Source organism: Stegostoma tigrinum, chromosome 35, assembly GCF_030684315.1.
Source record: "Stegostoma tigrinum isolate sSteTig4 chromosome 35, sSteTig4.hap1, whole genome shotgun sequence".
Lineage (NCBI taxonomy): Eukaryota > Metazoa > Chordata > Chondrichthyes > Orectolobiformes > Stegostomatidae > Stegostoma > Stegostoma tigrinum.
Genome location: NC_081388.1, coordinates 4,163,476 through 4,307,654, shown reverse-complemented (window position 1 = coordinate 4,307,654; position 144,179 = coordinate 4,163,476). Strand labels below are relative to the sequence as shown.

The 144,179-nt window shown below is 45.5% G+C and overlaps 2 protein-coding genes across 2 annotated transcripts in view; both read right to left on the bottom strand.

The window, feature by feature from the left end:
• lmx1al (LIM homeobox transcription factor 1, alpha-like) overlaps positions 1 to 49,130 on the bottom strand; it is a 508,073-nt gene extending 458,943 nt beyond the window's left edge. The window contains exons 1-3 of the mRNA XM_048522007.2: positions 49,023 to 49,130; positions 14,034 to 14,119; positions 13,468 to 13,654 (exon numbers count right to left, since the gene is read on the bottom strand). Coding sequence (XP_048377964.1) covers positions 13,468 to 13,654; positions 14,034 to 14,091 — 245 coding nt within the window. The 5' untranslated portion in view covers positions 14,092 to 14,119; positions 49,023 to 49,130. The remainder of the gene's footprint in view (positions 1 to 13,467; positions 13,655 to 14,033; positions 14,120 to 49,022) is intronic.
• A 29,001-nt stretch (positions 49,131 to 78,131) lies between these two features.
• Positions 78,132 to 130,614, bottom strand: LOC125447370 (rho GTPase-activating protein SYDE1). Its single transcript, XM_048521692.2, has 8 exons — positions 130,484 to 130,614; positions 103,721 to 104,317; positions 101,491 to 102,345; positions 91,137 to 91,366; positions 88,321 to 88,447; positions 85,870 to 86,048; positions 81,044 to 81,269; positions 78,132 to 78,802 (listed from the first exon to the last, which is right to left on the bottom strand). Exons 1-8 carry the CDS (start codon positions 130,563 to 130,565, stop codon positions 78,402 to 78,404), a joined length of 2,697 nt encoding a protein of 898 aa, XP_048377649.1. The 5' UTR covers positions 130,566 to 130,614; the 3' UTR covers positions 78,132 to 78,401.
• Between the last annotated feature and the right edge of the window lie 13,565 nt (positions 130,615 to 144,179).

Below are 144,179 nucleotides of genomic sequence, written 5' to 3'. Positions count from 1 at the left end.
TCCATGATAATGGGAACTGCAGATGCTGGAGATTCCAAGATAATAAAATGTGAGGCTGGATGAACACAGCAGGCCAAGCAGCATCTCAGGAGCACAAAAGCTGACGTTTCGGGCCTAGACCCTTCATCAGAGAGCTCTCTGATGAAGGGTCTAGGCCCGAAACGTCAGCTTTTGTGCTCCTGAGATGCTGCTTGGCCTGCTGTGTTCATCCAGCCTCACATTTTATTATCTTACAATATATTCCATGTTTAGATATAAGCATTTGATTCTAATTAGTTCTATTCTATTTCCATAGCTGCTTTTGAGGTATTTATAAAACATCTTTTGGTCTACAATAATTTTACTTACTTTACTTTCTTAATTTTCCATTCAATTTCACCCATGCACATCCTACAATACCCCTTGGCTTACTAGAGATCCAGATATCAGACTTACACATGTAATCTTTCACCTTGAACTCTTCAGCCTATTCTTTGAGGTCCAGGAAGGCCTAGGATACCCTTAGCCTTTTGTAGGAACACATTTGATCTGCAGAATCTTCCTTGAATATCTCCCCCGATCTGAAACTGAGTTATTCTCACATAGTTGTTTCCAGACCCAATAGCACCAAACTCAATCTCAGCTTGACAAGATAGGTCTATCCCCGGTTTGAAATTCTTGGTCTACGCTCATCCTTTTTAGTAACTTTTCCAAATCAAATTCACTGTGAAGTATCTCTCACTGTGGGTCCATATCTCTCACCGGGAGAGGCCCCGCATCTCCAACTGCGGGGCCCGTATCTCTCACCGGGAGGGGCCCTGTATCTCCCACTGCGGGGGCCGTATCTCCCATTGGGGATCCGTATATCATTGTGGGGCATCTCTCACTCTGAGGTGTTTTCTAATCCCTCTGCTGTTTTCGCTTGCACTCACCTGTTACATAACTTGTGAATCTTGTTATCCCCCTGTCATTGCACAGTCTAATCCTCTCTCCCAGATCGACCCCAGGCCACTACACATGGCCTGTAGCTTCATGTATCGGACAGGGAACATATCCAGTTAGGAACTAAATGTCACACTGTACTCCAAGTTGACCAGAATTATGAGTTTTTTTTTAAACATCTGGAGTAAACCTCATGTTGAGTCAATGTGGGAGGAAGGATATCTCAGCGTGATTTATAGCTTACAGATAAAATCAGCACCATTGCACAAGGCTCATGTGTCATAAATGACGTTAAAACAAAAAGCTGGCAGATAGGACACAGTGAACAGATGGAAAGCCAAGAAATTCCACAGAGCTGCCGCTGTGACCTGAATTTGTGGGCCCAGGCAGTCATTCCAAGGTTTCGAAACTTCTATTTATTCGTTGGCACAAGGCAACTTGGTAACAATTCACTCACTCTTGGCACCACATGTCCCAATATAAAACATTGAACCTACTTTAATTACTGCTCTGCAGACTATTCCACTTCCCTATCCTCGGAGTTGGAGATTTTCCCTTCTACAAGGCTGTTTTCCTCACCTTCCAGTTCTGAAGAAAGGCCACTGGACATGAAATGTTAACTCTGTTTCTCTCTCCACACCTGCTTAGTTTCTCCAGAAATTCCTTGCTTTGTTTATGATTTCCAGCAGTTTTTTGTTTTAGTTTTGACTGTTTAGTGTAAAGCTTTTTCACTCCTGTACTGTGACCGGCAACAACCTTAATATTACTGTCATCGAAAGCCCTTACAACACTAGGACTAGTGACAGCATTGTGCAAAGAAAGGGTTAATCAGGGACTGGAAATGTGCCAATGTAATATACCACGAGTGATTATTTTGTACTGTAGTACTGTCTTTTTGCCTTCGTTTGTTAAATGGACAAGTACAATTCTTAAATAGCATTAGATTAAAATGGTTATAAATGGCTAATAGCAATTCACACATTTAAAACTCTCATCTTGACTCCTAATCTTTCTAGGGCTTTCTGCTTCTGAGTCTATAAGTTCCTCTGGTCCTACACCATCTGCATTCCTTTAATTCCTGATTCTTCTTCAATTCTCACTCTTGATCCTCAATTTTCTTTTCAACACCATCACCTTTTTCACAACAATTTACTTAATCCGTAAGAAATACGTAAAAGTACATTTCAAATTGGACATTACACAAAGTGCAATAATATTCAACCTTTGTCTAGGGAACTCTCTTCAGAGTTTCAATCCAGTTTTAATGTATGTGACACGCACGGTATACACTCAGCATACACAGACAAACAGTACTCAATGACTGAAGGGCTTTAGGCAGTCGCCTTTCCCCACTGGTGGATTGGCCAAGCTAAATTGCCCTGTAATGTACAGGGTTGTACAAGGTAGTGGGTTAGCCACGGTACATGTGGTGTTAGGAGGTTAGGATAGGGAGCTGGACATGGGTGGGATGCTGTTCAGAGGGTTTCTACAGACTCAGTGGCCCAAATGGCCTCTTTCCACACTGTAGGGGTTCAATGATGGCAATAGCCATCTCCAAAAGAGACAATCTAATCATCATTCCTTGTCATGTTACTATCACTGAATTCCCCATTATCAAATCCTTTGGGGCTCACCGCATAAATACGGCAGGCGCAAGAGCAGGTCTGAGGCTTGGAATACTACGGCTCACCTCCCAACTATTCACTTTGGGAGCTGGCTCTAAAGGAACTGGATCAGTGTCAAGGACTCTCCACATGTGAATAAAAGGGTGATTTGGTGTTTGGATACCTGCCCCTGTGAAGTTATTTCAAGGATGTGATTGGTCAAATGACAAGGTGCCAACATTTTGGCAATGTCAATCAAGCGCAATGTTTTCCATTCAAATACTGAGATCAGGAAATGCATTGAGCTGCCAATGTTTGTAAGGTTTACCCCGTGTCCCAGTGTTGCCTCACCTCAATCTACACCCACTACCTTCAAGCACTTACATTTCATACTTGTACATGTTGCCACGGTAATGCATTGTAAAACTGGATCTGTTGTTCAGGGGAAGTGTGCTGTTAGGGATTTGGGCTGGTGCAGACAGGGAAGGCCAGCAGCTCCAATACCCACTCAGACCAGGGCTGAGGTAAGGGCAAGGAGTTGGTGCAAAAGATAAAGAGTATGGGAGTTGATAAAGAGTGGGCAATGACAAGCCAGAGAAGGGGAAAATATGAATTCAGGGTAAAAATACCTGCAGACCAGAAAAACAGAGACAGATCAAAAGTTGCATAAGTAACTGGCGGCACAGTGGCTCAGTGGTCAGCACTGCAGTCTCACAGCGCCAGGGACCTGGATTTGACTCCCACCTCAGGCGACTGTCCGTGCGGAGTTTGCACATTCTCCCCGTGTCTGCGTGGGTTTCCTCCGGGTGCTCCGGTTTCCTCCCACAGTCCAAAGATGTGCAGGCTAGGTGGATCGGCCATGCTAAATTGCCCGTAGTGTTCAGGGGTGTGTGGGTTATAGGGGGTTGGGTCTGGGTGGGATGCATCAAGGGGCGGTGTGGACTTGTTGGGCCAAAGGGCCTGTTTCCACACTGTAGGGAATCTAATCTAATCTAAAAAAAACCTACATGGACAGATGCATTCAATGGAAAACATTTAATCCATGGATCTTAAAACTAACTCCCTGACACAATAGCTAGGTATGACCTACTTATAACTAAAGGACATGCTCTCTGGATATAAAATTTAACATCTTCTAATTGTGTACATATCCATTAAACCCCCCAGTACAAATCCCTGCCTCAACAGTGTTGTTTGGCAATGATGGGCAGGGAACCAAGTAGCACATTCAAACCTAAACATGGTCACTCAGCCCTTAGGCCCTGCTATTCAATAACATCGTGGGTGACTTGATTTTATCCTCAATTTTACATTTCTGCGTATCCCTCATAATCTTCCACCCACTCTGTCATCAAGAATCTATCCACCTCTGCCTTTTTTCTTCATATATAGAGGTGATCTTGTACACATCAAAACAGCTTCATTCCCACAACCAAATCACCCAGGATTCACCATAATATTTAAAGATGGACTCCATCTGCAACCCCTCATATACACATGACATCTCTATACACCTATCTTCTTTCCTAAAGCTGTCAATTGCACTTTTAAGACCTTACCTTCATTTCCCTTCACGTTCTGGTAAATCCCAAGAATGGTCTGTCAAAACATGCTTTTGCCATTAATGGACAACACTACCTGGGAGACAGCATGGCGACTGTCTTCATGGATGGCACCATCCCAGATTAGAACGCTGTTGTCATTGGTGACCGGAAACACACCATCAGCAACAAATCATTGATTGGATCTCTGGCTACAAGGATCATGAAAAGCCACAATCAAACCTCAAATACAAAGAACGATGGGTGGAATCTTTGCCAGGAGAGTGAAACGCTTGGATGAGGGACATTCCACACACAATGGAAGTGACTGAATGATGCATTGTACCTCCTTGCTTGGCTGCTTTTTTGTACTAGATCCAAGGTTTAACTAATCCATAGATTCAAGTTTCCCAACACCCCCCCGCCAACCCCCACCTCCTCCCTAATCCTGTTCCGTCAAATTGAGTCAATGGCTTTCTTCACGATAGATATTTCGCAAGTTGAAATTTAACCAGCAGGCATGTAGCTGAGTCAGACCTAAATCTAGGCCTGAAAGCCTCATTATTAATTAGAATTCCCAGCTGCTTCTGGGCCCATATTCCTGTGTGCTAGATATTGGAAAGATGGGGTTGGGGGTTGTGTGCAGGGGGAGAATTAAATACTTCTGTTTGACTATTTCAGGTGATTCATTTGCATGATCGCCTGTCATAGTGATACAACGTGGAAACAGACCCTTCAGACCAACTCATCCATGCTGATCAGATTTCCCAAACTAAATCAGTCCTGTCTGCCTATTTTTGGCTCATATTCCTCTAAACCTTCCCTATTCACGAAACTGTCAAAATGTCTTTTAAATATTGTAACTGTACCTGCATCTGGCGCTTCCTCTGGTAGTTCATTCCACACACAAACAACCCTCTGTGTGAAAAAACTGTGCCTCAGGTCCCTTTTAAATCATTCCCCTCTTCCCTTAAACCTGCACTCCCTACTTTTAAACTCCCCTACCCTGGGGAAAAGGCCTTTACAATTCATGTTTTCTGTGCCCCTCCTGATTTTATAAATCTCTATAAGGTCACTCTTCAGCCTCCTACACTCCAGGGACAAAATGTCCCAGCCTATCTAGTACCTTCCCTATAATTTAAACCCTCCAGTCCAGGTAACATCCCTGTGAATCTTTTCTGAACCCTTTCCAATTTAATAACATCCTTCCTTTGGCAGGGTGACCAGATTTGTATGCAGTACTCCAAAAGCAGACTCATCACTGTCCTGTACAGCCACAACATGACGTCCCCACTCCTAAGCTCAGTGCTCTGACAGATGAAGGCAAGCATGCCAAATATCTTCTTCACCATCCTGTGCACCTGCTACTCCACTTTAAAGAAACTATGTACCCGAATACCTCAGTGTCTCTGCTCAACAGCACTCCCCAGGACCCTATCATTACGTCCATAAATCCTGCTCTGGTTTGTCTTACCAAAATGCAACCTCTTGCATTTATTCACATTGAACTCCATATGCCACACCTTGGCCCAGTCACCCAGCTGATGAAGATCTTGTAGCACTCATAGATAACTGTTGCAAAGTTGGGTGGAGTATTTGTGGATTGGGAGGCAGGACATTAGAATTTGGCATTTGTAAAATATCGGTTTTAATAAAATGCTAGTGAGGAAAGCATTGTGCGGCCCCTTTAAAAGTTTGTGCGCTTACAGACTTAAATAAAATAACTGCTTGTCAGTTTGCAGGTACACAGAGAGCACTCAAATTGAAACATTTGTTTCAAAAGCCACACAGTTAGTAGGCCAATCAGTAGTTTTGTTATTTTTGTAACCAAGATAACCATTGTTGAATTTAGCCAATCAATTGAACCAGGCACCTGGATACCAAAAACAAATTAAATTTAAATCTGATAGCTTTGGCAACATAGGACCAATCATAGCATAAGAAATTGATGTGTCATCAAGGGTGTAAAAGGAGAGGGCAGTTGGGCAAAGATGGGAGACCTAACTGCCATCTGCTAGAGTTAACAGCTCTCAGTTCTCAAGACAGAATTGTTGGCTTTCACAGTCTTCTCTCAGAGAAAACACCATCTAAATCAAAGGTACCAATTGCACAACTCGCTAATACTTCTGACAGAAGAATCGGTGGAGAAGGCGTGTCTGACAGAACATTCAATGGAGAAAGCACGGAACTTTCCAGAAAGCATGTAACCTGGCTGTAATTTTGAGAGATTACATTTATTTTTCATTTTGTATAAGTGAGAATTGTACTTATTGGAACAGCATGGCATTAGAATCTTGTTTTATTCAGGAATAGTCAGCAGTTAGAAGGGGTTTATTTGTGTATTAATAGTTTAGTTAATTTGTTCGCTGTTACAGTTGGATGATTAAATTGTTACTTGTTGATTGTAAAGTGAAGGTCAGGGATTTGTTTTATTTAATGACTAGAAGTTGCTGACAGGCAGGTTACACCACTTTTCACACTCGTTTTAAGATATTAAAGGACAAGGTGCTCCTCTTTGGCTGTTTCGGTTTCAGTTCTCAGAGGTGGGGGTGGTGCGGGTTCAACCTCTGTTTTATAACAATAACCTTTTTCGCTGTCCATTATACCGAGCATTTTGGTGTCATCTGCAAACTTACTAACCGTGCCTCCTATGTTCTCATCCAAATGGTTTATATATAAATGATGAACAACAGTGAATTCAGTACCACTTGTTGCCGATTTGCTGAACTCAAAGGAGAAACAAGGCCAAGGGGCCTGTGAGGACATCACCTCAGTGAGGAGACAAAAGCAACTCATGCTGACAATTTTCTTCACTTAAAGGAATGGAGCGCACAGCTTTTTTACAAAATTCATTCACTCACTTATTTGGATGGAGGGCATTGCTAGCCAGGCCAGCATTCATTGCCCATCCCTAATTGCACTGAGGGCAGTTAAGAGTCAACAACATTGCTGTGGGTCTGGAGTCACATGTAGGCCAGACCTGGTAAGAGGGCAGTTTCCATCCCTGAAGGAAATTAGTGAACTAGGTGGATTTTTCCAACAATCGTCAATGGACTCACGGTCATCAGCGGATTTAATATGTTCAACAATAAAATGTGACGTAATTGCGGGGAGGTTTGGCGTACTGAAGTCGGGAACCTTTGCTGGGTTTGGAACTGGAGTATTGTGTGCAGCGCTGGCCCCATCCCAAGGAGGGATAGACCTGCCCTAGAGAGGGTGAAAGTAAGTTTCAGTAGGACTCTTTGCTGGACTGAGAAGCTATCCTGCGAAGATAGACTAAATAGACAGGCCCAATACTCTCTGAAGATTAGACAATTGTTGAGTGGTTAGTTGAAAGATGTAAATTTCTTTGATGACTTGATCGAAAAGGTGATTCCTTTGGCAGCAGAGTCAACATGTTTTCCCTTTGTTTTGATATTCTTGTGAACTTTCCTAATGAATACTTCAAAAACCTTCAACAAAACAATCTTTTTCTCAGCAATATTCAAGTTCTGTGCTGCTGAGTGATTATTAATCTAGAATTCATCAGAATTTGAAAATCGTTACCTCAGAGGAACTCACAATTCACTGCAGATTTCACCGTAATTCCGGAACAAAGAACAATTCTTCATAATATCAATATAATTTAATATTTGATTGTAACCCAGAATTACCTGCAACCCATCACCATTCCAGAAACTTCAGATATACATCAAAATCCCAGAATAATGAACAATTGATTACAATTGGAAAATTAATCGCACTTTCACATTATCCTTAAAATATCTACAATAAATCACAATTGAGAATAAATCACAATTGTTCACAATGCCACAAGGATTCATTTTCATAGAATGATTTCCAATTCATTGCAATTCCCAAATCACGCTCAATTCATCATAATTTCTGAATCACATTTAAGTGGTCAAATTCCCAGAATTATCAGCAATTCAACACAATCTCCAAATCATCCACAATTCATCACAAACTCTTAGTCACCCACAATTCATCACAAACCTGTAAAAATCTCCAATTCATCACAGTCACAGGATAATCCACAATACATCATCGTTCCCAAATAGTCCAAATGTCATCATGGCCATAGATTCACCAAGAATTCACCTCAACCCAAGAATAATGAACATTTCATCACAAAAGCAGAATATTTCAGAATGCATTGCAATCCCTGAATCATCAGTATTTCATCACAATCTCAGGACATTCCCACGATTTATCAAAGATTGGCTGAAGGCACACAATCAACAGCAATTCATCACAATTCCAGGATTATCAGCAATTCGTTATAATCAAAGAACACCATCTAATTCATCATCATCTCAGAATTATCAACAATTTTTTTTCCAATATCAGAATAATTCACAATCAGTACAATCCCAGAACATTCCACAATTCATCACTAAGACAGATACTTATTAAAACTTGGATGATAAACCACTGATCTGGGTTCTGTGCCAACAATTCATGTATAGGCTGAGATCTCGTGGGCCCTCTGTTTCTTTTTTGTTATCCTTTCACAAAGCCAATTCTCACCTTTTCGTAGCCTTCTCCAACTGTCCTAAGATTGAAAATTTCTGCCTGACTGCGGATGCTAAAGGCTTCTGTCTGACCACGTAAGACACTATCTTAAACGAGAAAAAGAGTTTTCTCGTAACCCTTTACAGTACTACACACTTATTCTGTACACATTTACTTAATTATCTCATTAAATACAATGCACAACATAATTCCATCCTCATAGTTCAGTCATAATTCAAATATTTAACATCTTGCAGTCCCAGAACATTGATCCAATGATGATAGTGTTTAAAACAGATGGAGGGACTAAAGCTAAAAAAACTTTGACATGTCTTTATAAAGGCCTTTAGGCAATTATTAAATGATTAGCCAAAATCTGGAAAAAGTTTTGACAATCATTCTGTTCCTTCCTGCAAGATTGAATATTTCTTAAATTAAATGGTTGCAGCATTAGATTCTAGCAAAAAAAAGTGTAGATTCCAACTATAACATTTCTCCAACAACGCTTGTGGATATGATCCATGTAGATCATAATCTCTGCAAGAAAATGAATATTCAAAAAGCATTAACCAGACATTCTATGTTAGTACCACCACATTGTAACAAGAAAACTACTAAACCCACATCACTAGCATCAATTTCTCTTTTGAATGGTTTGTGGAAACTTAGCGTAGTTAAAATGGGCTTGTTTATTAAGACGACCTTAAATTTCTTGTAGACCTCTGGACAAGATGCCACACTTTGACTTTGACCTCCAATAAACTTGTTAATGGTGGAGCTGCTGTGCTGAAAATTGGGACGAATCTCCAATAGTGCTTGAATAAACCTGCATAGTGCCTGGTCATTGACTATTGAAAGGAATAAAGTGTTGATGCTGATCAAAAGTGACAGCTTTGAAATGATTCATGAATATTGACAGCCTGTCAATCAATCCCTGTGAATGGTTGTATTTGCAACTATACACATACATCCTGGAATAACGACTGGAACCTTACACTCTTCAGAATTCCACCCTTCCCATGGAGTTGCATCCTTTCTTAGTATCTGTAATGGCTCAGTTAAAATTAAACCTAAAACTGGGCGGTTCACATGTGGAATGAACTGCCAGAGGAAGTGGTAGATACAGGCACAGTTACAACATTTCAAAGAAATTTGGGCAGGGACATGAATAGGAAAGGTTTAGAGGGAAATGGGCCAAATGCAGGCAATGGGACTAGTTTAGTTTGGGGAACCTGGTCAGCATGAACTAGTTGGACTGAAGGGCCTGTTTCCATGACTCGATTCTATGAAATTCCCGCATCAAAGAAATTACAATACTGTTCCAAAACCCAGATGAAAGATAAAGTCCACGAAGGCTTGCACAGTGGTTAGTCTGAATGATACTAGACCTTGCCCTACAACATGTCACAAATAAGTGACCCTGGCTTTGACAGATTAAATTTTTGCCAAATGTCTCATGAAGCCATTTTTGTAGTTTCTCAAATAATTTACCGATGTGCTTCATATGTTTCTTCCAAGAGTCACACAAAGCCAACACATTGTCGATATATCGCAGTTCAGTAGTCCATGAATCGTTTGATTGGTTGCCGTTGAAAAGTAGCTGGCGAACTTTTTGTTCCAACTTTGAAGAAGGTCATCTGGTGTTACATAAGCTGCAATTCTCTGGTTTGTTCTGTTAGTGGCATTTTCTACAGCTTTCTTGTGAGTCAGTCTCACTGATACACAATGAGTGCAAAATGTTTGATACAATCTTTGAAGTATCGCGTAAGAATCAATTTTTACTCTGGCATTTACTTTACAATAACCAATGCAAAATCTTTGAGTTTTGTCATGTTTTCGTATCAGTATAACTGGTGAATGCTAACTGTTTTGATTCATTTCAATGATCTTATTTCCCAAAATGGAACTGATGGCGTTTTTAACAATTTTTTTCAGTCTGCAAGGGTTTAGCTTAATAAATGGAGGATTTTCCACCTCAAAAACGTGTCCTGTTAGAGAAGTTCATTCTGGTCCACCTCTACAGAGTGCCTTAAACTTTTGATGACTTGACTATGACATTGCTAGACTCTGCTGGAATTAATGCGATATATTATTCAATATTTTTAACATCTCTGTGTTGACTGGGGATTTAATTAGGTAAACTTTCCATTGTATCATTCTCTTCCTTCAGTTTTACCTGAAGTACACTTGTTTGCAGGATATCATCCCTGATTATAATAGTGTTTCTGTATACTCAAAGGACACCCTATGTTGGGTTCTTTTTCTGTCTGGTGTACAATTAACTTAGCCTCTCTCATTAAATTTCATTTTAACTGATTGAAATTCACTAAATGGTGCTGACAGTCATCACAGAATTTAATGATGCACAGATCAGGCTGGTAAACCCATTAATAGAAGCTGACAATCCTAATTTCTAGCCATATATAGCTTTCTCCTCATCCACCCTGCACCTCCAATTGCATTACATTGAGTTGCCATAGTCATACCAGACCGTAGGCTGCCCCCTCATTAGGGAGAGACAACTGGCCATGGTTTAACCTGAGGGCCACCAGGCCTCAGGCAAAGAGGGGAGTCCTTCAGCCATTGATGAGAATTGAACCCACTCTGTTGGCATCACACTGCTTTGGAAACCAACAATCCAACCATTGTAGTTAAACCAACCCCAGCACTTCTAATAAAGGGGACTGCACTGCTGGCCTCAAACTTCACCCCAGCTTCTCTGTTTCCTGGGTTTGAATCCCACCACATCAGATAATGGAATTTGAATTTGACAAAAATCTGAAATTAAGAGCCTAATGATGACCAGGAAAGGCATTGTCAATTGTTAGGAAACCCCATTGGGTTCACTAATGTCCTTTAGGGAAGGAAACTGCTGTCCTTATCCATTTGGCCTACATATGACTCCAGACCCAACATAGTGTGGTTGGCTCTTAAACCCCTCTGGGTAATTAGGGATGACTAATAAATGTTGGCCTAGCCAGAGACACCCACACTTGGTGAGTGAAACCTGGTCTTCAGCGTTTCACCTTGCTTAGGGAACAAAAACAATGCTAAGTCCATCAGGTTCAGACCTGTGTTCTTCAGATGCATTAACTGTTTGTCCTATTGTTAGCTATTGGGAAATTGTACAGTGTTCATGAGCAACTGCGTGTGATTTTGAAAGCCTGTCTCAGAATTTGGACACATACTCTCCTCCTATTGATCCATAAACTTGCATAAATGGAAGTTCTCTTTTTACTTTCTGTCCACTCAAAGGGATGGAAACCTGATGACTTATTAGGTGTATCCTGAATTGCAAACAATAACATTGGCATTTCCTATTCCAAACCTTTGGATATTCTAGACAATAAGCTTTGATCCTAGCCTCTTTGAAGTTTGAGGGCATCTTTCCAACCTTCCCGTCACAACTAAGGGTAATATGTAGTTGACTTAAATTACATTATTCGTAAATTCCCATGGTTTCCTGGGATACTGGTGAATTTTGACTCCTGGTCATATTTGGTTAACAAACAAAATTAACTCTTTTTAAGGGAATAGGCTCTGGAATCTGCAGTCAAACCCATAATTGTTAGAATGTATTGGTATTTCATTTTAGCTTTAGGACTTGCAGAAATCACTAGAGCAAAACCTGAGGATTCATCAAAAGTGATTTTAGGGACCAATGGAGTTGGACGACTTGGATTTCCCCAACCATTCAGCATGTGTGGAATGTTTTGCAGAACAGAATTTCATCCCTGTGCAATTCCAAGGAGGAAAAGCTCTGACAGCCTTCAGGAACTTGACAATCCTGAGCAATGATTCTACTCACTGGGTTTTGAGGCAACACTTGGAAATAGCACTGTTGCTATGGTGTTATGACTCATTTCTTTAATTGATACAGTCCTTTCTGAAGATTCGTTAGCCATTCCAACAACTGCAACTTGTTTTCAAGTTAAATCACAATCCCAACATTATTCACAAATGATTATTATACCAGGATCAACAATAGTTCATTGTAATCCCAAAAAGAATCAGCAAATTCCCTTCCCCAACACTCATCAGCAGTTTGGCACAGACCACAATATTCCACAATGCATTACCATTCCCAATTATTCCACAATTCACCACTGTCCCAGATTATTCCACAATTGGCTATAATCCCAGAATATTACGCAATTCATTACCATTTCAGAATATTCCATAATTCACCACAATCCCAAAAATATTCCACAATTCACCACAGTCCTAGAATATTCCACAATTTACCACTGTCCCATTTTGTTCCACCATTCACTACCATCCCAGAATATTCCACAATTCATCATAATCCCAGAATGTTCCAGAATACATTATCATCCCAGAATGTTCCATAATTTGTCACAGTCCCAAAATATTCCACAATTAAACACAATCTGAGAATATTGCACAATTCATTGCCATCCTAAAACACTCCACAAATCATCACTGAATATGCCACATTTGATGGCCATCCCAGAATAATCCACAATTCATCACAATCCCAAAATGTTACAAAGTTCACTACCATCCCAAATTGTTCCGTAATTTACCACAATCCCAGAATATTTCACAATATTTGCAAAGTATGCCAACATTCATCACAATCCTGGAATGTTCCATAATTCACCATTATCCCAGAGAATTCCACAACTCACACAATCCCAGATTATTCCACAATTCACCATCATCCCTGAATATTCCAGAAGTCATCTCTGCACAAGAATATTCCACAGGCTACTACCATCTCAGAAAACTTCAAAATTCATCACATTCCCATAATATTCTATAATTCAGGACATTCCCAGAATATTCCAAACCCCAAATTACCAGTACTTCATCACAATGCCAGGATAATAGATTAAAGTGAGTTAATAAACCCAGGGTCTTACTTTTCATAGTCGTGTTTGCAGTACAGCTGCCTGTCCCGGCAGTAGCAGGTCCCGGAGAGTGGCTGCAGGCATGTTGTACATTTTAAACAAGATTCGTGCCAGGAGCGTTCATTGACACGCAGGATGTAGCGATCAGTGATGGTGAGTTTGCAGCCTGCGCACATCTGACCTGGTTCCTGCCCTGAGCCTAGACAATGACATTCTGCAATGAGCTTACAGACAAGGATTCTCTGCCCTCATCTGCCCTGCTCACGCTCCCTGGCCCTCACCATCTTAAACATCCCCTCCCGTCACCCTGGCACACCCTATCTGTGGGTGTGTGTCATCTACAGGATTGGGGAAAATCATCAAAACTCGTTTAACAGCAACTCTCAAATCTGCCACTCTAGCTGCCTGAAAGGAATTTCGCAATGCCCCATGCCTCACTCACTTGGCCAAACCCATATCTGATGCCCTCTTCCCATTCTTCCATGGCAGATGTACTGATGCCAACACCAGTGGGGCAAGGCAGTGGATACTTATTAGTGGCTTGTCAAGGAACAGGTCAATGAGGAACTAATACTTACTGCTGTCACGTGTGGGAGAAGTTTGTTTTAAACACGTTGGCGTCTCTTCTGTTTTCATGTCGCCTGCCACATTCAGAAAGACAAACCTATCAAACAGAATGGTTAAATGTTAATTCAATGACAAACAAAACATTGCCGCAATGTTGAGCCAAATTTCGGCCTGTGACATTACAACAGAGAATGCTGGAGAACCTCAGCAGGTTTGGCAGAGAATGTGGAGAGAGACACAGTTAACACCTTCCCCATAACACCATTAGACCAGCTACTTGGGACCGTTCCACCATTACACAGGATCATGGCTTATCCAACATTCCTCGCATCCAGTTTCCTTGCCTTTCCTTGTAGCTCTAGTTTCTCAACTGATCAAGAACCTAACCATCTCAGCCTTCAATATACCCAAGAACATTGTCCCCACAGCTCTCTGCAGCAAGAAGCTCCAAAGACTCACAACCCTCTGAGAGAAGAAGTTCCTCTTCATCTCTGTCTTATATTGAAGTCCATTTATTTGGAAACTATGCTCTGTGATCCTAGACTCTCCCAAGAGGGGAAACATCCTGAGCATTTACCCTGACAGGACCCTTAAGAATCCTACATATTTCAATGAGATCACCTCTCGTTCTTCTAAACTCCAATGAATACAGTCCAGACCTACACACAAAAGACAATCCGTCTATACCAGGATAATAAAATGTGAGGCTGGATGAACACAGCAGGCCAAGCAGCATCTCAGGAGCACAAAAGCTGACGTTTCGGGCCTAGACCCTTCATCAGAGAGGGGGATGGGGAGAGGGAACTGGAATAAATAGGGAGAGAGGGGGAGGCGGGACCGAAGATGGAGAGTAAAGAAGATAGGTGGAGAGAGTATAGGTGGGGAGGTAGGGAGGGGATAGGTCAGTCCAGGGAAGACGGACAGGTCAAGGAGGTGGGATGAGGTTAGTAGGTAGATGGGGGTGCGGCTTGGGGTGGGAGGAAGGGGTGGGTGAGAGGAAGAACCGGTTAGGGAGGCAGAGACAGGTTGGACTGGTTTTGGGATGCAGTGGGTGGGGGGGGAAGAGCTGGGCTGGTTGTGTGGTGCAGTGGGGGGAGGGGACGAACTGGGCTGGTTTAGGGATGCAGTGGGGGAAGGGAAGGGGGAAGCCAGCAACCCCAGAGAAGACAGCCACACTGAGCTCTGCCGCATCTTCACCATCCCCCCAGACCTCCCACTGACTGAGGATGAACGGTCAGTCCTTAGGAAGGGGCTCACCTTTGTCCCCCTACAACCACACATCAACGAATACCAGACACGGTTGGACATAGAGCAGTTTTTCCGCCGTCTTCGCCTCCATGCCTACTTCTTCAACCGGGAACCTAACCCTTCTTCCACTGACCCCTTCACCCACTTCCAATACAAGTCCTCCTCCTGGACACCACCCCCAGGCCTCCTACCCTCCCTCGATCTCTTCATCTCCAACTGCCGTCGAGACATTAACTGCCTCAACCTCTCCACCCCTCTCACCCACTCCAACCTCTCCCCTGCAGAACGGGCAGCCCTCCGCTCCCTCCGCTCCAACCCCAACCTCACCATCAAACCCGCAGACAAGGGTGGCGCAGTGGTAGTATGGCGCACTGACCTCTACATCGCTGAGGCCAGACGCCAACTCTCCGACACCACCTCCTACCGCCCCCTCGATCATGACCCCACACCCGAGCACCAAACCATCTTCTCCAACACCATTCACGACCTCATCACCTCAGGGGACCTCCCACCCACAGCCACCAACCTCATTGTTCCCCAACCCCGCACGGCCCGTTTCTATCTCCTTCCCAAAATCCACAAACCTGCCTGCCCTGGTCGACCCATCGTCTCAGCCTGCTCCTGCCCCACCGAGCTCATCTCCACCTATCTGGACTCCATTTTCTCCCCTTTGGTCCAGGAACTCCCCACCTACGTCCGTGACACCACCCACGCCCTCCACCTCCTCCAGGATTTCCAAATCCCTGGCCCCCAACACCTCATATTCACCATGGACGTCCAGTCCCTATACACCTGCATTCCGCATGCAGATGGCCTCAAGGCCCTCCGCTTCTTCCTGTCCCGCAGACCCGACCAGTCCCCCTCCACCGACACTCTCATCTGCCTAGCTGAACTCGTCCTCACCCTCAACAACTTCTCTTTTGACTCCTCCCACTTCCTACAGACTAAGGGGGTGGCCATGGGCACCCGCATGTGCCCCAGCTATGCCTGCCTCTTTGTAGGTTACGTGGAACAGTCCCTCTTCCGCACCTACACAGGCCCCAAACCCCACCTCTTCCTCAGGTACATTGATGACTGTATTGGCGCCGCCTCTTGCTCCCCAGAGGAGCTCGAACAGTTCATCCACTTCACCAACACCTTCCACCCCAACCTTCAGTTCACCTGGGCCATCTCCAGCACATCCCTCAACTTCCTGGACCTCTCAGTCTCCATCTCAGGCAACCAGCTTGTAACTGATTTCCATTTCAAGCCCACCGACTCCCACAGCTGCCTAGAATACACCTCCTCCCACCCACCCTCCTGCAAAAATTCCATCCCCTATTCCCAATTCTTCCGCCTCCGCCGCATCTGCTCCCACGATAAGACATTCCACTCCCGCACATCCCAGATGTCCAAGTTCTTCAAGGACTGCAACTTTCCCCCCACAGTGATCGAGAACGCCCTTGACCGCGTCTCCCGTATTTCCCGCAACACATCCCTCACACCCCGCCCCCGCCACAACCGCCCAAAGAGGATCCCCCTCGTTCTCACACACCACCCTACCAACCTCCGGATACAACGCATCATCCTCCGACACTTCCGCCATTTACAGTCCGACCCCACCACCCAAGACATTTTTCCATCCCCTCTCCTGTCTGCTTTCCGGAGAGACAACTCTCTCCGTGACTCCCTTGTTCGCTCCACACTGCCCTCCAACCCCACCACACCCGGCACCTTCCCCTGCAACTGCAGGAAATGCTACACTTGCCCCCACACCTCCTCCCTCACCCCTATCCCAGGCCCCAAGATGACATTCCACATTAAGCAGAGGTTCACCTGCACATCTGCCAATGTGGTATACTGCATCCACTGTACCCAGTGCGGCTTCCTCTACATTGGGGAAACCAAGCGGAGGCTTGGAGACCGCTTTGCAGAACACCTCCGCTCAGTTCGCAACAAACAACTGCACCTCCCAGTTGCAAACCATTTCCACTCCCCCTCCCATTCTCTAGATGACATGTCCATCATAGGCCTCTTGCACTTCCACAATGATGCCACCCGAAGGTTGCAGGAACAGCAACTCATATTCTGCTTGGGAACCCTGCAGCCTAATGGTATCAATGTGGACTTCACCAGTTTCAAAATCTCCCCTTCCCCCACTGCATCCCTAAACCAGCCCAGTTCGTCCCCTCCCCCCACTGCACCACACAACCAGCCCAGCTCTTCCCCCCACCCACTGCATCCCAAAACCAGTCCAGCCTGTCTCTGCCTCCCTAACCGGTTCTTCCTCTCACCCATCCCTTCCTCCCACCCCAAGCAGCACCCCCAGCTACCTACTAACCTCATCCCACCTCCTTGACCTGTCCGTCTTCCCTGGACTGACCTATCCCCTCCCTACCTCCCCACCTATTCTCTCGCCACCTATCTTCTTTACTCTCCAACTTCGGTCCGCCTCCCCCTCTCTCCCTATTTATTCCAGTTCCCTCTCCCAATCCCCCTCTCTGATGAAGGGTCTAGGCCCGAAACGTCAGCTTTTGTGCTCCTGAGATGCTGCTGGGCCTGCTGTGTTCATCCAGCCTCACATTTTATTATCTTGGAATTCTCCAGCATCTACAGTTCCCATTATCCCCGTCTATACCAGGAATCATTCTAGTGAACCTTCTCTGAAATTCTTCCAATTAAATTATATCTTTCCCCAAACAAGGGAGACCAAAACTCACCAGCACCTAGTACAGTTACAGTAAGACTTCCCAACTCTTATGCACCAACCCCTTTGAAATAAGGGCCAACATTCCTTTCGCCTTCCTGACTCCCTGCTGCCCCATGTGCTGGCTTTCTGAGTTTCATGCACAAGTACCTCCTAGTCCCTCTGTGTTGCAGCTTTCTGCAGTTTTTATCTTTTTTAAATAATACTGTTCTTACATCCTCCCTTCCAAAATGAACAAATTCACATTTGCCCACATTGTATTCCATTTGCCAATTTTTTACTCACTTAATCAATCAATAGCTCTCTAAACTTCTTTGTTTTCCTTTTGCAACTTGCCTTTCTGTCTATTTCTGTATCGTCTGCAAGTTTGGCTATAGTGTTCACTTCCTTCCTCTAAGTCACTAATATATATCATAACCAGTTGCAGTTCCAGCACTGATCCCTGTGGAAGCCAACTGGTTACAGTCCACCACCCTCAAAGAGGGCATTTAACCCCTTTCGCTGTTTCCTGCCCATTAGCCAATTCCAACCAAACTAAGCTTGAGACCCGGACCGACCACAGAGGCACCTGTTGGTATGGCAAGGTTTACACAACATAACTGGCTAAAAAGTGAAATCAGATAGAATTGTGGGCAACAGTACATCCCTACCTAATGAACTCATTGCATTCTACATTCACTTTGAACAAGAGCTCAGTGAAACAATATCACTGGCCCCAACAGCCTCTGGGGCACACACCCACGGTCACCGCTGCAGATGTTAGAATGACCCTCTTGTGAGTGAGCCCACAGAAAGTAACTGGCCTGGATAGAGTCCCAGCCATGCACACCAGCTGATGAGAGCATTTGCAGACATCTTCAACTTCTCCTTACTATAACCTGAAGCCCACGCCTGCTTCAAGACCACACCATCCCAATGCCAAAGAAAAATCAAGCCACGTGCCTGAATGTCTACCACCTGGTGGTTCCGACCTCTATCATCATGAAGCATTTTGAGAGGTTAGTCATGGCTCACGTCAATTCCAGCCTCCCAGATTCCCTTGATCCTTCGCAATTTGCCTATCGGCACAACAGATCCATGACAGACGCCATCTCCCTGGCCCTACACTCATCTGTGGAACATCTGGATAACAAGGGTACCCATGTCAAACTCCTATTTAATAACTACAGTTCTGCCTTCAATCCCATTATTCCAAACAACTCATCTCTAAACTCCAAGCCCTAGGTCTCAGCTCCCTGCTCTGTAACTGTATTCTGGTCTTCCTGACCCATAGACCACAGTCAGTAAGAAAAGGTGACCCCTCCACTATAATCCTCAACACCGGTGCCCCACAGGGCTGTGTATCCAGCCCCCTACTGTGCTCCTTATACACACAACTGTGTGACCAAATTCTGCCCCAACTCCATTTACAAGTTTGCTGGTGACATCACTGCTGTAGGTTGGATCTCAAACAACAACGAGACAGAATACAGGAGAGAGATTGAGCGCTTGGTGGCACGGTGTAAAGATAAACATCCTCTCCATCAACATCAGCAAAATAAAGGAGCTGGTCATTGACTTCAGCAAGTGGATTGGGGGGCACGCTCCTGTCTGCATCAATGGTGCTGAGGCAGAGATGGTCGAAAGTATCAAGTTTCCAGGATTGATGATCAACAATCTGTCCTGGTCCACCCACGTCAACGTGATGGTCAAGGTAGCTTCCTCAGGAACCTAAGAAAATTTGGTATGTCAACGAAAACTCTCAGCAATTTTTATAGAAAGCGTCTTATCTGGATGCATCAGTGTGGTATTGCAACTGGTCTTCCCAAGACTGCAAGAATATATAGGAAGTTGTTAGCATAGCCCAGCCTATCGCACAAACCAGCTTCCCATCTGTTGACTCCATCTATACTTCCTGCTGCCTCAGGAAAACATCCAACAGAATTAAAGGCCCCTCCCACCCTGGTTACACTCTCTTCCACAGATAGAGGATATAAAAGTTTGAATACACGTACAAACAGATTCAAGAACAGCTTCTTCCCCACTATTACAGACTTTTGAATGGACCTCTCAAATGCCTCCTAATATGCATTGTAATTCAACTTTACCCCACAACATAACTTCCTTGGTTAGGCACAGTTGGTTTATTCCTGTTAGAATCTTTTGTCCTTACTGGGATATATTTTTACTGAGAGTCATGAATTACCCCCTTAAATGTCTGCCACTGCTTCCTACCATCATTCCTGCTAATCTGCCTGCCCAGTTCACTTTAATCCACTCCATCCTCATTTCAGTGTAATTCCCTTTATTTAAGTTAAACTCTTTTGCTTCCAACCCTAGTTTCTCACTTATGAATAGAATATTAAATGTAATTATGTTACAGCCACTCCTTCCTAGGGGGACTTTTAGTATAAGGTAATTTATTAAACCTGCCTTGTAACCTATTTCCACACCTAGGATAGCCAACTCCTTGGTTGGGTCTATGACATATTGTTCACTTACCTTGATTTGGAAACTATCCTTGATGCATTCTATCAATTTGTTCTCATAGCTACCCTTTCCAATTTGATTAACCCAATCAACATGAAAATTAAAGTCACCCATAACTATTGCTCTATTCTTTTCACGTTCCTGTTATTTGTTGATTTATAGCCTTTGCCACAGAGTGGCTATTATTTAGGGATCCATACTCTAACCCTGTCAATGCCATCTCTCTCAACTGTCCTCATTTCATTTCCTATTGACAGGGCTATTCCCCTCAGTTTTCATACTTCCTGTTCCTCCGTAAGTTCTGATATCCCTCAATGTTAAGTTTCCAGTTTTGACCTCATTATAGCCATGTTGCTGTAATGGCTATGAGGTCATTTTCATTTACCTTGATTTGCGCTGTCAGTTCATCTACTTTACTCTGAATGATTCATGAATTAAGATACAAAGGCTTTACACTTGTTCCGTTATCGAGTTTCCCTACACTTGTAGGTTTCCTTGGTACAATACAACATTCACATGTTCTGTATCTTCCTTTATTTCTGGTCATGCTCAGCCCCATCACTGACCCGCAATCCTACCTTCTCCTTTACCTTAGATTTTATCATTTTCCATGCAACTGAAGCACAGCCCTATTATTTTGTTTAAAGCCCTACCCAAATCCCCAGTTCTGTGATTCACCAGGAGCCTGGTGCCAGCATGCTTCTGCTGGAGCCTGTGCTCTCCTTCCCCAATACTTCGCCAATGTCCCCTGAATTCAAACCCTTTTCTCCCACACCAAACTTTGACCCACATATTTATCTCTTTAATCTTGTTGAATCCTGTGTCAACTAGCTCGTGGTTCAGGTAGTAATCTGGAGAGTATTACCTTTTAGGTTCTGCTTTCCAGTATAACCCCTAGCTGTTCATATTTCCTCAGCAGAACCTCTTTCCTGTTTCTGACTGTATCATTGCTACCTACATGGACCACATCAACTGGGTCTTTCCCTATCTGCTCCAAGCTCCTCTGCAGGCCAGATGAGATAGCCACTGGGCACAAGGCAGCCTTTGGGACTCAATCTTGGTCACTGAGGCTAGTGTCTATTGCCTTGACCATATATCCCTGATTACAACTACATTTCTCTTTCTTCCCCTCTCTTGAATGGGTCCCTGTGCCACAGTGCTATGGTCTGTCTGCTCATCCTCCCTACAGCCTTCAATCTCATCCATACAGGGAACAAAAATCTCAAACCTGTCAGACAAGCTCAGGCTTCTTCTGCACTACCTCCTAGATCCCACTAGCTGCCTTGCTTGTAGGCACACCCTCTTGTCCCTGGCCACAATTAATCTAAAGGGTGTGACTGTCTCTTGAGACACAGTTTCCAGGTAACCCTTCCCCTTCCTGTTATGTTTGACGCTCAGGCTCTAGCTCATCGCCTCTGAGCCAGAATTCCTCAAGCAACCAAAACTTGTTACAGATATTGTCCCAATGAACCGCAATGGGGTCCATCAACTCCTACATAATGCAGTTACAGCACATTGCCTGGTCCTGCATCTCTTTTTTTTTAAACTTTGTGTCCAGTATGACTCCTTATTGAATTGAAGAATAGGTCGAAAAGCCATACACAATTTTTCACCTCTCAATTCAAGTCTACTGGAAAACTTAACAGAACAATAGAAGCAGTAACTATTACTAATTAAGTGTTATAATACAATAACACCCTGCTAACACACCCTTGGGGAAGGGAACATTCGGAAAACAGATTGTCTCACTCCAGTAGCAGGAAGGGAAACTCCAGCTTTTGGCTGTAACCGAGAGATGGAAAAAATAGCTTTCAATTCTTCAAGATCCCAATAACAACTGCTGAAAACTAAAACTAAAACTCCTGGTTCTGTGGAAGCACAACCCCACCCATTCAGGCTGCTTCTATTTTTCCAATTTAACAAAAACCCCAGGGCCTCCCAAGCTGTTTACTCTAATGGCTTTGGTAGACTGTTTTGCGCCTGTGCCTTAAAACCTCAGTTCAAAAGAAAAAAAACTAGTACAAAATAACCTTTTAAAACCATAGCATCGTCACATCACCCCCCTGATTCTGATATTGAATGGCTAGTCAGTTTTATGCTCTCAGAATGGTGTAAATTCATCACTTTAAGCTCCTATCATTTACTATGGTGAGAGCACAGCTCGGGGATAGGAAGGCTAGAAACGTAGCCGTACTTTGGTTCGCACTTTGGACTCAGTTGTTGTCCTCCCATGAGAGGCTTCTGTCCTTCTTACACACTGGAGATGACTCACACTGATCAATATCTACTCGTATCAAAGCATGGCCCATAGGTACAATCATGTAGCCACTTGTATGACAGTAGGATATGGAAGACTCCCAGAAGAATGGTCATGAAATACCTCAACATATACCTTGGAATATTACATATTATGTAGATATATGCAGCACAAATTGTGTTTCATGTAAGGCATGTGATTTATACATATTAATGTAATTTATTTTAGTGTTGGATTTTGAACAAGTGGCATGTGGGTTTTGGTTTATGTGCATTTTGGGGTTAAATAATTAACTTATCAGTATTACTAGAGCCATGACCAGTGTGAGAAAAAAAAGTCCCTGAAGTGATTGTAGGAATTTGTATGCATTGCGAAAGATTTATGATCAGTCAATGTAAATGTTGAAAAGGATTGGCTTGCTTTCTGTTTACAGAATCAGGAAATTGACTTTTTTTTGCCGAGGGGAAAAGATCCGTATGTTGGAAAGCTTTTTGGGCCCTAGTTGATGTTAGATGAGAAAAACAGCCTCTCCTTGGAGAAAGGAGTTAGTTCAGAATAGTTTGGAAGTAGATTACCTCAGATTAAGGGTTTAGTTTGAACTTCCAGACCAGAGGTTTTTGGTTCAACCCCTGAAGAGTTATTGCTGAAGCTGAGAAATCGGTTGTATGAATAATCAAGGCAGAGTTATCAAATTCTTAAGACCTAAATTGGAAGAAGGTGTTAAATCTGACCACCGTAGATACTTTCTACTATTAAAGACTGACTGTGTCCCATCTCTCTGCTTAGATTTTTAAAGAGACAGTTCCCAATAATATCTCCACAGAATACTATCCCTCGATTCACTATCCCAAATAAACTCCTCATATTTTATTAAAGAGAGGTAGTCCCCAATGAATCAACACAGCTCATTAAAGCCATTAACTCCAATAAACTCTCCCCAAATCATGAAACAAAGATTGTCCCCACTAAGGGGCTATTAAAGAGATTCTCTCCATGTGATTTGGGTGAGACTGAGCAGATAAAAGGAACCACAGGTTATTAATGGAGATGGTCCCCATTAAACTCCTCACAGATGGTTAAAGAGAAACTTTCATCAAGAGTTTATAATGATTCTTAAAAAGAGGCTGTCCCCAACAAACTATGCACAAATTATTAAAAACAGATTGTCTTCAATAAATTCTCCACAGATTATTAAAGAAAATCATTCTTTAATCATTAAAACAAATTATTCAATGGTGACTTTCCCCATTAAGGTTTCACACAATGGGCCAGAGGGCCATGTTCTGTGCTGCAGTTCGCTATGGCTCATGGGGAAATCTAGAACATAGAGCCACTGTTTAATAACAAAGTTGTCGCTCATTTAAGAGATAATAGGAACTCCTGAAACATCAGCTTTACTGCTCCTATGATGCTGCTTGGCCTGCTGTGTTCATCCAGCTCCACACCCTGCCACTCATTTAAAACAGGGATGAGGTTTTTTTTCCATCTTAGAGAGTCAAGAGGACCCTCTCTTAGGAAAAATGTTGGAAGAAGAATCTTTGAGTCTTTTTAAATCAGAGATTGATAGAGAGACAGAGTCTTGTGAAGCTAGAGGTTACAGTTTTTCAGGATTAGGCGAGATTTTGGATTTGAGGTTACAATCAGATTAGCCACGATCTTACTGAATTGTGAAATGGGCTAATGGGACTAAATGCAATCAATCATCTCGCTCCAAATTCATCAGTTTATATAACTGTTCATCGATCATTAAAGACAGGCTATCCACAATTCAAATGAGATTATTAAAGTGACACTCTTCCCATTTAATTGTCAGAGAATTTCCACAATTGGCTTACAGCAGATCATTTGACCAAGACCATCCCCAGCAAATTTAACACAGATTATGAATGCAACATTCTCCCCAATTAACATGATACAGATCACTAAAAAGGGACTTGACCAATAAACTGTCCACAGATTATTAAACAGAGACTACTCCCAATTATCTCTTCACAGAATAGTACCTGGAGATTGCCTCCAGTTAAACCTATCACAATCAATAAGGAGACACTATCTCCAAATAACAGCCCCAGAGCTCATTCAGCACAGACTGCCCCATTAAATGCTCCTTAGAATATTAAATAGAGATTGTCCCAACTCAAATTGTTAAAGAGAGTGGCTCCCCAAAATTTCTTCACAGACCATTAAAGAGACATTGTGCCAAATAAACTTCAACATATTATTTATGAGGGATTTTATAGGACTTTTAAAGAGAGGCTATCCTTAAATTGGCCTGCCACATAGTTTTAACAGTCCCCAATCTATACTCAATAGAGTGTTAGAGAGAGAGATTGCCCCCAAAAACGCTCCACTGATCATTAAAGGAAGACTGCCCGCCACAAATCTTCACAAATTATGAGAGAGACTGTAAGCCATAAACATTCCACAGGTTTGAAAGGAAAGATTGTTCCCAGTAAACAATTTTTAAGACAGAAACTGTCCCCAGTAAACTTTCTGCAGTTTGTTGATGGAAGACCCTTTTACAGATTATTAGAGAGAGATGGATCCAACGAAGTCTCCACAGAATATTGAAGACAGACGGTCCACAATACATATTTCACACATTATTGAAGGCACACTTTAACCAATAAACCCTCCAATGATTAGTAAACACAGGCCGTCCACAATAAGGTCTCCATAATAAAAGCTGCTGTCCCCAGTACTTTCTCCATGGATTTTACTGAGGGACTGTCCCTAATCAATGCAGTACAGATCTTCAAAGGCACTATCTTCATTCAATTCTATCAAACTCGGTGCTAAAGACGGACTGTTCCTAAAGGTCTGTCTGCAGGTTATTAAGGAGAAGCTGTCCCTCAATTTGCAGTCAGGATTATTAAACACAGACTGTCCCCTGTAAACACTCTACAGACTTTCAACTAATACTGATGCCAATAAACTCTGCGTATTAAGAGAAAACATTCCCAATAGACCTGCCACAGATTTTTTTTAAATAAAGACAGCCCCCAATTAATGTTCAATAAATTATTAGGAAAGACTGTCCCTTAATAAAATCTCCACTGATTGTTAAAAGGAGCTTGTCCCCAAAACATCTTCTCACAGCCCACTAAAGACAGATTAATAAAAGTGCCACTGATCATTATGGCGACTGTCTCTAAATAATGGTCCATAGAGTTTTAAATGTAGACTGTCCCCACTACACAGTCCTGTTTAATGGAGACTGTTCCCAGTCCTTAAGGGGAGACTATCTCAACAGATTATTAAAGGGTCTGTCTTGAATACACACCACACAGTTATTAAGGAGGGACAGTCTTCCATAAACCTGCCAGGCTGTCCCCAGTAAATGTGTATTTTTTAAATATAGCGTGTCCCCCAATAAGCTCAGCACAGATTATCATCATCCATCAAGGTATCTTCAGACCCAAAGGAACAAGAGAAGAGCTGATTGATATCCCAGCTGAGGGTTAATTGTTTGTGAATTGGCTGTATAAATGTGGGGATTGAGTCATCAGCGGGGGTGAGTTTTACAGAATGCAGCTCACTAAAATGAAGTGCCCACATATAAATGTAAACTTGGTCTCGATTTACAAACAGAGATCTTCTGGTGTAAAACATTGCTTATTAAAGAGACTGTCCTGGGACTGTGGAACTGGGTTACTCCTTCATCAAAGAGGAAACAACTGATGAGCTTAACCCTTTTATTGCCATACAGAAGCAATGTGTGTTTTTTTGGGTGGAAGTGAAGCCTGATGATTTAAACACAGATGAAGGTTAGGCCAAATTGTTAACTTTCATTCGCATTCAAGTTTGTCAAGAGGATGATTTATTGACGGCTTATGGTCAAAATTTCTCAAATTTGGAAAGAATGAGAATAGAACTATGCAAGAGTAACTAAAAGAATTCCATAGATTGTATGGAAGACTGTTCCATTTAGAAATTCATGAATCTGTGCTTGACATTTCAGTTTTTAGACTGTGTGGAAGTAACAAGCATGGATAGTGTTCTTACAGTTGAGCCGTACGGGAAAAGGTTTTCCTCACATATGGGATGTAGGCCAGCAACTGTTAGACTTGCTGTTCAGAATGTGGTGGTGAACTGCCTCTTGAACCACTGCAGTCCATGTGCTGTAGCTTGACCCACAATGCCCTTGGGTGGGGATGGTAAATTCCAGGACTTTGACCCAGTGCCAGTAAGGGAACGGTGATACACTTCCAGGTCAGGATGGGGAGCTTGCGGGGGGTAGTGTTCCCATGTAGTTACTGCCCTTCTTGCCCTTCTATATGGAAGTGGTTTTCAGTTTGGAAGATATTGTCTCAGCATCTTTGGTGAATTTCTGCAGTGCATCTTGGAGATAGTACACACTGCTGCTACTGAGCTTTGGTGGTGGAGGAGGGAGTGGATGCTTGTGGATGTAGTGCTGAGCAAGCGGCTGCTTTGGCCTGGATGGTGTCAAGCTTCTTGAATATTGTTGGAGCTGCAGGTGAGTGGGGAGTATTCCATCGCCCTCCTGACTTGAGCCTTGTAGATGGTGGACAGTTTTGGGGAGTCAGGAGGTGAGTTACTCTCTGCAGTATTCCCTACCTCTGACCTGCCCTTGTGGCTATTATGTTTATGTGATGAGTCCAGTTGAGTTTCTGGCTAATGATAATCCCTAGGATGTTGCTAGTGGGAGACTCAGTGATGGTAACATCATTAAATGTCAAGGGGCAGTGGTTAGATTGTTTTGTATTGGAGATGGTCATTGCCTGGCATTGTGTGCCACTTCTGACCTTATGATAGAGGGAAGGTCATGGATGAAGCAGCTGAAGATGGTTGGGCCGAGAACACTACCCTAAGGAACTCCTACAGAGATGTCCTGGGGCTGAGATGACTGACCTTCTACAACCACAACCATCTCCCGATGTGCCAGGTATGACTTCAACCCCTGGAGAGTGTGGCCCCTGAAACCCATTGATTCCAGTTTTACTCGGTGTCCTTGATGCCACATTCAGTCAAATGCTGCATTGATATCAAGGGTCAAGCTGGGGCATCACTGAACAGGTTATTTCTGAGCAGGTGCTGCTTAATAGCACTGTTGGTGACATCTTCCATCACTTCTCTTTGCTGATCGATGGTAGACTAACGGGGCGGTCATTGGCCAGGTTGGATTTGTCCAGCGTTTTGTGTACAGGATATACTTGGGCAGTTTGCCCCATTGTCAGGTAGATGCCAGTGTTGTAACTGTACTGGAACAGCTTGGCTAGAAGAAAAAATTCTGGAGCACAAGTCTTCAGGAACTAGTGTGGGAATGTTTTGAGGGCATATAGCATCTGCGGTATCCAGTGTCTCCAACCATTTCTTGATATCACGTGAAATACATCAAATTGGCTGAAGACTGGTATCTGTGATGCTGGGGACCACTGGAGGAGGCTGAAATGGATCATCCACTCAGCACTTCTGGCTGAAGGTTGCTGTGAATGCTTCAGCCTTATCTTTTGCACTGATGTGTCTTCCATCATTGAGGATGGGGACAGGATCTGCTGCCCGTGGGATCGCTTAGCTCTATTTATCACCTGCTGCTTATGCTGTTTGGCCCATAATTAGTTCTGTTTAGTGGCTTCACTGGGTTGACCTCCTCTTCAGGTATGGCTGGTGCTTCTCCTAGCATATCTTCCTACACTCTCCATTAAACCAGGGTTGATCCCCTGGCTTGATAGTAATGGTTGAGTGGGGGATATGCTGGGCCATGAGATTGTGCTGGAGTACTATTCTGCTGTTGCTGATGACTCACAGTGCCTTATGGATGCCCGGTCTTGAGTTGCTAGATCTGAGTGAAGTCTGTCCCATTTAGCATGGTGATAGTGACACAACATAATGGAGGTTGTTCTCAATATGAAGGTGGTACTTTGACTCCACAAGGACTGTGCAGTGGTTTCTGTTACCAACGCTGACATGGATAGATGCGTCTGCAGCTGGCAAATTAGTAAGGATGAGGTCAAGTATGATTTTCCTTTATATTGGCTCCATTATCACCTGCTGCAGATCCAGTCTAGCAGCTGTACCCTTTAGGAGCTGATCAGCTCAGTCAGTCATTGGCTCAGTGTTACTTTCCATGAGCTTCATGGAAGGCTTCTCTCTGCGAGGTCAAATGGATTTGTTTGCATGATCACCCCAAGCTCATCTCCTTAACTAGCTCCCCTGTAACTCATGAACACTGCCCAAACCCCCCACCCTGCCCTTCCCTGCCTATGGATGCATCATTTACTGAAACTTACCCTGGTGCTGTAGACATGGGGAGATTGGTGCCCACTCTGTGGCCACCAGGTCCTGCTGGTGAGGGCGATGCCCAGGCACGACTTCCTCTTCCCACAGGACTGGAGGTCACGGCACCAGCCCATGCCAGCCTGGTCCAAGATTGGTACCAGGGTCTGTGTGGGCTCAACCATCTCGAGGAATACCCAAAATGTAGGACAAACGTCAATATCCTGCCCTGTTCTGCTAGGGTAAGCACTACAAAGTTCTCTCTGCGACTGTGGAATGAAACTATAGAACCTGGGGAAAACCCCACACAGACATGGGGAGAACGTGCAGACTCCATACAGACAGTTGCCTGGGTTCGATTGCCCCCTCGGTCAACTGTCTGTGTGGAGTCTGCGTATTCTCCCTGTGTCTGTGTGGATTTCCACCGGGTGCTCAGGTTTCCTCCCACAGTCCTGGAGCTGGTCCTCAAATACTGACCAGATCTTTCTCTTGAACTTGTGTGTCATCCTCAAAAGGACTGATGTGAATCCTGCTGTTCCCAATGCAAAATAAATCTTTAAATGCTCTCCTCTCAGAATCAATGATAATTCAATCTACATTAAGGTTGTATATGTTGCTAAAGTAACTAAAGTCTGGTGAAGTTGTCACTTGCTGTGTAATCCATAGTCACGTACTGGTATGTACACATTGGGCTGAAGGGCTTTGTTTCTGTGTTGTAGATCTCTCTGAGTCTATGAACATGCTCACCTTCCATTTCTTGTGGAAGGTGTATGTCTTTTTCTTTTATTGCCATTGAGTTCAGGGCATGTTTGTTCTTTTCATTTATTTGGCTCATTATTCTGTCTTTCTATTTTCCTTCTTTTGCTTTTATTTTACTTTGTTTTCTACTGCTTCAGCCTCTTTAAGATGTCTTGCTAAGTGTGGGTCTCTTCCTTGAAGAGATACATGCCTGCAGTAGCAGGTTGAAGCCACTGGAGGGAGTTCACACCATATAAAAAGAGTGATGATGTGTTACCTCTGGCATTGAGCTGAAAGAGATATAACAGTAGATTGAACCAACCACTGCACACAGGTAAGCTTCTGAAGGTTAGGAAACTGATTTCTTACTGCTCAAGAAGCAGTTAGATGAATACATGAATTGGAAGGGAATACAGGGATAAGGATCCTCTAAGCGAAGACAGTGGAGGGTAAAATGTGGCAGTGAAGGTTGAAGGGCCTGTATTGTTCTTTGTTCTTTGACTGTATCCTATGACTGTCAATGTCAATGTTAAGCCTCTGTGAAACCTTTTGATTGCTGTATCATCATTGTATTGCTGGGAAGCAGGCTGAAACTTCATTTTATGTATTTGTAAAGAATATAGAGATTTCTAGCTAGATAGATCTGGAAGCTTCAACAGAAAGAAACACCTCTGGCTCCTAGCTATTTAGTTTGCAGACCTGTATTCACAAACTTATTGTGTCCCAATATTTTACAGTCCAGGGCAGCCTAACCTCCAGTGAGGATTTTTTTTTGAGAAGTTACTGGTGCTTACAGCCACTGTTATGTGATATATCAATGATATACAATCATCACATTGTGAAATTTATCTTAGCGCTATACTTTATTAGTGAAGGATGGTCCCCAAAATACCTTCTACGGAATATTAAAGACAGGCTCACCCAAATAAATCCTCTGCTGATTATTAAAGAAAGATTGTCCCTAGTAAACCCTGTGTTACAGCCAAACTGGGAGGAGTACACCAATCATCTTTCTCCACTGGTCCAGAAGCTGTCATTTAATGTACAAATGTCTAACATCCCACTGAGGCCCCTATAATAATTAATTTGCTGAAATTACTGCTGGTCTGGACAAAACCAGATCCTCTCCAAAACCTCACCAAGTGCTTTTAGTAACAATAGAAAATTCTGCTGGTTGTAACACACTTAAACTTGACAAGAACAGTGCCAAGAAAGGATATCTAATTTGTGTGACTTCAAACTGTACTGCTATAAGACCATGCACATATGTGCACACACACAATCACAAACAAGAGACAGATGGTTTAACAAAAACAATAGGGTTAGAAAAATAATACAGACTAAGCAAATCCGGAAGATCAAAACGCAAAACCACAAAGTGTAAAGTTACTTTTCTCTCCGTCCTTTAAGTCATTTGCAATGACAGTACAGCATTATCTGTAAGATGATGGTTGTCCTTCGATTCTATGTTTGATTAGGTTAACTTAGATGTTTTGTATAGATTCTTTTGTTTAAGCTCTCATGGTTTATGCTTTTCTCGTATGGGTGCCGGGGAGGGGGTGGTTGGTGGGTGCAAGGGAGAGGGAGAGTCTGTCTATAGGCTCTGGATGTTTTACCTCTCTGCTAGTCTTGGCACTTAGAGCTTTATAATACTCTGCAGCTCAACCATAAGAGTGCTGTTGCTGGGCAGAATTTCCTTTAAGATGAAAGATTCTAAATTCTCCCTCCTTACTGCTTCCAAAAGCAACATTGTATTGCACAGGTCATCAATATGCAGCTCTTAACTTTCAGTTTCCTAAAGAAATGTCTTGATATGCTATTTCAGTTTATCATCCCAAAATGGAAAACTATGTAGACTCTTGCATGTTTACACCTGTAAATAATGAGACACCATTTTTAATTGCATTTTCTCACCAGGTAATCATGAAACATCTAGAAACATAAAGTCACAGAATTCTATGTTAAAAATTACACCCAGTTACCCTCACTTATTCTTTCTCCAGCATTCACATTTCTTTATCTACCCCTCAACTTCTAGTTATTCCACATCACATTCTTAATATGTCAGCAAAGAATTGAATGGTTGAATCAATAAACTCCATCAGAACAACCTTGCATTTCAAGTCTTAACTTTCCTTTCAATAAAACAAGCAGATTATGGTCAGTATATCTTAGAATTCCTTTGCGTCCTTGATGGACAAAGCAAATAATAATCCCCAAGAAGAAATTTATTGGTACAATGGCCAGTGTCCCTACCTCTGAACCAGGAGGCTTGGGTTCAAGTCCCACCTGCTCCAGAGGATTGTCATAATAACACGGCACAGATGGATTAGAAAATAATACTCCTGGAGTTTCCTTTTCTGCTGAAGAGAATACCTTCAGATATTGGTTTAATTTCTTAGAGAAGTGACCCACTGGCTTCTCCATTTATCACCTTACAATAAGACTGCACCTGCCCCTACCTCAGCAACATCGCCAACATCAATTACTATTTGAAAAGGTTATGTGAAGTCGGGGACTGTGAATACTTTTGTTCATTAGGACTGCCTTCTGGCTCTGAAAACCTGCGTGGCACCATCCTGACCAGATCACTTTTACCTGTTTCATGAGAAATCTGTTAAAGTTACAGATAATGTGCTGAAGTTAGGCACAAACTTCTGAGAAACCCTTCCATTCCCAAAGAACTCATAGTTTCCTGCTTAGATTCATGGTTGGGGAATTCAGTCAACTCCAGCTTTCGCTGTTGTTAATAACACTTGCTCTTTCTCTCTGGGTAACTTACTCTGGCTTTTACAAAATTTATTACTAAATCACCCAACTGACGTTGCCTGACCAGGCCCCCAATTGTCTTACACGACCTTCCTAGATGTTATTGTCTATTACTGCTTTATCTAAATAAGCAAAAGACAGGAAAATTTCTTATGATAGATTATTAAAGAAATTGTTCCACTAAGTTCTGCTCAGAGTATTGTCAAGAAGTTGTCTCTAAAACAAACCCCACAGAACATTCAAGAGACACTTTCCCCATTGGACTTTCCTAGGATCCCTAGTGTGGAAGCAGGCCCTTTAGCCCATTGAGTCCACACCAACTCTCTGAAGAGCATCCTTCATAGACTTGCCCCAACCTTGTAACCTTGCATTTCCCCACAGTCAAACCACCTAACCCGCACATCCCCTGACATTATGGGCAACTTAGCGTGGCCAATCCACCTAACCTGCACATCTTTGGACTGTGGGAGGAAGCTGAGGCACCCAGAGGAAACCCACGCAGACACGGGGAGAATGTACAAACTCCACACAGAGCCACTTGAGGCTGGAATCAAATTCAGCTCCCTGATGCTGTGAGGCAGCAGTGCTAACCACTGAGCCACCGTGCCACCAAACGTTTAACTAACATAGTTGGTCCTCTATAAGCTCTTCATAGGTTAGTATCTGAGTTATTGGCCCTAATAAATTCTCCAAAGTTTGTTCAGCACTATTTTTCTTCAATGAAGAATCTGCAGCTTATTAATGAGAGAATTCCCCAACAAACTCTCTGCAGATAATTGGAAAGAGACCATCCCCACTAAAGGGAAACTGTCCTGAATAAAGTTTTCATTCCTTATTGAAAAGGCATAGTTCCCAATGAATCTTCCACAGAATATTAAATATATGCTTTATTTCTGAATAAATTCTTCACCAATTATTGAAGACAGACTTTCCACAGTAAATGTACCAAATCTTGTTAAAAATAGACTTACTCATTAACCACTCTTCAGATCGGTAAGTATTCACTTTCTTCCATTGACTCCCCACGGTTCATTATCGTAACTCTCCCACAGGCAACACAGAGGCCATGCAGACTGAGTCAGTTGTGGGTCAGATTCTCCCACCCAAGTAGATGTGTCTATGTCATTGCTAAGATATCCTGAGGTATGTGGTGACGGTGCTAAATTTTAAAGGCCCTTGTTTACCCATACAAGTGCTGTCAGCCCGGAGGTGGCCTACATGGTTTGATTAATCCCAGACACGGCAGCCAGGAGGCAGTTTCATGTCCCATTTTGTAGACAGAGACATGGAGGTTCTGGTGAATGTGGCAGTGCAGAGGAGCGACATTCTGTTTCCTTGGGACTGGCAGCAGATATCATGCCAGCCTGGTCAGATGTTGCCACCTGGTACAATGCAGTCTCAGCTGTCTAGAAAGAAGATCAATGCTCTTCCAAGGTGTGTGTGTGTGTACATGCCCACTTCCCACCAAGGTTAGCGTCCTACCACTTACTCGCTCTCGCCTATCCCAACTCGTCCCACTACCAACTCTGCCTCATCCTTGTGATGCCTCACTCTGAGCACCTCAGTATTTTTCACTCGGCACTAACAACAGTGACTCCCACTTTCATCTCACCCAACACCTATCTGTCTTCTGTTTCTTGGGACAACACACTATTCAATGGCTCAATGAGAAAAGTGGGCTGCCCAACATTCTGCCCCCTCATCCCATCTGTGGCCCAATGCCAAGTGATGAGCTTAATTTTATTCGCACTTGGGGTGGTGGCTGTCGCTGTCTGGGCCAGCATTTATTGCCTATATCTTGTTGCCCCTTGAAAGGTGTTGGTGAGCTGCCTTTTTGAACCACTACTGTCCATGTGCCCTTAGGACAGGAATTCCAGGATTTTGACCTGGCAACACTGAAAGAACAGTGATTATATTTCCATGTCGGGATGGTGAGTGGTTTGGAGGGAAACTTGCAGGTGGTGATGTTCCCAAGTATCTGCTGCCCTTGTTCTTCTAGATGCAAGTGGTTTGGAAGATTTTGTCTAAGCAGCCTTGGTGAGTTGTCTACTCATCATATCATAGAATCCCTACAGTGTGGAAGCAGGCCATTTGGCCCATTGAGTCCACACTGCCCTTCCGAAGAGCATCCCACCCAGACCTACACCCTACCCAAATCCATAACCCTGCATTCCCCATGGCTTACTCCACTTAGCCAGCACAATCCTAGACACTAGGGACAATTTAGCACGGCCAATCCACCGAGCCCGCACATCTTTGACTGTGGGAGGAAACCAGAGTGCCTGGAGGAAACCCACGCAGACATGGGTAGAATGTGTAAGGTCCACACAGACAGTGGCCCGAGGATGGAACTGAACTGTGACGCAGCAGTGCTAACCACTATGCCGCCTCTGTGAGCTATTCTCCCATGCTCACATTGCAAATACATTCTTAATGATCCGTTGTTCACAACACATTCTCCTCTTCACAGTCTCCTGAGGGTACAGATGGCATGAGCTCACTCTCAGTGGTCAAAGGTGTGGCGCCATGAGACACCCAGTTGTCCACATTATAGAGGCCTCAGGAGTCACGAGCAAGGCTACCTCTGATACCCCCAGCAGCTCACTGATGCCTCAGTGGGCATGTTAGTTATATTGGGATCAGGAGCTTCTGCAGGCGAGCACATCATTCCCAATGCTCTGCAGCTGACTCCGGGAGAAATGCACCAGGTCAGTGGCATTGGGAGGGGTGCCCAAACTAGGCAGCTGCTCGTTCCCAGGCAGGAGGGGACCCTGTGGTGTTGGCCATTCTGATTTCATCCAAATGCACAGCAAGCACAGGGCACTGGGTAAACCGGGCACACAGCACTGCAATAACACAATGGGACGCTGCTACATTGGGCATGTGAGGGTCTCTGGGCACTGGTCAGTGGCTGCCTTGCAGAGCCAGGTCCAACAGCCTTAGGGTCTGCTGGGTACAGGCACAGAGCTGTACTCTATCACGTACACCATTGGTCCTCAGAACCAACAGAAATGTGATGGGCTCAGGGTGTGGGTGTAATGACGGACATTGAGCTCCCTTCAGGTGAGGCCCCATTCTCACAAGTAAACAGGTGCCTCCTGGCACTGCCCTAGCTAGAGGAGGAAACACACACAGGGCCTCCACAGGCAGGACACTCCGAGGTGACCAGACCATCCATCTCCACCCTGCTGGCCCTCCTTAGCCCTGTCGGAGGTCACGCTGACGGGGGATACACATGCTCCCTGGACAGGAGCTTCTCTGAACATCTGGGCGCCGTAGACAATAACTCCCCCTGGATTACCTGACCAAACCTCAAAGGGCAATGGGCTCCAGTGTAGGACAGTCTTCAACTGCAGATGTACACCTTCACCCCCAAACCCCAGGACTGCACCGAGAGGTGGGGTCAGGGCAGAAAGAGGAAGACCTTGAAAAGAGACAGCGGTGACCCGTTATTGTAAATACATTCCCACAGTTGTGAATAAATGTTCATTTTTCAACATCAACTGTGTGTCCAGCTGCTACTGCCTGCAATCAATATTCCACACTCTCTCAAAGAGACACTGTGACCACTAAACTCTCCATAGAGAGAGACTGGCCTTGGTACCTATTCTATCCAGACTCCTCTTACCTAAAATCTGCCCTCAGCCTTCTCCTCTCCAAGGATAACCTCTTCAATCTGCTCTCATCACTGAGCTGTCTCCTCGCCACATCCACGCCTGCAGACCCCTTCCATAGTCTTTCCAACACATTTTCATCTTTCATCCCAGGTGATGTCCGGGATTCTAAACTGTATTCCAGCTGAGGTCTGACCAGTTCCCATAAGACCATGAGAAACAGGTACAGGAGTAGGCTGTTTGGCCCCTTGGGCCTGCTACACCATTCAATAGGATCATGTCTGATCCCACATTCCTCACGTCTATCCTCCTGTCCTTTCCCCCTGAACCTTGATTGCCTGCCTGATCAAGAATCTATCTGTCTCAGCCTTCAATATACACAGGGACTCAACCCCACAGCTTTCTGTGGCAAGGATTTCCAAAGACTATCAACCCTCTGAGAGAAGAAATTCCACCTCATCTCAGTCTTAAATTGCAACGCCCCCTTTATTCTGAGACTAAGTCTCCTGGTCCCATGAGGGGAAACATCCTCTCAGTATTTACCCTGGAAAACCCCTTAAGTAGCTATTTGTTTCAATGAGATCATCTCTCATTCTTCTAAACTCTGGTGTGTAGAATCCCAATCTATTTAGCCTTTGCTCACAAGACAATCCCTCCCATACCAGGGATCATCCTGGTGAGCCTTCCCTGAAATTCCTAGAATGAAACGATAGCTTTCCTTTAAATAAGGAGACCAAAACTGCTCACAGTACTCCAGATGTGGTCTTACCTTCACATTGTATATTTGCAGTAAGACTTCCCAACTTCTTATGCTCCGACCTCCCTTGAAATAAGGGCAAACGGTCCATTCGCCTTCCCAATTTCCTGCTGCCCCGAGTGCTAACTTTGTGTGTTTTGTACACAAATGCTCCCAAGTCCATTTTGTGTTGCAGCTTTCTGCAATTTTCCTAAATTTAAATAATCTGTTCTTTTGTTCTCCTTTCCTTAATGAACAACTTCATCTTTTTGCCCAGTTACTTAACCTATCAAGATCTCTCTTTGAACTGTTTACATCCCTCTCATAACTTGCCTATTCACATATTTCTGTATTGTCTGCAGATTTTGGCTCCAGTACATTCACTCACTTCCTTCCTCCAAGTTGTTAATATATCGCAGTTCCAGCACTGATCCCTGTGGAAGCCCAATGGTCACTGGTCACCAATCTCAAAAAGAACCCCTTATTCACATGCTGTTTCATGCTCATTAACCAATTCTCTATCCATGCCAATATACTACCTCCAACATCTTGGACTCTTTTCTTATGACTTTTAACCTTTTGTGAAGTACCTTGTCAAATACCTTCTGGAATTTAAAATACATTACATCTACTGGTGCCCCTCTATCCATGCTGGGAGAGATATCCTCAAAAATCTCTAATAATTTAGTCCGGCTCAATTTTCTTTTAATGAAGCCATGCTGCCCCTGATTGATTAGATGGATGTCTAAATTGTTCTGCGATTGCTTCCAATTGATCTCAATACTATTCCAACAATAGATGTTAGGCTAATCAGCCTGCAGTTATCTGCTTTTTTACCTCTCTCTATATTTGACTGGGGTTGTCACATTGACAGTTTTCCAATCCTCTAGTACTCCTTCAGAATCTATGGATTTTTGGAAAATTATAATTGTTATGGACCAAACCAAATCGCCTCAGAACATGTCAAGAAACTTGCCTAGACTCTAACTTTTAGCTTATTTAATGGCTAGTGTAAGGTGCTGCTTTTCAGATGGGATTCAAATTTTCAAACTGCTAGGCTTAAAGCACAAACAAAACAAAAAGGATTGGCTCAACTTTAATTGTATTGAAATACTTAACAAAATAGTGTTATTTAACTACTACTCATCAATGGCTCCCTTATAGCAGCATCCCATAAACACATGTTTGACAAAGGCAAATTCAGCAAAACAGATTTCCTTCACCAATTATCTCCTCCAGTCCAGGAGACTGACAGAATGAAGCTAGCAGCAGAGAGCGAGAGCGCTGTATCTAGCAGCTTCAATTCCAAAATTCCTAACTTCAACAACTGAAAGCAAAAGCTAAAACCCTGGGTCTGTGTGAACCTGACTCCACCCACTCATGCTTCTCTTGTCTCCTTTCAGAAAAACAGCTTACTTTTCTAAAATTTGATATGAAATTCCAATTTTTAAAAAAAAATCCCAGGAATCATAGTTTTGCTCTCTTCTTTGATGCTATTGGAACCTCCCCAATAACCCTTGTTTTCACATTCCATGATGCCATCTGTCCATGTCCAATAACATGGCCCAGGAATGTGACTTGGGCTTTTGCAAATTCACTCTTATGCGGGTTTAGTGATAAAACTGGCTCCCAAAGTCAATCAAACAAATCTGCTAGACTCTCCTCTGTTCTTTCATTTCAGACTTAAAGAAAAAATGTCACCAGGTTGCTACTGACACTGAATAATTGGGTAATCCTGAAATAACCTTTATTGGTTAATATCTGAAAAGTGACTGCTGCATTCTTTATATTAAATGACATGACTTTAAACTGGTAAGGTACATCTGGTGTCACAAATGCCAAAATTTCCTTTGCTCTCTCTTGGATAAAGGTACCTGACTGTATCCTCTAAATAAATCCAACCTAGAGATATAAGTTGCTTGTCCCACCTTCTCAATACAGTCTCCCAAACATGGAATAAGATATGAATCAGCTGTCATAACTGCACTGGTTTTGTAGCTGTCTGAACATAATTGTTGGGTACCATCTGATTTCAGCACCATTGCTATGGGTGAGCTCCTGTCAGTGCAACTCACGTTGATTATGTTGTTTCTGAGTATGATTTCAATTTCTTTTTGAACATGTGCCAATTTTTGAGGATTAAGCCTGTAAGGGTCTTGCTTAATTGGTACATTTGTTGTGTACATCACTCATAATTTGATTAGCATGTCCCAGCTTGTTCCCAGATATCTCTCCATGTGATTGTAAGAACGCTTTCGAATCATTTTGATTTTTCCTCTGGAAGGCAACTCAATAATTTCTCCTAACTTTTGAGAACTTCCCCATTGTCCAAATTAATTTGAGGAATGTCCAATTCAAAATCATCCAAATTTGGCTCTTCACTCTGTGTTGGAACCAGTAACCCATTCTCCTTTTGCTTTCCTTCCCGATCAAAATACATTTTGTGCATATTTACAGGACACACTCTGAGATTTCTTTCTAACTGGAGTCCATATCAAATAATTCGCCTCACTCAATCTCCTTTTGATTTGATAAGGCCCACCAAACTTTGCTTTTAAAGGTTTACCTATCACTGGAGGTGACACTAATGCTATCTCCATGAGCAACATTATGAGTTTTTGATTTCTCTCCCGCTTCCTGTTTTATCACATGCTGTGATTATTTTTAAATGGTGTTGAGCCAACTCATCCACTCTATTGATCTCTTCTGAAAATTTTACACATTAGTCCAAACATGTGGTCTCTGAACTCTGATTCACCAATTTCTTAATTAATTTTAGTGGTCCTCTCACCTCATGTCCCAAAAGTAATTCAAATGGACTGAATTTAATTGATTCATTTGGTGCATCCCTAATTGCAAAACATACAAATGGATCTCCTTTATCCTATTCCTCTGGCCAGTCTTGTCTCTAAGCCTTCAACATGAGCTTTAAAGTTTGATGTCATTGTTCTAGTGCTCCCTCTGATTCTGGATGGTACACAGTGGATTTGAATAGTTTTATTCCTAAACTATCCACAATGTTTTGAATAATTTTGATTTAAATTTGGTCCATGATGTGATTTGTATCTCTGTGATTAGTTTGTATTAATTTTAAAAAATGAATAACTCCTCTCAAATGCTTTTAGCTATAATACTGCATAATGGAATGGCATCTGGAAATCTACTGGACGCTTCCATTATGGTCAACAAATTCAAATTCCCACTAAACAAAAAACAAAACAAAAGAAATTGCAGATGCTGGAAATCAGAAACAAAAACAGAAGTTCATGGATTCCCCTTTTACCCTGTGGTAAACTAACTTTACTGTCTTCAATGCTTTTCCCTTAACACCAGAGGAACTTTCTTTTTGAAGATTTTCTATCCCTCTCAAATTGAAATTAATGTCGGAAGTCAAGATTTGATTTATGAACCAACTCATTGGCCATTTCAGCTGCTAATCTTGTAGTATTAACTTTCTACTTTTCCACATTAGTCGTCACTACTACAGGAAGTAAAATTTTGAACTTCTCCAAAATAAGTCTCCTATTTTCAATTCCCTTATCCACCTATCGAAATTACTTTGTTTGATCTTTTCAAACTCAGTGTATGTCTGACCAGGTTCCTGAAATAAGATAACAAAGTGTGAAGCTGGATGAACACAGCAGTCCAAGCAGCATCTTAGGAGCACAAAAGCTGTCGTTTCGGGCCTAGATGAAGGATCTAGGCCTGAAACATCAGCTTTTGTGCTCCTGAGATGCTGCTTGGCCTGCTGTGTTCATCCAGCTTCACACTTTGTTATCTTGGATTCTCCAGCATCTGTAGTTCCCATTATCTCTGATAACAGGTTCCTGGAATGTTGTCTGTAAGCTTCTGGCACTAGCTAATATGCACTTAAGATGGGTTTTTTTAACCCCTTATGCTGCCCCGATACCTCCTGTGGCAGAGATGCAAATACATCACTAGGTCTACCTACCAACTTGTCTGGATCAACAATCCCCACGTGGTGAGTGGCCATTTAATTTGTTTAGCCACTTTCTCAAATGAAGTGAAGAAGGATCCTATAACCTTCTTGTCAAACTTGGACATATTTAAACAGATCGCACCAGGCCTTTGGCTGTGATGAGTTTGCTCACCATCATTGTCCTTATCACTGCTCCCACCTCTTATCTCGACCTCTGCCATTTTATGCTGACCTCACTTTTGAGTTCCAACTCCTTTCTCTCTTTTTTCTCTCTCTTTATCCCTTCCTTCCACTAGGAATATTCTTTATTGTTATTCTTCTTCTGCTTTTGATCGTAACTCACACTGTATAATTTCCTTTTCATACTCCAGATCTCTTTTTTGCAGTCAAACCTTTGCAATTTCTAATGGCTATGATTGCAGTTCTGGCTATTGTAAATGCTGAGCTATCACTGCAGTTATCTGCCCTTTCCTCACAGACAAAGGCAACCCCAGCTCTGACCTGCCTGCCAATTCCACAAGTTTTGCCTTACCGCCGTCTCTACACTACCCCAAGTGACTTCTTCCACCACCAGAAAACTCTCAGCCATTGGGAAAGAGCCAATATTACACCAGGAACACCTCTTTTTAACCAGCTGAATGCAACACCTGAAAAGAGAACATCAACACTCCCCTCCCACTGCCTTTGAATCCCTGAATCCTAAACCCTACCTGGAATTAGAGATTTTAATCCCATTTAGAACCCCTAATTTGTTATGAGCCAGACTAAAACCTCAAAACAAAAGTCGACAAGATAGTCTGGACTCATTTATTTTTCTTATTCAAAGGCTGTATTCCAGACATGATTTGATAGGTCAAACCACTAGGCTTTAAGCAAACATACTTTATTCTTACATCAAGTTTAAAACACAAACAAAAAAATTTGACATAAATTTACCTCTATCAAAATACTTAACAAACCAATATTTATTACTCATCAATTGTCTCGATATAGCAGCATCCCATAAACACACCCTTAGCAAAGGCAAATTCAGCAAAACAAATTTCGTTCACTTGTTGTCTCCTCCAGTCCAGGAGAAGGAACACTGACAAAATGAAGCTAGCGGCAAAGAGAGAGAGCTGTGTCTAGCAGCTTCAATTCCAAACTCCAACTTCAACAGCTGAAAGCTAAAACTAAAACCCTGGGTCTGTGTGAGCCTGACTTCTTCCACTCATGCTTCTTTTCTCTAGTTTAAAAAAAAACCTAAGAGTATTGACTCTGCATTCTATGGAGCAGATGCTTCACCACCAGGTTGATAACACCCATATTCAAGAGAAACCAGACAGATCTAATCCCTCTTAAGGCATATCTCATCACCCAATCAGTACATCCATTATCTCTGTAGCTACTTATATTAGGATCCTAGGATGCAAGTTCTCCTGCACACACTTTATATTATACAGTGTCTCCATGTTCCTTGCACCCAAATGCATCACCTGTCTTTTCTCTGCATTGAACTGCACCTACTGCCTCTCTGTCCACTCAACCAACTTGGCAACGACTTCTTAAAGTTCTACACTGTCCTCTTCACAGTTAACAACTCTCCCAACTTTTGCCCTAATTTAAAAAACCACTATCAGGACTGGCCTTACATAGAAACATAGAAATTAGGTGCAGAACCTAACCATTCAGCCCTTCGAGCCTAACCCACCATTCAATATGATCATGGCTGATCACACACTTTCAGTATCCCACTCCCCCTTGCCTTTCATACCCTTTGATCCCTTTAGCCACATCCAGATCCCTCCTGAATATATCTAATGAACTGGCCCCAACAGATTGGTAGACAATTCCACAAGTTCACAATTCTTGAAGAAATTCTTCCTCATCTCAGTCCTGAGTGGCTCATCACTTATTCTTAGACTGTAACCCCTAGTTCTGGAATTCCCCAACATGGGGAACATTTTCCCCACATCAACCCATCCAGTCGCGTTAGGATTTTGTGTTTCTATGAGATGTCCCTTCATTCTTATGAACATTCACTAGACTCCCTCAATAGCAAAAATGTCCTTCCTCAGACTAGGGGATCAAAACTGCACACTTTACTCAAGGTGTGGCCTCCCCAAGTCCCTTTATAACTGCTGGAAGACATCCTTACTCCAATACTCAAATCCTCTTGCTACGAAGGCCAGCATGCCATTAACTTTCCTTACTTCCTGCTGCACTTGTATGTCAACCTTCAGTGACTGTTTCACCATGACACCCAGGTGTCGCTACACCTCACCTTTTCCTATACTGCCACCATTCAGATCCACCTTCCTGTATTTGAAAGCAAAATGAATAACTTCACATTTATCAATATTATATTGCATTTGCCCACTCAGTCAGTCTATCCAAGTCACCCTGCAGCCTCTTAGCATCCTCCTCACAGCACACACTGCCCCCCAGCTTAAGTTGTCTGCAAATTTGGAGATATTGCTTTCAATTCCTTCACCCAAATCATTAATGTACATTGTGAACAGTTAGGGTCCCAGTACTGAGCCCTTCCAGTCTTCTTCCTCACGTCCAGTACAGTGGGGCCATTCTGATCTTACTGTACTTCTCCAAGCATCCATTACTTTCACTAATATTGAGAACAGGAAACTGGTTATTGATGGAGAACTCTGGGGACTCCTGTATCTCTATTGGACCGCCATTCCCTAGCTATCTGTCTGACCCCAGTTTGAGATGCGACCACGTCCCTGAGCATGCTAACCATGTAGTTCTCTGCCTTATGGATGCTGTTAAGTTACTCCAGCTGCTGCTGGAGCTCTGAAACCCACTGGTCCTGGCTGCATATGGAATTGTGAGTTGGAGGAAAATGTCTGCAACATCCCACAGCCACAAGACATTCCACTTGGCTGACCTGTCTTCCGTTACCTTAGACTGTTCAATCACTTTACCTGCTGTAGCTTCAGTTACTTTAACCTTACTCTTGTGCTATTAAAAAGTGATTAGTGAAGAGTAGAAATTCTTCTCGAGTCACCAATTAGCTCCCTCTCCTGTCCTGAAATTTATTCCTTCTTTATCAGAGTTTAGGGATGTGCAATTTCAATTTCAGATTTGACAGAGCTGCTCAGTTACCAATTAACTCAGTTTTAAATTGCAAAAATATGCTTATTCATAAGTTATCTATCAATGATGCAGAATGGTTCAATTCAGACATTGTAGAGTAAATAACAAGCAATTAACTCATGCCTTTCTCTGATGGCACGGAGGTTTTTTCCTCATCTCCTTATGCTGTTTTATCCAGAATCTAAACACTCTCCCTCTCTACCCCGCTCTTTTAGCTGCTGCTACCCGACTCGGAGACCGCCTCTGTCTCTCTCTCTCTTTCCCACTCCTTTTAAGAGATGGTGACTGTCCGTGGGACCTATTCTCACTTGCCCCAAAATAGAAACAACCACGGCTTTTGGCAAAAAAAACCCCTGGACCGAACCAACAGCCTTTAGATCGTCAATCCCAAATTCTCCTCAGTGAACTATTTCAGCTGGCAAAGAAACTTGTTCATTCTAGATTTTCCTTTTGATTAAATGAATTCAAATTCTATCAGTTGCTGTCGCGGGGTTTGGACGTACGTGAACTCAGAATTACTAATCCAGCAGTTTATTACAGAGAGATTTGCACCAGTAGCTCACCACAGGTTATTAGTGGGACACTGCTCCCAATAAACACTCCACAGATCTTTAAATGTAGACAGTCCTTTTTAAAAAATCCAACAAATTAGCAAGGGGCAACGATCCCTGTAAATGCTGCAAAGATTATTAAGTAGGAAATGTCCCCAATAAGTGATAAACAGATTATTAACGAAAGGGCATCCCCAGGTAACTGAGCAATGATTTATTTCTTTTAAAAACAGTCTGTCTCTATTAAACTCGCCATCAATTACTAAAGAGAAATAAATGCTCCACATATTTGGGGATGGTCCCCAGTAAACGCTGCACAGACCATTTAACAGAGACAGCCCCCTTTAATTCTAAAGAGATCGCTTAAAACAAATTTTCCCCAATCTCTGCAGAGATGAGTAAATGCAGACTGTCCTCAAACCTTTCCATACATTATTAAATATTCCTAAAGAAATCGCGATAGGTTATTAGAGAGAGACTGCCCTCAATAAATTATCCATGGATCATTAATGAGGGATTGTTCCCAGCGAAATCGACACATTTTTAAATAGAAATTGACTCCAACAAATTCTGTCTATGTTAATGAGAGACCATTCCCAATAAACATGCTGCAGATTATTAAAAAGACTAATCGCAACAAACTCTTCAAAGTGAGGAGCAAGTGTGGCGAGGACCCGGACACAGGTATGAACATTGCCCACAGCACACTCTGCACAATTTCTCCTCCTCTTCTAATGCATTTTTTAAAATTAAAGACTGTTCTGAATTAATTTTCCAGATTATTCAAAAGAATATTTAAAACAGACTATCCCAATAAGTTTCGTGAACGGCTATAAAATAGAAACCGTCCCAAATAAACTACATAATAATAGACAGGGCCACCGATAACTTATCTACAGCATGTTAAAGAGAACGTATATCAAACAACATTTTGAGATCAATCGAGACTGTCCAGAATACATTCGATACTGTCCTCAATAAATTTTCCACAGACGATTAAAATAAACTATCCCCACTCAGCTCCCAGAGATTACAAAACAAAGGTTTTCAGAAATAAACCCCCAACGAGTTCTTAAAGAGAGACTGTTCCCAACACACTGCAAAGAATGTCAAGGAGAGACGACAGTGTGTATTGGGGATTGCCTCTCCTTGATAATCTGTGCAGTGCGTATTGTGGACACAGATTATCAACGGGAGCGTATCCCCATTAATCTGTATGGGTCACTAAACAGGGAAACACACCTTACTCAACTAGTTATTGGATTCTAGAACAGAGTATTCCAATTATTGAGGAATTTCTGTATCAGGCATTACAATATTTTTGAATAAATTACTGAAAAAGCTGATGGAGAATTCAGGGGAAAGCTCATCACCTTGAAGCAGTGTGTGGAAGTTGTTATCAGAAGGTGATAATAAACCTCAGTGATGAAAGCCTTACCCCTCAGCTGCTGTTCTATAGATAACATTGAGAAGGTGATATTAACTGCACGCATTAGTGTAACCACAAACGTTGAGAATCATTTCCCCGAACTCGAAAGTTTTCCTGGTAAGGTCATGCATTGAAAATACAAAATGTATTGAGAGTATTGTCATATATGTATATACATGGGATGGTATATTTCTCACGTTTCCTGAAATGGGTACTGAGATTTTAAACACCAAATATTGTATTTGTGCAATGTGCATTTCAGAAATATGTACATCAAAGTTAATATATGTGCTTAGGTACAGTCCATTCTCTGCTAAGAATCACACATATGCACCCCATATGGGTAGGTGTGTGTGTATATATATATATATACAGATCATTAAATGCATGCATTATTGTATATATTTTACACATGCACCATTATATATGCAGTGTGTATGTACGTATATGTGTGTGTATAGTGTGTGTTTAATATTTATTAATATAACTTTGCAACTATACACACAAACAAATATGCATTACATACATGCACCATTATCTATATGTTAAGTACTGTACACTTACAATTCAATTTGGCGGTAGACACCGAAAGTTTTTCTAATCTGAGCTGTCACGCTGTCAGAGATATGGTTGAGCCAGGGTAGTATCTGTCAGGAACAGTACCTACACACGAACGATGTGTACGATCAGACCGATCCCTCCCCCGGCGTTCGGGAGGTGGTTGTTGTCAGCAGTGAGAGAGGAGAGGGTGGGTGCTGACAGAGGGTCGGGGAGGGGTGGAGACAGACCTTTGCGGAGAAAAGGTTGTACAGTTCCCTTTGTTTACAGATCCTGCGGGAAAACGGTGTAAAGAACGCAGGAGAGCAAGTGTAAGATAGTCTCAGAAACCTCACACAGAAAAGGCCCGTTCAGGGTGCATTTCACCTTAATACCCCTCGCACAAAATGTTCCTTTGAGTGCGTTCCCTGAATGAAGAAAGCGTTTAACGGAATCGAAACAAATGCATATCCAGTGACTAAATAAACGGGCCTCACCATGCACTCAATTAATACTGAGGACCAGAGAAAGTCAAATACTGTACATTTTAAACAACAATGAAGGAATTATTCCAAGTCCCATCTGTCTCTCTCTCTCATTTCAAACTAGGAGCTTGAAAACCCAGGGAATTCAAGAATTTAAAAACCGAAAGAACTGCGGATACTGTGTAAATCAGGAACAAAAACAAAGTTGCTGGAAAAGCTCAGCAGGTCTGGCAGCATCTGTGGAGGAGAAAACAGAGTTAATGTTTCAGGTCCGGTGACCCTTCCTCAGAATTCAAGAATTTATTTTATAATTACAAATAATAACTTCGGGTTTTTGGCGACTAATACTTAGGAGAAATAAAACAAAACGTATTTTCATTTTAAACTCCGCTCTGGGTTTTCGCTTGCAGTTAGAATGCAATCTCCCAATTTTCGGGGTGTGTGAATGGTGTTCTGTTCGGCCGGTGCCTCGGTTCAGGAGGCGGCTACATAGACAAGGGGACCTGGGTGGATCAGTGCATTAGGGAGCGAGAGAGGAAACGCCGGAACCGAATGGATGCGGGACATTGGTGAGGGCAGGAAAGAAAATACACACAACAAAAAAGGCACACATCGTTCCTTCAGTTAAATAAAACTGAACGAAATGTCAAAGTATTTTCAATTACAAACTAATTTTAAAATTGTCTTCAATTTATAAATAAACTAATTTGAAATATATCGAGTTAAAAATCAAAATCTAATTTAAATAAGTGCGTGTAGATCGTTAGAAATATATGAATATATAAAGGCGTACTTATTGCAATAATAGTTCTAATTTCATGGATGGGTCCTAACTGAATAAACCCCTGTCGAATTATCTCTCTACAATACACACCATTAATACCAATCTCCTACATGTTTATGTAGAGGAATATGTGTTATGTGTGAGAATTTCGCTGCCGTTTTAATCGAATCCCTCCAAATTGTTTCATACAGACCGCTGTGGACAGACAGATGTGTCCGGATATATAATAAACATCAGATTTGGGAGATTTCACACAAGTCGGTCAGACAATGTCATCGCAACAGACCGGGATTCGGCTCCAGACCCCTTGTGAGATATTTTATCAAGTTCAAACAGAACAGTTTAACCTGGCCACGCTGTACTTGAATGGGTTTGGAACTGAAAGAAAGAATTCTCTCAATAGCAAAGGAAGTTTCTTAAACCAGTTCGTGTTTGTGTGTGTGTCTCAGTATGTGTGTGTCTGTCTGTGTGTCTCAGTATGTGTGTCTCTGTGTTTCAGTATGTGTCTGTGAGAAACGGTCCTTGTGTGTTTGACAGGGTTAGACACAGACTGAAACAAGGGTGGGGGGAAGGTGATGGGAGGGCTAGGGGATAGGTGATTGATTGGGAAACAGACAGGGGCCGAGGTGAAAATGAACTGCCCCAACACAGAAGCTCATACCCAGCGAAACTGACCGGCGTGGAGTGACAGGGTAGCTGTTGTGGATCTGATTTTTTGCTGGGCCGAGGAGCTGGGATTGTGTTGCTGTTGAAAATGAAGGAATAGGCTGGGGTTTGGGGCTCAGGGGAAATATTGTACCGGAGTCCTGGAAGGGTCCTTTCTCTGACACTGTACAGAACTGTCCCTGACGGTCATAACTGTCTCCAGACCTCCTGTCTGCCTTGTCTTCCAGAAATCCTTCCCTCTCCCTCTCTCTGTCCCAGTGCAGCCTAGACCCCCATTCACAAACTCAGTCACTAACAACACACACAAACTCAAATACTCTCTCTCTCCCACATACTTGCACACATTCATTCTCACACACACATACATTCTCAAACTCAGTCACTAAAACACACACACACACACACTCAAATACTCACACACACATACTTTCACACACACATGCACACACACAGGCCGACAAACACATTCTCAAACTCAATCACTGACACACTCATATTTTCTCTCTCTCACACACACACACAAACTCTCAGTCACCAACACACTAAATATTTTCTCTCACACACACACAAACTCTCAGTCACTAACATACACACATTCACAAACTCTCAGTCACTAACACACACACATACACACATTCACAAACTCTCAGTCACTAACACACACGCTCCAAATATTTTTTTTCTCTCGCTCTCTCTCTCTCACATACACACACTGCACGCCCAAGAAAGCCGGTCACTCTGGGATCCTAAGTGGAATTTACCTGGGCTCCAGGGAGCTTGCTGGTTGCTTGTAGTTTTTTTTGCCCAGCGCTCGGGCTGACTCCCAGGACCATGGGAGCAGGGCTCTGCAGCTGGGAACTCTCCCGTCACAAACAGCACTACCCCCGGCGCGTTGGCCGCACTTCGCTCCGGGCAGGTGGGGAGGGGGTGGGGGTGGGGAGCGGGTGCTGGTGGTGTCGGTGAGCCGCCCCTACCCCTGGCTGGGATTGGGGGGGGGGGGGGGTGAATAAGCAGGTGAAGCAGCGGCTGCCCGTCTCCTCCAACCTCCTAGACTGCTCCACTCAGCTCCGCTCGCTCAGAATTCCTCAACTCCAGCGGAAGACACACTCCAGGCTGGGAGAGAGAGAGGGAGGGACAGAGGGAATCGGGAATTGCCTAGACCACCCCACCCCACCCCCGCCCGACCCCAACCCTGGCGTTTCTATGGCTGCACATTCCTTCCATAGGCTGCCCTGTGTAGGGTTTTGCTCTGTCTTTCGGTCTTTGAGCTTTATGTATTCCCTTGAAATCCCTTTGCATTTATAGAATGTTAAAGTACAGATCTTGAAGCTACAGATTGTACATCTAGGGGCTAGAATCTGTTGAATGTGGATTATTGGATTTGAATCAATAAAATACTGGGGTTGGTTCAAACGGCTTTGGATCTATAGGGTGTGAATTTGGATCTACTGGGTTTGGGCCTATCGACTTTCGCTGTGTAGAGTTTAGCTCTTTTGTGTTCTGCATCTTTAGGATTGAACATATTGGATTAGAGCTTGGAATTTAGATGTTTGGGGGCTCATGATTTGAAGATATTGGATCGTAAAGCATCCAGATCTATAACATTTGAGTCTATGGTATTGGAATCTATAGAATTTGAATCCTTCAGGTTAGGACGGTTGGATTTTGGATCGTTAAGATTATGATCTATTGAGATTCTGATCTCTGGATCCACAGTATTTGCATCAGCCAGATTTGGATCTGTAAGGTTTTAATGCATCTGAATCCAATCTACACATTTGAAATAGTTGAAATACATGTTTTTATTCACTTTTAATCCATGATATCAAATATTGGACAATTGGTTCTTTTGGATTTTGTGCATTTGGGAATATAAATTTGAATTGAAGGATCTGGATCATTTTGATCTACACACAGTCTAAATATTTGGCTTTGGGATCATTGTGATTGGGCATTTTTGAAGACTGGGCTCTCTGAGCAATCTTTTAGGCTTAGGGATGTGGGGTTGGACTATGGGTATTGGAACATAAGGATTTGGATCATTGGAGTTTTAGATGTTGTAAGTTTGTATCAATGATTGGTCATCTTTGGGGTGGTTAGTTCATTTGAATTTGAATAAGTGCAGCTTGCATCTTTTAGTCATTTTACATCTTTTGGAATTTGGATTTTGAACGTCCTTGGGTTTGGAAGTTGGAGCTTGGATACTTATGACCTATAGTTTGGGTCTATAGGATTTGGTGTCTAATGTGTTTGGGATCTTTAAGACATGGGACCTTTTGAATGTGCCTCTTTGTTGGGTTCTATTGGCTGTGGAACTTTTTGGATTTGTACTTGTAGGTTTTTGACTTTGTGAGCCTGGATCTTGGGATGTTGAATCTTTGAAGTTCGAAGCTAAAGGGTTTGGAAGCATAAGGTTTGGATGTGTAGGGTTTGTACCTATAGGAATTGCACATTCAGGATTTGGATATGTAATGTTTTGACCTGTAGGATTTGGTTATGCAGTATTTGGATCTGTAGAGTTTAGAGCTATTGGGTTGGGTCTGTCCAGTTTGGATGTGTAGAGTTGGATCTCTATCACCTGGATATGGGTAGGGTCTGGATCTTGTGGGTTTGGATCTCTTGAGTGTGAACCTATAGGACTTGGATGTGAAGGGTTTGGAAGTATAGAAGTTATATCTATAAGATTTTAAACTTTGCAATTTGAATCTTTGGGCTTAGCATCTTTAGGGATTTAGATCTTAAAGTGTTGATCTAATGTATTTAGAATTTTGAAGTTGAGAATTTTGTGGTTTGGACGAATGTGATTTTGATCATTGTATTTTGGGTCCATAACATTTGGATCATAGATTTTGATCTTTGTGGGCTGGAGTGTAGTGTTGAGATCTTTGTTTAGAACTTTGAAATTTAAGATCTTTAGCTTGGACAAATGGGAGTTGGAATCTTTGAGATTTGCCTCGAGTGTTCAGGATCTGCAGTTTAGGATCTTTAATGTTTGAAAAACTAGGGCTGGGTCCTTGTATTTTGGTTCTTTTGGAACCTGGATCAAAAGTATTTGAACCTGTTACTGTGTAATCTCTAGGACTGTATTCCAAAGAGTTTAGTCTATACAGTTTGCATCTTTCAGATTTGGATCAATAGTGATCAGATTGCAAACTTTGGGATGGATTATTTGGATTTACATGGTTTGGATCTATAGAATAAAATGTTTGGAATTAACATTTTGAGTATTGAGAAACTTTGTAGTTTGGATTTTTGGGTTCAAAACATTGTCATTTAAGTGGAGATAGTTTGGGTGGTTGGACATTGAAATCTTTGGTTTGCATCTGTATGGTTAGGGATCTTTGGAGTTTGACATCACAGGATGGATCTATAACATTTGGATATTGGCGATTGGAACTTTGGGATCTTTTGGATTTTGAATTCATGTGTTTGTGGCTATATGTTTGGAGGATTAGTGTGTTTTTGTTTCTTTGTGGTTTAGCTCTTTGCAGTTGGATTAACAGGGCAGAACTCTCTTCCATTTCATTTTAGGGTGAGGATTAATAAGTTCTTTTTGAGGTTTGAGATCCTTAAGATTGAAGCTTGGGATTGACGCTTTTGGGATTGCAGTTTTCATTTTTGGGATTGTGACATTTGGGATTTAATCTTTGGGATTTGGAACAGTTGTGTTTTGGAACTAAAGGTCTCAGATTTTTGGGCTGTTGATTGTTAGAGTTTTGTAATATTCTAGGTTGGGCCTTTGGTTACTAGGCCCTCTGGTGGTGATCATTTGGATTTTGTCTCTGATGTCTGGAACTATTGGAACTTGGCAACCAATGTATTTCACTTTGGCTTTTATAATCTTTGGGAGTTTGGAGTGTGGAATCTTTGGGGTTTGGGGTCATTTTAGTTTTGTTTTTGTGATGGTTTTGAGATCTTTAGATTTAGGATCTTGGGATTTTGAATGTTTTGTGTTCAAAATGCTTGGGTTTTTGATTTCTGTGATTTTGGATCTTTAGAATTTTGAGCTCTTGGGGGTTTGAATTTTTAGGATTTTCAATTGATGTGATTTTGAATTCTTAGCATTTTGAAACCTTTATGGCATTGAGATTTTTGGGCTTGAGAATATTTGGGGCTTGGGATATGGGTCATTTGGCAATTTGAGGTTTTGAGATTTATGGAATTTTCTCCTCTTTGGAGTTGGGCATCTTTTGAGTATTTTGGCCCATTGGAATGCAAAGTTGTTGGGGTTTTAGATACTTACGGGTTGGAATCATTAGGGTTATGGATGCTTATGGATTAGAAATTTTGGGATTAGGATCTTTGGGACTCTTAGCTCTTTAAATTTTAGAATCTTTGGGCTGTAGAACAGTTGGGGCCTTGGTATCTTATGGTGTGGGATCTTTATTCTGCAGAATCTTTGGGGCTTTGGGATCTATTTGTTTTTGGGTTATTGGTGGTTTAGAAATTCTAATGTTTTGGGATAATTGAGTGGTTTAGTCTTTAGGCTTTAGAACATATGGGATTTGGCTCTTTGTGGCTTTGGGTCTTTTGGTATTTAAAATCTTTGGTATGTGTGAGTTTTGGGTTGCTTTTGGGATCTTAGTGATTTTGTTATAGGAGTTGTTTAAAATTTGGGGACTTGGCATTCTCAGGTTTGGGATCCGCAGGGTTTAGAATAATTGGAATTTTTGGATCTATGGGGTTTTGGATCTTTAAGATTTGAGATTTGTGGTCATTCTGATTTAGATATTTGGAGTGTAGAATCTTTTGGGCTTTGTGACCTTTGGGATTTTGTGATATTTGGTGTCTTTTAATGTTTGAGGGAGATCTATGTGTTTATAATCTATAAGGATTAAGGATCATAGTAGTTTTTGATCTTTGGCACATAAGGTCCTAGTGGTTAAGTATTTTTGGGGCGGTTTGGATCTTTGGCAATTTGAGATCATTGGGGTTTTGTTAATGTGGGGCTTAGAATCGTAGAGATTTTTTGGACCTTTTGGGGTTTGGGATTTTCAGAATTTTGGATCTTTATGGTTTAGCATTTTGCACTTTTAGGATCTTTGGGGTTTTGGAACTTTTAGGTTTTTGCCCTACCTATTGTAGTCTCACAAGATCCTCTTCTTTGTCCGTACCGTGAATACAATGTCAAAATGTCCCAGATGTTCTGTAACAAAGAAACAGAAATTGCTGGAGAAACTCAGGAGGTTTAGCACCATTTATGGAGAGAAAAAAAAACAAGTTAATGTTTTTTGAGCTCAGAGATCCTTCTTCAGCATTTCATTAGTAAAATTGTAGGATGTTCACACCACCCCACCACCACCACCCACACCAAGTCATACTGCATGGAAACAGACTCTTCAGACCAACTAATCCATGCTGACCATAATCCCAAACTAACCTACTCCCACTTGTCTGCACTTGGTTTAATAAAAATGACAATAATATTAATTAATAGTAATGTCCTTACTATAGCAGATTGTCCTAAAAGTGGATACAATACTCCAGAAGTCGTCTCACCAACATCCTGTACAACATCAAAATGATGTCCTAACTCCTAAACCTCAAAGGTCTGAGCAATGAAGGCAAGCATGCTAAATATCTTCTTAACCACCCTATCTATATATGATGTAAACTTCAAAGATATATGTACCTGAACCCCTAGATCTCTCTGTTCTGCAACACCATCTAAGTCCCTACTTTTAATCAAAGGCGACAAGGTGTGGAGCTGGATGAACACAGCATGCCAAACTGCATCAGAGGAGCACAAAAGCTGACATTTTGGGCCTGGACCCTTCTTCAGAAATGGAGCGGGGAAGAGGGTTCTGGAATAAATAGGGAGACGGGGGGAGGCGGATCAAAGATGGATAGAGGGGAAGATAGGTGGAGAGGAGACAGACAGGTCAAAGAGGCGGGGATGGAGCCAGTAAAGGTGAGTGTAGGTGGGGAGTTAGGGAGGAGATAGGTCAGTCCAGGGAGGACGGACAGGTCAAGGAGGAGGGATGAGGTTAGTAGGTAGGAAATGGGGGTGGGGCTTAAGGTTGGAGGAGGGGATAGGTGGGAGGAAGGACAGGTTAGGGAGGCGGGGATGAGCTGGCCTGCTTTTGGGATGCGTTAGGGGAAGGGAGATTTTAAAGCTTGTGAAGTCCACATTGATACCATTGGGCTGCATCCTCTATCCATCTTCTATCTACCTCCCCTTCTCTCCCTATTTAACTCAGAACCCCTTTCCCCTCCCCCATTTCTGATAAAGGGTCTAGGCCCGAAATGTCAACTTTCCTGCTCCTCTGATGCTTCTTGGCCTGCTGTGTTCATCCAGCTCTACACCTAGTTATCTCAGATTCTCCAGCATCTGCAGTTCCTACTATCTCCTACTTTTTAATTGTATTAGTCCTGCCCCTAGTTTATTTTACCAAAATGCAATACCTCACATTTATCCAAATTAATCTCCATTTGTCACTCCTGAGCCCATTGACCCAATTGATCAAGATCTCTTTTGCAATCTTAGATAACCATCACTGTCCACTATAACCACTAATTTTGCTGTCAGCCACAAACTTACTAACCATGCCTTCTCTCTTCTCATTGAAATCATTAATATAAATGACAAACAGAAGTGGATGAAGTGCTGAACCCTGCGGAATATCTGTCTGTCTGTCTATCTACCAATCCCTCCCTCCCTCCCAATGGAAGTCAATAACTGGACCAAAGGGGAGAAGCTTTGGTCCCAGTTCCACGACTCAGGAAAGGAGAGCTGAGGCCAAACATAACCCCATCCCTTTATCAGTGGAGATGTTTGAACATTAACACATTGCTGAATCCAGGTCCAGGAGGTATCAATGATATGCTCATTTCAGTGAATGGCATCCAAGGGCTTTGTACTTCTGGGAACCTGATAGTGAAGGATAAAAACTACATTGTCTACCAGACAAAATCACAAATTCATTGGAACTGAAGGTAAAACAAAGTTTGAGTCTTTCTCATATGACAGGTATTACAATAAAATTAATTAATATATTTCCTGTAAATTTGAAATCTTCCACAGGACTGTAGGTGTCTTCCTTTTGAGCAGGTCTCTCCCAGAAACAATGGCAGTGCTTGAGGCAAGTATAAGGAGAATTTGTTTTCTCTCGGGGGTTCATGAGTCTTAGGAACTCACTTCTTAAAATGGTGGTGGTAGCAGAGTCCTTGAATATTTTTAAGGCAGACATTGCTAGATTCTCGCAAATTTAAGGGGGTAGGAATCCTACTGTAGAGAAGAGGTTCTTTGGCCCATCGCGTCTGTGCTGCCTAAAATATTAAGTTCACACTAGTCCAACCTCCCTACATTTTGCCCCATAACCTTGAATTTTGTGACAAGTGCACATCCCAGTACTTTTTTTAAAAGGTTGTGAGCTTTCCTGCCTTAACTACCCTCCCAGGCTATGCATTCCAGACCCCCACACCCTCGGGGGTGTAGGGAGGGGGGATGGTGTTGGAGAAAAGTTTTTCTTCAAATCTCCTCTAAACCACCTGCCTTTCACATTAAAATGATACTTCTTGTTATTGGCCTTGGATGGTGAGAAGGGAGGTAGTGAAGGGGCAGGTGTTGTACCTTCTGTGGTGACACAGGGAGGTGCCGTGGGGAAGGGGGGGTGATTGTGGAATGGACGAGGGTGTCCCAGAGGGAATGATCCCTGCGAAGTACAAAAAGGGGTAGTGAGAGGAAGGTGTGTTTGGTGGTGTCTGTTGGAGTTTTCTGAAATGATGGAGAATAATCCTTTTGAATGCAGAGGCTGGTTGGGGTGAAAAGTGAGAACAACAGGAACTCGATCATGCTGTTGTGAGCGATGGGAAGGGACAAGGATAGAAGCACGGGTGAGGGCCCTGTCACCCACAGTGGGTGAGAACCCATGGTTATGCGAGAAGCAAGCCATGTCAGCAGCATTGTTTTGGAAAGTGGCATTAACCAAACAGATGTAATGGACAAACAGATGTAATGGAGGCAAAGGAACTGGATGAATGGGATGGAATAATCCTTGCAGGACATGGGGGTGGTGAAAAGCTATAGTGAAGGTCACTGTGGGAGTCAGTGGCTTTGTGGTGGATGACAGTGGACAGTTTATTCCCTGAAATGGAGACAGAGAGGCTAAGGAAAGGAAGGGAAGTGTTGAAAATGGACGATATGAATGTTATAGAAGGATGGAAATTAGAGAAAATCCGGATGTGTGTCTCGTTCTCTTGGCCCCTTGCTCTTGACCTTCTGTGCAGCAGTAACACTATTCTGCACCCTGATGCACTTTGTATGGTACAATCTGCCTGTAGAATACATAAAACAACACTTTTCACTGTATTTTGGAACACACGACAACAATAAATCAAACTCCAACTCCTAGTACTTTCAGCTTTACACACACATTCACAGTTACACATACAGATTTCTTATCTATTCACTCACAGGATGTGGGTGTTGCTGGCTGTCCCTAACTGCACAGAGGATAGTTAAGTTCCAACAACATTGATACGAGTCTGGAGTCACATGTAGGCCAGCCTTGGTAAGGACTGCCGATTTTCCCACCCTAAAGGAGGTTGTTATTGAATGAGATAGGGTTTTCCCAACAAATGGCTTCATGGTTATCATTAAACCATTAATTGCTGACCTCTTTTATTGAATTCACATTCCACCATCTACTTTGACAGGGTTTGAACCCAGAGCATTAACTAAGTTTCTGGATTAATAGTCTGGTGATAATATCACTAGGCCATCACTTACTCCAGACAATAACTTACATTTACACACTCTGATTTTCACGCACACATGCACACACACACACACACACACACACACACAACAATGCATTCCTGTTTACACAGAATTACACATACATTCAGTATAATGGACTCACATTTACACACAGAATTACCCTTGCAGACTTGCGTTTACACACGCACTCACTATAACACACAAATTTTCACACTGACCAAAATGCATTTGGAATTACACACATCATGGTTACATATTCAGATTTACAGAGACACTTGCATCTACCACACAGAATTACATGCACAATCATGTTAGTTTCAGTGATGAGTCTGGTAATGATCATCAATTGTTTTTTAAAAAGAACCCACCTGATTCATTCATGTCCATTACAGAAGGAAGTCTGCTATCCTTACCAGGCTTGCCCTCTGAGAATGCAATTGCTAGTCACTCAGTTCCAGAGCAATTAACGATATGCAAACAGGGCTGGCCTTGAAAGTAATGACCACGTCACAAGATTAAAAGGACAAAAGATTGACTGACTGGGTGTTTTCGATCCTTGGCAAGCAGGTATCAGCAAACCCATGTCCCCTGTCCTGGCAGCTGCACATGTTTCAGATGATCCACCTCACCTTATCGCTGCTCTATTAGAGTTTGCACTAGTAACAAGGAGAGATGGGACTAGTTTAATTGTGATACCTGGACAGCATGGACAAGTCGGACTGAAGGGCCTGTTTCCATACTGTAAACCTTTATGATTCCATGACTATGACGGTTCATTGTTGTGAGTTCACTCAACAGATTCTGCCTGAACATACCAGCACACATTAATAAATATACTTGTACACATCAATGATCATTAGCATACATCAATATTTACCTGTACACACCTGTGTATGCCAAAACACTACAATATAGGTGTATCCAGGATGGATTTTGAAACAATCTATAAATCACCCAGCTAGGGATGGGCCATACCAGACCTGGCACTGGGGAATGAGCCCAGGAAGATGCCTGAGGTTTCATTCAGGGAGCATTTCAGGAATAGTGACTATAATTCTGTAAGGTTTAAATAACTTGTAGGTAAGGATAAGAGTAGACATCGGGTGAAAGCACTAAACTAGGGAACTACAACGTGAGGCAGGAACAGGGGAATGTAGATTGGGGGAGAGCTGACTGAGGGTAAATCCACATCTGGCATGTGGGAATCTTTCAAAGGCTGGTTGATTAGAGTTTAGGATCAGCATGTTCCAGTGAAAATGAAGGAGAAGAATGCCAAGATTCAGGAACCTTTGGTGAAAGAGAAATTGAGAGCTTAAGTCAAAAAGAATACAGAGGCATGAGTACAGTTTAGGAAACAGAGAGCCCTTGAAGAATATACAAATAGCAAGAAATAAGTCAAACAAGGTGGGGGGGGGGGGGGTGCTAAAAGAGGCCATTAAATGTCTTTGGCAAATAGGATTCAGGGAAATCCCAGAACATTTTTGAGGTGTATAAGGAGCAAGAAGGTAGCTTGGTAAAGAGTAGGCCTACTCAAGGACAAAAGGAAGCAGCTTATGCATGGAGCTGGAGGAAGTGGTCAAGGTCCTTAATGAATACTTTGCATGGATATTCACAAAGGTGGATGGTGAGTCTTGGAAGAGGTACGTTGATTTTCTAGGGCATGTCAATATAAAAAAGAAGTGTTGGGTGTTTTGTAAAGTGTAAAGGTAGACGAGTCCCCAGGACCAGATGGGATCTTTCCTAGGATGCTGAGGGAGGCAGGTGAGGAAATTGCTGGGGCCTTGTACAAAATCTTTGTATTGCTTTTAGTCACAGCAGAGGTCCCAGAAGAGTGACCAATAGCCAACTTTGTTCCTCTGTTTAAAAAGGGTATCAGGGACAATTCAGGAAAATACAGGCCAACGAGCCTTACGTCAGTGGTAGGGAAATTACTGGAAAAGATTCTTAGGAATAGGATTTATTCACATTTGGATAGCTATGGATTTATTAGCAATAAGGGAAATATGTGCGGAAGGTCATTTCTCACAAACTTGTTTGAGTTTTTTGAGGAGGTGACAAAGATGATTGTGGGCACGGCGGTCCATGTTATCTATACAGACTTTAGCAAGGCCGTTGATAAGGTTCCTCAGAGCAGGGTGACACAAAAGGTGAAGTCACATGGGATCTAGAACATAGAACATAGAAAAGTACAACACAGTACAGGCCCTTCAGCCTATGATGTTATGCCGTGGAATAATCCTAATCCAAAAATAAAATAGCCTAACCTACATTCCCCTCAATTCACTGCTGTCCACGGGCATGTCCAGCAGTCACTTAAATGTCACTAATGACTCCGCTTCCACGACTACCACTGGCAAAGTATTCCATGCGCTCACAACTCTCTGGGTGAAGAACCTCCCTCTGACATCTCCTCTATACCTTCCTCCGAACACCTTTAAAACTATGACCCCACGTGGCAGTCAATCCTGCCCTGGGGAAAAGTCTCTGGCTATCGACTCTATCCATGCCTCTCATCTGGTAAGATGGATACAAAACTGGCTAAATCATAGAAGGCAAAAGCGGTGGAAGGGTATTTTTCTGACAGGAGATCTGTGACCGGTGGTGTTCCAAAGGGATCAGTGTTGGGACCCCTGTTGTTTGTAATGTATATATAAATGATTTAGAGGAGAATGTAGGTGGTCTGGTCAGTAAGTTTGTGGATGACCCAAAGATTAGGGGAGCTGTGGATAGTGAGGAGGATTGCCAGAGGATATAGAAGGATATTGATAGGCTGGAGACTTGGGCAGAGAAATGGCAGATGATGCATTTTGGAAGATGTAATGCAGGAGGGAAGTATACAGTGAAAGGCAGAACCTTGAGGAGCAGTAAGACACATAGGGATCTAGGCATACAGATCCACAGTTCCCTGAAAGTGGCAGCACAAGTGGATAAAGTGATCAAGAAAGCATTTTGAGGTCTTTCTGCTATAATGTGTGTTTCATTAATGTGAATTGCCTGTAATAAGATTGAATGGTGGATATTGTTTAGATAACACAAACTTTCTGTACAGGCACATCGATTTTTCCACAGCAATTTACCTCTGAAGCAATTTTCTACGGTGATTTTCTATAGCACAAGGTCACAAGAATGCAACTATTGCATTTTAGGAGAAATACCTGGAGCATCATTGCCTTAATTGATTGGGACATAGAGTATAAAAATTAGCAAGTTCTGTTACAGCTGTATAGTTAGCTGTATAACTTTAGTTTGACCAAATTTCGAATATTGCATTCCATTCTGGTCTCCACACTGCCAAAAGGATGTGGATGCTTTGGAGAGGGTACAGAAAAGCCTTACCAGGATTGGGTAGGGTTTTGAGGCCAAAGCTACGTGGAGATTGGGCAAACATGGTGTATTTTCACCTGAATGTTGGAGGATGCAGGGCAACCTGATACAAGTTTACAAAATTATGAGAAGCATGGATAGAATGGATAGTTGGAGTCTTTCCCAGGCTAGAAATGTTAGCTACTGGGGATCATGGGTTTCAGATAAAAGGGTTAAACTTAAATGATATGTGAGAGGTAGGTTTTTTTGTAAAGAGGGTGATAAATGCCTGGAATGTCTTGCCAGAGGAGGTGGTGGAGGTAGATACAATTGCAACATTTAAGAGGCATTGACAGGTATACAAATAGATGGGGAATAGAAGGAGTGAGCTGTGTATAGGTAAAAGATTTTTAGCTTAGAAAGATTATTTTGGAAAGATGAATTTGAATACAGGGTTAATGGCAGGATTCTCGGCAGTGTGGAGGAACAGTGGGATCTTGGGGTCCATGTCCACTGATGCCTTAAAGTTGCTACCCAATGTGATAGGGGTTGTAAAGAAGGCATTTGGTGTGTTGGTTTTCATTGACAGGGGAATTGAGTTGAAGAGGCGTGAGGTTATGCTGCAGCTCTATAAAACCATGGATAGACCACATTTGGGTTCAAAATGTGGAGCTGGATGAACACAGCAGGCCAAGCAGCATCTCAGATGATGAAGGGTCTAGGCCCGAAACATCAGCTTTTGTGCTCCTGAAATGCTGCTTGGCCTGCTGTGTTCATCCAGCTCCACACTTTGTTATCTTGGATTCTCCAGCATCTGCAGTTCCCATTATCACTCACACTTCTGTTCACGCTATTTATGTTCGGTTGTGGTTGCTTCATTATAAGAAGGATGTGGAAGCTTTTCAGAGGGTGCAGAGGAGATTTACCAGGATGCTGCCTGGGCTGGAGGGCAGGTCTTATGAGGAAAGGTTGAGGGAGCTAGGGCTTTTCTTATTGGAGTGAAGAAGCATGAGAGGTGACTTGATAGAGGTGTACAAGATGATGAGAGGCATAGATAAAGTTGATAGCCAGAGACCCAGTGCAGAAATGACTATTACAAGAGGCATAATTTTAAGGTGATTGGAGGAAGGTATAGGGACGATGTCAGAGGTAGGTTTTTTACACAGAGATTGGGTGGGCCAGTTAGTTTGACCTTTGAGTAGGATAATAGGTCAGCACAACATTGTGGGCCGAAGGGCCTGTATTGTGCTGTACTGTTCTATGTTCATCTTTATTCTTTGTAGATACCAGCACACATCAATACCCATGCACACTACCACGTGTGGCTACATTCCTCCAAACACCTGTAAACTCCAGCACACGTTAATATTTACCTGCATATCTGCACAAATTGAATTGAATTCTTTGAGGTGACACAGGCGGTGAATGAGGATAGTGTTTTGGATGTTATATACATTATACTTTCAGGAAGCATTTGACACAGTACCACATTGGAGGTTGGTTGGCAAATTAGAAATGTTTGGGATTGATGAGTCCTTGGTAACATGGGTCAGGAGTTGGCTGAAAGAGAGGAAACAGGGTAGGTATAGATGGGCATTTCTTAGATTGGAGACGAGTTGAAAGCAGTGATTGCCTGTGATCGATGTTGGGATTCTTGCATTTTCTGATTTATACAAACTATTTGATGCTGGGTGTTGAGGACAAAATCTCTAAATCTGCAGATGCTACTAAAGCTAGGGAGACTATGGAATTATGAGGATGATGCTGAGTGTCTACAGAGGGACATTGAGTTGGCCAAAGAGGCAGACACCTGGCAGATGGATAGAAATGCAGAGCCTGGTGAGGTTATGCATTTTGCTAGAAGAAACAGAGACATTATAGGCCCAATGGTACAATAGTGAGGGAGTACAGCAGCAGAGGGACCTCCGGGTTCATGTCCATGATACTCTGGTGGTTAGGCAAGTTGAAACAATTGTTAAAAGTGTTTATAGAATTCTTGGGTTTATAAATTGAGGTATAAAGTATAAAAGCCAGGAAGCAAGGCTACACCTCATGTGGAGCCGCATGTGGAGTATTGTGTTCCACTCTGGGCACCTTATTTAATGAAGGATGTTAAAGCCCGGGAGAGAGTGCACAGGAGGTTTACCTGAATGACACCAGGACTGAGGAATTTTAGATACAAAGAAAGATGAGAGAGTTTGGGCTTCTTTTCCTTGGAGCAGGGAAGATTAACAGCGACCTTATTGAGGCATTCAAAATTAGAAACATTGTTGACTGGGTGCAGGAGGAAATCTGTTTCCACTAGTTATGGAAGTAGCTACGGGTCGTAATTTCAAGATTGCCAGCAAGAGATCCAGGAGTTAGATAAGGAGAAGCTTCTTTACTCAGAGTTGTTAGGATTTGGGATGCACTGCCTGTGACCATGGTGGGGGTGGATTCCATAGCAGCTTTCTGCATGCCAGTGCACACGCCCCCTACAGAGCTGTGCACGCCCCTACTTATCAAGATATGGCTGTACAAACTGTACACATTACATATCAAATAGGGTTAAGGAGAATCCAAAGGGATTCTACAAATACATTAAGGAAAAAAGAGTAACTAGAAAAAGATTAGGACTGCCTAAAGATCAGCAAGGCTGCCTGTGTGTGGAACCGCAGGAGATGGGGGAGATACGAGACGAGTATTTTGCATCAATGCTTACTGTGGCGAGGGATACTGAAGTTAGTGAATTTGGGGGAAACAAAGTGTGATATTTTGAAAAATGACCATATTACAGAGGAGGATATGCTGGACATCTTCAAATGCATAAAGGTGAATAATTCCGGGACCTGGATGAGGTGTACCGGAGAATTCCGTGGGAAACTGGGAAGTGATTGCTGGGCCCCGTGCTGAGATATTTGTATCATCGATAGGCAAACTCCAGTCTTCCAGCACCTCACCTGTGGCTAATGTGGCTGCCACTATTTAATCCAGGAAGTTATGAAGTACTGCATTTTGGTAGCTCGAATCACGGCAGGACATATGTATACTTAATGGTGAAGTCTTGGGGAATGTTGCTGAGCAAAGAAACCTTGGAATGCAGGTTCATAGTTCCTTGAAAGTGGAGTCGCAAGTAGGTAGGATAGTGAAGAAGGCGGTTGGTATGCTTGCCTTTAGTGTTGAACGCATTGAATATAGGAGTTGAGGTCACGTTGTGGCTGTACATGACATTGGTTGGGCCACTTTTTAAATACTGTGTGCATTTCTGGTCTCCCTGCTTTTGGGAAGATGGTGTTAAACTTGAAAGAGTTTAGAAAAGATTTAGAAGGATTTGCCAGGGTTGGACGATTTGAGCTATAGGGAGGGGCTGAATAGGCTGGGGCTATTTTTCCTGGAACATTGGAGGCTGAGGGGTGACCTTTTATAGAGGTTTATAACCTCATGAGGGGCATGGATAGGGTGAATAGACAAAGCCTTTTCCTGAGGGTGGGGGAGTCCAAAACTAGCAGGTTTGAAGTGAGAGGGGAAAGACTTAAAAGTGACCTGAGGGTCAAATTTTTCGCACAGAGTGGTGTGTGTATGGAATGAGCTGCCAGAGGAAGAGATAGAGGCTGGTACAATTATAACATTTAAAAGGCATCAGGATGGTTTCATGAATAGGAAGGGTTTAGAGTCACCTCATGCTCCCAAGAGGAGTTCGAACAGTTCATCCACTTCATCAACATCTTCCACCCCAACATCAAGTTTACCTGGGCCATCTCCAACACATCCCTCACCTTCCTGGACCTTTCCATCTCCATCTCAGGCAACCACCTACAAACTGATGTCCATTTCAAGCCCACCGACTCCCACAGCTACCTGGAATACACCTCCTCCCACCCACCTTCCTGCAAAATTTCCATCCCCTATTCCCAATTCCTTTGCCTCCGCCACATCTGCTCCCAGGATGAGGCATTCCACTCCCGCACATCCCAGATGTCCTCGTTCTTCAAGGACCACAACATCTGCACCCCCCCCTCCCCAGCAGTGGTTGAGAAGGCCTCAGCCGTGTCTCCCGCATTTCCCACAGCTCATTCCTCACACCCCGTACTTGCAATAACAACCAAATTAAAATCCCCCTCATCCTCACATACCACCCCACTAACCTCCGGATCCAACGCATCATCCTCCGACACTTCCGCCATCTGCAATCTGACCCCACCACCAAAGACATTTTTCCATCCCCACCCTTGTCTGCCTTCCGGAGGGATCACTCTCTCCGTCACTCCCTTGTCTGCTCCACACTGCCCTCCAACCTCACCACACCCGGCACATTCCCCTGCAACTGCAGGAAGTGCTACACTTGCCCCCACACCTCCTCTCTCACCCCCAACCCAGGCCCCAAGAAGACTTTCCACATCAAGCATATGTTCACCTGCACATCTACCAATCTGATATACTGCATCCGCTGTACCCGTTGTGACTTCCTCTACATTGGGGAAACCAAGCGGAGGCTTGGGGACTACTTTGCAGAACACTACGCTCAGTTCACAATAAACAACTGCACCTCCCAGTCGCGAACCATTTCAACTCCCCTTCCCATTCCTTAGACGACATGTCCATCCTGGGCCTCCTGCAGTGCCACAACGATGCCACCCAAAGGTTGCGGGAACAGCAATTCATATTCCGCTTGGGAACCCTGCAGCCCAAGGGTATCAATGTGGATTTCACCAGCTTCAAAATCTCCCCTCACCCCAGTGCATCCCAAAACCAGTCCAGCTCGTCCCCGCCTCTCTAACCTGTTCTTCCTCTCACCTATCCCCTCCTCCCACCTCAAGCCACACGCCCATTTCCTACCTAATAACCTCATCCCACCCCCTTGGCCTGTCCGTCCCCCCCCTGCCCTGACCTATCCCCTCCATACCTCCCCACCTAGCCTCACCTCTACTGGCTCCATCCCTGCCTCTTTAACTTGTGTATCTCCTCTCCACCTATCTTCTTCTCTATCCATCTTCGATCCATCTTCCCCCTCCCTCCCTATTTATTTCAGAACCGTCGCCCCATCCCGCTTTTCTGATGAAGGGTCTAGGCCCGAAACGTCAGCTTTTGTGCTCCTGAGATGCTGCTTGGCCTGCTTTGTTCATCCAGCTCCACACTTTGTTATCTTGGGTTTAGAGTGATATGGGCCAAATGCTGGCAACTGGGACTGGATTAATTTTGAATATCTGGTCAGTGTGGACGAGTTGGACTGAAGCATCCCTCCATGTTTGTATGACTCAACAACATCATTATATCCCTGTATGCAGGAGCACCCATCCATATATACTCACAAACTGCTGTTTGCACAAACACACATCTTTAGACAGTGGCACACATCACTATGTACCTGCACACACCAGCAGGCACCTGTACTTTATTAGACATGCACCAAGCCAATCATAAATGTTGTGAATCTGTGAATATTCCTTTACATTGGTTTAATATTACTTAATTCCAGGTCCACTGAGTTGAAAATGGTTTTAAATTAACAAGACTCCACAGCGCATTAGTTGAAATACCACTAAACCAAATAATACTGAACAGTTCAAACTGACTAATCTCAGAAGGGAAAATCCTCAAATGCTTCAAACACTCTGCTGTTTCACTTCCATGGCAGAGTGACTCAATTGGAAGTGCTCTTCATATTCACTCAATGATTAACAGCAGGAACTCTGTCCACAGTCTTACAAGGTTCAGCTTATGTTTGGTTTCGAGTGTCTGTTCTCAGGGCAGTCAGCAAAGGGAGATGGGGAACAATGCTTCGATCTCTAGGCCAGCTCAAACCTGCCTCCTACTGATCACATTTATAGCGCAACAATGATTCAGACTGAGAGACAGCTCCTCTGCACTGGAGATGCTGACCTGCGTCTGGACGTGGCAGAGCAGAAATGAGGCAGCTACAGTGACAGCACACAGAGCAATACCACAGAGGGGGTGGGGGGGTGGGGCATGTGATTTTGCTTGGTGCTCGGGACCAAAATGGGCCAAGTATTTTCTTTAGAAAATGGGATATCTACCAAAATAAAAATTCCAAACGGGAACATAGGCAGTGGGATCAGACAGACACAAAAAGATTCACAGCACTGACTGAGCAGTCGAGTGTGAGGGGGAGCAGGTTTTCGAGTATGACCGGGAGCTCACTTACATCCCAGTACAAACAGAAAACGCTAGGATCTAGGCCCGAAACATCAACTTTTGTGCTCCTGAGATGCTGCTTGGCCTGCTGTGTTCATCCAGCTCCACACTTTGTTATCTCGGATTCTCCAGCATCTGCAGTTCCCATTATCTCTGGTACACTTTGGCAGAGAAGTGGTTTGGAGGTGACCTTATAGATGTTTATAAAATCATGTGGGGTATGGATAAGGTGATTGGGAGGTGTCTTTTCCCTAGGGTGGGGGATTTCAAGACTGGGGACATTTTTAAGATGAGAGGAGAGGTATTTTACAAAAGACACGTGGGGCAATTCTTTTATACAGGGTGGTTCACGCGTGGAATGTACCTCCTGAAGAAGTGGTGGATAAGGGTACAGTTACAACATTTAAAAGAACTTCTATATGCACTGATCTATTATATTATGCAAGTTCCTTTTTGAACATTTCAGCTGAAGTTGTCTGCATCACACTCTCAGGCAATGCATCGCCTAGCCAAACTCTTCCCTCCATGAGAAAGGTTTAATTCAGATCACATTTGCTTGAAGAAAGTTATCTCAGTGCAACGGAACCATGATCAGATGGGCCAATGGGCTGACGAGTGGCAGATGGAATTTAGTTTAGATAAATGTGAGGTGCTGCATTTTGGAAAGAAGAATCAAGGCACGACTTATATACTTAATGAAAAGGTCCTGCGGAGTATTGCTGAACAAAGGGACCTTGGAATGCAGGTTCATAGTTCCTTGAAAGTGGATTCTCAGGTAGACATGATAGTGAGGAAGGTCAAAAGAACTGTGGCTGCTGTAAAGTTCTTGTTCTTAGGAAGGGCCCCCGGACTCAAAATGTTAACTCTGATTTCTCTTTACAGGTGCTGCTAGACTTTTCCAGCAATTTCTGCTTTTAGAACATAGAACATGACAGCACAGCCTTCGGCCCTCGCTGTTGTGCCGACCTGTCATACCGATCTCAAGCCCATCTAACCTACACTATGCCATGTACGTCCATATGCTTGTACATTTTTGCTTTGCTGAAGAAGGCGATTGGTACGCTTGCCTTTATTGGTCAGTGCATTGAGTACAGGAGTTGGGAGGTCATGTTGCTGCTGTACAGGATATCGGTAAGACCACTTTTGGTATACTGTGTTCATTTCTGGTCTTCCTGCTGTAGGAAGGATGTTGTTAAACTTGAAATGGTGCAAAATAAATTTACAAGGATGTTACTGGGATGGCAGGGTTTGAGCTATAGGGAGAGGCTGAATAGGCTGGGGCTATCCTCCCTGGAGCATCGGAGGCTCAGGGATGACCTTCTTAAGAGGTTTATAAAATCATGAGGGGCATGGATTGAGTAAATATGCAAAGTATTTACCCCAGGGTAGGGGAGTGCAAAACTAGAGGGCATAGGTTTAAGGTGAGAGGGGAAAGATTTAAGAGGGACCTAAGAGGTAACTTTTTCATGCAGAGGGTGGTGCGTGAATGGAATGAGCTGCCAGAGGATGTGGTGGAGACTGGTACAATTACAATATTTAAAAGGCATCTGGATGGATGTATGAATAGAAAGAGTTTTAGAGGGATATGGGCCAAATGCTGACAAATGGGACAAGATTAATTTAGGATATCTGGTTGGCATGAATGAATTGGATTGAAGAGTCCTTCCATACTGTAAAGCTCTCTGACCAGAAATGTGTTTGTGCCCCACCATTTTCAATCATTTAATGAGTAGGAGCTTCTCCTTCTATTCTGTTCAGATCCCTGATGATGGTAAACGTCTCAACTGGACCTCCAATTAGCCTTCCTTTCTCCAAAGAATCCCAACTTCTCCAGTCTATCTTCATCACGGACATTCCTCACTTCTGGCAGGATTTCTGGGAATCCCAATATATCCAGCATGCAGGGAAAACTGAAGCAGTAAAGCTAATTGTACTTGTGTCAGTAAAGCAGATACACAAACTGACCTGAAAGATCTCCACAATGAAGTAGCTATGTAAAATCAAGTGAGTGGTTTGCTATACTACTTAACTAGGGCAATGGTCACTTCCAGGGATCACTGGAACAGAGGATTTCTTGACTCTGACCAAACACAGGATACATAACTCAGGAACCAGATGGAGGTTGAATGTTCTTGATCAGATTCCCAGTCAATATTCCTTGGTGTTGAGCAAAGCATGTGAAGATGGGGTGCCCTGCTTCTTGTCTGAGCCTAATCATCAGGACAATGGGTCTTAGCTGATAATGAATGCTGAGATACAACGAGCAACCATGGAGAGCAGGAGATGGAGCCCCCATCAGTACCTGGCCAAGAATAACACACACACAGCCCAACCCAAGCTGCATGAAGGACAGTTACTATTCCTCCTTGGGCATGTCACTCCATCTCCAACCTGTGCAACTCAATGCGTTTCTTACTTTAAAGTGGATATGGGAGGTAGTGCTGAGCTTCAACCGTTGCAGTCCCTGTTGCTGTAGGTAGATCATAGGGATTGATTTCCAGGATTTTGAGCCACGAGGGAAATGCAATTTATATTTCTAAGTCAATGGCTTGGAAGGGAACTTGCAGGGGATGGTGTTCCAATGCATCTGCTGCCCTTGTCCTTCTAAATGGAAGTGGTCGTGGGTTTGGAAGTTGCTGTTAGAGGCTTCATGAGTTGCTGCAGTGCATCACGTAGATAGTACACACATTGGTAACTCCCAGGATGTTGATTCATAGGACCATTAGATATAGGAACAGAGGTAGGCCATTTAGCCCATCAAATCTGCTTTGCCATTCAATGGGATCATGGCTTATCCAATAATCTTTTTAACGACTTTTCCCTACAACCACTGATTTCCCACCCTGATTAAAAATCTCACTATCTCAGGCTTGTATCTATGCTGTAAGTAGAGCCCCAGAGTCATACAGCACAGAAACAGATCCTTCGGTCCAAGCAGTCCATGCTGACTATAATCTCAAACTAAACTAGTCTCACCTACCTGCGCTGGGCCCATATCCCTACAAACATTTCTTATCTAAATGTTGTAACTGTACCCACTTCCACTGGAAGTTCATTCCACACACATACACTCTCTGTGAAAGTAAAAGTTCATGTCTATTTTTAAATGTTTCTGCTTTCACCTTAATATACCCCTAGTCTTGAAATTGCCTGCCCTGGGGAAATTACACCTGCCATTCACTTTACTGGTCTCTCTCCTCCCTCTTATCTAGTTTGGTCAGAACTAGATGTGGAGGTGCCAGTGTTGGACTGGGGTGGGCAAGGCCAGAAGTCACACCATACCAGGTTATGGTACTGGGAACAAACCAAATAGCTGAAATAACATAGATAACACGGCATGAAGCTGGATGAACACAGCGGGCCAAGCAGTATCAGAGGAGCAGGAGCAGGAAAGCTTGACGTTTCAGGTCGGGACTCTTCTTCAGAAATGGGGGCGGGGAAGGGGATTCTGAAATAAATAGGGAGAGAGGGGGAGGCCAATAGAAGATGGATAGAGGAGAAGATAGGGTGAGAGGGGACAGACAAGTCAAAGAGGCGGGGTTAGAGCCAGTGAGCGTGAGTGTAGGTGGGGGAGTTAGGGTGGAGATAGGTCAGTCCAGGGAGGACGGACAGATCGGGGGGGGGGGGGTGGGGGTGCGGGATGAGGTCAGTGGGTAGGGGATGGGGATGGGGCTTGAGTTGGGAGGAATAGTTAAGGAGGCAGGGACTAGCTGGGCTTGTTTTGGCATGTGGTCGGGGGCGGGGAGATTTTGAAGCTTGTGAAATCCACATTGATAGCCTTGGGCTGCAGGGTTCCCAAGCGAAATATGAGTTGCTGTTCCTACATCTTTCGGGGGGTGTCATCGGATACAGTATTCACCTGCACATCTGTCAATGTGATATACTGGATACACTGTTCCGTTGTGGCCTCCTCTACATCGAGGAAACCAAACAGAGGCTTCGGGACCGCTTTGTGGAACACCTATGCTCTGTTCACAACAAACAACTACACCTACACCTCCCAGTCACAAACCATTTCAATTCACCCCTCCCACTCCTCGGACGACATGTCCATCCTGGGCCTCCTGCATTCCCACAATGATGCCACCCAAAGGCTGCAGGAACAGTATCTCATATTTCGCTTGGGAAGCTTCAAAAGCTTCAAAGCTTTAAAATCTCCCCTCTCCCGGCCACATGCCAAAACCAGCCCAGCTAGTCCCAGCCTCCCTAACCATTTTTCCCAACTCAAGCCCCACCCCCATCCCTGTCTGTCCTCCCTGGACTGACCTATCTCCTCGCCCCCACCCAACTCCCCACCTAAATTCACCTTCACTGGCTCTAACCCGGCCTTTTTGATCTGTCTGTCTCCTCTCACCCTATCTTCTCCTTTGTCCATCTTCTATGCACCTCCCCCTGCCTCCCTATTTATTTCAGAATCCCCTTCCCCTCCCCCATTTCTGAAGAAGGGTCCCGACCTGAAACATCAGACTTTCCTGCTCCTCTAATGCTGCTTGGCCCACTGTGTTCATCCAGCTTCACACCGTATTATCTCAGATTCTCCAGCTTCGGCAGTTCCTGCTATCAGCTGGAAAAACATGATAGGTATAACAGTCACATGCTGAGTGTCTAACCAGAGTAACAAATTATCTAAAACTATACACACTAGTTAAGTAGAGAGATTGTAAGTTGTCATGGTGAAGGTGTCAAACCAGGGCAGTAAGGAAGATTTAACAAATGCAGAACAGTATGGTGGGGTTACATGGAGTGTGACGTAAACCCAAGGTCACCCATCCATGCTCTCAAGGCCAACTGCAACATTGTCATCAAACCAGGAGACAAAGGAGGTGCCATTTCCATACAGACTGGAATGGACAACTGCAAAGAAGTGTACTGACAACTGAACAACCAGGAACACCCAGGTTAGCATGGATGAGTTGGATCGAAGGGCTGGTTTCCACGTTGTACAGCTCTATGACTCTATGACTCTATGACCACAGACAACCACCTGATGATCCAACCAAAGGACTCACCCATCAACTTAAAAGATTGATGAAGACTTTTGATCCAGACCTTCAGAGTAACCCATGCACTCTTGCATAGGAAACTTCTACTGCCTTCCGAAGATACACAAAGCCAATACACCTTAATGTCCCATCATATCAAGCAATAGGCCCCTGTGAGAGAACCTCTCTGGCTATGTCAACGGAATCTTGAAACCCATTGTACAAGGAATTCCCAGCTTCTGTCACGACACTACAGATTTCTTACAGAAACTCAGCACCCATGGGCTAGTCAAACCAGGAACATACCTCATCACAGTGGATGCTTCAGCACTCTACACAGGCATTCCCCCATGATGACAGCATCACTGCAACAGCCTCAATTCTCAATACCAACAACTATCAATTTCCAGATACCATCCTGCAACTCATCTGCTTCATTCTTGACCACAACATCTCCACATTCGACAAACAATTCCTCATCCAAACACACGGAACAGACAAATTTGCACTCAATATGCCAACACTTCCATGCATAACTTCAAGCAAGACTTCTTTGCTGCGCAAGACATGAAACCAATGCTATACACCAGGTAGATTGATGGCAGTTTCTTCATTTGGACTCATGGTGAGGAATAACTGATATAACTACATAGCAATATCAACAAGTTTCAGCCCAGCATCAGACTTACCATGGGCTATTCTTCAGAATCAGTCTCATTCTTGGGCACATACATCTCCATCAAGGATGAACACCTCAGTACCTCACCTATTGTAAGCCCACAGATAACTTCACGATGCTGCACTTCTCTAGCTCCCACCTCAAAAATATTAAAGAAGCCAGCCCCTACAGACAAGCCCTGTACATACACAGGATCTGCTCAGATGAGGAGGAACACGACAGACACCTAAAGATGCTGGAAGTCACCCTCATAATAACTGGATACGACACTAAACTCCTTGATCATCAATTCTGACATGCCACAGTGAAAAACCACAATGATCTCCTCAGAAGACAGACACAGGATACAACCGATACAGTACCCTTTGTCATCCAATACTTCCCAGAGTGGTCAGACTATGCCATGTTCTTCGCAGCCTTCAACATGTCATTGAAGACAACAAGAATCTCACCAAAATCATCCCTACACCTCCACTTCTTACTTTCAAACAACCGCCAAACCTTAAACAGCCCATCATTTGCAGCAAAATACCCAGCCTTCAGGACACCATCGACCACAACATCACACAACCCTGTCATGGCAACCTCTGCAAGACGTGTCAGCTCATTGACATGGAGACCACGATCACACATGGTAAGTAACACTACCCACCACATGCATGGCAGATACTCATGTGACTCAGCCAAAGTTGTCTATCTCATACGCTGCAGGCAAAGATGCCCCGAGGCATGGTATATTGTTAAGACAAAACAGATGCTACAAAAACAGATGAATGGATACCATACAACAATCGCCAAACAGGAAATTTCCCTCCCACTCGGGGAACACTTCAGTGGCCATGGACATTCGGCCTCTGATCTTCAGGTAAGCATCCTCCAAGATACACAACAACGCAGGATCACCAAGCAGAGACTGATAGCCAAGTTCCGTACCTATGAAGATGGCGTCAACTGTGATCTTGGGTTCATGTTGAGCTACATAAGACCCCAACACACTGTTCTGTATCTGTAGAGTCTACCTTATTGTCCTGTTTTAATACCATCACCTTGATAAATTATAATCTCTCTACCTTTTAATGAGGTTGTACAGTTTTGGATTACTTGTTACTTTGGTTAAACCCTCAGCATGTAAGTGTCATGTCTATCATATTATTCCAGCCATTTGGTTTGTCTCCAGCACTACCCTATTCTTTAGTTTTTTTGCTTATGATCTCTCTACCTCAAGTAATCAGATGATAGGTCATCCCTTCACTAGCTACTCAGCTGTTGACACTCCACTCACACCACTTGTGAGATCTTTCGGTCTCTCTGCCTGTAAGTTTTGTGCCTGTGTGCTTCTCTTCACTCCACCTGACTAAGGAGCAGTTTTCCAAAATTTTGTGATTTCAAATAAACCTGTTAGACTATAGCCTGGTGTCGCATGGCTTCTGACTTGGTCAGAACAAGTTGAAGCATATTTTACTCTGTTGTTAGATTCCCCTAGCACCTGCCTCAGGTCCAGCCCAGTGGCTGTGTCCTTCAGAAGCAGTTACATCATCTGAGACATAATCTAGAGATTGTGTAGGTGCTACCAAACATTCCTAGCCTCTGACCAGCTCTTATAGTGATTTCGTGGGGTGAGGGCAATGCAGTTTCCGATGGCGTGACTCTCAGAATGCTGAGTGTGGAGGATTCAGAGATGGCAAGGCAGGTAACGGTCTGATGAAGGGTCTAGGCCCGAAACGTCAGCTTTTGTGCTCCTGAAATGCTGCTGGGCCTGCTGTGTTCATCCAGCCTCACATTTTATTATCACAGTTAAATTCTGTCTCAGCTTGGTGTCTGGCATTTGTGCAACTAGACAGCAAAGTGAGGCTCACACACTAACTGAGAAATTATCCCATCATTAGAACAACACATTTTATTAGGTAGCAAAGTATCTGTCAATTTTGGGTCCATTATTTCTGGCAATAACAACCTCTCTGCTATGTGACTGTGCTTTCATTTGGTCTCTTTGCAAGTCTATGGCTAAGAAGGCAGTATAAATAGATCTTCAAACTATAGCATAGAAATGGGACTCAGATTAGCTGAGATCACCACAAATATACATCCAGAACTCGCCAACATTGCAGATGTGATACTTAAATAAACTTCTTTCTTGTAAAAAATAGGCAACTTGTACAAGGTCATTCTGAAGCGATTTTTAAACCATGTGTGTGAATTTCAAATGGGGCAGTCTGTGCTGATTCACACCCACGTATTTTAATACTGACATCTCACAAAATAGTCTCCTAAAATGGAATCTAATGAAGGCATAAATCTTTATAACCTGCACTATTTTACATAGACTCTGCTTTGTAGCTATCAATTCATATCAAAATTTTTCTTTTAGAAAAAAGTTCGGTGATTGCACATTGAATTAATCAGGTAGGATCATCTCTGATACCATCCCTAAAACACTGGTTCAAAATTCCCAAATCCTATGGAATAGCAGGATTCAGGATTTTCAGTAATGGCTGACCTTGTGGTGGCCTCTCCACCTGGTGCCGGCAGCAGGAAGTGAGCAACTCGCTTGGCTCCTTTCATTGGGACCGCTTGTGGACATCCGCCTCCAAGCCCCCAGGCTAGAAAACCCAGCACAATGGGAACCTGAACTCCATCTCTGATACCATCCAGTTCGGTGTGTGTGGGGGGAGGGGGAGGGGTGGCGGAGAGACAGAGAGAGGGAGGGGAGAACACGGAAGAGAGCGAGGAGGATGCAGTATGGGACAGAGAATGAGGGAAGAGTTGGAGATGGAGAGAGGGAGAATGATAGAGACAAGGGGGAAAGACAAAGGGATGAAAAAGGGGGGAGGAAGTGAAGAGAGGGGAGAAAAAAGGGGACAGGGGTGTGGTGAGAGTAGGAGACGGAGAGGGAGAGGGGAGACACCCCCACAGCAAGGGGGCAAGACAGAGAGGGGTCAGGACTCAGCAGAGAGAAAGGGAGAGAAGGAGGCACAGAGTATAGGGAGGAAGAGAGAGATGTCCTGAGAAAGGCGAGAGAGAGAGAGAGAGGAGAGGTACTGAGGGGGACACAAAGGGAAAAGGACAGAGAGAAAGAGACACAGATTGAGGACGAAACAGGGAGGAGACAGATTAGATTCCCTAAAGTTGGAAACAGGCCCTTTGGCTCAAGAAGTCCACACAAACCCTTGGAGCATCCCACCCAGACCCATTCCCCTATAACCCACACACCCCTGAACACTATGGGCAATTTAGCATGGCCGACCCACCGAGCCTGCACATCTTTGGACTGCTCGTGGACAGGTAGGGGGAGAGGAGAGTGTGAGAGAGAAAAACAAGAGAGACGGTGGGAGGCAGTAGGGGTTTGAAACAAACACGGGTGCAGCAGACACCTACAGCATGCAGTACCAGTGATCAGACTCGCTAACCTCCTGTCTCTCCTGTAATCTGAGTATACACTGTTTTCCAACACATTTACACATAACATGTGGATTGTCTACACAATACTTAGTGAGTTTCCATGTCGAAGTGAAGCTCTCACTCTCCAGTCTAGTGCATGTTTCAGTGAGGATGATGAACTGATTGCTCCTTCCTGGGTTTGTCAGCTGACAGCATGAGAACCACGAGGCTCACCTCAGTAAACTGCCCGGGAATCCTCAGAATAACTCCCCAAACCTGCAGCCCTTTTTCCTGGGTTTGCTGTTCACCCAGGAGTATTTACCAACCCTGGGCCATGGCGAGCAGCATTACCCAACAAACACAGAGAGTGTGCTGGAGAAACTCAGCAGGTCAGACAGCACTAGTGGATACAGTGGCAGAGCTAATGTCTCGGGTCTAGATATGAGGAAGAGTTCCGAAGAAGGGTCACCAGGCCCAAAACATGAACTCTGCTTTTTCTCTCTGCATAGATGTTACCAGACCTGCTGAGTTTCTCCAGAAATCTTGGCCTCAGAGTGACCTATTGGGTGAGGCACTAGGGACATGGGGAGAGGGAAGAGTGGGGTAGGACAATGGCCTCAGAGGTGTGGCATGTGGATGGTATCAGAGTGATGGGCTGTGGGGAACAGTGTCAGTTTAAAGAGGTCTTGTGACAATTAAGACATTAATTTCCCTGCAAATGTTTTGATGGAGTGAGGAAGTCTTGACCAGTACACAAATAACAGTACAGTTTTCCATTTCCCCTCTGTTGCCATTTCTATAGGTTCCACATTTGGACAGGGGTGGGGTACAATTTTGAAAGTTGCAGGGACCATGGTCATCTCCTCTTGGGGTCAATGGTTGGGCACAGTGGCCAAATGCACAGTCTCTAATGTGGACAGTGTGACATAATATGTAGGGATGGAGTAGAGCTTTCAGTGATACTGTGGCTGATCTGATAATCCTCAGCTCCACTTTCCTGCCATTTCCCAACCCCTCACCACAATCTCCGATTTCCCCTTCCTGATTAAAAATCTCTCCATCTCACCCTTGAAAATACTGAATGAGCCAACCTCGACAGCCTTCCACAGATTCACTACCCCCCCCAGAGTAGAAACTGCTCCTCATTTCTGTCTTAAATGGATAACCTTGATTCTGTGATGATTCCCTCTAGTTCCGGAGTCCCCTTGCCCCAAGGGAAACAACCTTTCCACATCTACCGTGTCAGATCCCCCAGGAATCTTATATATTTCAATGAGGTCTAACTGGGGTAGAGGGGGACAGATCAAGGGGTCTCAGCCTGGGGCCAGCTCCAGGAACAAGATCTCATTCACACTCAGCAGCAACCCCCCAAAACCCCCAGCCGTGGGGCTAGTTCAAAGCCCACTAAACACACGCAGGGTAAATTATCTGCAAATTATCTGCCACTTGTACTTGCTGGCGGACCACACTGACACAGTTCCCTGCTCCGTGGGGGATTGACTGAATGTGCTGAACGAGGAAAGTGCTGGAATGGTTCTGAAGTCACTTGGCAGCAAAACCCCACTTGGTTTCACACTGCCCAAGGCTGGAGAGGGGCAGTTATGTGATCCTGGGATTTTTTTTTGAGGAGTTGATGATGGCACAGGGAGGCCACTCTAGTGCCCCAGCAAGAGACGGGCACTGGGGGGGAATATGGAGCAGGACATAAATATTGAAGAGTGGAGGTGGGACAGGGAATCCCCAGGCAATAAAACAGAGCTATAGGCACCACAGAACACACCACACTGGGGTGGTAAAGAATTCCGAACAAGATACCAGCAACTGGTGGGGGAAAGCCACACAGAGGAACACTGAGCTGTAAGCTGAATTGGCATTCAGTCGGGTACTTAGTCAGGTAAGTGGGAAAAAGTCAGTGAGATCCCCCCCCCACCCAATATCATGGCCAGCCTGACTCAAAACCCTCAGCACTGGGAGCTAGAGAGAGAGAGAGAGTGAAAGGGGGAGGGGAGGGAGGATAGACAGAGAGATGGTGAGTAAAAGCGGGAGAGAGGAGGGAGGATAGGGAGACAGAGTGAAAGGTGAAGAGGAGGCAAGACAGAGAGAGAGAGAGAGAGAGAGAGAGAGAGAGAGTGAGAAAAGGGGAGAGAAGGGAGGACAGAGAGAGACAGAATGAAAGGGGGAGAGAGAAGGGAGGACAGAGAGATACAGAGTATGAATGGGGGAGAGGAGGGAGAATAGAGAGACAGAGAGTGAAAGGGGGAGGAGAGGGAGGACAGAGAGAGATTGAGACAGACAGTGGTAGGGAGAGAGGAGGGAGAATAGAGAGACAGAGACAGGAGGAAGGAGGGGGAGGGGAGACAAGAGGAGAGTGATGGGAAGCAGGAGGTGAGAGAGGGAGGGAGACAGATGGAGACAAAGAGATGGTGGGGGGGGGGAGGCTAGGAAAAAGGAGGAGATGTGTAGGGAAGAGGAGGAGGAGGACGTAGGGGGAAGGGCAGAGCGGGGTGGATCCCTCCAGACCATTCTGAGGGAGGCTTGTGAATCTTTCTGATTTAGCTCATTTCCCAGCCTGAGGTTCCATGGCACCGAATGTTTCCAGCTGAACTTGCCCACCACTTCCCCTCAGCCCTTCACCTTCACTCCCCCACCCCATCCCCACCCCTGGGGTGGAGCAGCAGCGGTGGGGCCAATCAGTAAATGTGACCAAATCAAGCAGCCAATTTCCCATGAAGTGGGACCAAACCTAAATCCAGGCTAATGCCCTTCGCAGTCACATATTGCACAGTGGGAATTGCACACGCTGGCTTGGTGACATGGGAAATATAGTTTCATGCTGCGTGGCACCCCTTTGGCATCATCCGGTCACTGGCCCAGGCCCCGGGCTCTCGGCTCAGCGGCTGTTTACAGACTGGGCTCCACCTTCACCAACGGTAAGGCTCAAAGTTTAGAGGAAGATGATTTTTTTGGCCAGCTCCCGCTCGATATCAGCGATCAGACTGTCAAATTCCTTCGTCCGGCCCATGATGGATGACTCAAAGTCCAGCTCGCTGCTTCTGCTGGGGTAGGAGCTGCCATCTTGCCTGCGGTTGGCTTCCTCTTCATCCTCCTCCCCCTCCGTGTCCCTGATGCCCCTGCCCAGCTCAGTACCCCGGCTACCCTCGGCCTGGCCAAGGTAGCTCCTGCCACAACCGCTCCAGTCCCCGGCATGGCGGTTCCGGGATGAGCCAGCGGTACGCCCCGTCCGGCTCCGGCAAACTACCTCATCGGGGACAGGGGCTGGGGGCTGGCGGTGGGAGGCCCACGACTGCTCTGACACCCTGTCCCGTTTCGCTTTGGTCCGGTCACCTGCAGGGACACAAAACACAAAATCAGGGAGAAGGTCCCACCGGAAAATACAGTCACCCACTGAAAGGCAGGCCATTCGGCCCAGAAGGACCATGCTGGCTGTTTATGCTCCTCCTATTTGCATAACACTTGATTCCTTCCTCCCTATTCAGCCTCCCCCCTTTTCACCTCATTTACTCCATGTTCACCTTTGGACTAACCCTTGGAAAAGAGAATGGGAGCAGAGACAGAGTGGTTCCAAACACTTTGGGTGCCAGTCTGTGTGGAGCTTGCACATTCTCCCTGTGTCTGCGTGGGTTTCCTCCGGGTGCTCCGGTTTCCTCCCACAGTCCAAAGATGTGCAGGTTAGGGTGGATTGGTCTTGCTAAATTGCCCGTAGTGTTCAGGGATGTGTAGATTAGGTGGGTTATAGGGGCTTGGGTCTGGGTGGGTTGCTCCAAGAGTCAGTGTGAACTTGTTGGGCTGAAGGGCCTGTTCCCACACTGTAAGGATTCTATGATTCTATGACTATGATTTCCATTGGATTGTTCCGTTGTCGTCCACAGTCAGTCAGCCCTGCTCCGACCTGCTGGATTTGGGAAGTTTTACAGCCTGTCGTTTCATTCATTATTAATACACCATCCAAGGGGACAACTTCTGGGTCAGAGGCAGGGACACTACCCGCTGCGCCACAACTCTCCTCTTAAGGGAGACGAAACAAATAAGTACCAATTTTAAACAGGAGCATGGAATAATTCAAGGCCCTCTACAGCAAAGTGGATTAATACTTTAAACTTGACTCAGCACTGACACTGTCAAGGTTAGAGATACTGGCCCCTGAAACACTCCCAGGACACGTACAACACAGGGTTAGTCACAGAGTAAAGCTCCATCAACACTGTCCCCATCCCAGGACAGGGTTTCATCCAAAGTAAAGATCTCTCGACTCTTTTAAACTGAAAGTAAAGCTTGCTCAACACTGTCTCCACCAAACACTCCCAGGACAGGGACAACATGGGGTTAGATACAGAGTAAAGCTCCCTGTACACTGTCCCCATCAAACACTCCCAGGAAAGGGACAGCACAGGGTTAGGTAGTGAGTAAAGCTTCCTCTACCTTTTCAAATTGAAAGTAAAGTCTCCTCAACATTTTCCCCAAATATTTCAAGAACAGGGTTAGAAACAGAGTAAAGCTCTCTCTACTCTTTTAAACTGGAGGTAAGCTGATATTAGAACTTCCTCGACACTAACCCAGTGCTGTCCCTGACACATACAGAGTACGGCTCCCTCCACTCTTTCAAAACATAAAGTAAAGCTCCCTCTATAACTCCCAAACACTCCCAGGACAGGGACAGCACTGGGTTAGATACAGAGTAAAACTCCCTCTACGCTGTCCTCAGCAATTACTGCCAGGAAAGCTACAGCATGTTGTTAGGTACAAAGGAAAACTCTACACAGAAGAGAAGAGAGAAAGCATGGGATGAGGGTCAGGGGTGGGCAGCAGTATTTTCTAGCAATCTTTGCAGAATCGAACGATGGTCCACCATCCCCTTTCCGATTCAGTCAACACCCCCTGATCTGTCTCCTGCCCCAATACCCCTTTGCCCACAGCTGCCCTGGGACCGTTCACTAGGCCAGACTGCTTGTCAATGCACAGAATGTAAAACATGACCAAAAATTCAACATCGGTTTGAAAATCATCTGGAAATAATGAGCTGGGTTCACTGGGATCGGAAAAAGTGGGCATTTCGCCTCACTCCCTTCGTGGGAAGGAACGGCGATAACAGGTTGTGGAGCTGGAGGAACACAGCAGGCCAGGCAGCATCAGAGGAACAGGAAAGCTGATGTCTCGGTCAGGGCCCTTCTTCAGTAATAGAGTGGGGGTCCACCATGTGACTCCAGTCCTACACTAACCTGCTTGGGATCTTCACCTCCTTTTAGCGGTGGGCCTGGCAAGTCTTCACTGCCACGAGGGATAGGCAAGACCAACTAATCTTGGTGGTGGCATCAACTTGTGGAACACCCTGATGTACTGGTTCACCCCAGATACTGACCCTGGAGGCAAATCTTTCCCTCTGAACATCATTGGGTCATCTCCAGTAGGCTCGGAGGTAAGACCGATTAACTCTGAGTTGGGAATGTGCTAGACTCGAGTTAATCTCTCGGACAGTGGAGGAGCCCAGCCATTTTGCAGTAGAGTTAGTAACTCCTCCCAACTAGAATGAGAATATGGCGCCCCCAGAACACATCTCCCAATACTTACTGGGCCACAGTTGCAGCAGGTAGTGCAGAACCTCGATGTGCATCTTGAAGTCCACGGCACTGGTGAGGTCCTGACAGGATGTACGGCTGCCAGACTGAGAGGCTTCCTGCTTCTGGCCTAGGAGTACGGGCCCAAAGCAGACCGCCAGGTTCTGGCAGGTCATCTTGTTGGAGTCTTGGAGGGAAGCCACCAGGCTCAGATGGTCAAGGAGCAGGGTTAGAGTGGCCTGGAGGAAACACAGTAATGCAACATGCCCATAATACAGACCCAACAGTACAGCTGACACACACAGGCCAACACTGACAACCTCCCTCTCACTGAAAACTCTTTGATGATAGGATGTGGATCTCACTGTTTGCTGCCTCTCTCTAATTGCCCTTGGGCCGAGTGGTGACCAGAACCATTGCAGAGGACAGTTCAGAGTCAACCCCATTGCTCTGGGTCTGGAGTCACCAACTGGGTAAGGAAGGCAGATTTCCTTCCCTAAAGGACATTTGTGAGCCACAGAGGTATTTTTGTCGTCGCTGAGACTAGCTTTCATTTCCACCCTTATTGAGTGGACTTATATATCACCAGTTGCCATGGAGGGTTTTAAACTCCAGAGCATTAGCCTGGGCTTCTCAACGGTGAGCCGTCAGCCTCCTATGCTTCAGGGAAAAAATTCCCAGCTTATTCAGCCTCTCCTTTTTACTCAAACCCTCCAATAGCAGTAACTTCCTTTTAAATCTGGTCTCCACTTTAATGAATCCTTCCTGTAGAAGGGAGACCAGAACTGTACATAGTACTCTAAAGGTTTTGGTGTGGGGGACGAGGGCAGGTGCCAGACCCGAGGACCTTGATACAGACAAGGTGGCCATGAGTACAAAGTTATAGATTCTACAGTGTGGAAGCAGGCCATTTGGCCCATCAATTCCACACCAATCCTCCAAAGAGCATAACCCCAAACCCACTCCCTACCCTAATGCTGTAACCCAGTGTTTCCCATGACTAACCCACCTAATCTACACATCCCTGGACACTGTGGGCAATTTAGCATGGCCGATCCACCCTCACCTGTACATCTCTGGACTGTAGGAGGAAACCAGGGCACCCGGAGGAAACCCACACAGACACGGGGAGAATGTGCAAACTCCATGCAGACAGTTGTCTAAGGGTGGAATCGAACCCAGGTCCCTGGCACTGTGAGGCAGCAGCGCTAACCACTGAGCCACCGTGCCAGGGAGTGGGAGGGGGTCTGTGACAACCGTACCCTGGAGGGGTCCACTGGTACACAGCACGTGTCCCCACCGCATCAAAAAATAACAAATTGATAGAAATTTGGCATGATTTCTTTCCAAGTTGTTTCTCATTAAAGCCCAGCTGGACTTGGAATTGTTTTCAAAAATGAACCTCTTTCAGTATTTCATCCTTAATGTTCTCCATTACAGCAGTAACTAGTCCTCCACAAATAGGGAGATCACTATGATCTGAAAACAAAGCAAGTCATAAAGAAGAGTTGCATCTTTGTCACCATTCAAGTCAAAGATTTATCAGGCATCTCCCTGCTCCCTCACCAACACTGCTCTGGAAAGGCTACGAGGGTTTTGTTCTTAAAAATAATGAAAATTAACTTTCAGATGGAGTTGGGCAAGGAGACAGGATTACTGGTCACAAGGTGACTTACAAAACAAAAGTTGCAACTCTTCAAAAATAATGTACGTCAATGGGGATCGGTGGGGAAAGTGAGGATCCAGATGGTGGCTCAGTGGTTAGCACGGCTGCCTCTCAGCACCAGGGACCCAGGTTCAATTCCACCCTTGGGTGACTGTCTGTGTGGAGTTTGCACATTCTCCGTGTGTCTGCGCGGAGTTTGCACATTCTCCCTGTGTCTGTGTGGGTTTCATTTGGATGCTCCACTTTCCTCCCACAGTCCAAAGATGTGCAGGTTGGGGTGGATTGGCCATGCTAAATTGTCCCATAGTGTCCAGGAATGTGTTAGCTAGGTGGATTAGTATTTGGAAATGCAGGGCTACAGGGATAAGGTGGGTCCAGGTGGGATGCTGTTCAGAAGGTTGGTGTGATTTCCATGGGCCAAATGGCCTGCTTCCACACTGTAGGGATTCTATGAAGTAGTTCAGAGAAGGTTTACTAGGATGAACTCCAGGGTGGAGGGACTGTCTTATGAGCAAAGGCTAAACAGGTTGGGGTTCTACTCACTAGAGTTTAGAAAAAATGACATATGATCTCATTGAAACATGTGGATTCTTAAGGGGCTTGTCAGTGTAAATGCCGAGAGGATGTTTTCCATTATCGGACAGTCTAGGACTGGAGGGAGAATCTCAGAATAAAGGGATGCCAATCTAAGACAAAAATGAGGAGGAATTTCTTCTAAGGGTTGAGACTCTTGCCACAGAGAGCTACGAAGGGCAGAGTCCTTGTGTATATTTATGGCTGAGAGAGATTCTAGATCAGTCCGGGAATCAACAGTTATGAGGAAAGACAGGGAAGTGGATGTGAGGAATGTCGGATCAGCCATGATCCTATTGAACAGTGTAGCAGGCCCAAGTGGCCGAATGGCCTACACCTGTAGCCCTATTTCTTATGGTCTCGAAATGGCACTGTGGTAAGTGATTAGCAGGATCTGGGGTCCAAGGGGCCGAACAGCTTCCTCTGTTCCCTTGAATAGTCATTCAGCCTGAAGCTGCTCTGTCGGGTCACAGCAAAATGAAGAACAATTAAATTTGTCTGCCTGCCTCTCTATCCAAAGCAAATGATTATTTTAAAATAAGTGGGATTGTGTGTCACAACCTGGTCCACAAGCTGCATGTCTCTCCATTCAAGGTCCACCGGAAAATTTGTGGGAAAAACAAACATCGGAAACTGAGGATTAATCTGGGAATCAGGCAGACACGTGACAAATTATTGAGGACTTTCCATACATCACCACAAGAGGGCAAGGTAGTTGCAGTAAACAAGAAGATTACTGAAGATTGAGCTTGGCACTCTGTATGGAGGAACATGCTTCTGTCATTCATGTGGATATGTGTAACTTCTACAGCACAGCCGCTTCCTGCTCTTGCAGGCCTCCCTAATCTCACAGCACAGCCGCCTCCTGCTCTTACAGGCCTCCCTAATCTCACAGCACAGCCACCTCCTGCTCTTACAGGCCTCCCTAATCTCACAGCACAGTCACCCTCGAACCCATCCGGACAGTCCCATAACGATCAGAGATAACGGGAACTGCAGATGCTGGAGAATCCAAGATAACAAAGTGTGGAGCTGGATGAACACAGCAGGCCAAGCAGCATCCCAGGAGCACAAAAGCTGACGTTTCGGGCCTAGACCCTTCATCATTCCTTCAACTCCCAAACAAATGCAACTCGTCCTCATCCAAATTACACCCCTACTTCCAGACAACAAATGTGGAGCTGGAAAAGCACAGCTGGTCTTTCCTGTTTTTCGGATGCTGTCTGACCGACTGTGGTTTTCTAGCTCCACATCTGTTGACTCTAGCTTCTAGCATCTGCAGCCCTTACTGTCTCCAACACGCCTCTCCTTCAGGTTGTTGGCCTGTTCACCGAACTGGCTGGTTATTGCATGTGAGTGAACATCATCAGTGAGGCCTCTGATGAAGCGATGTTGTTCTATTCCACCTGGAATTTGTATGAACCAGTCTGTTAAGTTGGGTGGTGTCATTTCTGGTTTTGTTCTGTATGGGTTTGTATGTGGGGTCTAATTCCACGTTTGTTGATAGCGTTCCGGGATGAAAACCAGGCCTCTAGGAATTCCTGTGTGTGTCTGTTGTTGGCTTGAGCTAGGATGGTTACGTTGTCCCAGTTGACCCACGGCATGATGAACGTGCACTCATCTCAGTGTGTTCGGACAATGAAGGTCGTCGGTTTACTGGGACAACGTAACAATCCTAGCTCAAGCCAACAACAGACATGCACAGGAATTCCAAGACGCCTGGTTATCACCCCGTAACGCTATCAACAAACATTGGAATTAGACCCTTTATACAAACCCATGAAGAACAAAGCTGGAAATGACACCACCCAACTTAACAGACTGGATCATACAGATTCCAAGCACAGGAGCACAACATCGCTTCATCAGAGGCCGCACTGATGAGGTTACCTAGCATGGTGACAAAACACTTGTACAGTAACTAGCCAGCTTGGCAAGCAAACCAAAAACTTCATCCACAGCCCAAGCTACAAATCTTTGCAAGATCCTTAAATGCCTCTCCTTCATTAGGAGGTTAAGGAAATTCGGCATATCCAGAACGACTCTCACCAATTCTATCCAACTGCTCTGCCCAGGACCGTAAGAAACTACAGAGTTGTGAGCACAGCCCAGTCCATCACACAAACCAACCTTCCATCCATTGACTCTACCTACACCTCTTGCTGCCTTGGGAAGGCAGCCAATGTAATCAAAGACCCCTTCCACCCTGGTTAAAGTCTCTTCCAATTTCTTCCGTTTGGTAGAAGATACAAAAGCTTAAACACACCTTCTTCCCTGAATGAACCTCTCAAACTTCAAATTTAATGTTGACCTCGCTCCTTGTGCGCCTTCTCTGCAGTTGTAACATTGTATTTCTTGCTCTATTCTATTGCCCTAATGCACTTCGTACAGTATGATCTGCCTGTGCTGCACACAAAACAAAATTTTTCACTGTACCCAGGTACACAAGACAATAATAAATCAAATCAAAATCAAAAAATTACATCCCTCAGTCACGCGGAAAGGTGGAGTGAGCTGTAATGGGTTCCCACTGGGATACAACTGGGTGGGACGAGGGGTTGCAGGAGGGGGGAGTTGCTGCTGAACCCAGGGCTCCTTACCTTCTCAGCTTCAGGCAGGCAATCAAGCAGAGCCACAGCATTGGGGGCACTGGGACTGGCATCTGGCACGCCCATGGTCATCTTTAAGGGCCACGCAGCAGTAGCCTTCAGCACCACCTCGTACAGAGTCTTAGTGATGAGGGGCGATGGCAACTCCCGGAGGTAGTCCTTGAGGATGCCTGTGATGGAGGGAAGCAACAGTTACAGAGTGGGCAAAATTTGGTGGGTCCCACACTCTCCTCCATTGCTCCAACTCCCCATAGACCCCACACATTCACAATCACATCAAGAGGAGGGAGCTATGAGATGATATGGGGTGATGGCGGGGAAGAAGGTATCAGAGAAATGTAATGGGGAAAGGGTAGAGACAGACAGGGAGACACAGAGAGCTGGTTGAAAGCGGGAAAGGTGTCTGGAGAGACAGAAAGACAGGAAAGGGAGACACCAGGAGATTGGCAGGCAGGAGGAGACTGGAGAGCAGGATGAGGGTGAGGGAGAGGAAAAAATATTGGGGCAGTCACAACAGCCTGTGAGAGAGAGCAGGAAGACAGGATTCAGGTAGGGAACTGGGGACAAGAATTAGGTGAGGTTGCAGTGAACGGATGAGTAAGACAGAGATAAACAGGTGAGATCAGGAATAGCTGCCTTCAATACTTCTGGCTCCTACGTTTCCCTAACGCTTTTCGCCAAACTCCAGTACAATCAGGAATGATTATTGTAAGCAGGTTCTGAAAGACATGTCCTGTATCCAAATCCAAAGGGAACTTTGAAAAGTTTAAAATCACTTCTGGTTGAGGTACCCCTGAGGAGCTGCATTTACAGTTGGCTACTGAATATGCACATTACTTTTATTATTTTATGTAACTCTTAAACTCTGCGTAAAATTCGAAACAGAAAATATTTGCTGTCTAATATTTCAGGTAGATTTTCGTTATCTGAAGCAAACTTTTCACTATACATCTCATTGCAGCAGAAAGGCAGCCGACATCAAAGGCCCTTCTCAACATGGTAACTATCCCCTCCAACCTCTTCCATCAGGCAGAACATTTAAAAGCGTGGAGCAACAGATTTAAGGATATTTTCCTCACTGATATCCGAACTGACCTCTCAAATTTTAAATCTAATGTCGATTTTGATCTTTGTGCACCTTCTCTGCAGCCATAACATTGTATTCCTCGCTCTGCTCCAATACCCCAACGCACCTTGTATGGTATGATCTACCTGTACTGCATGCACAACAAAACTTTTCACGGTACTAAGTTCGTGGAACAATAATAAATCAAATCTAAATAGAAAATACTCATCGACTTGCAGTTAATTCCCAGGTACCATCTTTCTCTCTGTGTCCCCTTGTTTGGATGTTAGTGCTATGTGTTTGTCTCTAGGTCTCTCAGCTAATCATAGCCCCTGTCTCGAAGCACAGCTCAGACACTCGAGCTCACTATCTCAAAGACACTGTGAGACAACATGGACTGCAGTGGTTCAACTAGAAGGCCCAGCTCAAGTGGAAGTTAGAAATGAATAATAAATGGCCAGCCTGGGGAGAAACGAATATTTCAAAAGCCTGCCCCAGGGACCCATGTCAGGAGCTACTTTTGTCTTTTGCGAAGGAATTCTTCTTGATTCTGGCCTGAATTCGAATGTCCCCAGATTTAACCACAGCTTGATGATCCTTATGATCCATGATCCTTGAAGGCTGTAAACAGCAATGTGACAGCAAAGGGGTAAATATACTTTCCTCTCGAAATTACAACACAAAAGAAGGGGTATGGAAATGAGTGGGGAGAGGACGGTATGGAGGAGGGGCAGGGAAGGAGGTTGGGTCAGGGAGAGTTGGTGACCCAGACAGCGCCATCTGAAAGAGAAGCAGACTCAACAGTAACTCCAAAGAGAATGGAGGTGGATGGGAGAGATATACACGGTTCTGGAGAGACAGCTGGTGGTGCAGGAAACACTTAGACAGTGCACCCACTGGACCAGTACAGGCACGATGGGCAGAAGGGGACATGAAGATTTTACGAGTGTTATTGTCGGGACAACCAAGCCAACCTACACCAATGCCATTTGTAGGTGAGGACTGCTGCCTCTCTACCTGGGTCAAAGGGCATTGGTGCACCTTTCCTGTTAGGGTCAGCGGTCAGGGTCTCCAACCCTGCTTCCTGCCCCAACACCTCGCTACCCCCCTGAAATGTCAGACAGTTTCAATGGCCAGGGCCATGGTTCAAGGGCTCCCCTGCCAGTGTCAAAGATTCAGTTTGCCCACCATCAGGGTCAGACGTCGAGGGCTATCTCACTTGCCAGGGTCAGAGGTCGAGGACACCTGTCACAAGAGTCAAAGGTCAGGAATTCACCTGGCTAGAGGCAGAGGTTGAGGGCTCTCCCAAGCAGAGTCAGAGGTCAGGGGCTCTGCCTTGGCCAGGGTCAGAGAGCACTCTCAGTTTGGTCGCTCACCTGTGATGACGTTGATGTCAGGGTAGATTTCCTCAGAGAGATCGACAGATGCACTGTCACGCTCGAAGGAGTCTCGGAGCTCTTTCTTCACAGCAGCTGATCCACAGAGACGGTACAGACCCACAGCCTGGCAGCCCCATTCAACCCGACATTCAAACAACCGGCAAAAAAAAACACACAAACAAAAATAGAAGCTGCTTCAGTCACAGAGCATCTTAAAACAGTCCACAATTTAAATGCCAGGTTCCACAGTGAAGCTACCAGTAACACATGGGTCTCTCTGTCAGGGTGAAACACCGTCTTAACCATTAACCTGGGAGAGATTCTAATTCCCACTCAGAGTAGGAACAGACTCCAGTTAGACCCGGCAGCCAAAACTAGAGCGAATACTGAAACCTTCAAACAACCATCTCCAACACCATATACAGTGTGTGTCACGCTGTACTTAGAGCTACTGCTTAGCATCACATGTCAAAACACGAATCTTTACCCTGTAAATCTCTCAGCAAAACACCATCAACATTGCACTTTTGGAAAATTGTTCAAATGTTCTGATCTGTTGGATATTTCCAGATCTAATCCAGTTTTTCTGAAGTGCTTTGCTCCAGTTATTCTTGCAGCTTTCCCCCCCATTTATTCACTCTTTGTGTTTTTAAACAAAAACTATCAACAGAATTATTTGTTTTTGAATTTTGCTTCAAACCCTGTGGCTTTGTTGGGTCAGAATGGGCATTCTGCAATAGAGGGGGCTCTCGCTGGTCCAAACCACCGCACCATGCCCACCACCCCCAAAAACAAAAACCCCGCAACCTCAGATCACCAGTCTCATGCTGAGTGTGTCCCACTGGATCTCCAACATTGTACCGAATCACTACCCAACACTGTGCACTCCATTAAACACCCCAGCCCTCCTTCCCACCACACTATCATCGACTTGGAAGTCCTTCCTTCGCCACTTTGCTCCTTTCCCGTTCAAAATGCTCAGACCCCATCTCTCCTTATGAGTTTCCATCCCCTCCTCTGTTCACCTTTTGGAGAGACATCAGCCATGGCTCAGAGGGCAGCAGTCTCATTCCTGAGCCACAAGGTCCCTGGTTCAAGCCCCAGCCCAGGGCCTGAGTGCACATCAGACAGTCAGCCTCGCAGTGGATTAGTAGCATCACACAGATGCACCACCCCTAAACCTACCCCTCCCTCCGAACCACACTGCTCCTCTGTCACGCCCCCACTGCGAACATTTTCCCACCCCACCCTGCGCTGTAATTGCCCTGGGTCCCAGGGACCATTCCCCACCCCCATCCTGAAAACACTCAATTCTTTGCCTCTCGTTCACCTTGCCTTGGGAAAGAACAGCTGTACGTCCGCCAGTCCCTGAAGGACCAACTGTGATTCAAGTCCCACAGCACGGGAACAGACCCTTTGGCCCAACCCGTCCATGCCGAGCAGTACCTTAAATAAATCTAGTCCCATTTGGCAGCATTTGACCCATATCCCTCTAAATCCTTTCTATTCATACACCCATCCAGATGCCTTTTAAATAAAGTAATTGTACCAGCCTCCACCACTTCCTCCAGCAGTTCATCCTATACACGCACCACCCTCTGTGTGAAAAGGTACCACTTAGGTCCCTTTTAAAGATTTCCCCTCTCACCTTAAATCTATGCCGTCTAGTTTTGGACTCCTCCACCCTATCTATTCATCCTATCTATGCCCCTCATGATTTTATAAACTTCTGTAAGGTCTCCCATCAGCCTCTGAAAGTAGCTCCAGCCTATTCAGCTTTTCTGTATAGCTCATACTCTCAAAATCTCTTGCCCCACATTGACGCCTGCACACCTTTGTTCTCCCACCCTTCCACATGTAACAGCTTCCCTCACTCCACATTTCTTCACCTCTTTAAAGTCTAACGCCTTAGCAAGCCTTGGAGTAGCTCAGGCCTCAGCCACTACATGAAGAGCCCACTTCCTACCTCACTTCGTCCCAACACTGTGCACTCCATTAAACACCCCAGCCCTCCTTCCCACCGCACTATCATCGACTTGGAAGTCCTTCCTTCGCCACTTTGCTCCTTTCCCGTTCAAAATGCTCAGAGCCCATCTCTCCTTACGAGTTTCCATCCCCTCCTCTGTTCACCTTTTGGAGAGACATCAGCCATGGCTCCGAGGGCAGCAGTCTCATTCCTGAGCCACAAGGTCCCTGGTTCAAACCCCAGCCCAGGGCCTGAGTGCACAGAAACCAAGGCTGACATTTTCGTGTGGTACTATGGGAGTGCAGCACTATCAGAGGTGCCATCGCTCAGGTGAAATGTGAAACCAGGTCCCATTCAGTTGGGTTTGAAAGTTTCCTTGGCTTCTCTTTGAAGGATGATGTCCCCACTCCCAACTCAACCCCAGACATGGTCCTCAACATGACAATAAAGCCAGGGAATTCACACTGCTGATGACATCAGGCAGCACAGTGACTCAGTGGCTTGCACTGCTGCCTCACAGCGCCAGGGACCCCGGTTTGATTCTACCCTTGAGTGACTGTGTGTGAAGTTTGCACATTCTCCCCGTGTCTGCGTGGGTTTCCTCCCGGTCCACAGATGTGCAGGTTAGGTGGATTGGCCATTGGAAATGCAGGGAGAGGGTATGGGGTGGGTCTGGATGGGATGTTCTTCAGAGGGTCAGTATGAAACTCAATGCGCCAAACGGCCTGCTTCCACACTGTGGGGGTTCTATGATTCTATTAGCAAGCTTTGGTGAGATGTACTCATTAATATCTGATGCTGATAAAAGAAGAGAATGTTATCCCGCACTGGAACGTTCTCAACTCACTTTTAGGCCACGTTTCTCGATCTCTGAGACACATTTCTGTATGAGCAGCGGAACACTGACTCCGGAATTCTCCCGCTGCACCAAGTCACTGAGCTCCATCCGGAATACCCTGGGCTCTCGCTGATCCTCGGCACAGCTCAGAGGGACCTCCCAAAGCTCCACCAGCGACACCTTCAGGTAGAGGACTCCCCGAGGCTCCAGCTTCATGGCGAGCTGGTGTGTGCGGGCACCTTGCAGGGGAAAAGGAGGCACGTTACGGGACGTTACCGGTTGGACATTTACACCGTATGAATTAGCGGTAGTAGTAGGCCATTCAGCCCTTCAGCATTATCCTGCCACTCAACCAGATGATCTGAATGTGGCCTGAACTCCACTTACCTGCCTGATCTCCAATGTCCTTTGATTCCCTCACTATTGACAGTGAAGCAATGGCCTAGTGGTATCATGGCTGGGCTATTAATCCAGAGACACAGTTAATGTTCTGGGGACCTGGAATCAAATCCCACCGCGACAGATGGTGGAATCTTAATTCATTAAAATAAATCTGGAATTAAGAATTTAATGATGACCATGACACCTATACTCATTGTCAGGAAAAGCCTACTGGCTTCATTAATGGTCTTTATGGCTGGGGTTATAACACTAAAATGCCCCCAAACACGATGACTTGATTTAGTGATGGTGTAGATGCTGGGAAAATAAAGAATCAAGACTTCAGCTAGCTCGATATTGGTGATTATTATCAACTGTGTTTAAAATCCATCAGGTTCACTAACGGCCTTTAAGGAAGGGAATCTGCCATCCTTACCTGGTCCGGCCTACGTGTGACTCCAGGCCCATAGCAATGTGAGTGACTGGTAACCATTCTGGCAATAGCATAGGACGCCACTCAGTTCAAGGGTAATTAGGGATGGGCAATAAGTGCTGGCCTTATCAGCAAGGCATTCTCTGAAAGAATAAGGAAAATGTGCTTTTACAATCTCCCTTGAAGATGCTGTAATGTGGCAATTGGCTTCAAATCTTGAGGCCAGGCCAGGCTCAATAGGCAGCAGTTCCACCTCTCCACCTGTAGAGGTCAGCACAAAGCCAGTGCTGCTCCCAGGGAACGCGAGTCCAGGGAGTTAATGTTGGAAGGAAGTAAATAGCTGATGATGTTGTTTTGATCCTCACCTCAGAGGATACAAGTAACAAGCAGCGCTAAATCAAGAAATGGAAGGGAGGGAGGAAACCAAAATCACCAGAGAAATGGTCCTGAACAGATTGTCGATCTGTTTCGGACATTATCCTAGAGTCTTAAAAGAAGTGGCTAATAAGATAATCGGTGTATCTGATTTAATTTTCTATAATTCCCTGGAATCGGAAAAGGCTCTATTAGATTGGAAAATTGTGCTCCTTTATGCAGAAAGGAAAGGAGACAGAACACAGGAAACTACAGGCCAGTTCATTAAACATCTGTCATCAGCACAATGTTCTAAAATATTTCTAAAAATGCTATAACAAGACACTCAGCTAAGTTCAAGGTAATCAGGCAGAACCAACATGGTTAAACATGATTTCCCTTTGACAAAACCAACTTATGAGAGTGCATTGAAGACGTGACATAAAATTATACAGGACAAAACAGGCAAGTGTGTACTGTCAAAAATATAGGTCTATCTACATCAGAGATAATGGGAACCACAGATGCTGGAGAATCCAAGATAACAAAGTGGGAGCTGGATGAACACAGCAGGCCCAGCAGCATTTTAGGAGCACACTAAAATGCTGCTTGGCCTGCTGTGTTCATCCAGCTCCACACTATCTACATTCAGTCCCATTTTCCTGCACCAGGCCCATTGCCTTCAATGTTTCAATATTTCAGGTGTTAATCCAAGTACTTTTTAAAAGGTTGTGAGGCTTCCAGACTCAACTCCCCTCCCAGGCAGTGCATTCCAGACTCCATCACCCTCAAACCCCCTCCTGCTTTTCACTTTAAAATTATGCCCCTTGTTACTGATCCTCTAAGGTAAACAGCTGCTTTCTGTTCACCCTGTCCGTGCCCCTCATAATCTTACACACCTCTACCAGGTCCCAATTGAACCTTAGTTCTGAGGATGGGTCACCGGACCCGAAACATTAACTCTGTTTTCTCCTTCACAGATGCTGCCAGACCTGCTGAGCTTTTCCAGCAACTTTGTTTTTGTTCCCAATTGAACCTGCTCTGCTTTGAAGAAAATAATCCAAGCCTATCCAGTCTCTTACTAACAGCTCAATTTCTCCATCCCAGGCAACATCCTGGTGAACTTCCTTGGCATCACCTCCAGTGCAATCACATTCTTCCTATAGCATGGTGACCAGAACTGCACACAGTACTCCAGCTGTGAACACATTTCTGAACAGCTCCAACACGACTTTGAAACTCTGGTTATGTCGTATGGATAAAGGAGAATTGGCTGATGTGCTGCATTTAGATTTTCAGAAGCATCTGATCAAGTGCCATAGCAAATGCTTTTGCTGAAAATAAAAGCTCACGGTGCAGGGTGTAACACATTAACACGGATAGGAGTGAGTTGGCTAATGAAAACAGTCAGCAAGAATGGTCCATTTGCTGGCAAGCTGTAATGTGATATGCCGGGATCTCAATTAGATTCATATAAATGACTTCGGTGAAGGGACAGAATGTATTGTCGCTATACTTGCTGATGATTCAAAGATGGAAAGAAAAGCAGTTGTGAAGAGGGCCTAAGGAGCTTTCTTTAAAATAATGTGCTCATGGATACAGACGTGGCTAGGCCAGGATTTATTGAACATCCCTATTTGCTATTGAGAAGGCGGTGTTGAACTGCTTTCTTGAACCACTGCGGTTCATAGGGTGCAGATACATCAACAATGTCCTTTGGGACAGAATTCCAGGATTTTGACCTGGCAACACTGAAGGAACAGCGATATATTTCCAAGTCAGGACGGTGAGTGGCTTGGAGGGGAACTTGAGGTGGTGGTGTTTTCATGTATCTGCTGCCCTTGTGCTTCTAGATGGAAGTGTTTCATGGTTTTGGAAGGCACTATCGGAGAATCTTTGGTGAATTTCTGTATTTCAACAGTGGTGTGTAAGGGATAGACACCACTGCTACCGAACATCAGTTGTGAAGGGTTTGAGAGCTGGCGTTGGTGAACGTGGTGCCAATTGAACAGGCTGCTTTGTCCTGGATGGTGTCAAGGTTTTGAAGAAGGGCCCCAAACCAAAACATCAACTTTCCTGCTCCCCTGTGCCGTCTGACCTGCTGTGTTCCTCCAGCTCCACAATCTTTGACTCCAGCATCAGCAGTTCTTACTATCTTTAAGGTTCTTGAGTGTCGTTGGAGCTGCACCCATCCAGCCAAGTGGGGAGTATTCTATCACACTCCTGACTTGTGGCAGACAGGGTTTGAGGAGTCAGAAGGTATGTTTATCACAATGGTACTCCTAGCCTTTGGCCTGCTGTTGTAGCCCGTATTCATATGGCTGGTCCAGTTGAGTTTCTGTTCAACTGTAACCCCTAGGATGCTGGAAGTTGGGGATTCATTAAATGTCACAGGGCAACACTTGATGGAATCGGTCATTGTCCGGCATCTGTGAATCACAAATGTTACTTGGCACCTGTCAGTCCAAACCTAGATACTGTCCAGATGCTGCTGCATTGGACATGGAGTGATTTAATAGGCGAGGAGTTGTGAATGGTGCTGAACATTTCACAATCATCAGTGAACACTTCCACTGTGACCTTATGGTGGAGGGAACGTCTTTGATGAAGCAGATGGTTGGGGCTAGGCCACTACCCTGAGGAACTCCTGCTGTGACAAGGGCAGGGGTGGGTGATGTCCTAGTGGTGTTATTGCTAGACAATTAATCTTGTTGGCAGAGGGGAGTGGAATGTTCTTGGGACCTCGGTTAAAATGGCAGAAGGTGAAATTTGAATTCAATAAAAATCTGCAATTAAGAATCTCATGATGACCATGAATCTATCGTTAATAATCAGGAACACCCATCTGGTTCACAAATATCCTTTATTCTTACCTGGTCTGGTCTACACGTGACTCCAGACCCACAACAATGAGGCCCACTCACAACTGCCATCTGGGTAATTAAGGAGACAATAAGTGCTGCCTGAACTAGCAATGCCCACATTCTGTTAATGAATAAAAAGTGTCCTGAAGCTGAGATGATTAGCTTGAAACAAAGTGGCTCATTTTCCCCTGTGCTAGATATGAGTCCAATTGCCAAAGATTCCAGTGTTGCTAGGGCTCCTTGATGCCACGCTCAGTCGAATGCAGCCTTGATATCAAGGGCTCTCTCACTCTCAGCTCACCGCTGGAAATCAGCTCTTTTGTCCACGTTTGACCCAAGGCTGTAACGAGATCAGGAGCTGAGTGGTCCTGGTGAAAACAGACAAGGCATCACTGAACACGTTATTGCTGAGCAGGAACAAAAACAGAAGTTGCTGGAAAAGCTCAGCAGCTCTGGCAGCATCTATGAAGAAAAACTCAAGAGTTGATATTTCAGGGCCCAGTGACCCCTACTCAGGACAGAACTGGACCTGAAACATTAACTCTGACTTTTTTCTTCACAGATGCTGCCAGGCCTGCTGAGCTTTACTAGCAACTTCCATTTTTGTTCCCGATTTACAGCATCTACAGTTTTTTGTGTCTTTTATTGCTGAGCAGGTGCTGCTTTGATAGTACTTTGGATGACACCTTCCACCATTTTACTGGTGATTGTGAGTCATTGCTGGGCTGGATTTATCCTGCGTTTTACTTATGTTGGGTGTGTATGTGTGCACGCGCGTGTGTGTATGTGTGTATGCACGCACGTGTGTGTATGCGTGCGTGTGTGTATGCGTGCGTGTGCGTATATGCATGTGTGTGTGCGCGCGCGTGTGTGTTTATATGGTCACATCCCAGAAAAGAATGTGAGGGGCAGATGCTCAGGATCCCACTGATGGAACATGGGCTGCTTCCAATGAGATTTGTTTTCATATTGGTGCTGAATTTGGTGCTTGTTACATAACCAGAAGCCAAGACCCAAGAGTGCAGGGGGTACCTCTCTGAAGGCAGGCCCTCCCATGGCAACTGTGCCCGGACAGAGAGCAGCAGGTGACTGCAGACTGCTCCTTCCTTTCCTCCAATCTTGGCAGCATTCTCAGTCTCTGTGGGCCACTCTGCCCACCAGCTGTGTTCATCTTGAGTTCACCCAGTGTCTGAAGCCCTCACTGGGCGACTCCATTCAACCAGCTCTTACTGTGAGGCTGGCAACTAGGGCTGACGAATGGCTGAATCAAACCAGGCTAACACCTGGAGGATCTTTAAATTGCTGCACAACCCGAGGAAATGCCAAATGAGGTCCTCATTTGTTCCAGTCAGTGTCTGCATGGGCTAAAAGACTGTGCAATGTCATTGGGCTAGTGGTCTAGAACACCAGGTTAATATTCGGGGGACAATGTTTCAAATCCCCACCATGGCAGATAGTGAAATTTGATTTCAATAAATCATAAGGAATTAATAACTGGTCTAATGGTGACTATATTGATTCCATAAAAGCACATCTGATTTTCTAATGTACTTTAGAGAAGGAAATTTGCCTTCCCTACCTGGTCTGGCACTCCTAACACCTTTTTCGGACTTTTGCAACTCTTCCAGGTTAGATTCCAGTCTGAAAGTCACACACACTATCTAACAAAGTAATTCCACTCTGCATATCTTGTATTCTGGACCTCGTGGAGGCGCCATGGGCCATCAACAGGTTCAACTGGCAGTGCAGGAGGGCAGCACCTATCAAACCGTTAAGTGATACGTAAATCCGATAAAGCTGCAACACAGGACCTGCCTGCTTGTGAAATAGCAAAAGCAGCTTCAATATACAGAGTTAGGCATTCTACAGCCAATGAGTCAGATCTAAGCTCTGATTGTGGTAGACAATTAAACAGCTTGCTGGAGGAGGAGGCTCCACAAATATCCCCATCCTCAATGCTGAATGTGTCCGGCACATCAGTGCACAAGGTAAGGCTGAAACATTCACAGCAATCTTCAGCCAGAAGTGCCAAGTGGATGATCCATCTCAGCCTCCTCCAGTGGTCCCCAGCATCACAGATACCAGTCTTCAGCCAATTCAGTTCACTCCACGTGATAACAAGAAACGGTTGGAAGCAAAGGACACTGCAAACACAATGGGCTCTGACACCATTCCAGCAACAGTACTGAAGACTTGTGCTCCAGAACTTGCCTCTCCCCTAGCCAAGCTGTTCCAGTAGTTACAACATGGGCATCTACCCGAGAATGTGGAAAACTGCCCTTATGTCCTGTGTATGCAGAGCAGGGCAAATCCAACCCGGTCAATTACCATCCCATTAGTCTACTCTCGATCATCAATAAAGTGATGGAAGGTATCAATAACAGCGCTATCAAGCGTCACCTGCTCAGAAATAACCTGCTCAGTGACGCCCAGTTTGGATTCTGCCAGAGCCACTCAGGTCCTGACCTCATTACAGTCTTGATTTAAACATGGAAAGAAGAGCTGAATTCCAGAGGTGAGGTGAGAGTTACAGCCCTTGATATCAAGGCTGCATTCGACCGAGTGTAGCATCAGGGAGCCCTAGCAAAACTGGAATCAATGGTTATCAGTGGGCACACCCTCCAGTGGTTGGAGTTACACCTGACACTTGAAAGATGGAGGTCAGTCATCTCAGCTCCAGGACATATCTGTGAGAGTTTCTCAGGGTATTGTCCTAGGCCCGATCATCATCAGCTGCTTCATCAATGACTTTCTCTTCCATCATTAGGTCAGAGGTCCCCACTCCTCAGATACTGAAGCAATCATGTCCAAATACAAACTGAGCTAGACAATTTCCAGGTTTGGGCTAACAACTGACAAGCGAGATTCACATCAAACATTCAACGGCATCACTGGTTCCCCGGCTATCAATATCCTGAGGGATGCCATTGTCCAGAAAACGAACTGGATGAGCATATATATACTGAAGCTACAAGAACACGTCAGAGACTGAGAACTCTGTAGTAACACCCCTCTGACTCCTCCTGTACCTGTCCACCATCAACAAGGCACAAGCCAGGAGTGTGGTGGAATACTCCCCACTCACTGGGTGCCTGCAGCTCCAATAATACTAGATTGGCACCACATCTGCAAACATTCAACTCCCTCCACCACCAATGCTCAGTAGCAGGACTATCTACAAAACGCATTGCAGAAATTCACCAAAAGGTCCTTAGATAGTACCTTCCAAACCCACGACTGCTACCATCTATAAAGGACAAAGGCAGCAGATACATGGAAACACCCACACCTGCAAGTTCCCCTTCAACCCACTCACCATCCTGGCTCAGAAATATATTGCTGTTTCTTCAGTGATCCTGGGTCAAAATCCTGGATTCCCTCCGTAACGGCATTGTGAGTTTCCCTAAACCCAAGGACCCGAGATATTCTTCCCCATATAACTGAGGATGGGTAACAAATGTTATACTAAAAAGCGACAACTTGCGGTGTGAATGTAAAATAAAATAACAATCAGGTCCAAATATGCAAATCGCTCATCCAAACAAAAAATCCAGTCTCTAACACTTTAACAACTCACCGGACATTTCATGTCCAGTGAGGAATCTCCCCACTAATACTAGCTGGGAAATACCAAATTATGTCAGGGAGCTTGAAATCCTGGTGGTTGTGTGGAAGAGGATGTAATCGCCATAAACACATGCTGTTGTTACTGCCCTGAATGTCCGAGGGCGTGGAGAGGTCAAGCACAGTAACAGCTGCTAACTTTGAGAAGGAAGTTCCTCTGTAATCCTTTACCCTACAACGAGTAAACAGGACTTGGCAAATCAGAGAGCTTCCTTCCAGTGAAACGCCAGGGTTGAAACGATCAGGAGCAAAGCCGGCCCCAATTACATTTCAAAGCCAAATTGGCAGCAGGGAGCTACAGTCTCACAATTTCCCCCGCGATATTTTGGAATGACGGAAGGAATTAAAATCGCTTCCTTTCCTGCAGGACATAACAAAAACCCATTCACTACGGTCCTACAACCCCTTGCAAACAACGGTCCTGAACGGCTGTGCTGGAGGGTAGCAGCTAACTCCAGAACACACACACACCAGATTCTTTCGCATCTGTCACAATTGCAGGTTCAAATCCCTCCACAGCAGTTGCTGAACTTAAACTCAAACTATTTCAACTGATTAAAAAGAAGACTGGAATTGAAAGTTGTGTTCTATATGTCCATTGGCTACTTTAGGGAAGGAAATCTGCCATTCTTAGCCAGTCAGTGACTCCAATGCTGAAGCCACTCAATTCAAAGGCACCTATAAATGGGGTCTTGCCATGATGCCTCCATCCAGGAACAAAAAGGAATAAGGAGTAGACAAAGTGCATATCTGCTTGATCTGACTGAGGGCGGCATGGTGGCTCAGTGGTTAGCACTGCTGCCTTATAGCACAAGGGACCGGGGTTTGATTCCCCCCCCTCAGGTGACTGCCTGTGTGGAGTTTGCACATTCTACCCCTGTCTGTGAGTTGCCTCCGGATGCTCCCACAGTCCAAACATCTGTTGGTTATGCAACTGTCCACGCTAAATTGCCCATAGTGTCCAGGAGATGGGCAGACTGGGTGGATTAGTCATGGAAAATGCAGGGTTACAGGGATGAGGTGGGTCTGGATGGGCTGCTTTCTGGACGGTTGGTGTGGTCTCAATGGGCTGAATGGCTGAATGGCCTACTTCCCCACTGTAGGAATTCCTATGAGGTCTCAATTCCATTTGCTTGCCTGGCCACTGACCACACCCCACCCCCAAAATAACTGCTGACTCCCTGGTTACCTGTTTTTTTTCCTGATTTTGTTTCTAACTTAATTTTAACTTAGATCTTTGACACAAGCTTTGGTTCAATCCTTCCATATTTACTCATTTTCCATTTTTAAAATCACCAGATTATTCTGTAGAGAACCAACACTCAATTTAATTACTCTACACTTTTGCTAAGTATCTGTAGAAATTCTAACTTATGTTTTCACATTTCTAGCTAGCTTTCTCTCACATTCTAATTTCTCCCTTGACAACCGCTAACCATCACTTTATATTCTAAACAATCTTCTGTCCTGTTTAGCACCTCTACAGAATTATATGTTTTTACTTTCAATTTCATAATATCTTAACTTCCTTAGTTATTGACAGATAGTGTGCTCTCCCTTACAGGTCTTCTCACTCTCAAGAATCTATTGTTATTTCTGAGATATCTCCTTAATGATGCCTGTGCATCGATATTCACCAGAGTCTTAATCATGTTTCCTTAGCTCTTAACAATTAGGCACAAGTCCAGGACATTACAGCTGAAGCACAATTTCAGTATAGGACTGACTGAGCTCCTCTGAATGTACGGTCAGAGAAGGGGGTGAATTGGTCAGCATTCCTGCTCGTCAGTGTTATCCAGTGGCCCCTGGCTGATTTCACTAACCAAGGCAGGCTGTGAGGGTTTCCACAGTCACACATCATTCCAGCACACTCTGGGGGTGGGTTTCCAAATGGAAACACAAGAACAGGGGAAGGCCATTCAGCCCCCTCAATCTTGTTCTGAAAGAATATAACCTGGGGCACTGTATAGGAATTAGACCTTTACAGAGGGCTCGACAGCATAGACAGGGAGCAGCTGTTCCCACTCGTAAAATGAACAAGAATGAGAGGGCAGGGATTTACAGTGATGTACAAACACCAAGGGAATGGGTTGAGGGGTGTTTGGAATTAGGGTGGGTTGAGGGGTCTTGAGGCTAGACGGGCTGAAGGGTCTTCACTCAGCAAGTAGTTAAGGAACGCACTGCCTGGAAATCTGGTGGAGTCTGATTCAATTGAGAGGCATTGGATGGTTATTTGGATAGGAAGGGTGTACAGGGATATGGAGAAAAGGTAGGAGATTGGCACTAGGTAACAGAACCAGCTTGGTCACAATGGGCCAAATGGTCTCCTCTTGCATCTGTAACAATTCTGTGATTCTCCAGGGTGCTGCAAGGCCTGAAGTTTATCCAGCACTTTGTGTTTCTGCTTCAGATCAGTAGATGATGGTGAAGCAAAACTCACTCTGGGACATTTGGCAAAAAAAAGAGGGGGAGGATATCGGTCCGAGACCAGCTGATATCTAACTGAATGGTAGAGGGGGTTTGATGGGCTTAATGGCACCTCAAGAAGGGAGAGATGGCATGGGCACATTGCCTGGATGGAGGCTGGAAGCGGTACCTGTGAAGACTGGAGAAGACTGGGTAACCCCTTGGGAATGAAAACCGGGGACAGGATGAAGACTGGAGAAAGAAGGATTCCAGAGTGAAGATGGAGGCTGGGCAGCAGTACCTGTGAAGAGTGGCGGTAGTGCTGCAGTGCCGTAGCAGCAGAGCCGGTTGCGGGCCGAGGCTGGGTCCCAGCTGAAGAGCAGCAGAGTGAGCAGGCGGGAACGCTCCAGCTCCAGGTTGAAGGTGTGGTCAAGGCCCAGGAAAGGGCCACGGCGGCAGCTGAGGGCAGCAGTACGGGCCTTACTGACCGAGTCCACCTGGATGGCACAGCAGATATCAGCGGGACCAGCTCGGGGCAGTTCGACCCCATACAGCCGCACGTTGATGAGGCCCGAGAGGTGCTGTAGGCCTCGCCGCTGCTCCTCCCCTCCTCCTCCACCATCGTACGGACGGAAGGCGGCCGGGTCGAGCCTGGGGCTGTCCGTGCCTGGCGACCCAGGGCCCTGGGCCTCGTGCCCAGCCTGAGGCCCGGGCCTCGCCTGCAGCTCAGGGGAGTCACCGTCACTCAGGTAGCCAGGCCGGCCCAGGGCCTTGGTGCTGGCCCTCCGCTTCGGCTTGGCCCGAGGCCACAGGCTCCCGCGGGCTGACACGCTGCTGTCCAGGTGGTAGCGGCACAGCACGTTGGAGACGGACGGTGAGATACTCGAGGCTGGGGACGGGGATGGAGACGGAGGCCTCCCAGTGTCTCCAGCCTGGCGGCCGCCCCGCGGGGAACCTCTCAGGCTCAGCTTGCGCCTCAGCTCTGGCAGCTTCTTCATCTTGATGGAGAGCCGCCGCACCGTGCCCGGTGACTTAACCCGGTCTGACAGTGAGCGCCGGGCCCCAGATGTCTTCTTGGGCGGCCGAGGGCTCGTTGCCGACGGTGACGGTGGAGACTTCCCCCGGACCATCTCGGGCCTCTCCTCTGCTGCAGCACCTGTCAGGAGAACAGAGGAGGCTGTGTCAGAAAGAGACCCTTCAGCCCCTCTAACCTCAAGGCCCCTCTACCTGCCCTAATTCCCACCACCCCTCAAAACTCATCCTAAATCCCAATGACCTCGCCACCTGTTTAACTCTAGCCATCCAGCAAACACCCTCACACCCTCCAAAACCTCCCTAACCCATGGGGTATGCACATTAGCCCCAGCCAAGGTTCAGAATCACATGCCGGGTAGACCACCCACCATGACCTCATCTACAAAGAGGGTGCGGGTGGGAGGGAACAGGCTCAAAAAAAAGGGTGTTACCTGCTATGGGACAGTTCAGGACTCAAGAGTAATGACTCGCACAGAGATGAGGAGGAATTTCTTCTCTGAGAAGGTAGTAAGTCTGTGGAATTCTTTCCCACAGAGGATTATTGAGGTTTTGATTGTTAAGTACATTCAAAGCTGAGCCCCCCTCACCAATCCCCACATCTGCTTCCCTTTATTTTGAGGTGATGCCCCCTAGTCCTAGTGGCTGATCCTGACTGATCGGTAAGAGACCACCCTCACAGGAGAGGAACAGGGTTCAACAGCAGCAGCTCTCCAGACAGCAAGCACCAGGGAGGTGATGGCTCAGTGGTATTGTCACTGGACGATTAATCCCGAAACCAAGGTAATGCTCTGGGGACATGTTCAAATCCCACCATGGCAGATGGTGGAACTTGAATTCAATTAAAGTCTGGAATTGAGGATCTAATGATGGCCCTGAATCCATTGTCACTGCCTCACAGGGCACCCAGTTCAATTCTATCCTTGGGCGACTGTATGTGTGGAGTTTGCACGTTCTCCCCATGTCTGTGTGGGTTTCCTCCCACAGTCCAAAGATGTGCAGGTTAGGGTGGATTGGCCTTGCTAAGTTGCCCCATAGTGTCCAGGGACATGGAGGATAGGTGGGTTAGCCACGCAGAGAAATGCAGGGTTACTGGATAGGGTGTTGGGGGGTGGGGGGTCCAGGTGGGATATTCTTCGGAGGGTTGGTGGGCCAAATGGCCTGCTTCCACGCTGCAGGGATTCCATGAATTGTCAGAAAAACCCATCTGGTTCACTAATGTCGTTTCAGGAAGAAAATTACACATGACTCCAGTCCCATAGCAATGTGGTTGACTTTTATCTGCCCCCCGGGCAATTGGGGATGGACAACGAATGCTGGCTTGGCCAGAGACACACACATCCCATGAATAAGAAAAGGCCATCCCGACGATGCCCACTAGTTATTGATGGGTGTGAAGGGAATGTTGTTGCAGCCAACACTGGCCCCAGATAAAGTTGTGGAGAAGACATTTTGAGCCCAGGTTATTGGGGAACAAATGGACAGGAGTTACTGCTCACCTGAGAGTTTCTGTGCACTGCTCCCTGCCTGGTCCCCACTCCACGACACACAAGCCATTGGTACTGAGGGCAAGGGTTGATGGGTGGATGGGGGCGACGACTTGGCAGCACACCTTGCTGCCCGCTGCTCCTGTACCGTGCCCATGCCACCTGGCACAGCCTCGACACTGCCGTGCTGCCTCACCCTGTCGCTGGGAGGGGGCCCAGCCCCAGTTGGAGAGGGCACCTCCACGTACCACTGCGCTCGGCTGGTCTTCGGTCTCCAGGGAAGCCGCATCAGGTGCCCATCCTCCGGGATGGGATTGTACCATATCTCACCCTCCTCCGAGGCGCCCTGGGTCCTTGAGGTTTCACTGGCGCCTGGAACCTGGATGGTCCGCGATGCCAGGCTGACAGGGGATAGGGAAGAGCCACCATAATCCACACGACCACTGGCAATGGTCTGGGATTCACCCGAGGATGGCAGCCACTCACTGGGCCTCTCATGCACATCGGCTGAGTCTGTTCTACTGGTTTGTATCTCACTGGCCTCCTGCCTGGGATCCTGGGCTGCTTCTGGATACACAGCACCTGGCGATTTTTCTGAAACATCGGATTCTGAATAAAAACAAAACAAAATAAAAATTGTGAGGGAATCCAATGACTAGACTAAGGAACATACAGGGGTAGAAAATTGCAACATTGAAGAGGGAAGAGAAATAATACGTACAAATCTATTGGCTCAGATTCTGAACTTTGCAATGAGGACCCCCCCACCATTCTTCAAAACTGAAAGTAAAGTTGGCTTAACAGTGTCCCCATCCCACGATGTGGACAGCATGGGGCTAGATACAAAGGTCAAATAAAAACTTATAATCCTGACAAACATCGGGTCTCCCAAAGCACTTTACTGCTGACGGAGCGCCTTTTGAACCGTAGTCACTTGTCTAGACACAGCAGCCGATTTGCGTACAGCAAGATCCCACAAGCCAGGCGGGTCGGGGTTGTGGCCTGCCTTGATCCTCCTCAAGCAGAGCCGTGGGACCTGTGCGTGCAGCTCAGCCAGGCACTGAACAGGCTGCTCAGCTCAAATGGGCCCACAGTTTCAATGTGTCATCTGAAGAGACCCCTCCAACAATGCAGTAGATCCTCCACACCCCCCCAAGGGAGCCATGCCCTTCAGCCCTGGAACGGGGGCTCTAATTCACAACCCTGTGTCTCAGAGGCAGGAGTGCTATTGACTTGAGCTGCTGGATTGCAGGCAGTGCTGGAGGCTGGACAAGACATTGGCTGTCATTGAACACTTGTGGGGGTTAGGGGGAAGGGACTGTTACAGCACCCTCCTCCTGTCTTTCCCAAGATAATAAAGTGTGAAGCTGGATGAACACAGCAGGCCAAGCAGCATCTCAGGAGCACAAAAGCTGACGTTTCGGGCCTAGACCCTTCTCCAATCCTTGAGAAGGCCAGCCTTTGTTCACAGGTCCCCATTAACCATGCGTAATATGCAAAGTGAGACCACACATCCAGCAAGTTTAATTAAACACAGGATTGTCGACTCAGTAAACCTCACCTAAACCCAAGAGCCAGAACACAGACATCGGCAGATTTGAAAGGTGAAGAGTTGTGTGTGAGGGGTAAAGCCTGCACGGGTGGTTCATTCCCTCTGATCTGTAGAAGGGTCACCGAACCCAAAACGTTAACTCTGATTTATCTCCACAGATGCTGCCAGACGCACTGAGATTTTCCAGGACTGTTTCTGGTTTTGTTTCAGATTTCCAGCATCGGCAGTTCTTCTGGGGTTTTTTTTCCCCTTCGTCTGGTGAGAGTACCAGGATTTGTAAACTGGCCAAGCAAGCTGCAACATCTCAAACTGCACACAGCAAGACAGCGCTTAACCCAGCTTCGAGCCTGATTCCTCACTGGGAGGTCAAAACTGGAAACACTTGGGTTATGACGGAACTTCTCTGCAAAGGTTTGGTTGAAATAAAAGCAACCTGGGATTAGGAAAAACCCAGAGGCTGTATTTTGTTACATCTCAATGGGGTAATGTGCTGGAAATCAAACCTTGCTATTCCCAGAAGTTACAGATTTTAAAATAAGCCCACAAAATTCCGACAAATTATCTGACTGTCAGAGCCAGGTTAATGGAAAGAACAGACCCGGTTTCTGTAGTAAAAAATTAAAACTTATTAAAAGAAATTAGACTTTAGCTACACGTAAACAGTTATAAACTGTCAGCATTGTAACAGGACAAACTAAAACTCAAGTTAGCAATGCTGTGTCAATAGTGTGACATGTCTAACATCCAGGCTAATCTGGGAGCTGTCATTGTGCTTTCCTAGGGCTTGAAACACAGGGAGAGGAACTATGCTGTTTTTATTTGTGCCTTTAAGCTCAAACACAAATTAGCAGGAGGAGGGGAGAATGGAGGGAGGGAAGATTGGCGTTGCGTGGGGAGAAAAAGGAACAGAGCAGCAGACTCCGGTACAAATACACCAATGTTCCACATGCGGGAAAGTTCAGCAAAAGCTCAGGGGCACGGAATTTGCAAACTCGAAAATCATCCGGTTAATTCCAGACTTTCCAGGAATAGATGAGTCATGTTCTAACTCTTCACCAATTCTAAACTGGGCCCTAAATTGAAGGTACACTATCTGCCAAACTTCGACCAGATGGAGCAGGAATTCTCAAACACTCCAAGACTTCAAACAGGTTTTGTTCGGCTCGTGAAGAAAATTCCCAAGAGTAAGGCGATATAATTCCCGGCATTTTTATTAAATAATAGAAGCTTTCTTGCAGCCTAAAATCCCTTGTGGATTAAAGCTTGGTGGTGAGAACTAACGTGCTGTTCTGGAGTGAGAGTATATTAAACTGGATCAGGAGAAACATTCGAGCGAAGGGTTAGAGACTTCAGATAGCTAGCACGGAGGAAGAGGATAGAGTGGGCAGTGTTCCACGATCGACCTGCAAATCCTAAAGCCTAGGCGAATGGCATCTTTCCATTACTGAGCTCACGCAGCAACTCCATAATCCCCCTTACACCTTGTTGTTACAGTGTACAGTGCAGATCTACCCCCCCCATTACACCCTGCTGTTACAGTGTACAGTACAGATCTACTCTCCCATTACACCCTGCTGTTACAGTGTACAGTACAGATCTACCACCCCCCCCCATCAAACCCCACCCCATTAGAGTGTGCAGGACTGATCCATACCCCATTACACCCCACCCCGTTACAATATACAGTACTGATCTACCTTCCCATCAAACCCCGCCCTGTTACATGTGCAGGACTGATCCACACCCCATTACACCCTGCCCTGTTACAGTGTACAGTACAGATCTACCCCCATTACGTCCCGCCCTGTTACAGTGTACAGTACAGATCTACCCCCATTACAACCCATCCTGTTACAGTGTACAGTACAGATCTAACCCCCCATTACACCTTGCCCCGTTAGAATACAGTACAGATCAACGCCTGCATTACACCCCACCCCGTTACAGTGTATAGTGCAGATCTACCCCCCCCATTACAACCTGCCCCGTTACAGTGTACAGTACAGATCTACCCCCCAATTACACCCCGCCCCATTAGAATACAGTGCAGATCAACACCCGCATTACATCCCACCCCATAACACTGTACGGTACAGATCTGCCTCCCCCATTACACCCCGCCCAGTTACAGTGTACAGTACAGATCTATCCCCCCATTACACCCTGCTGTTACAGTGTACAGTACAGATCTAACCCCCCCCCCCAATCAAACCCCACCCCGTTACAGTGTGCAGGACTGATCCATACCCCATTACACACCGCCCCTTTACAGTGTGCAGGACCGATCCACACCCCATTACACTCCACCCTGTTAGTGTACAGTACCGATCTAACCCCCTTACACCCCACCCCGTTACAATGTGCAGGACCAATCCACACCCCATTATAGTGTGCAGGGCCGATCCACACCCCATTACACTCCGCGCTGTAAGTGTACAGTGTGCTTGGTAATAATGCACTGTTCAGATATTAACCCATTATACCCCACCTTCTAAAAGTGTACAACCCAAATACATGCCCAAATACACCCCATCTGCACATAGTCCAGATATATTCTCATTAATTCTATGCTGTAACAGCACACAGTCCACAAACATCAGCCTTTTTTACTCTACCCTGTAACAAAATACAATTCGGATATCTGCCCTATTACAGTGCAGTCCAGATATATTCACATGACACCACACCCTGTGACAATACACAACCCTCACAACCCTGATGTACTCTGATTACATCCTGGTACAGTGCTCCGATCAAAATTAATCACCGCATCACCCCTTACAACTTCTTCTGGCTCTCAAAATCTCATCATCACCCCGATAACTTCTTATCCTCTCGCCTCCAGCCTTCCTTATCCCTTCGCACCCTCAGGCACTCTCAGGCTGTCAAACATTCAGCCCTGCGTCAGCTAACACTGTCGTCTCCTTCACCTGCCTCATCTACCCCCAACCCCTCTCTTGAGCCAGTCTTGGTGGCCCGCCGCAATGGCTTTGCCTCAATTTGTGCCACAGACTCATCAGCCCATCCCATGGACTGTTGTACCACCCTAGAAAACTATGCACAGTCTGAGTAGACGGTGCCAGGCCAGGCAGACTCAAAATCACTCCAACAATAACAATCAGTTTTATATTGAACACAGCAGACCGAGCAGCATCATAGGGGCAGGAAGGCTGACGTTTCGGGCCCAGACCCTTTATCAGCTCCTATGATACTGCTTGGCCTGCTGTGTTCATCCAGCTCTACATCTTGTTGTCTGGGATTCTCCAGCATCTGCAGTTCCTATTATCGGTGTTTTATATTGTTGTATTGCAGAGATTTAAGAACTAATGAGCTGTGAAAACTGTTATGTGTAAGTGCTCTGGCAGAGGTGGGAGGGAGGGGGTGGGTAACACTCACTGCCGCACTGGAAGGTCAGGGTCTTGTGTACTGCACACAAGCTTAGGGCGGCTTCCATGGCCAGGCAGCATGGCAAGTTACAATTGGAGGCAAAGAGCTCCAACCATTCCAAGCCTGAAGCGCAATTATTTCCAACTTCCCAGGGCTCAAAAAGAATGGAAACACATAAATCAGACACGTGCAGCAACAGAAAACAGAAACACCTCATTTAGAGTTGCCTGATTGGAGAAAACAGTCTCTGTAATGCTCATTGTACAGCCAGTAAAGGTATGATGGGATGAATGGCCTTTTCCTGTGATTTGGCTATGTATTTGCATTGGCTTCTGATGGATTATTTTAACAACAATGTTTTAGAATGCCTAATTACATTAATAATTGCAGAGCTCTCCCCAAAATCAGTACAGACGACTCCCTCAATGGGGCAATGACCATCTCCAATAAAAGACAATCTAACCACAAGCCTTTGACATTCAATAACGTTACCATCACTGAATTATCCAATATCAATATGCCGGGTTTTCCCTCTGACCAGTAATTTAACTGGATGCACCACCTAAACACGGTGGCTACAAGAGCAGGCCAGAGGCTGGGAATACTGTGGCGAGTAACTCACCTCCTGACTCCCCAAAGCCTGTCCACCATCTACAAGGCACAATTCAGGAGTGTGATGGAATACTCCCCACTTGCCCGGATGAGTGCAGCTCCAACAACACTCAAGAAGCTTGACACCATCCAGGACACAACAGCCTGCATGATTGGCGCCACATCCACAAATTTAAAATTTCAAATTATTAGCCAAGTAGAGATGGCAGGCCCGGTGATGTGTTGTAGCTGTATGATGTGGGAGCTCACTGATTCCATTGAGAATGGCAGTGACCACATCCGCAGCAAGTGTTGGCTGATTGAGGTGCTCCGGCTCAAAACTGACGAGCTGGAATCCGAACTCCAAACACTGCGGCACATCCGGGAGGGGAAGAGATACCTGGATACTGTGTTCCAGGAGGCAGTCACACCTGGTAGATTAACTATCGTTAATTTGATCAGTGGCCAGGGACAGCAGAGAGTGACTGCGGGTGAGGCAGATAGAGGGACCCTGCAGACGAGAACACAGGAGCCACAGCCCTTGACATTGTCCCACAGGAATGAGGCACTTGCTCCCTGCATGAATGAGGAACAGGGATGCAGGAAGGACGGGTCAACTGACTGCCCTGCTCCATCTCTTCTCCTTGCACTCCACCCCTTACATAGATGATCTGGAGTTGGGGACTAAGTGTGTTGTGTCAAAATTTGCAGATGACACTAAGGTGAGTGGTAGAGCAAAGTGTGCAGAAGACACTGAAAGTCTGCAGAGGGATATAGATAGTCTAAGTGAGTGGACAAAGGTCTGGCAGATGAAGTACAATGTTGATAAGCGTGAGGTAGGAATAACAGCAACATGGACTATGATTTAAATGGTAAAAAGTTGCAGTACGCTGCTGTGCAGAAGGACTTGGGTGACCTTGTGTATGAATCGCGAAAAGTAGGATTGCAGGTGCAGCGGGTAATTAAAAAGGCAAATGGAACTTTGTCTGTCATTGCGAGAGGGATGGAGTTTAAAAACAGGGAGGCTATGCTGTAGCTGTATAGGATCCTGGTGAGGACACACAAGGAGTACTGTGTGTGGTTTTGGTCTCCTTAATTGAGAAGAGATACTAGCACTGGAGGGGATGCAAAGGAGATTCACTCAGTTGATTCCAGAGTTGAGAGCATTGGATTATGAGGAGCGACTGAGTAGGCTGGGGTTATGCTCTTTAGAATTCAGGAGAATGAGGGGAGATCTTATAGAAACATATAAGATTATGAAAGGAATAGATAAGGTGGAGGCAGGGAGGTTGTTTCCACTAGCAGGTGAAACTAGGACTAGAGGGTATAGCTTCAACATAAAGGGAGGCAGATGTAGGACTGAGGTCAGGAGGAACTTCTTCACCCAAAAGGTTGTGAATATGGAATTCCCCGCCCAGTGAAGTGGTTGAAACTACCTCACTGAATGTTTTTAAGGCAAGGCTAGATAAATTTTTGAACAGTAAAGGAATTAAGGGTTATGGTGAGCGGGCAGGTAAGTGGAGCTGAGTCTCAAAAAGATCAGCCATGATCTTATTAAATGGCAGGGCAGGTTCAAGGGGCCAGATGGCCTACTCCTGCTCCCAGTTCTTATGTTCTTACACATCCTCCATCTCTGACACTCAGTAGCAGTGGTGTGTACTAGCTACAAGATGCACTGCAGAAATTCACCAAAGATCCTCAGATAGCACCTTCCAGACTGACAACCACTTCCACCTAGAAGGATGAGGACGACAGATAAAATGGGAATACCTCTCTCTACGAGTTCCCCTTCAAGTCACTCACCATACTGATTTGGAAGTACATTGTCATTTCTTTACTGTTACTGGATCAAAATCCTGGAATTCCCTCCCTAAGGGCACTGTGGGTCTACTTACAGCACATGGGCTGCAGCGGTTCAAGAAGGCAGCTCACCACCACCTTCTCCAGGGGTAACTGTGGATGGTTAATAAATGCAGGCCCAGCCAGCGATGTCTGCATCTAAGAAGTGAATTTAATAAAAAAACATGCTGTTATAGGTCCCGTCTGTCAATCAAGTTTAATATTAAACCACACATTTTCTAACGAAGGATCTAGGCCTGAAACATCAACTTTCCTGCTCCACAGATGCTCCTTGGCCTGCTGTGTTCATCCAGCTCTACATCTTGTTGTCTCAGATTTTCCAGCATCTACAGTTTCTATTATCTCTGAAACCACACACCGGTTTGCTTTCCATAGCATATGCAATATGACGCTCCTATGTTCTCTCTGATGGCATGGCCCATATTTATCTCATTGTTGTGAGCGTATCTTGCCTTTAAAAGAGTTTATGTTTAAAGACACTGTATGCTTGTGTGTACATGATGTTGTAACACTGCCTGAAAGTGATTCAGCCATACGTCCGTAGGCTGCACACACAGACATCAGTTGCTTTGTTGCAGTGTTTGCTTCATAACTTCAAATGTATTTTACTGTTTTAAATAAAGTAACCCACAGAGTTAATCAATCTCAGGCAAATGACCAATTGTTAGGCCATTATCATCAATATCCTCAACCAACGCTGTCCCCTAGTCATTTAGTAAATTGCAATTTTAGAAACTTTAGAAAGTACCGAGCTGTGAAAGGCACTATATAATTGCAAGCATGGCTGTGGGGGCTCACTGTGGGAATATCACTGGACGAGGATAATGCTCCGGGGATAAAGGTTCAAAACCAAGCACAGGAGCTGGTGGAATTTAAATTAGATTCAAATCTGGAGTACAGAGCTAGTCTCAGTGGTGGTGGCCATGACAATTATTATCAATTGTTGGGAAAAAACCCATCTAGTTCACTAACGTCCTTTAAAGATGGAATCTGCCATCCTTACCTGGTCTGGCCTATGTGAGACTCCAGACCCACAGCAATGCAGCTAACTCTCAGCTGCCTTCTGGGCAATTAGTGAGGGGCAATACATGCCAATAAAGTTAGCAATGACACCCACATCCCATGTGTGCCCTGCAAACAGTTGTTATCTCCACACACAGGCCTGAACATGTCGCTAAGCTGGTCAGTCACGGGGTGCCTCATACACTGAGCTCCACGCTATCTACATACCCACTCTGACAGGACCAGGGATGGGGTATAGGGAGCTCAGCTACTCTCTTTGCACTTCTTGCTGGGAACACAACGGTGCCAGTGCCTCTGAGCCCAGCTCAAGGAACACAGGCAGGGTCAGGGAAACAGCTGCCAGCTGCCCTAACTCTCACTTCTACCAGGAAGGGGGAGGGAGGGGGCAGAGGGAGTGTTTGGTGGGAGTGGGAGAGTGGGAGGGTGAGAGCAAGTGGGAGGAGTGGGGTAGAGGAGGGTGAGGGGAGGGGGGCACAGGGCAGGCGGAGGTGGAGGGGGGGGGGGGAGGAGGCGGTGGAAGGGAGAGTGAGTGGGAGGAAGAGTGGAGGAGAGATGAGGGAAAGTGGAGGGAGTGGGAGACAGGGAGGGAGAAGAGAGAGAGCAGGAGAAGGAGCAGGGCAGAGAGGGGGAAGAGGACAGGGGGATGGAGAAAGAGGGACGGGGGCGGGAGTTGGGTTAGGGTGAGAGAAGGGAAGGGGGAGGGAGTGGGAAAGTGAGAGTGGGGAGATGGAAGGAGAAGGAGTAAGGCAGAGAGAGAGAGAGAGGTCAGAGTGAGCAGGACACAGACAGTGGGAAAGGGAGTTGGGGAGAGAGAGGGGGAATGGGGGGTTGGGGTAAGGGCTGGAGTGCAAGGAGAAGAGATGGAACAGGGCAGTGAGACAGGAATCGTCTCCTCCTGTCACTTCCTCAGCTCCCAGTGATGTCCACTCTCCCACCTGTCTGGACACACAAAGCCAGCTCTGTGCTGGGGGGATCCAGTCTGTGTCTGAAATGGAATACCCCACTGAGCATCGACTCTGTGAGAACACAGAAGCTCACAGCTCCTGGCATCTCCATATCAGCAGAGGAATATTCATCGTAACCAGAAAGACAGGATCATGTTTACTACAGGGGCAGGGTCCAGTTTACTACGGGGGCAGGGTCCCGTTTACTACGGGGGACAGCTTAGAGATCACTGCAGGGGTAATATCAGTCTGATCACCCGAGGCGGAGGGCGGGGAATTGGGGTTGAAGGTGTGACGCCGAGGAGGGAATGGGGAGGTAGTGGCTGGGGTTAGGGGTAGGGGGGCAGGGGTCACCGTATAATATTTGCAAATGTGAGTTGGTTGAGCTCAGAACCTTCCAGCAGTCAGCTTCCACCCCAACCCCAACCCCCACCCCACAATCCCCAACCCCCCACCCCACCCCACCCTTCAACCCCAGGGCCCCGAGACCAGCTCTCACACTCCTGTCAATTGTCCAAATGGATCGAGCTCACAAGACTAATTATAGTGATCAGGGTGACCGGCCCAGCCCAGGGCTACGGGACACAGGGAGTTGGCAGGGAGCAGGGGTTTGGTGGGACAGAATCAAATCACAGGAATAAGCCGCTCAACCCCTCGTGTCAATGCCGGCCCAGATGGAACAATGGAAAGTGCTTCAGGCTCCCGTCCTCGCCCCACATCTTTAACTATTTACTCCGAAAAAATGCGAATGTAATGCTCTCACAGCCTCACACCACACCCTGTGGTGAAACTCTGCATCGAGCCAATGTGGGTCAGGCATGTCTCCTGCCCCTTTCCTCCCTCTCTCAGCAACAACTTTAAAGTGATTTACTCCCTCAGAGGAATAAAAATAAATACATTCATCAAAGCCTCAATTGAAGCCCAGCTCTCTGTAGCCCTGTGGAAATATTCCCTGTGCCTCCTTGCCAACACACTGGAATATTCCCTCTCCCTGTGACTGTGGTTACTCACAGCCTACTACATCTGTTTATTGCTTCCAGGGGGCAACTGGCTCTGAAAACTAACCTCCTTCTCCTCAACTCAAATCCCCTTCCCCCTTGGGCTCTCTGGTCCGAACGTGTCCTGACTTGCGGGCACACAGCCTCTCGTTCACCTTGCCTCCCTCAGTTTCTGCTGCCCACTGCAGCTGCTTTCCACCAGTGGTTCCTGTGAACTGAAGGAAATATTTCCCACAGCATCTTACTCACTGGTCAGGAATTCACACTGAAGCATCAACAACTACTTCCTGCACAGAGAAACCGTCTTAAATAGCTCCAATTATAACTCAGCTCACTGCAATCCAAGCAGTGTCAAGAAAACTCTCATCCTGCTGCCAATTAGCTGCCTGTTTGAGGGACCGGTCTCCATATGGAGAGCAACTGCTCTCGTACGGACAGTGACCAGCCCCATGAAGAGAGTGACCGCTGCCATACAGAGTGTGACTGGTCCACATACGGACATTGACCAGCCCCATACAGAGTGACCAGTCCACACATGAAGTGGCCAGTCCCTATTAGGAGGGTGACTGGTCCCCATGAGGAGAGGGACCAGTCCTCATACGTATAGTGATTGGCCCCACACAGAGGGGGACTGGCCTCCCATATGGAGAGTGACCAGACCTTTACAGAGAGTGACCAGTCCCATACAAGAAGTGAACGGTGCCCTACAAGGAGTGACCATTCCCATACAGAGAGTGACCAATCCCAAACAGTGGCCAGTCCCATACAGGGAATGACTGATCCCAAAGAGTGACCAGTCACATATAGGGAGTGACTGGTCCCATACAGGGAGTGATTGATCCCAAAGAGTGACCAGTCCCATACAGGGAGTGACCAATCCCAAAGAGTGACCGGTCTCATACAGGGATTGACCGGTCCCACACTGTGAGCGACCAGTCCCACACAGGGAGACCGATCTCATACTGGGATTGCCCGCTCCCATACAGGGAGTGACCGATCCCAAACAGTGACCAGTCCCCTACAGGCAATGACCGATCCCAAAGAGTGATTAGTCCCATACAGGCAATGACTGATCCCAAAGAGTGACCAGTCCCATACAGGGAGTGATCAATCCGTAAGAGTGACTGGTCCCATACAGGGATTGGCCAGTCCCATACAGGGAATGACTGATCCCAGAGAGTGACCGGTACCAAACAGGGAGTGACCAGTCCCATACAAAGAGGGACAAATCCCATACAGGGGGCGACCAGCCCCATACAGGGAGGTCACTGGTCCCATACACAGAGGGACCAACCTCATATGGACAGTAATTGCGACTTCATATGGAGTGTGACCCAGGGCAGCCTTGATGCTCCAGGACCAGGAGAAGGTCTTCAGACCCACTTCTGAAAGCACAGCCCCCCTTCCATCTGTCTACCTCCATCAACATCGTACCCACTGCATCTCCATAACAGACTGATATTGTTGCTGGGCTCAGAACCCAGAGAGCTGGAATAAAACTCTGGAAATGTCAAGCTCACCATTTAAATTTAAATACAATTTGTTAATAACGTTGTAATAAAATTCTGGACTCTTTAAACAATTATAAAATTACCATAGATAACAAGGTGTAGAGCCGGATGAACACAGCCGGCCAAGCAGCATCAGAGGAGCAGGAAGGCTGACGTTCGAGCCCTAGACCCTTCTTCAGAAAATGGGGGAGGGGCAGGGGGTTCTTATTTATTTCAGAAACTGACCACACAAGCAGAGTGGCTACAAGAGCAGGTCAGAGGCTGGGAAGTGGCAGTGGCGAGTAACTCGCCTCCTGATTCCCCAAAGCCTGTCACCATCCATAAGGTACAAGTCAGGAGTGTGACTTGCCTGGATGGGTGCAGTGCCAACAACACTCAAACAGCTTGACACCATCCAGGATTGTTTGACTGGCACTACATCCAAAAACCACAACCGCCACTCAATTACAGCAGTGTGCATTGTCTAGAAGACACAGTGGAACAACTCACCAAGGCTCCTTTGACAACACCTTCCTAACCCATGGTCACATCCATCTCAAAAGTCAAGGACAGCACATACATGGGAACTCCACCACCTTCAAATTTTCCTCCAAGCTGCTCACCATTCTGACTTGGAAACATATCACCGTTCCTTCAGTGTCGCTGGGGTCAAAATCCTGGGATTCCCTCCCTAAGGGCACTGTGGGTCAATCTACAGCACATGGACTGCAGCAGTTCAAGAAAGCACGTCACCCCCACCTTCTCAAGGGCAATAAAAACGCTGTGTAACCCGTGATGTCCCATGAATAAATAAACAAGCAAGTTGCTTTGCTCTCAGTGTCAGTGCCCTTTTCCAATGACAGTCTTATGACACAGGCTGGTTTCCAGCACCACTCCCCCAACTACGGACTGGAATTAATGACAGGGTCTATCTGTGCTTGGCAGCTCAGAACAGCAACAAGCTGCTCCTTTCCCCATGAGGCTATCTGAGGAGCTTGGAACTGCTCCCTTAACTAGTGTGCCGCACTTCATTTACTGCACAGGTAATGTAAAACATAAGGAACAGCAGTGGGGGGGGCAATTAATATGATCCAAGGCAACATTGCAACAGGAATGGAAGCAATTATATGCTTCCTTTTGACCAGAGGGAGGTTTCACACCTGCCATTAACCCCAGGGCTGCTAGAGCTGGTGACGAGAGGTATCCCAGACTGCTGTGAGAGAAAAGGGAATGATGGTGACCATGACAACTGTCATCAAATGTCGTAAGAACCCACTTATTTCACAAGTGTAGTTCGGTGAAGGAGCTCCAGCATCCTTACCCGGTCTGGCCAACGTGTGAGTCTAGTCCTACAGCGAGACTCTGAAATAGCCTATCCAACCAATCAGATCAAGGGGCAATTAGGGGTGGTGCAACAACCGCTAGCCCCGGCAGCATTATTCACATCCCGGAACTGAAAAATTCCATTATTTCCTCCATAGCAACACCTTAGCCAATCATAGTCAACCTGTCAGCTAATTAGCAGCTCGTTCCTCTTGCAATATAAATTGTTGTGATTGGAGAAATGAGGCATTCTTGTGTGTGTCCTGTTCAGTTCCGGACATAAAGCTTCAGCAATGTCTCTCTCTCCCTCATTCTGTTCAGAACAATTCTGTTTCTGTGTTGCCAACTCAAAGGCTTTCTAGCTCCAACATCTCTCCTGAAATACGTTATGCTCATGGACATAGCCCACATGAACAACTTGCATTTATGTAGCACCTTTAATGTCACCATGCATTCAAAGAACTACAAATCAAACAATATTTGATCGTATTTGGCACATCAACAAAAGCTTTGGCAAAGATGTTAGTTTTAAGGGGCATTTTAAAGGGCAAGGTTGGAAAAAAAAGAGAGGGGTTTGAGAAGCTTCAGGGAGAAATTCTAGAGTTTAGGGCTAATGCAACTGAAGTGACAATTGTGGCATGGTTAAAATCAGTCAGATCGGAGCAGCACAGAAATTGCAGAGAAGTGGGAAGAAAGAGGCAAGGAAGGGGTGTCATTTTAGTGGAGGTCTCTATTCGTTATTAGGTGAGCTACTTGAAGGTAAAGGCATCACTGTCTATCCTGAGCTTTTTGCTGAGAAATGATTAAAAACAAAATCTGACAAATTAATCATGGATAATGGGAACTGCAGATGCTGGAGAATCCGAGATAACAAAGTGTGGAGCTGGATGAACATGGCAGGCCAAGCAGCATCTTAGGAGCACAAAAGCTGATGTTTTGGGCCTAGACCCTTCATCAGAAAATTATTTAAAAACATTCATTGATTCTTTATCCCTAGCTGGGGCAGAGGATTCCACAGACTAACAAACTCAAGAGAAAATGATTTTCTCATTTCCACCTTCAATGTGAGGCCTCTTACACTGTGAATGGTGACCCCTAGTTCTAGTCACCCCCCCCCCCCACATGGGGGCAACATCCTCTCAGCATTCACCATGACATGATCCCTCAGGATCTTGGGCATGTCAAACAGACCTGTCGTTTCCTCTAAGCTCCAGGCCTAAACTGTCCAGTCTTTCTTCAGGAGAGATAATCCCTCATCTTAGGAGTCATTCAAGGGAACGTAGTTTCTTGGAAATGGTGTTGCACGTAGATAGGAAAGTGAAGAAGGTAATTGGCACGCTTGCCTTTGTGGGTCAGAACATTGAGTATAGGAGTTGGGAGATCATGTTGTGGTTATACAGGACATTGGTTAGGCCACTACTGGAATATCAGGTATTCCTGCTATAGAAAGAATATTGTGAAACTTGATAAGGTTCACAAAAGATTTATAAGGACGTTACCGAGATTGGAGGGTTTGAGCTACAGGGAGAGGCTGAATAGGCTGGGGCTATTTTCCCTGGAGTGTCAGAGGCTGAAGGGTGACCTTACAGAGGTTTATAAAATCATGAGGAGCATGGATAGGGTTAGTAGGCAAGGTCCTTTCCTCAGGGTGGGGCAGTCCAAAACTAGAGAGGCATAGGTTTAAGTTGAGAGGGGAAAGATTTAAGAAGGACCCAAGGGGCAACTTTTTCACACAGAGGGCAGTCTGTGTTTGTAGCAAGCTGCCAGAGGAAGTGGTGGAGACTCGTACAATTACAACATTTAAAATGCATCTGGACAAGGACATGAATAGGAAGGGTTTAAGAGGGATATGGACCAACTGCTGGCAAATGGGCCTGAGGTGGCACAGTGAAGCACGGCTGCAGCAGGGACTTGAAGTATTGGCGTGGAGCAGCCCAGATCCAGGCCCATGGGAACTCTTCCAAAGACCACCTAACATTATTGAGATTAGACTATAAGATGTACTTCATTGTTTTATTTTGCTGACTCTACATTCTGCACCTTGGTTTATTTTCTGTGTTTTAAGATGGTGCCAGGGAGCAGTGGCACCAAATAACACTTTTTAACTGCATTTGTAATAAATACGCTAGACAATAAATAAATCAAATCAGATCAGTCTAAGGTATTTGTCTGGCACAGATGTATCGGACCCAAGGGTCTATTTCCGTGCTGTATAACTATGACTCTATGAACTTTCTCAGACCTGCTTCCAATGCAATTACATTGCTTCTTAAATAGGGAGAAGCAAGTTGTACTTTGACCTGCCTGCGTTTCTAACATCAAGAGGCACGGTCTCCCGCCTGGGCGATATATTGATTAGAATCCATTTTTGCAACAGAGATAATGCTAAAGCAGTAGCCCCTGCAATGTGGGGATTGCTGTCTGATGCTGTGTTTGCTGAGAGGTGCAAATTGATTGTATCTCAAACATACTGATGAAAGACAACAGCCAGTCACTCAATCAACAAAACGAGATCGTTAACTCGAGCAGAAACCTGGACAGTGCCCAATATTCAGGGCTTTTAAACAAGAAGGGTCAAAATGAAGAACGTTTAATCAATGTTCACATTTGACTTACATCCAGATTGAAAAGCTTCAGTCAGGAAATATTAACTTTGTGCACATTTATGGGCATACACACAGCTATTTTGTTCCCCCATGATTACACTGTTTCAAAATAATGGAGCACCCATTTGGGATGGAAATGGGGATTTTCCTTCCTCTCGCGGTATTTACATATCACTGGGGAATTCTTAAGGCCGAGGTTGATAGATTCCTGACTAACGAAGCACTCAATTGTTTTTGCGGGATAGCAGAAAAGAACAAAAGACACACAATCACAGCAGCAGTATCTAAACTAATAGCAGAGCGGGCGAGGGGCCGAAAGGTCTTATCATGCTTCTTGTTTGTGTATCATAGAATCTGATTGTGAGAGTTAATCAGACTATAACTGCAACTTTCCACCAGTAGAGGGAGTCATTACCGTGTGACACGTTTACATAGGAAGTTCTATTATAAACATGTATGAACTGCTCGAGTCTAAAATGGAGACCAAGCTACACTTAATGTTTGATCCAATCACCCCACCTAACCCAGCTAAAACTGATCTGTTTTTGAACAGTAGTTTAGAAGTGAAATAGCTAGGGACATTTTCTGTGCTACCTTCGCAATTTTGGAGTTATCTTAAACACATTTGCAGTTCCCATGCATCAAGCCAGTTTACAGTTCTAGGCAGACTGTGTTGAATAGCGAAGGACTTGTGATAAACTGAAAAGACAAGCTTGCATTTATATAGCACCTTTTCACAACCTCAGGTCTTCGCAAAAATAAAATTTAAAAAACTGAACCTTCGGATAGACTACCATTGGAAAACAATGAGGTTCCATACTGTAGAAAGGATATACAGGGACAGGAGAAAGGAAAAGAAGATTCCGGAATATGGTGGCTGAACTGGGAGGATAGACTTGTCAGGAAAGGCTAACTTCTTTCTGCAAGAAGTGAAGGCCAAGTAGAACCCTATAACATTATAGGATCATAGAATCTCTACAGTGTGGAAGTAGGTCATTCAGCCCATTGGGTCCATGCTGACCCTCTGAAGGGCATCCCACCCCCACCCCTTTTCCCTAACCCTGCATCTTCCATGGTTAACCCACTTTGCCTACACACTATGGACAATTTGCCATGACAATTCACCTAACCTGCACATCTTTGGACTGTGGAGGGAAACTGGAGGAAACCCACAGAGACTCGGAGAGAACATACAAATTCCACGTAGACTGTCGCCCGAAGGTGGAATCGAACCCAGGTCCCTGGTGCTATAGGCCACAGTGCTAACCACCAAGCCACCGTGACGGCCCAAGTTGATAACTGCACTCGGGCCAGGTAGGTCCCAGGCAGATTTAAGACAGGGTTTGATCAGGTGAGACAGAGAGAAAATGCTTCCACTTAGTGGTGTTGAGTTGGGGCAAAGCTCTCCAAAACCAGAAAGCACAACTGGAATGCCGCCACTTTTAAATTCAATCGGGATTTCAGGAAAAACGTCTCTGCCTGGAAAATGGAGGCGGGGGCGCACGGTGAAGCCTAGGTCTGTCCAACCTTTCCTCATAAAACACCATCAGGTATCAATCTCATAAACCTGCTCTGCATTGATTCCAGTGCATTTACACCTTTCTGTAAATGTGGAAGCCTGTACCGTACACAGGACACCAGGCTTGGCCTTACCTGTGCCCTGTATAATTGATGCATAATCTCTTTGCTTTATGTTCAATTCCCCTCGCAATAAGTTATAAATGTCCTAATTACTTGCTGCGTCTGTGTCATTAACAGGAAGCAATGGTGTAGTGGTAATGTCACTGGGCTAGCAATGCAGAAATCCAGGCCAAAGGTCTGGACCCACCAAAGCAAGACAGTGAAATCTGAATTCAGTCAAATCTACAAGGAACAGTTGGCCTCAGAGATAGTGAGAACTGCAAATGCTGGAGAATCTGAGATAACAAGGTGTGGAGCTAGATGAACACAGCAGGCCAAGCAGCATGTTAGGAGTAGGAAAGCTGCTGTTTCGGGCCTAGACCCTTCCTGAAACGTCAGCTTTCCCGCTCCTTAGATGCTGCAGGAACAGTTGGCCTAATGGTTTTCTTAACACGGCCCAGTGACCTAGCCAGCAATGCTCAAGTGCAATGTTTAAAAAAACTCTTTGTCATTCACACACCATGGCACACGCATCCCTTCTGCATCTCAGAACTCTATAACTTCTCACCATGTACATGATATGTTTCTTTCTGTTCATTCTTCCTGCAAAAGTGAACAATGCTGCACTCTGTAAATACATCTATCAAGGTGAACAAACAATTTCACACCCCACCTTGTTTGCCTTATCTGAAATAATGAAAAGGACAGATGTCCAAGGAGGTCCTTGCAGACTAGATTCTATATAACCATTCTAAACACAAAGAACTGGAGCAGGGGTGGGCCATTTGGCCGCGCAGGCCTGCTCTGCCCGTCAATAGGATCACAGCATTCTCAACTCTGACTCCCTCGTCAACCAGAATTCCGCACACGTCTAAGGTTGAGTTACCCAGCGCTGAGCAATAAAAGCACAGTACCGCACTGCTGGATGTCTGAAATACTAACACAAACTGCCAGCAAGACTCAGCAGGTCTGGCAGTGTCTATGGAGAGAGGGGAAGAGTTAGGTATATGGTTACACTGTGTGGAACGGAGGAACACAGCAGGCCAGGCAGCATTAAAGGAGCAGAAAAGTTGATGTTTCGGGTTGGGACCCTTCTTAAGTTCAGTATATTCGTCTTTGGGATGACACAGAAAGAGAATTCCAAATGCTCTTGATTCTCTGGCAGGAGGTAACACCTCCCTGACTCCGCCATAACCTGCAGAGACCCCTTATTGTGAAATTCACCCCTTAGTTCCAGAAAACCCCACGTAGGGAAACATCCTCTCAGCATCTACCACGTCAAGACCTCTCAGAATCATTTAAATTTAAATAAGGTTAATCTTCCTTCTTTCTAACCATGATGTGTGTACACTCTACAGCTCACAAAGAGTCTGTGCTTAATAATTTAAGAGACCGGCCCTCCAGTTCCTCATACATGACCTTCTGCACGTGCAGATATGAAGGAGCTGACCAGGGCGGCTCAGTGGTTAGCACTGCTGCCCCGTACTGCCAGGGGCCCGGGTTTGATTCCAGCCTCAGGTGACTATTTGTGTGGAATTGTCTGGTAAGGTTTCCTCCGGGTGCTCCAGTTTACCCCCACGGTCCCAAAGATGTGCAGGGTAGGTGGATTAGCCAAGGTTAACATGGGGTGGATTTGAGTGGGCTTCTCTTCAGAGGGTCAGTACAGACTCAACGGGCTGAATGGCCTCCTTCCGCGCTACAGGGATTTCATGATGTGTGCACCAGTAGAAAATATCAGGAAGCTGAGACCTGGGCTGGGTCAGGCCACGATCTTGTTGTATGGAGGGTCAGGATTGAGCAGCTGAATGGAAAAGTATACACACAGCTCAGAAGCATTTTCCATTCCATCGCCCATGTGCCCGAAGTTTCTGCTCCAGTTCATTGTATCTTCCCGCATTCCCTTCAGTCACGGGCCTGGCAATACCACTAGATCAAAAAAGACTCAAAGCCAGGATAAATTAACCGCTTGTGCGCGACCAGGTAAACAGCCAGCTGTGGGTAAGGCCGGTACAGCTCATTACACTGAGGGTAACATGTCAATCAGTGGGTCCCACACACATGCTCACTCATTGGCTCCTGACTACACCCTGACAGAGGGGCCTCTGTTTGTAGGCCCTAGGTTCACCCCCAACGTCCCTGCAACTCATAAACAAAGCCTTCATCATCCCCACCATCGCACTGCCTTACCACCATCCCACACACCCCCTGCCCCTGCTCATGGGGTTTTCCAGACAGGAGTCTCACTGGAAACACCTTCCTTGGGTACAGGCAGACATTAATCAGCATCAGTGCCCCTGCAGCGCCCAACAACATCCTGCATTCACACGGTGCCTGCAACCCAGCAATGTTTCACCGCGGCACTTTCAAACACTAAGGCAGTATGCCACCACCTTCTCCAGGGCAGTTATGGACCAGCAACAAATATCAGCCTAGCCAGCAATGCCCCTTTGCAAAAATACAGTATATCTTTAAAAAAAACACTGAGCCACATAAGGAGGTATCAGTGACAGCAGGCTCGGTCGAAGGACATACAAAATAGGCTGAAGAATAGGTCCATTCAGCCCATCAAGGCTGAAGAATAGGTCCATTCAGCCCATCAAGTCGCCCCTGCCAGTCAACAAGATCCTGGCTGAGATCCCTCAATTCCTCGAAAATAAAACTTGATCCACTAGATCATATCTAAAGGATCACCTTGAAGAAGGGGAGGGACAGGTCGAGGGGCTTTGGGGTTGGTGGTTAAATCTTAACACTACATTTTAAAGCATGGGCCAAAGCAGGCCTGCGAGAACAGGAGGGGAGAGTGAACAGGATGCAATACAGGAGTTAGGGAAGATAGCGTTAGCACAAATCAACTGAGCACTTCCTGAATACTCCGTGATAACATTCACACTGAGCTGTCTGGAAAACTGCCTGAGTCGAGTCTGTATGGAGGGGCTGAATAGACACTTTTGGGAACACGAGCTGGGCGTTTTAATGTTGAGCTCTTAAAAAAATGCCTTTGCAATGATTTGCCCTCCTGCTGCCAGGACAGCTAGTAGGGCAAGGACTCCCTTCCCCCTCAACCCAGGCCTAAACAGGGCTTGGTACCGTGAAGAATCACATGCTTGAAAGCAGACCCTTCATCCCAATCCATCCGTGCTGACCAGACATCCCAATCTGACCCATCCCCATTCGTCAACATTTGGCCCATATCCCTCTAAATCCTTCCTATTCATATTCCTATCTAGATGCCTTTTAAATGTTGTCCACCACTTCCTCTGGCAGCTTGTTCCATACACGCACCACCCTCTGTGTTAAAAAGTTGCTGCTTGGATCCCTTTCATATTGTTCCCCTCTAACCTTAAACTATGTTCTGGACTCTCCTACCCTGGGAAAACACCTTACTGACACCAAGGCATTGTTGCGAACTTTGGCCAAATGTTGCTGATAATCCCAACACGAGACATGCCACTGGACTTGCCACTATACCCAGTGTGGGCTCCGTGACAGATTGTATGTGCCACAGGAATGCCAAACAAAAAGCTAACAGACTTTCTAACAGACTGACAGGCTGCAGTCAATTCACCATCCCCACCCGCCACTCCCCCCCCCCACCACCACACAGCTCCCCTCCAAACCCCACCATCTCCAAAATTCTTTTCTCAAGCAAAGCAAGTATTTATAAAGGCTGCGGGTGAAAAAAAATGTTGTAACTCCCCCTGACAATTTTAGCGTGGTCTGGGGAGACCGACCTTTAAATTACAGCGCCAACAGGGCACAATTGAAATACCGAGTCCCCCCTGCTCATTCCTGGGGCATCCCAAACTCAAGGCAAGCCCTCAATATTTTGTAAACGGCAAACAGGATGGGGCCTTAAAGGGGATGTCACTGAGGATGCGAACCCACTACTCTGGCACGGTCAGAAGGCTCTGCAGCTGAAACATTTTTTTTCTTGTTTCTGCTGTTGAGAGAGAGGGATCAGATGCCTCCGAATGTCACTGTCCTGTCCCCTTTCCTACCAGTTTGAAAGGCATCCGCACACCCATTGCTCAGGCTGTAACCTCAAACACATTCCTGAGCTGCTCACTGTCGCTCCAAGTCAGTCAAATGGATTATCAGCCATCCCCACTTTAAAAAAAACGCAAATATAGCTCCCGCTGTAGTGTTGGATGCTCACTGTTTGAAAAGGCTCACTTCACTGCAAACATTTCTTGGGAGTTGCTCGCCCCCTCCTCTCCCACTGACGCCCGCTGGCCAGAGTAAAAATAAACACGATGGAGAAAACAGTTACACTGGAGCCCTTCCAGCCAGTCCCCACTCCTTTCAAAAACTGTCCTGCAAAATTCCAGCCTCTCCATTGCACAGCACTAAATGACAGCAGAGAACACAGGAAAAGGAATCTTTCTGATTTGGATTCTTGGGCTCTGAAACATTCATGTTTCAAACAGACATCAGCTGGACTAAACCCCCCCCAACAGCAAAACAACACCCTTTCTTACTTTTAATTGCAAATTCTCATCAATGACTCTCACAGGCTTTAAATGTTCCTTCGGGCACAGTGGCAGCATTGTGTACCATCGACATTCACCAAAGATCCTCAGACCACACCTTCCACCAAGAAGGACAAGGGCAGCAGATACATGGGGGCCCCTGCAAATTCCCTTTCGAGCTACTCACCATCCTAACTTGGAAATTTATCGCTGTTCTTTTGCTGTCACCAGGTCAAAATCCTGGTATTCCGTCCATAACTGCACTATGGGTGCCACTCGACCACACGGTCTGCGGCAATTCAAGAAGGCACTGCACCGCCATCCTCTCAAGGGGCAATCATGAGATAAACAAGACGAAGGCCAACGAACAATCCCCAAGCCAACAACCCCCACTCCCAGAGATAAATTAAACAACAAGAATTTCAGGGATCAGGTTCCCAGGTTCAGACCATAAGATATGGAGCAGAATTAGGCCATTCAGCCCATCAAGTCTGCTCTGCCATGTGATCACAGCTTATATGTTTCTCAACCTTATTCTCCTGCCCCCTCCCTTAACTCTTTAGCCCCTTACTATTCAAAAACCTATCTGTCTCTGTCTTAAAGATACTCAGTGACTTGACCTCCACTGCGTTCCGTGACAATGAATTCCACAGATTAACCACTCTCTGGCTGAAGAAATTCCTCTTCATCTCAGTCCCTTCACTCTGAGGCTGTGCCTTTGGGTTCTAGTCTCTCCCAGTATTAAAAGCATCTTCGTCATGCCCACTCTATCCAGGCCTCTCAGTATTCTGTATGTTTCATTCCACCACCATCAGCCAACCCCCACCAACTATCCTCATCCTTCTAAACGCCATCAAGTTCAGACCCAAAGGCCTCAACTGTTCCACATGTGGCAACCCCTTTATCCCAGGGGTAAATTCTCTTGTAAACTTTCTCTGGACCCCTTCCAAGGCCAACACATCTTTCCTTAGACACTGGGCCCGGAACTGCCTGTAATATTCCAAATACAGTCTGATCAGAGCCTTATACAACCTCAGCAGTACGTCCCTGCTCTTGTATTCCAGGCCTCTCAAAATGAATGCTGACATTGTATTTGAGTTCCTGAGCCTGCATGTTAAAACTTAAGAGAATCCTGAACTAGGACTAAGTTACTTTGTGCTTCTGATTTGGGAAGCCTTTCCTCATTGAGAAAATAGACTATGCCTTTGCCCACTCTCCGAGCCCATCCAAGTCCTTCCGCAGCCTCTCCGCTTCCGAAATGCCACTTACTCTTCCATCTATCTTGGTGACATCGGCAAACTTAGCAACAATGCTCTCAGTTCCTTCATCCGGGCCATTAATATAGAACGTGAATAGTTGCGGAACTTCACTAAGTCACCAACTGCCATCCTGAGAAAGACTCCATTATCCCCATTCTCTCCCTTCTGCCAGTTAGCCAAACCTCCAGCCACGCCAATACCTGGCCCCTTACACTCAGCTTATCTAGCAGCATCCTGTGCAGCCCCTTGCCAAAGACCTTCTGGAAATCCAAATGGATCACGTCCACTGGCTCTCCTTTGTCTAACTTTCTGATTACCTCCTCAACGAATTCTAACAAATTAGTTAGGCTTGACCTCCCCTTCATGCAGCCATGCTGACTCAGCCGTATTTTACCTTGCACTTCTAAGTACTCCGCGGTCCCAACCTTAATGGTGAACTCTAAAATCTTAACAACGGCCGAGGCCAGGCTAATTGACCTATACTTTCCTGTGTTCTGCCTCCTTCCCTTCTTGAACAGGGGTGTTACGTTAGCCTTTTCCCAATCCTCTGGATCCTTCCATGACTCTAGTGATTCCTGAAAGATCATGCCAATGCCTCTATAATCTCCTCAGCTACCTCCTTCAGAACTCTAGGGTGTAGTCCATCTGGCCCAGGTGATTTATCCATCTTTATACCTTTCAGCTTCACCAGCATCTCCTCCTTAGCGATGACCAATGCACTCACCCCTGTCCCTGACTTCCTCAAAGTTCTGGCATGCTGATGATGTCTCCTAGGTGAAAACTGATGCAAAGTAGTTCTTCAGCTCCTCTACTTCTTTGTTCCCCATTATGACTTCTGCAGCTTCATTTTGCAATCGTCCAATGTCGACTCTTGCCTCCTTCTTATCGTTTATGTATTGAAAAACTCTTGCAATCTTTTTTGATATTACTAGCTCACCCTCATATTTTATCTTCTCTGCTCCCCACCACCCCGTCCACCCCACCTATTGTTCTTTTTTAATTATCCTCTGCTTGCCTTTAAAGGCCTCCCACTCATCTTTACCACATTGCATGTTTTTTTGGCATTTATGCTGCTCCTGATTTCCCTTGTCAGCCATGGTTGTCTCATGTTCCCTTTGGAATGCTTCTTCTTCATTGGAATGAATTTCTGCTGCACCTCCCGAACTACCCCTAGAAACGCCTGCCAGCCCTACCCACTGTCGTCACTGCTCCCCTTCCAATCAATTTGATTGCCCCTTAAGGGACATAAGTGCAACCTCTCTCTTGTGTTCACACTTCCCAAATTCAGATACAATCCAAACGCTGCTGATTGTTCACCCATTATTATTACTGAGCGAACACTAATCTCTGAGGCTGTGTGGTAACCTCAGCAGTTGTTGAGTTTAATGTGATGAGTCTGTCACTTTGTCTGGAGAGGGAACATTCCTTAGGAATGTGCAGCATTGTATCTCTCTCTCTCTCTCTCTGTATAAGGACAGTCAGGGTGTGGTACTGAGGTCCCAGCAGTCGTGGCAAACTGCCCAGAGTCCCTAGCCCTGAATCTGCTTAGCCAGCCCGACTCTTGCTCTCTTAAATGTTTAGCTCGATCCTTACCCATTAAACCTACAGTAAGACAGGGTGGCACAGTGGTTAGCACTGCTGCCTCACAGCGCCAAGGACCCGGATTCAATTCCACCCTCGGGTGACTGTCTGTGTGGAGTTCTCACATTCTCCCTTTGTATGCATGAGTTTCCTCCAGGTGCTCCTGTTTCCTCCGACAGTCCAAAGACGTTGGCCATACTAAATTGTCCCATAATATCCAACTAGGTGGGTTAGCCATGAGAAACGCAGAGTTACAGGGACAGGGTAGGGGGTTGGGCCTGGATGGGATGCTCTTTGGAGGGTTGGAGTGGTCTCAATGAGCTGAATGGCCTGCTTCCACAATGCAGGGATTCTATGACCCATCCCCCCCCAACTCAGCCACACCCTGCACCCAACAACTGATGGCAAATATGGCTTTGATCTTCTTTCCCTCTCCTTCACCCTCTCTTCATTCCTCAACTCTGCCAACCTGGGATCAGTCTGATAAAACAGTGTAGAGCTGGATGAACACAGCGGGTCAAGCAGCATTAGAAGAGCAGGAAAATGTCAGCATTCCTGCTGATTGGCCTGCTGTGTTCATCCAGCTCTACACCTTGTTACCTTAGATTTTCCAGCATCAGCAGTTCCTACTATCAGTCTGATAAATCTTTGTTTCATTCTGCCCATAGCCAGAATGTCTTTCCTCAAATAAGGAGTCCAAACCTGCACACAGTACGCCAGGTGTGGTCTCACCAAAGCCCTGTATAATTACAGGGAGACATCCCCGATCCTGTGCTCGAGTCCCCTTCACCATGAAAGACAACATACCATTTAGTGGTCTCACTGCCTAGTGCATTTGCACGGGCTAGCTCGCTTTGATATCAAGGCAGCTTAGGACTGACTCTGTGTGGCACCACAGTAGCCTTCATTGGAAAGGGCACCCTGTCCAGAATCTTAAATGAAACAAGAGGCATGATATTGGAGGCCAATAAATTCAGGCCCAGAGAACACAGTTCACAGGCTGCACTGTGATCACAGGGAACACAATTGCAGGGAGCAACATAGGTTCTGCATCATTCTGCACGGTCACTATGCAGTAGGACAACAGCATTAAAGTCTCATTGCATCCAAATCTCCAGCAAATTACAACCAACACTGAATTGTTAAAACGTCGCAGGCCTAGATATTGCTGCACTTCCATCATAGCATTTCCTTAAGCATCAAATGTAGTCCCAACTCAAAGCCAGAGGCCAGTCACAGACACAAAGCTGGCCTGTTTAATACACACATTCCCCAGCAGATACCATCAGTGCAAGCCACTCTCGCACTTGCAGGCCTCTCTTGCCTTCACCCCCTCCCCACACCTACATCCCCACCTCCTGCTCTCTATTGCTTCCTCTCACCCTGACATTGCTGTGCTCCCTTAATCCTCCCAATGCCCCCATCACCAATCTGCCTCATTTTAGTCTGCTGTCTCCCCCTTACACATCGTCCCCCTCCATCATGCTTCTTCCTCCTCATGCAAGTCACCATTTTTCCTCCCTTGTTTCCACCTCTCCCTCCCTGCCCTCCATCCCCACACCCCTACCCATCTTATGCTCTCCCTCCCCTGCTCGCTTTCATCATCCTGTTGCCCTCTCCCTTACCACTTTACCCACCATCACTCCTCCTCCATTCCCTCAATCTGTCTTCGACTCACCCCGTCACCCTCTCCCTGAACTGACCCTAATGACCATTTCCTTCCGTTCACTCTCTCTTCCTTCCTCTTCCTTCTCTCTCACCTACACCTCCCTCCCTCCCTCCCTCCCTCACCTTTGCATCACTCTGCTCTCCCTCCCTATCACCAGACTCTGCCCTCACCTCACTCTCCTGTCCCTCCTGGCTCACACTCAGCTCCCTCTCCCTCACCCACCTCTTACAGTCCCTCACAACTTCCTCATTTCCTCAGCCTCCTCACTCCCTCTCCCTCACCATCACACACCGTCCTTCCTCCTTCACCTCCCTCATCCCCTTACCTCAAGCCCTCCTCACGAGCCCCTTTTTCCTTCACCCTCCGTCTCCCTCACCCTCCCTCCATCCGCGTCTCCCGGTACCTTCACTCCGGCCGTTTTTTAAACTTTTCCTCCTCCTGGCCCGGAGTTTAGCGAAAGTTTTGCGAAGTAGCGGTTCGGCCATGGCCGGGAGCTGCGGGAGGGACTCTCTCTCTCCCTCTCTCTCCCTGTGTGTGTGCCCGCCCCCCGGGTGTCGGTGCCCGGGACACGGGGCCGGCTGCACTCTCCCACCGACCACCCCAGCACCCGCCCGCTCCCTCTCGGTTCCCCCCCCCCCGCCTCCTCCAGCCCCAGCGCGCCGCCGCGATCCTCCTCCTGCAGCCGCCCGCTCAGCGCCAGCGTATTCCCGCCCCGGGGGGTGGGGGGTATAAGGGGAGACCCCCCCGGCGTCCCTGGCCCTGCCCCCCCCCACAGGGCAGGACACTCCCCCCACCCCGGGACAAGACCCTCACCCCCCCCCCACACACTCCCCTAAACCCTCCACACACTCCCCTCATCCCCCCACACATTCCCCCTGGGGCAGGACCCTCACCCCTCCACACACTCACCTAACCCCCCCACACACACACTCCCCCCCCCCCCAGAGCAGGACCTTAACCCCACACATTCCCCCCCGCCAGGGCTGGACCCTCACCCCCCACACATTCCCACCCTGGACAGGTCCCTCAACCCCCACATACTCCCACCCCGGACAAGGACGTTACCCCCCCACACGCTCCCACCCTGGACAGGACACTCAGCCCCCCATACATTCCTCCTGGGGCAGGAACCTCACCACCGACCCCCCCCCCCTCCAGAGCAGGACCCCCACGCCCTCTGCCCGGGGGAAAGATCCTCCTGCCAGGACATGACCCTCACCCTCCTAGAGCAGGACCCTTAACCCCCCTCCACCCACAAACCTGTCCCCAGGGCAGGACCTTCAACGCCCCACACACACACTCCAGGGCAGGACCCTCACCCCCACCCTGGGGCAGATGCTCCCAAACCCCATCCCTGGGACAGACCTCACTCCACCGCAGGATAGACTTCACTTCCATCCCCAGGACAGAGAATCACCCACAGGACAGAAACCCACCACCATCCCCACCTTCAGAACAGTCTCTGAACCCTGGGTCCCAACCTCAGGACAGAATTCCATCCCCAGGACAGATTGCCACTCCACTTCCCCATTGCCCCCAGGTTCCCAACGCCCTGGACATACTCCCACCCCATCCCAGGATCCTACCCTCAGAACAGACCCCCAGGTTCTCCAATCCTGAGTCAGACTCCCAACCCCATTCCTGTAATCCCCACCCCAAGGGGAATGGACGTCAGTGATCAACAATGGGATAGGAATGGCCTAGAGATAATGGAATCATTGACTGAGAATTGGGGTCAGTGCCTGGAAAAAGAGGGAATGGTCCGGGAATGGTGTTGGGGTTCAGGATCTGAGAATTGGAGACAGGCGGCACAGTGGCAATGTGGTTAGCACTGTTGCCTCACAGCGCCAGGGACCCGGGTTCAATTCTACCCTCTGGTGACTGTGCAAAGTCCACACAGACATTCTCCTCGTGTCTGTGTGGGTTTCCTCCGGGTGCTCCTGTTTCCTCCCACAGTCCAAAGATGTGCAGGTCAGGGCGGATTGGCCATGCTAAATTGCCTGTAGTGTTCAGGGATGCGTAGTTAGGTGGGTAATAAGGGGATGTGTCTGGATGGGATGCTCCAAGGGTCGGTGTGGACTTGTTGGCCTCAAAGGCCTGTTTCCACACTGTAGGGGTTCTATGTGATTCATGATCTGGGAATGGGTGCCAAAGACTGGGAATAAAGAGAGCAGGGTTTGGAAATGGGGGAATGTGGACAGTGGAGAAGGTTGTTTAAGATTACAAAGGGATCTTGATCCTTGGGCCAGTGGGCTGGGGAATGTCAGATGGAGTTTAGTTTTGGATAAATGCAAGACAAACAAGGACAGGACTTACACAGGTAATGGTAGATCGCTGGGAAGTGTTTTCAAACCAGCGGTGCAGGTACACAGTTTTTAAAAGTTGCTTTACAGATAGACAGGGTGGTAAAGAAGGTGTTCGGCACAATTCCCTGCATTGTTCAGACCTTTGAGTTGAGACATCATGTTGGGGTTCTACTGGGGTGTTACAAAGGCCTCTTCTAGAGCACTTTGTGCGGTTCTGGTCACCCTGCTATAGAATTATTTTACTAAATTGGAGAGCGTTCAGAAACAATTTACCAGAATATTACCAGGATTGGAGGGTTTGAGTTATCAGGAGAGGATGGATAGACTGGGACTTTTTCCTCCGGACCATAGCGGCTTGTGGGTGACCTTGCAGAGATTTATAAAATCATGAGAGGCATAGATAAGGTGAATAGCCAAGCTCTTTTCTTTAGGGTGGTCAAGTCCAAAACTGGTGGGCATAGGTTTAAGGTGAGAGGGGAAAGATTTAAAAGGAACCCGAGGGGCAACATTTTCACACAGAGGGTGTTGTGTGTATGGAATGAACTGCCAGAGGAAGTGGTAGATGCAGGCACAGTTACAGTGTTGAAAAGACAGTTGGACAGGTACGTGAACAGGAAAGGTTCAGGAGGAGATAATGGGAACTGCAGGAAAGGCTCAGGGGGATATGGGCCAAACGCAGGCAAATGGGGCTAGTTTATTTTGGGAATCATGGTCAGCATGGACTATTTGGACTGAAGGGCCTGTTCCCATGCTGTAAGACTCTAAGAGTGTTGAGAAGTTGGTGGTGTGTCTGAGAATAAAGAAAAGGGACTGAAAACGGGAGAACAAGATTCTGGAATATCTGAAATAGACTGAGAATGGGTGACAGAGCATGGGAATAGGGTGAAAGTTCAGGAATTAGGTGGGAATGGTGGGGGGGGGGGTTGCAGTTTCTGGGAATGGGACTGGATGAGTACAAATTTTCTTCAATTAAACATCGGGAAGGCTGAGGTCATGGTTTTCCATCCCAGCTCCAAAGCCCATTCCCTGGCTGCTGGCTGCTGACACTCCCTCACCATGGCAACAGTGATGTGGTGATGCCAGTGTTGGACTGGGATGGATAAAAATGACACGACAGGTTATAGCCCAACAAGTTTATTTGAAAATGCAAGCTTTCAAAGCTCAGCTCCTTCCTCAGGCGTAGTGTGAGAAAGAGCGTATAAGACATAGAATTTATAAGCAGGAAGGTAATAGGCCTAAAACGGGCTGCCTCTTGTTGAATCTTTAATCAGTTAGAAAGGAGACTACTGATTAAAATGCAAAATCCAGATTCCTGTCAAGTCATTATCCCGAGATAATTAAAGGGCGGCACGGTGGCTCAGTGGTTAGCACTGCAGCCTCACAACGCCAGGGACCCGGGTTCGATTCCAGCCTCGGGCGATTGTCTGTGTGGAGTTTGCACATTCTCCCTGTGTCTGCATGGGTTTCCTCCGGGTGCCCCGGTTTCCTCCCACAGTCCAAAGATGTGCAGGCTAGGTGGATCGGCCATGCTAAATTGCCTGTAGCGTTCAGGGGTGTGTGGGTTATAGGGGGATGGGTCTGGGTGGGATGCATCAAGGGGCGGTGTGGACTTGTTGGGCCAAAGGGCCTGTTTCCACACTGTAGGTAATCTAATCTAATCTAAATGGTTTTAATCAATGTATACAAGAGGTGACATTTCAGGTCAGACAATGCATTTTAGGTGAGAGGTCTTGCTTAGATTCTGTCTATGGTTTAGATTAGATTAGATTAACCACTGAGCCACTGTGCCACCCTAAACTGGGGTCACTTTTTTAAAGCAAAACAGAATGAATCTGCAACTACGCAAACATCTTGAATGAAATAATTTATGTGAGGCCGTGCCTGTCCGTGTGTGTGTGTGTGTGTGTGTGTGTGTGTGTGTGTGTGTGTGTGTGAGAGAGAGTGTGCGTGTGTGTGTAATAGAAAGAGTGTGAGGGAGTGTATGTGTGTGAGAGTGTGTGTGCACGCGAGACAGGGTCTGTGTAATTGCAAGAGTGTGTGTGAGAGTGATGTGTGAGAGTGTTTGTGTGAGTGGGTATGTGTGTGTGTGTGTGTGTGTGTGTGGGAGAATATAGTGTGGTAGGGCCAGCTGACATGAACCTAAGATCACGATTAAGGCTGTCTTCATGGCTATGGAACTTGGCTATCAGCCTCTTCTCAACAATTTTGCATTGTCGTGTATCTCAAAGTCTACCGTAGAGGATGCTTACCTGAAGGTCTGAGGCTGAATGTCCTTGATTCCTGAAGAGGGAACATCCCTGGTTCAGTGATAGCTGCATGTTGTCTATTGTCATAACGTGTGCATGGTCTCACCAATATATTGTGCCTCAGGGCATCCTTGCCTGCAGAGCACGAGATAGACAATGTTGGCTAAGTTGCATGAGTATCTGCTGTGTATGTGGTGGGTGGTTTTCTCAGTGTGATAGTAGTGTCCATGTCGATGATCTGACACGTCTTGCAGAGGTTACTATAACAGGGTTGTGTGCTATTGTAGTCGATGGTGCCCTGAAGGCTGGGTAGTTTGCTGCGAACAGTTGTCTGTTTGAGGATTGGTCGTTGTTTGAAAGCAAGAAGTGGAGGCATGGGGAAGGATCTTGGTGAGATACTCGTTGTTATAGATAATATGTTGAAGGCTGTCAAGAACATGGAGTAGTTTCTTCACTCCAGGGAGAGAGAGAGAGACACACACACACACACACACACACACACACACACACACACACACGGACAGGCACAGACTCACATAAATTATTTCATTCACGATATTTTTGTAGTTGCTGATATATTCTGTTTTGCTCAACAAAATTAAATGGGAGCCCAATTTCAAAACTAAACAGAATCTAAGCAAGGCCTCACACCTAAAACGCATCACTTGAGATGTCTCCTTTTGTATACATCGATAAAACCTTTAATTATCTTGGGACAATGATTTGGGAGGAATCTAGATTTTGCATTTCAATCAATTGTCTTCCTCATTAAAGCCTCATTAACTCATTAAAGCCTCAACAAGAGGCGGCCCGTTTTAGGCTTATTACCTTCCTGCTTATAAATTCTATGTCTTATACCCTCTTTCTCACACAACGCCTGAGGAAGGAGCTGAGCTTTGAAAGCTTGCATTTTCAAACGAACCTGTTGGGCTATAACCTGGTGTCGTGTGATTTTTGACCATGGCTGTGATAAGGCAGTATGTCCACACCCTTTTCTAAGAGACCACCTGTACCCGTATCTGTATCACCACCAAACCTTGCCTCAGCTGATCCACTGGAGACACTCTCACTCTTGTCTTCATTTCCTCTGGAATATAATATTCCAACACACTCCGGCATTCTACCCTCTGGAAACTCAAACTCCTCCAAGCCTCTGCTGCCTTGCTCATTGGCTCCCAGCCAAGCAGCATTGAGGTTTTAAATTTCTCTTTTTTCTAAGCTCACCTGTAGCCTCAGCTCCTCACGATCTCAATGACCTCCCTCAATTTACAGCCTTCTAAGATGTCTGCACTCACCTCATTCTGACCACTTGAGTATCCCTAAGGATTACAGTGGTGTAGTGGTATTGTCACTGGATGAAATAATATAGGGCCCAGCGGATTTGTTTTCAAATCCACTTCAGCAGGAAGTGAAATTTGTAAAATTCTGGAATTAAAAGCTAGCCTAATGACAACTGATGTTGATTGTTGTCAAAACCCATCTGGTTCACTGATGTCCTTTAAGGAAAGAAACTGTCATCCTTACCTGGTCTGGCCTACATGTGACTCCAGACCCACAGCATTGTGGCTGACTCTTAACTGTCCTCTGGGCAATCAATGCTGGCCCATCTAGAGATGTGAATGAATTAAATAAAAATTGCCTAACCGCTTGGTCGCCATGATTTTGTTCCAAGTCCTTGTCTAAATTCTGGAATTCCCCGTCTGTCTCTCACTCTTGCTTTAAGATACTCACCAACACTTTGACCTTGCTTTTTGGTCCTCTCACCAAATATCCCCCTAAGCAGCTCAGTGTCAGATTTTCCAATCCTTTTATGAAGCGCCTTGCCATTTTGTTTTGTATTAAGGGAACTCAATAAATGCAGGTTGTTGAATCAGCTCCTCTTTTGGAATAGGAGATAGGGTATATGAACAGGGTTCAGGACGTGGGAGTCAGAGGTTCCAAGCTTGGGAATTGGGAGAGAAGTGGAGGTCCGGGTTTAGGATTGAGAGCTGGGGTTGTGAAAGAGAGATCAGAATCTGAGACTTGGACTGACGCCATGACTCCTGAGGTGCCCTTCCTTACCTTCTGCCCAGTTGGTCCACTGCCTTTAACCTGGTCCATGTTGTTTGCCGACCATCTGATAACATTTCACTTCCTGTGTTTATTCAGGTCGCACCAGGGAAGGTTATGGGAAGTGTTTCTCAGAGCTACACAACTCAAAGATTACTCTTCACAGAAAGCAGAGGTTCAGGGTGGAGTCATGGTCAGAGAGTGGGGTCCAGGTCAGAGGGTAGGGTCAGGGTCAGAGGGTGGAGAGTCAGGGCAGAAGGTGGAATTGGGATCAGAAAGTGGGTCAGGATCAGGTGCCGAGAACGCCTAGGAGCAGGAACAGGCCATTCAGCCCTTCGAACCTCCTCTACCATACAATAAGGTCATGACTGACCTCATCTTAACCTCAGTTCCACTTTCCTGTCTGCTCCCCATAACCTTTTAACCCCTTGTTAATTAAAAATCTGTCCATCTCCTCCTTAAATTTATTCAACGTGCCAGCAGCCACCACATTCTGAGGTAGTGAATTCTACAGATTCGTGGCCTTTTGAGAGAAGTAATTTATCTTCATCTCTGTTTTAAATCTGTTACCTTTTATCTAAAATGATGACCACTTGTTTTAAATCTTCCCTCATTCTTCTAAACTCCAGACAGTATCGGTCTAAACTGATCAATTTTTGTTCATAAAACAAATGTCTCACCTCTGTTATCAATCTAGTGACCCTCCTCTGAACTGCTTCCAATGCATTACATTCCTTCTCAGGGAAAGGCACCAAACTGTTTGAAATGTGTCAAGGTTAGACAGTGGTTGGGAAGGATTGGAGGGGCTAGCCCATGGGCATATAGATTGAAACAATTACGGTCCTGAGGGGTCTTGACATGGTGGTGTGGTGGTGTGGAATGGGTGGTTGTTTTGTGGGAGAGTCCAAAATAAGGGCTCGGCCATTTTAAGAGAAAGGTGGAGAAATATTTTTAAGAAAGCACACCAACGCCTTTACTTCCACAGGAGCTAAGGAAATTCAGTGCGCCCACAATAATTCCGACCAATTTTTACTGATGCACCACAGAAAGCATCCTATCCAGATGCATCACAGCTTGGTACGGAAACTGCTCTGCACAAGACCAGAAGAAATTATGGAGAGTTGTAAATGTAACCCAGTCCATCATAAAAGCCAACCTTCCTCCTGCTGACTCTGCCTACACTTTCCGCTGCCTCAGGAAAGCAGCCAACATAATCAAATACCCCTCCCATCCCAGTTATACTCTCTTTCACCCTCTTCCTTAAGATATAAAAGATCGAAACACATACCAACAGATTCAAGAATCGCTTCTACCCTGCTGCTAGCAGGCTTATGAACCAACCTCTCATATATTAGAGTTGATCTTTCTCGGCACCTTCTCTGTAGCTGTAAAACTACATTCTGCAACCTGTTCTATTACTCTGATGTACCTACGTAAGGTATGATTTGTCTGGTATCGCTCACAACACAATACTTTTCACTGTATCTTGGTACATGTGACGATAATAAATCAAACCAAATAAAATCTCTTGGAGGGCCATGAATATTTGGAAATCTCTTCCTCAGAAGGTTGTTGAAGCAGAGTCCTTGAATATTTTTAAGGCAGGGTGAAGAGATTCTTAATAGGCCAGGGAGTGGAAAGATATTGGGGGTAGGAAAGAGACCAGAATAATAAGGTCAGCCATAGTCTTATTGAATGGCAGTCTTAAGGGGCTGAATGGCCTACTCCTGATCCTAATCTGTGTCTGTACCTGAGACTCAGTGACCTCATTAGGCCTTAGGAACCAGAATCTTGTGGTGGGGACAAGTATGTGTGTGTGTCAGTGGAGGGTCTGTATCAGTGTCTGAAAATGGGATTATCTAAATTTGAATGTAGGCCTCAGGGTCTGACTCAGGGCCTTTTTTAATGCCGGGATCAAGGTCAAAATGTGGTTGCTATGTTGTGGAATTGGGCATAGGGCCCAAGAGTATGAGGAAGGGTCTGAAAGCAAGGAGTATTGAGTCTGAGAATATAAGGGAGGGTCTGGAAATGTGGAATATTTTCTCAGAGGGTGAGGCTCTGACAGGAGGGAGTGAGAATATGACAGTGAGAGCTGTGGGAAGAGAATGTCTATCAGCCAGACCTGCTCAGGACTAATCAGTAGCTAAAGTTCACTGATGTCTATATTCAGTTTCACCCAGTTTTACAATAATACTTGAAGATTAACTGGTTCTATTTTAATAAAGAAAGGCAATGTGAGGGCCTGTGTTTTTGAGGTATGCTAGTTTATATGTATCTTTATATGGGATGTCAACAACATGTTTAAAAGTAAGAAGAAACAAAGCATTATATCGTACTGATGTCACTTTATAATGTTTCATTAACTTCAAGGTGTGTGCTAAGAACAAGAGATGGGAGCGGGAGTAGGCCATTCAGCCCACGTGAGGGTGTTCTGCCTTTCCCTGAGCTAAGGAATTGGCACAGTGACTCAGTGGTTAGCACTGCTGCTTCACAGTGCCAGGGCCCTGGGTTTGATTCCACCCTTGGGCAACTGTCTGTGCGGGGTTTGCATGTTCTCTCCATGTCTGTGTGGGTTTCCTTTGGGTGCTCTGATTTCCTCCCACAGTCCAGAGATGTGCAGGTGAGGTGGGTTGGGTGTGCTAAATTGCCAAGTATGCAGGGATTTTCAGGCTAGTTGGATTAGTCATGGAAATGCAGGGTTACAGGGATGGGTGGGATGCTCTTTGGAGAGCCAGTATGGACTCAATGGGCTGATTGGTCTGCTCCTATGCTGTAGGGGTTCTATGACTGTGTCTGATTTTAAATGTCAACAGTCTCTTTCCTCATCTTAATGTTACTTCATTTTGCATTGAAACAGAATGCTATTCCAAGCCAACAGAAGGACTGAAATTATTTAACTTACACATTGTTGACAGAAAATGCAAATGAAGTAATTTTCTCACTTTGGTGATAGATGAAGCAGGTTATTCCAAACCCACCCACATCAGGAATAAAGTAAGGGGATGGCTGAAATTTCTGGAAAGGTCTTACTGCTTTATCGCTGCTGAGCACCATTTTTTACCGCGCAGTTTCAACAAACCTGGAAATCTGGGGATGCGTTTTAGCTCAATGCTCTTTTATTGCAAAACCCAGTCTGCCTGTGAAACGTACGTTTGTCAAAGGACGCTCAGCTGCAATGGGATCTGCACGCTGTTTGGATTGTCAGGAGAGTTTCTAGTCATACTGTCAGACAACACAGAAATGGACCCTTTGGTTCAATCAGCCTGTGCTGACCATGTTCCCAAACTAAACTTGCCCCACCTCCTGTGTTGAACCCATATCCCTCCAAACTCTTCCTATTCACGAACCCATCCAGCCATCAGTCTGGTGACTGAGCTCTGCTTCTATACTTGGTGATTGCAAAGGGTCTGTCTGTGATGTAGGCTTTACATCCACCGAAGAGTTCGTACTGTATGGGCCAATGCTTCTGTCTGCTCTCATAACGTAATAAATAGATGTGAATATGGTGGTATTTTCTTTTATATTCATCCATGGGGTGTAGATGTTCCTGGATAGGCCAGCATTTATTGCCTAGCCCTAAGTGCCAACTACTTTGCTGTGGGCCTGGAGTCACATGTAGGCCAGACCAGATAAGGATGGCAGGTTCTTTCCTTAAATGGCATCAATGAACCTGACGGGTTTTCCTGACAATCAGCAATGGATTCATGGTTATCATTAGACTCTTCATTCCAGATTTTAATTGAATTCAAATCCCACCATCTGCCATGGCGGGATTCAAACCCAGGAACCCAGAGTATTCCCTAGGTCCCAATTAATAGTCTAAACCATCACCTACCCCAAATGAAAGATCCAACAAATGCTCCTTACGTCTCCTGATGTATACAAATATTACAGTTACAGGCACTTCAGTGTCAGGGCTAATGTTGCTCTGTTCTGTTACAAACAGTATAACGGTTTCACTAAAATGTCATGTTTCATGTGACCATAGTTAAGATGGACTCTGAGGTCTTCATACTGTCACTTGACATGTTGTGATACAGTGATGATGTTGTGACTCTATCTCTTGTAGTTCCATTGCATATCAGCTGTAAGACACAGCTGATAAACAGCTAAACATTCTCAGTGTCTCTTCTGCTCTTGTCATATCTGAAAGGCATCTGGATGGATCTATATGAATAGGAAGGGTTTAGAGGGGTATGGGCTAAATGTTGGCAAATTTAGATTAATTTAGGATATCTAGTCTGCATGGAGGAGTTGGACCAAAGGGCCTGTTTCCACGCTGCGCATCTCTGTGACTGAGCTTATTGTTTGATTTTCCTCCTGGGCCACTGTGCTATCGTGGACTGAGTGTATGACTCAATTCCATAAAAAAAGTCTCAAAATCACACTTGGTAAGGCTTTCACTCTGCAAAGCATGTCTAGTGCCCATAATTTCCTTTGGATATATATCATTACATCGGCAAGTGGAGTCGGAATTCTTGCGTGGTGGTAAGCATCTTTCTTAACTTCTTTTCACCTCCCGGGGAGAACAGGCCTGTCTCTATGAGTACTTTCAGGCCAAGGGTGTCTTCTGAAGGTCTCTCACCCAGCCCATATAACCAGGAGAGCAGATGTGTCTTAGAAAAAGGCAGAAGAGATGTTGGTCATAGAAAGACAATCAGGAGACAGGGAATGAAGACTCACTGAGCATTGCCTTGAGTGGTCTACACTCAAGTATTTTATACCCTAGAGGGGGAGAGAAAAATAAAAAGAAACAGCGGTACTTGGAAATGAATGCATTGGAGTTTCAGTTTGAGGTTCAGAAGACAAGTTGAGCAAAAGTGCCATTTGCAAGTTTTACTGTTCACTCCTTCTGGGCTGTACAAACGTTCATAATATGATAATATAGTGATAATGATACTGGTTAGGGTAATCCAGGCCTGCCAGGTAGAAGTTCTGGGACATGCATTCAAAGCCCAACATGGCAGATAGTGGAATTGGAATTCAATAATAAACTTGGAATTGCTGTTAGTTGTTGTAAAAGCCCATCTGGCTCACAAAATGCTGTCCTTACACATGACTCCAGGCCTACAGCAATAAGGGTCACTCTCAATAGCTATGGGACGGGCAGTGAATGCTGGCCCACCTGCCTGTAGTTAATGGGGTCATAGCTGTAATCGCTGGATAGCGACATCAAATCACATGGAATAGGAACCTGAGAGAAGGTTCTAGTAAAGTGTGGAGCTGGATGAACACAGCAGGCCAAGTAACATCTTAGGAGCACAAAAGCTGACGTTTCAGGCCTAGACCCTTCATCAGAAAAGCTTTCAATCAAAAAAGGGTCTAGGCCTGAAACGTCAGCTTTTGTGCTCCTGAGATGCTGCTGGGCCTGCTGTGTTCATCCAGCTCCACACTTTGTTATCTTGGATTCTCCAGCATCTGCAGTTCCCATTATCGTGAGAAGGTTCTAGTAATCTTTGTTTGAGTTGTGCCTCTGTGTAGAGTGTTAATAGTTATTAAATGGTCATTGGCTCACACAGTGTCCTTTGCTTGTGAGTCCAAGGCTTCCAGAACCTTCTTGTGACAGTGACACCCACATCCTGAAATAATATTAAAACAAATAAATACTTCAAAAGCACTTTAATAACTTTAAATGACTGTGACATTCTGTGGCCATGTATGATCCAAACAAACAGAGCTGTCCCTTTTCCATTGGATCTGTGAATTATAGCCCTGGTTTATAGTCTTTTTGAAAATGGCTCACAGGGTTACTGCCTCATCAAATGAATCCAGCCACATAGAGGGAATATTAAGCCTGTTGTGTCCAGTCTAGCCCCTTGGAAGGCCAACCTTCCTAGTCCTATGATTGGACACCCCAGCCCCGTTACTCCATGACCCCTCAATATCTTTTCTGGATTGTGATCTGCTTCCATTGATCTATGCTTACCATGTTGTCAAATAGTTATCCTGAGGCACATGGCTCAAGCTGTATTCTTCTCATTTGAGAGATGGCTCTGCTGGTCTCTGTGGTAGCCTGTGCCATGTTCTCATGTTCCCCCGTTTCCTGCTTTGCCACAATTGAACATGGCCTTAGTGAGACCACACCTGAAGCATTGCAGAATGCTGTTCTGGCTATGAAGAAAACTTACCAGACTGATTCCTGAGATGGCAGGACTGACATATGAGGAAGGACAACCAATGGCATATTCCCTGACAACTGCTAAAAGGAGACAAGAATTGGAAGCTTTACTTTAGCACTAGTCTAGGACTATGGTGCAAGAAACGGCACACAGCAAGAGAAGAGAGTGCAGATTGTTGAGACCGTCATTGACATGGAGATGCAACAATGGCAGTTAACTGTCAATCTGACTTCTCAAACCTGGCAGGTAGACTGTAATTGGTCTGGGTATTGCCATGGAAATGCAGCAGAGACAGGTAGTCTCCATGAGCCCTTTCTTTTTCTATGTAAAACGTGCAATGTATAAATGAATGCTAACCACACAGTGTACATGATCTGTTTCTCCTTGGTCATGTTGCTCTTATTATCCACTAATGCTTAATCTTTCCATCAATGCAAAAGCTTCTTCCTATCCAAACTTAAATTTTGTCTTCTCTGCAGGGAAAGGACATCCCAGCTTCTCCAGTCTAGCCATGGATTAGAAGTTCTTCATCAGTGGAACCACACTTGTAAATCTTTTCTGACTTTCCTTTAGCATACATTCACACCCTTTCTAAAATTGCTAACGCCTTTTTCCATGATTTAGTTTAGTGGGTAGTAGGGAAGGCAAATGGACTGCTGTAGAGTCATAGTCGTGTAGCATTGGCTCACAATGTCTGCACTGACCAACAAACCATCAAACTACACTAATCCCATTTACCCGCACTTGGTGTATAGCGGACTGTGCCCGGGCATTTTCAGTGCTCATCCAGGTGTCTTTTATTTCAAAGGGAATAGGGTATAAGAGTAAAGAATCTTCACTGAAACCCGACAAGACCATGCTGGAATATTGTGAACACTTTTGGTCCCCTTATTTTAGGAAAGGTATTGGCACTGCAGGGAGTCCAGAGAAAGTTCACTCGGCTGATCCTGGGTATGGAGGGATTTTCTTATGTTGCACAGATTTGGCCTGTACTCATTAGAGTTAAGAAAAATGAGAGCTGTCCTTATTTCTCTTCTTGTTTAAGAATTTTATACAAACAGGTCAGATCTGACTTCAGCAGTGAGCGAGCAGTGAGTACGAAGAGTGTGAGATATACAAGATGTAGAGCTGGATGAAGGCAGCAGGCCAAGCAGCATCAGAGGAGCAGGAAGGCTGACGTTTCGGGTCTAGACCCTTGTTTAGAAAATGCTCCTCTGATGCTGCTGGGCCTGCTGTATTCATCCAGCTCTACACTTTGCATGTCTCAGATTCTCCAGCATCGGCAATTCCTACTATCTCCAGTACGAAGAGTGTGGACTTTTTGCTAGATGCAGAGGGTTAACCTATTCATCAGGAATCTGAAAATTGATTTTTGGGGG

Bases quoted from the DNA above. Each gene is read 5' to 3' on its own strand.
- LOC125447370 (XM_048521692.2), bottom strand. From the start codon at position 130,565: ATGGCCGAACCGCTACTTCGCAAAACTTTCGCTAAACTCCGGGCCAGG. The intron at 104,318-130,483 runs GTACCGGGAGAC...GTTTTTATTCAG, and splicing joins AAAAAACGGCCGGAGTGAAG to AATCCGATGTTTCAGAAAAA. The intron at 78,803-81,043 runs GTAAGTATTGGG...GTGTCCCTGCAG, and splicing joins CCTGCTGCAACTGTGGCCCA to GTGACCGGACCAAAGCGAAA.